Source organism: Mixophyes fleayi, chromosome 9 (genome assembly GCF_038048845.1).
Source record: "Mixophyes fleayi isolate aMixFle1 chromosome 9, aMixFle1.hap1, whole genome shotgun sequence".
Classification (NCBI taxonomy): domain Eukaryota; kingdom Metazoa; phylum Chordata; class Amphibia; order Anura; family Limnodynastidae; genus Mixophyes; species Mixophyes fleayi.
The window spans coordinates 128,264,132-128,408,310 of record NC_134410.1 but is presented as its reverse complement, the minus strand read 5'-3'; the positions used below and the strand labels follow the sequence as shown (position 1 = coordinate 128,408,310).

Here is a 144,179-nt window from a genome sequence, read left to right as displayed (position 1 = left end):
CATTATGTCTTTGGGTCCCAACGCCCCCTCAGAGACATCTAGTGTGAGAAAGTATTTTATATTCAAGTCATTGTACCTTTAAGAGTGCTTCACATTTTAATTATAGTTTAAATCAGTGGTTCCCAAACTTTTGCAGTTCGCGGCACCCTTAGAGTCTCCAATTTTTTTCAAGGCACCCCTCCAAAATAATTATTGAGCAGTCCTGTTTTAGAATTAGTTGGGTCAAAAAAAATTAATAAGTATTTAGGTCAGGACAGAAATACTTATTTAATTGTATGCAAAAATGCCCCCTCTGCATCCAGACACTCTGCCCTCAGGCACTCTGCCCCCTCTGCATCCAGACACACTGCCCCCTCTCTCAAGATGTCCCCCCTCCTCTGCCCTCTCTCACAACGTCCCCCCTCCTCTGCCCCCTCTCACAACGTCCCCCCTCCTCTGCCCTCTCTCACAACGTCCCCCCTCCTCTGCCCTCTCTCACAATGTCCCCCCTCCTCTGCCCTCTCTCACGCTGTGTCCCCCTCCACTGCCCCTCTCACGCTGTGTCCCCCTCCACTGCCCCTCTCACGCTGTGTCCCCCTCCACTGCCCCTCTCACGCTGTGTCCCCCTCCACTGCCCCTCTCACGCTGTGTCCCCCTCCACTGCCCCTCTCACGCTGTGTCCCCCTCCACTGCCCTCTCTCACGCTGTGTCCCCCTCCACTGCCCTCTCTCACGCTGTGTCCCCCTCCACTGCCCCTCTCACGCTGTGTCCCCCTCCACTGCCCCTCTCACGCTGTGTCCCCCTCCACTGCCCCTCTCACGCTGTGTCCCCCTCCACTGCCCCGCTGTCACCCTCCTCTGCTCCTCTGTCTGCCCCGCTGTCACACTCCTCTGCCCCGCTGTCACACTCCTCTGCCCCGCTGTCACACTCCTCTGCCCCGCTGTCACACTCCTCTGCCGCGAGCCAGCCATAGAAAAAAAACAAAGAGCACATAAACTTACCAATCCGTGCGGCGCCGGAACCCAGCAGACTCCTCTCTCCCGCAGCTGTTACTGACGTCGATATTCAGTGACAGCTGCGGGAGAGAGGAGTCTGCTGGGTCCCGGCGCCGCACGGATTGGTAAGTTTATGTGCTCTTTGTTTTTTCCTATGGCTGGCTCGCGGCACCCCAGTGACAGCGCCGCGGCACCCCTGGGAGCCGCGGCGCACACTTTGGGAACCGCCGGTTTAAATAAAAGAAACATTGTACATGTTGAAATTGCCCAAAGATGTGCAGAATGTATTTTCTCAAGAGTAAAATAATGCTGACATTTACAGAAATAGCTGATTTTAGATAACAATGTAACTATTAGGGTTTAGTTTTATTAACAAGTTTAAAGGACACGCAAGAACTGCAACCATGATTTGTAACAGTTATGTCCAGTTTCACAGGACATGTAGATATCTCTTTGCTCTTTGTAATATCTGCAAAGTTGGACTTTATGATTCACGCTTGTGCAGTGCTAAAATGTCTACGTGACTAAAACATTATATATAGATGATGATTTCTTTTGATAAACTCAGAGCATAGACTACAACCATATCCCGTGTTGTGTATTTCTGTTCTCCGGCCGTGAATGCAGTAAAATTTTCTATGTTTGTGTATGGACTAGCTTCAGCCCACTGGTAGAACACAATTTGTATTTGACAGGTGTAAATTGCTTTTAGAATGGTTTTTTGACATAAACGATTCTGGCAAATTCACATTCCGAAATGCTGCTCTATATGTATCCAAAAACACTTTTCATAAGTTGCTTCTGAACGGTAGGTACAGAACTATGTATATAAAATGTATTTAAACAATTATTGAGTGAAATAAAGTTTACTAAAAAGATATATTAAGAAATAACATATTGTGGAACATTTTTACTGTTTGATGGAGATGGATATAGATATAGATATACATATATATAAAAACATCTGTAGTGTTCCATGTTATTGTTGTGAATAAGGACATGTATCATGTAATATTCATGTAACATGTTGTCGATATAACATAAATCCTCAATACAGACAGAGCTGGGATTTCCACTGGTAATTAGGCAATAAGTTACATTAAAACGAGGGGTTTGAGAATGCAGATCACCGGAAACATCTGGGGGTAAATAGATCAAGCTGAGAATTTCCAGGGGGTTCGAAAAGTGGAGATGTTGCCTATAGCAACCAGTCAAATTGTAGTTATTTATTTAGTACATTCTAGAAAATAGCAGCTAGAATCTAATTGGTTGTTATAGGCAACATCTCCACTTTTCAAACTTGACAGAAACTCTCAGCTTGATAAATTTACCCCCTGGACTGATAACATTAGAAATGAATGGGAAATCCAGACAAACAGATCATTATCTCATTCCTTGGCGACAAATGTTACAGTGAAATTAAATGGTAAAACATGGATTGTAATCAATCAATATATGTTAGGCATAAAATGGATTTGAACATACAAGAAGCAATTAAGCAAGTTCTCAACATGTTCTATACAAGACCTACAGCAACTTTTGTAGAATATTTTTTTTGTAATTTTTACACTGCCATAATGCCTGCTCAATCTCTCTCCACTGCCTAATTGCCATGGAATACAACTGAAGATGCTACTAGCTGATAAAAAGACTCTGGGATAGACAGTCTGCAGAAGAATATTAGTGATGGGCGACCTGTTATACTTAAAGGGCTGCAGGTACGGTTCTCCAACCTTCAAAATGTCCACACATTACCCTTCAATTTAATAATGTAAAAACAACCCCAAAATGACCTCTGCACTCAAATCACTCATCCACCACATGCCCCTGACTTGCCATAAAATGGCATCACGTGCCCTCAGACCATCACTGGTACTATGATCCCACATAACCTCCAGAACTACAGCACATGCCCCTGACATCTCCCCCCCATGTCACCCCCTCCCTCCTCATACCGCTCATCCACCATCATATAGGGAAACAAAATAGAATATGCTGGTTCTGTATTAAAGAACCGTTAGAGCCCAGGAAACACGTCTGCACCCCCCAGGGGAACAGGCACCTTAGGAGGAGAATATTCTCCTAGGTGATAGAGCAGCTTTACAAGGGACGTACTAAAAGGAATGACAGCTTCAGTCTGCTAAAAGGAATGCCAATAGAAAATTTTAATTTTAAATATATTTTAAAAAATCTTATACTTCTTAAATATATCTTACACACACTTATTGCTAAGGTACTGGGTCATGTTTTACATGTAGAATGACGGACAATTACTATGGAATGACAGCTGTTTTATAAGCCAAGTCAATGCAAAAATGTCAAAACAATTGCTTTGCTGTCATGGAAAACACCCCTATTTCTCCCATATCCCCTAATCCCACACACTAATCCCATTGCATATGCGCTCCCCCAGACCTGTACCCCACCACACAAGTCTCATAACGTGGACTGACGGACGATTAATGTGGAATGACAGCTGTCTTATACGCCATGTCAATGCAGAAATATCAGTAAAAACTTGCATTTCTTCCCAAAAAAAACACCCCTATTTCTCCCATATACCCTAATCCCACACACTAATCCCTTTGCATATACAAAAGGATTAGTGTGTGGGATTAGGGGATATGGGAGAAATAGGGGTGTTTTCCATGATAGCAAAGCAATTGTTTTGACATTTTTGCATTGACTTGGCGTATAAAACAGCTGTCATTCCATAGTAATTGTCCGTCATTCCACATGTAAAACATGACCCAGTACCTTAGCAATAAGTGTGTGAAAGATATATTTAAGAAGTATAAGATTTTTTTTAAACTATACATAAAATTACAATTTTCTATCATAGAAGACTATTGGCGTTCCTTTTAGCAGACTGAAGCTGTCATTCCTTTTAGTAGGTCCCATGTAAAGCTGCTCTATCACCTAGGAGATTATTCTCCTAGGTGAGAGAGCAGCTGTATATAGGGAATCATTAGAATGAGGGGCACCTGCTGGTGGGAACTTCTTATATGGAGGTGACTGATACTGGGACAGAGGGTGCACAGAGCAGCCAGTAAACCATCATTTAATGAGCATTCAGCATCAGTTTAATTATGCACATAAATCAAAACAATAGAAATCCATAGGTCAGTATCTTGCAATAAACTCCTGTTCACCTCTCCTGCTGAGTATAACTATACAGACTGCAGACTTCACACCAGAGCTCTGTGCATGAAATACAATATATAACATCAGACACAGAGACCTGTTGAAGGAGGTGACTGAGGTGGGACAGAGACCAGATACAACTGTACAAGGGGAAATAAATACAGTTTACAAACCACTGACCTGCAGAGCAGCAGCTGGAGCCTCAGAGGCAGGAGGGGATCCCAGAATGCACTGCACTAACTCCTCCCCCTCCTCTGATTGGTTTCCCTGCTCCCAGCAGGGTGCACAGAGGGTCACATGACCCGGAAGCCGAGAACTGTCGCCCACCAGGGTGCACAGAGGGTCACATGACCCGGAAGCCGAGAACTGTCGCCCAACAGGGTGCATGAGGAACCAATCAACCAAACTTTTTTTTATTAACCTTGATGTTGATCAGTCCTGGTGGACAGTGCAGATATAATGACCCCATAATGTGCAGCAGGGGGCTTATTAAATAAGATGGTGCAATGTGTACAAAGATACTGTAACCCGTAGCAACCAGATGTTTGCTGTCATTTTCTACACTGGTTGCCATCGGTTACAGCACAGTTGTACACAGGGGCAGTAACATTGCAAATATTCTTTGTGTTCTAGAGAGTTAAATCAACATTTTCCCTTAAGTTTATGTGTAATAAGTAGTAAAATCAGTTGCACAGAATACACTTTATTTGTTCCCGCTGAAAGTAATTTCATTTTCCTACTGGTAAAGAGTTAGGAAATTAACCTATCAGAAAAGAAGCGGTAAAAGTAATTTAAAAGACACAAACACTTTTTCATACAATTTTGTGTAAAATTATAAAGTATTTTTTTTTTAAGTATATTTTTAGATACCTCCACGTTTATTGATTGCCCTCCAGAATTCCACTCTAAGCAGTGGTCGAAGTGGGAATTTAGAAATTCGGATATGGAAATTTGAAATGATACAGGTGCTGGCTGGATGGTGCCGCAGGTAGATGCTTACGCAGCGCTGTCAGCGCCTCCTTGTTTTGGAGTCTGGGAGAACATCTGGTGCAGCTCTGGGGGGAGGTCATTACTCTCAACCTGGGGTGTCCCTGGCACAGGGCGCCCATAGTTCTACTAGCTCAGGGGAGACTGGTTGCTAAAACATTAGTTTGCAGTGGGCATATGATATCCTTTACGATGGCAGAAACAAACAGAGTAACAGGTGACAGATTATTAAATTATACATAATATAGAACATTCTCTGTACAGAATGACGTCACTGAACTGATAAAAAAAAAATATATATATATACATTTATTTTTGATAAGTCAATCAAGATTGTATCGGTAATAGTCCAATGTAAATTCATACCCGGACACCTCCTGCAAACAACGTGGCAGTCTCCCTTCAAATTCACATGGTATACAGACGGACACATCTAAAATATAAAGCAGAAGGGAAAGGCGCATATGGTGTAGTATTTTTTAGAAATTGTGATTGCAAAACCAAGGTATGTGCATATGCGGACCAGATAAATTCTTAAAAAACTGCTCATCAGTATATAAAGTCTGGGTACTTCAATCCAATCATGTAGGTCCACACCAGCTCCGTATACTCATATAGAGAGAGAAGAGAACCAAAAATAGTGCAATAATGTAAAGCATATAAGGCAATGATATGTCCGTTTATTGCAGCTGGAAGTAACTCCTGCCAGAACTACGGAAGAGAATTTCAGTTCCGAGTGAGGTCGAGAAACTGACAAGCTTGAAAGCGTGTAAAAGTGTCATCTGCCCCAAAGCTTCCATTCCTGTTATTAGTTACGAGAAATTCCTGAAGCCGAGAACTGTCGCCCACCTGGGCGCATAAGGAATCAGTCAACCAAACTTTTTTTTATTAATCCTCATGTTTATCAGTCCTGGTGGACAGTGCAGATATAGAGACCCCGTAATGTGCAGCAGGGGGCTTATTATAGAAGATGGTGCGATGTGTACAAAGATACTGTAACCCGTAGCAACCAGACGTTTGCTGTCAGTTCTACACTGGTTGCTATCGGTTACAGCACAGTTGGACACAGGGGCAGTAACGTTGCAAATAATCTTTGTGTTCTACAGATTTAAATCAACATTTTGTCCTCATGTTTATGGGTAATACGTAGTAACCCCACAATAAGACATCAGTTTCATAAAACAGACTTTATTTCCTCTTTCTGAAAGTATTTTTTATAGTTTCCTACTGGGAAAAAAAGGTAGAAAATCAGAAAAGAAGCAGTAAAACTAATTTAAGGACTGAAAACAAAAAAATACCTTTTAATACGATTTTGTGTAAAATTATGAAATAGTTGTTTTTTATTTTAAAGAATATTTTCAGATACCTCCCCTGTTATAGATTGCGCCCCCCCAGAATAATATTGTATGCAGTGGTCGTAGTGCTGGTATGGAAATCTGAAATGACTGAATAAATAACTAATCCACGGCCATAGAAGAAGTGGAAAAATGTCAGTAAAACATTATACCATACAGATCACGAAGCCGGACGAATCCTAAATACAATTTAAAGGCACAATTTCCATTCCTCTTTTATAGATTATCGTTCAGCATGATCACAATTTAGGATGCCACGGGCTGTAACACCCCCACAGGACAGCCCCCACCAACAGCTAATCTGCATTTTTGCCTTAGACAAAGCAATCGGAGGCATCAGGCAGAGAGAGGAGCGAGGCAGCTGCTTTAAAAACTGCAATGAACCTTTATTTTTAATGCCAGAAGGGCTGGACAGGTACAATTTCACCAAATTTGTCCATCGTGTTAATCGCGTTAGTATACAGGCTGCATAATGAGGGGAAAGAGGATGTTAGTATAAGTCAGAATAGGTATGTAACAAAATGCAAAGAGCAACCAGTAACATATCAGCTTTCATTAGTCTAATCTGGCCACTGATGAAAGCTGATAGCTGATTGGTTGCTGTGTGTAAAGCAACCATAAAGGAGCATTTTGAAATAAGCCTTATAGCGAGATTCACAATATAGGTTTCCTAATGGATAAAATCATCAGGTCTCCCCCTGCAATTCTTTTTCTAACCAGAGGGGGCGCTCCATCTTCACTTTGGATCCTGAAACTTCAAAGTGGAAGACTCCATCTGTCTCTTGTAATGGTCTTCAAACACCTCCTTCTGGCGGGCCGTAAACATGGTCTTCCAGTCTCCCACCGCACCTGCCAGATGGGAAAAGAAAAACGCGTCAACGTCCATAACCTTTCCGGGCAACTATGAATATTAATGAGTATTAATGAGTGAGAACAGCCCACGCACTGGCAGGAGCATGCTCAATGCCACCAGGAGAAACTTCCTGTGACATCACACTGTGGGAAGTCTGCCAGCAGTAAGCCCATTGGCTCCAACGCCAAGAGCTTATTAACATGATGTTAAAGCAATTTAATGAACACTGTCTAGGAACACAGTTTTATAACGGGTTTTCTTGTGGATGGTGGGCATGATAAATAGTTACCAACAATGTCAAATTATTTCAGAGACACTTTAAAACGCTGCATCTAAATCACATCACACATGGTGCAAGGTAGATGGATCTTTGTGACTTATAATTCCAATTATAATATTTATTGGTATAAGAAATAAGTATTTTCAATACATACTGCATATCTCCCAATCTTGCAGCTACTCAAGTTGAGACAGACAGGGAAGGGGGTCTGAGCCTGATGGGCCACACCCCCGGGAGCGTACCCAACGCTTCAAAAGTGCTAGGCTACACCATCCCTCAAAGGACCCATTCATTGCCCGCGCACCAGTGGTAGGTGGGTCCAGCACCCTTTCAAAAAGCAGCAGTGAACAGAACATCTATCCCAACCATACAGTCTGTGGGACTATACCACACATCTCACCTTTTCGCATAAAAACAATCTTTGACTGGTCAAGAATTTCTTTGGGGAAGCCGGAGTTGTTGGCCATCGGGTTATCTCTCATATGTTCGAAAGAGCTCAGTTTTACAATCTTGTTTAGTAAATCCTCGGAGAGGTCTTTGCCCAAGAATTTCGCCACCTTCCGAATCACCTGTTGAGGGGTCTGAGAGTCGCCAAGAAAACAGAAAACGTTATCTCACAGATCATCTACGTTCCGTCCCAGCAGGAGGTAGGTGAACATTGTGTGTGCTCTCCACCAACAGAGTAATGGACAGCTTTATGGATAAACGTAGAATATCAAGTATATATGGTGTATAATTTGGGGACTGCAGGAATTGATAATAAAGATTTGATTATTAGTGCATTTAGTATTAAAAAATTGCATCATTATTTGCTCACCTTTTTCATGTCTTCAAAAAATATATACAAAACGTTGCGTTTGTCTTTCTGTTCCCAGAAGCCTTTCACGTGATCGTACCAGGACCCCCAGCCCACTGTGGAGATAGGAGACAGTGATTAAGGAACGGACAAGAAGAAAACACTTTCCACAAGTTCTGCTTAGTCCCTATATTACAGATTTTTTTAAAACGTCTTCTTCGTTAAATTTTCACTCTTCATTAATCATGTTACCCAACCCTTCCTCACTAGTCTATATTACACATCCGTAGAAAGCAATAAAAAGTGTGTTATATAAACTCTTACACAACATAAAGCCCAGAGTATCATCTTTCATCCTCCTCTCCAATATCTTACAAAGGTTTTATACGGTGTGTGCAGTTATACTCGGCCCTGTATATGGGATTTCTTGGGTACATTTACCCGTCATCTTAGAATTAATTTATGGTGCCCAAGCCAGGGGCGGACCCAGACATTTGCCCTACCCTCGGCGATTTTAGGGGGGGCGATTTAGGCCCCGCCCCCTTTATGTGTTCTAAGGCTGCCGGCGGCTGCACAGTATGTGCAGGTCCGTTCAGCAGTGAAAGTGTGCTGTCCCGCTGCTCTGATTCTGTTTAAAACACAATCAGAGCAGCCGGGCAGCACACTGTCCCTGCTGAACGGACCTGCACAGTGTGCAGCTGTCGGCAGCAAGCCCCTGGTAGGGGGGTGATCGCCCCGATGGCCCCCCCCTGCCCGAGACACAGGAAGTGGACAAGGAGAGTTTAAAGATCAGGTGACACGTTGTCATTGTTCTATTAACACGTTGTCATTATCCAGTTCTATTAACCACCTCGTTCCTCATCCTCCCAATGTTACATATCTTTTCATTGTGTAACCACATCTTGTAGTGAGACCACAGAATAACCAGAGCGTAGATTAGGTCAGGTAAATGCTGTGATGACGATCACTATTGTGACCTGTGGAGGAGTTACTCTCGAAACGAGTGTGTGGTGTTGGGCAGCACAGTAGCCTAGTGGTTAGCACTTCTGCCTCACAGCACTGGGATCATGAGTTCAATTCCCAACCATGGCCTTATCTGTGTGGAGTTTGTATGTTCTCCCCGTGTTTGCGTGGGTTTCCTCCGGATGCTCCAGTTTCCTCCCACACTCCAAAGACATACTGGTAGGTTAATTAGCTGCAATCAAAATTGACGTGTGTGCGTGTGTGGAACTGATGTGAATGAGTTCTCTGTACAGCGCGCAGGGCCGGATTAAGGGAATGGAGGCCCCTGGGCTAAGGGGCCCTCCATTCCCCGCGAGGCCCCCAATGTGAGCCGTCCGCCGCCCCCCACCCCCCGCGAGGACCCCCCCAAGCACTTACCTGTCAGTGCAGTCCTCCGTCCCGGCGCGCTGTAAGCTCCTTACTGAGGAGATCTCGCGAGAGTTCATGAACTCTCGCGAGATATCCTCAGTAAGCAGACTACAGCGCGCCGGGACAGAGGACTGCACTGACAGTACTCAGCAGCATCGATCGGGCCGGGGGCGCCCCCGCCCCCGCCCCCGACCGATCAATAATGCTGCTGAGGAGTTTGAAGGGCCCCCTGGATGCCCGAGGCCCCTGGGCTATAGCCCAGTTAGACCTCGGGTTAATCCGGCCCTGACAGCGCTGCGGAATTAGTGGCGCTATATAATAAATAAATGATGATGAGTTACGTTGGTCACTACGCCTTGAGCTCACATGTAATGTTTATGGTCTTCATCATAGAAGTGCTTTTTTTTTTTTTTTTTTCAATTTGTTCTTTAATAAATTAAAAATCGCTTGATCTATTGCCGACTATTTTTGGCAAGCGCTCTCTTACGCTTACATCATATTTGTCCGTTACACTCTTTGGACTGATTGTACACTTAGAGGAAATTCGAACAAATTGTTATTTTTTAGCCAAAGACTTTGTGTCCGCAAACATCGTGTCTGAAAATAGGGCTTAATTCTCCCATTCTTGCTAGCACCCACTGTGGTCCTATTACAGAGTAAGAATAGGTCATTCCTGAGCCAACACCCCCCAGGGTTAAAATGTAGATTGGGTAATTTTATTGACAAATCTTTTAGATATAAAGAAGTTGTTTCTTACTCATTCTTCAGATATTTACAGCTGAACATAACCTAAACCACATTCTGGATGACGTCCATAGTGAGCCCTCTCTTTCCCACGGCCCAGGACCCCTTCGCTCACCGTCTCCCTTCATAAATTGTTCCAGATAGTCCTCCCAGGACACCGGGTCAGGGTGAAACTGAACAGTTTGGTCGAAGTGGTAGTAGGACGTGGCCGTGTCCTTGGCGTTCCGGGCCACGTAGATCACCTTGAGAAGAAGACACCGCTGACATATAAACATTATTCTTATTTACCAAGAAACCATCAGGAAGAGTCGGTACCTTGCAATTGTGCTCCCAGAAACTAGGTGGGACCAGATGCACGGCCAGGTGAGACTTCAGCACCCTGGGCGAGGGCATTGCGTTCACCACTTCTATCCCTGCAATGACAAGATCCGACCAATCATAAGATATAATGACATCTTCACCAAGTCATCTGAACTATATACACATCTGTTATTTGTACTGATGTCCTACAAAGCAACTAAATTCTAAAACTGTCTGAATATGTCAGTATGTTCCTGAACTGAGGGCATTTAGAGAGATATATGTGTCTGGATCCTGGGCCCTATGTGCTGCTGGGCCACATAGCGGTTGCTAAAGTTACACAACCAATATTGCTCAAAACAAGGACGTGGATTCAATGACTATTTAAATCTTATGTTGCAAAACCATTGCAGTGTATTAACCTGCTACATAGACTGTGTGACTGCGCTGTGACATCACCATCCAATCACACACTAACCTGCTACATAGACTGTGTGACTGCGCTGTGACATCACCATCCAATCACACACTAACCTGCTACATAGACTGTGACTGCGCTCACTGTGTGACATCATCATCCAATCACACACTAACCTGCTACATAGACTGTGTGACTGCGCTGTGACATCACCATCCAATCACACACTAACCTGCTACATAGACTGTGACTGCGCTCACTGTGTGACATCATCATCCAATCACACACTAACCTGCTACATAGACTGTGTGACTGCGCTGTGACATCATCATCCAATCACACACTAACCTGCTACATAGACTGTGTGACTGCGCTCACTGTGTGACATCACCATCCAATCACACACTAACCTGCTACATAAACTGTGTGACTGCGCTGTGACATCATCGTCCAATCACACACTAACCTGCTACATAGACTGTGTGACTGCGCTCAGTGTGTGACATCACCATCCAATCACACACTAACCTGCTACATAGACTGTGTGACTGCGCTCACTGTGTGACATCACCATCCAATCACACACTAACCTGCTACATAGACTGTGTGACTGCGCTGTGACATCACCATCCAATCACAGACTAACCTGCTACATAGACTGTGTGACTGCGCTCACTGTGTGACATCATCATCCAATCACACACTAACCTGCTACATAGACTGTGTGACTGCGCTGTGACATCACCATCCAATCACACACTAACCTGCTACATAGACTGTGACTGCGCTCACTGTGTGACATCACCGTCCAATCACACACTAACCTGCTACATAAACTGTGTGACTGCGCTGTGACATCACCATCCAATCACACACTAACCTGCTACATAGACTGTGACTGCGCTGTGACATCACCATCCAATCACACACTAACCTGCTACATAGACTGTGTGACTGCGCTCACTGTGTGACATCACCATCCAATCACACACTAACCTGCTACATAGACTGTGTGACTGCGCTGTGACATCACCATCCAATCACAGACTAACCTGCTACATAGACTGTGTGACTGCGCTCACTGTGTGACATCATCATCCAATCACACACTAACCTGCTACATAGACTGTGTGACTGCGCTGTGACATCACCATCCAATCACACACTAACCTGCTACATAGACTGTGACTGCGCTCACTGTGTGACATCACCGTCCAATCACACACTAACCTGCTACATAAACTGTGTGACTGCGCTGTGACATCACCATCCAATCACACACTAACCTGCTACATAGACTGTGACTGCGCTGTGACATCACCATCCAATCACACACTAACCTGCTACATAGACTGTGTGACTGCGCTGTGACATCACCATCCAATCACACACTAACCTGCTACATAGACTGTGTGACTGCGCTGTGACATCACCATCCAATCACACACTAACCTGCTACATAGACTGTGTGACTGCGCTGTGACATCACCATCCAATCACACACTAACCTGCTACATAGACTGTGTGACTGCGCTCACTGTGTGACATCACCATCCAATCACACACTAACCTGCTACATAGACTGTGTGACTGCGCTGTGACATCACCATCCAATCACAGACTAACCTGCTACATAGACTGTGTGACTGCGCTCACTGTGTGACATCATCATCCAATCACACACTAACCTGCTACATAGACTGTGTGACTGCGCTGTGACATCACCATCCAATCACACACTAACCTGCTACATAGACTGTGACTGCGCTCACTGTGTGACATCACCGTCCAATCACACACTAACCTGCTACATAAACTGTGTGACTGCGCTGTGACATCACCATCCAATCACACACTAACCTGCTACATAGACTGTGACTGCGCTGTGACATCACCATCCAATCACACACTAACCTGCTACATAGACTGTGTGACTGCGCTGTGACATCACCATCCAATCACACACTAACCTGCTACATAGACTGTGTGACTGCGCTGTGACATCACCATCCAATCACACACTAACCTGCTACATAGACTGTGTGACTGCGCTGTGACATCACCATCCAATCACACACTAACCTGCTACATAGACTGTGTGACTGCGCTGTGACATCACCATCCAATCACACACTAACCTGCTACATAGACTGTGTGACTGCGCTGTGACATCACCATCCAATCACACACTAACCTGCTACATAAACTGTGTGACTGCGCTGTGACATCACCATCCAATCACACACTAACCTGCTACATAGACTGTGTGACTGCGCTGTGACATCACCATCCAATCACACACTAACCTGCTACATAGACTGTGTGACTGCGCTGTGACATCACCATCCAATCACACACTAACCTGCTACATAGACTGTGTGACTGCGCTGTGACATCACCATCCAATCACACACTAACCTGTTACCCTAACTCTACGTTTCCTGGCATCTGCGTAGCCTCAGGACCTGCCAACCATTGAGGGAGGGAACATTTAATGTTTAACACTGATAACCGTGATAACACTTCTGCTATTACAACATTTCATCTGGGAATGACCTGATCTCACCTCTTTCTCTGGGACCTTTCCAACCTTGTACAGAGGAACAATAGGCCCCAATATGACCTGAGAAAGTGACTACACCGCAGATTGCACCGACAAGTAGAACAATTTGCGATCAGAGACATAAACACATAATTGAGCGATGATAAAATTCACAAACATTTTTTGTAGAGTCATTGAGGCGTTTCCATATATCAGTTTATATAAAGTATCCAGATCTATCATGTCCTGGGGCGGAATACTAGATAATAATATATATGTGGGAGTGATCTTATAACGGACTATTTTATTATATCCAAGACAAGAAACTCAAGGTATATGCTGGATTATGTGCTGAATATATTACAATGTGCATTATAACAGTTCCCTTGGGAATGAACAATTTTGTGGTTATATAAGAGTTTGTGTATTAGAGTTTAAAAAACAAACAAAAAAAAACAACAGTATTCACTGAAGCACGGTGGCGTAGTGGTTAGCACTTCTGCCTCACAGCACTGGGGTCATGAGTTAAATTCCCGACCATGGCCTTATCTGGAGTTTGTATGTTCTCCTCGTGTTTGCGTGGGTTTCCTCCGGGTGCTCCGGTTTCCTCCAACACCCCAAAAACATACTGGTAGGTTAATTGGCTGCTATCAAAATTGACCCTAGTCTGTCTGTCCATCTGTATGTTCGTATCTGTATGTTAGAGAATTTAGACTGTAAGCTCCAATGGGACAGGGACTGATGTGAGTGAGTTCTCTCTACAGCGCTGCGGAATTAGTGGCGCTATATAAATAAATGGTAATAATAATAATAATCTAGAAGAGGGACTTCTCTTCACCCATCCGCTGTGTAGGTTTTGCATCGGGCTACGCACACGCAGCAAATCACAGAGCACCCTGTGCTCTTACCTGGTTTCATCAAGTGAAGGAGTTCGATAAACGGCATCCTCTCAAAAGTAGGGGCCCTCCTGCAGATCTGTTCATCTCCGTCATGCAAGATTAGATCAACGATCTCCTGCATCCAGGTGGTTCCTGTAATTCACACAGCGTTTATTAACCCAATTGTATCTGGGGCACAAAATGACCGTTCACTGTAAGACCAGAGGAATCCGAGAAGACGCTTTTATTTAGAATCGCGAAAATAATAAAAGGATTGAAAACACTTCATTGTAAAAGAGTTCTACCGCTAACAATAGGGCTAATGCACAGGGGGTGGATATGTGGAGAAAGGATTTAGAGGAAACTTTACAAATTAACTGTTTTAGATCAGGAAATTATGGATATCTATTGATCATGGGGCTTCATAGTCCCAATCTGGTGACAACAGTCTAATAGTTTTATCAGTCTATCCAAAATATGTATAATGTTTTAGTGTTTTCATATCTACTGGTTAAGTAGAATTTATTATTTACATTTCCTATGATAAGATTACACTCAGATGTTGTCTAAGCTGGTAACTAACACACAATGTTCTGTCAGCTGCTGAGCGTTGCAAAAACAATAACTAGAGATTTGCTGCTCTGGGTCGTAAGCTTATGTGGTTCTCATAGCCATAGACTGCTATTGTAAGCTTCTATGGCTCTTATATCGAGACAGTTGGTCTAGATCAGCAAACGTAGGCTTCAGGGAGCACAAACACTCCATGTTTTCCTTATCTCCTTGTTGAAACATAGGTGAAGTCATTACTGACTGACACATTGTAACAGTTCTACAAATGGGATAATTATTTCACTGGTCACCTGGAAAACCTGCCCTGTTAGGGGTCCCTGAGGACGGAGTTTGGGAAACACTGATCTAGATCGTAAGCTTCTAGGGCTCACGTACAGAATCTGTATAATGCAGTCAGAAGTTATTGAAATCTCATTGCACTCACCTGATTTGGGATAGGTGTCTATCAAGACATCTCCGTCTCTTGCCTGAAAGTTCCATATTTGCTCCCATTTGGCAGTAATGGCTTCAGCGATGGTCACACCTTCCAGGACAGTCAGCTTCCCCGGCATCGTCAGAACAAAATGTTCAGACTGACTCAGTAACGGAGTTTGCTGGATGTGTACACCACGCAGAGTGCCAAGCTGTTTTGTATTTAGTAAGATCAGCCCACAGGCAAGGGGGTGGGGGGCGTGGCTGAAATTAATACTTGGAAGACAACACCCCAAAGGCCAGAGAACATAAAAGTATATAAAGAAAAAAAAAAAAAGAAAAATGTGGGACTCCGCACATAAACTAGCAATGTTACCAGTAGACAAACTATACACCTCAAGGATAATACAACTCTATAGCTGCTAAAGGCCAACTAGGTGGAAATTTCCATAGATCCAGAAGTCCGTTATCCGTAACATACATAGAACAGGTTCTGTGTTCCTCAGATTTAGACCAGAGGGAAGTTTCAGTTCCATATTGATGCCCTTCATTACAAATTATTGAGTTCGCCTCTGCTAGATCTTATACAGGTTTCTTAATAGATATTAGGACTTCTGAAGAGACTTCGTTTGCAAGAAAGATTCTTCAATTGATCAAGAAAATCACATTTGAATATAAATTGGTTTATTGTTTTGCTTTTTATGGGTAGATCCCATATGCAAGGACCACCATGGTGTCTAAGGACACATTATCACATGCTGTGGCCACATTAATGTTACTACATTCCCTCAGGGATCAATGTATATCAGCACTGTGCAATTTAACATACAAAGGTCACACGGTTGGTCGAGTGGAGACTGAAGTGTTACTAATGTTATTGTACGGTCATTGTGGGCTCCATTACTGCTGGCTCACGGTTGGGCTACCTCTCCCATGTAAGCCTGCTGGGAAGAGGCAGTTCTAGAAGCCACCATAGTAGCTGCACACAGGAATGGGTGCAATATGGCAGCCAGCAACGTTTGTCGCTGTAATCCAGGTTCAGCAACAGATCACTTCCTTGCGGAGCAGAGAAGATCCTAATGAATCCTGCCAGCACTTTATCCAAACAGGGAGGTCTGCCAGCATCAGCATGTAGACTGCTACACCAGAGTCTGGCTGCCAACCCTCTGGAGAGGATTTCAGTGTAGAGTGGGCAATAGCCTGTGAGCACTTATCCAGGAGAGACTTTGCACAGCAGATTTAAAGAAATCTTCCCAGGTTTTGTGGCACCAGAACAGAATACCTTCACCAACTGCAAAACTAAATAGTTGAGGGGACATCACAAGATTAATTCCTGCAGGAGGAATGTCAAGCAGCCACTTGGAGAACAGTTGTTACCTCTGTACATGATTAGCCCCCTGGCCTAATTAGCAGGGTAAGATCCTACAGTCAGCATCCTGCTCCCACAACAGTAGTTATGGATTATCTAAAGCAAACTGTATCTCAGATAACCTTTATGACTCTTTAGATGCAGATGTGTCCATTACCTTACTCTATCTTCAAGATGTAGTCATTCTGGTGACCACAAATCTAACGAGATTCAGCCCAAAGACAGTAAGGCTGTCAGACTGTGCATTGGCATGTCTAAGATGTGGATATTGTGAATGTCTAGAGTCAGTCATGTTGACATTAAAGGGCCTATCCATACAGGTGGCATGCTGGCACTTATGGTACCCAAGCCTTGGGTACACTGGTGCTTGTTGTACTAAAAGCACGCCCATACAGCTAATGGCAGCCTGTGTTTGCAGGGACCTTTCGTGCACCAAACCAATACTGTTCCTTTATGCTATATTTTATTACCCCCCCCCCCCCCCCCCCACTGTTCAGGGGTGTGGGAATAGCCCCAGCAATTTGTTTAACTGTTTTAAGCCCCCGACACTGCCCTTTGAACATTGACAATGACTGTCGATTTTACTACCTGTTGACAGTCACATTTAAGTCATGTCATCCGCGCTGTCACCCTTTTGGTGTTAAGTGTCTCCAGGACCTACCCAACCATCATCTTCACGTCTTAAACTCAGTAATGAATACATGCTGTTCTAGCAGGACACCTGCCCATTTGTTTGTGTTAAAGCCAATGTTTTATAGTGTATAGAGGTCATAAAAACTATAGAAGTCGTTACTACACGATCCCTTCTGTTCAGAGCCAGGTGTCCCACCCATAATCAGAGCTAGTTACAAATTATAACTACTTTCATGTCTGGCCAATGCGTAGTGATACAAGCCCCAGCACGCTGTGCCAATAGATAGCTGGCATACCATGCTGGGACTTTTTCCAACACCTGGAGAACCACTTGCCTGATCTTTTTAGAGTATGCCTGTCCTAAGAGGGAAATAACCCTGGAACAGATGACACCAACGAAGGTGAAATATAGTGAAGACTTAATAGCTTCAGCCCATTACAAACTAGCAACAATCAAGGCAGTCACAGTCCAAACATTGCACCTTAGTGGGGGCATTTGGATCTTTAATTAATATGCCAGACTCATGAACTTTGTTAACACAAAGGTGGTTCCTCTACAGCAGGCCTTGACAACCTGCGGCTCTCTCCAGGCGCTGGGAAACTACAAGTCCCAGCATGCTCTGCTGGCAATGAATGCTGGGTCTTTGTAGCATCCCAGAACCTGGAGAGCCACAGGTTGTCCGCACGATATAATCAGGACTCCACAGAGGGAAGCTGATCAGTGTAGGCCAAGAATGACATTCACCTCCCCCCCTTCAGCCATGTAAGACCCCCAAGCACTCACACTAACCAGGCTGCAGCAGCCATATAAACAGATTAGTGTAAATGAATCTGTGCAACGATTAATACACAGGATGACTGTGAAGTCTGGAAACACATTACATTGACATAGGAAAACCATCTTCTGAAATTGTCTTTATTATGTACAGAACAGAGGGCTGACACTCAGTACATTTAACCCAGCTTGGTGGCTAGCTCCTTGGCCTTCGCCTTCTCGAGCTTGGCAATCCTAGCCACAGATTTCGGGCCCAGGATCCCACCGCCCCAGTGACGACGAATCTGTGAGGGAGAAAACAATAACACAAAGATTAGTTTCCAGAGAAATAAAAACTTAACCACTATCGGCCTCTAGAGGTCATCAGAAATCACTGAGACAACGATTAGGGACATTTCACCCATCTGTTAACATTTCCACTTTTGGCTTTAATTTCACCTCAAGTCATTTTTGACAAAACCTCCAACCACGGTTCAGCTGAAGTTCTTTCTAGTGGTAGAAATCCAGCATCTTACTATATGCTGAACTATAGATACTATAAGTTTGTCTCAAAGTTCATTAGAAGCTGCAGAGTTCTGAATTTACAGAACAAACATTGTCTGCAGAAGGCAGCGACCGCTGGTAATAACTGGACAGTTGTTAGAAGTATTTAGTACGGCTGAAATAGGTTTGGAAAGGGGCCGTTTAACACCGCAGCCCAGAATCTTACCTCATCATGTCTGTCATTGTAGTTGGTCTTAACTGCCTCCACAAGTTTAGCCAGAGCCCCCTTGTCCTCACTGTGGAAGAGATAAAGGTCAGCACTGTATATATCAGACCCCCAACCCCTAAATGATTTACAACAGCAGAACCTTCGCTGCTCAGGGTTAAAAAGCTCATAAAACCACACAGAGGATTCAGGTGAATAATTCTATTTTCATCATTGCTAAGAAGGTTCTGCCAAGTGCACACTAGGAGACCTCCCGGGGCGAGAAGACTTACGGGTTGACTTGTGTAAAAGCGACACTTGTGCAGGTCTTCCTGTGGACCAGGCGGCCCAGTCTGGCCTTGCCCTTGATGATGCAGTAGGGTACACCCATTTTACGGCACAAAGCGGGCAGGAAGACGACCAACTGAAAGACAAAGGGGGTACAGATTGAGCGCCGTCCTTAAATACACATCTGCTGACGTTCAGGAGAAGCATCGGAATTGCTCAGGGTTAAAAAGCTCATTTTAATCTTCATGATTCAATCAGGTGAAGAAATTCATACATCATTGCAATTCACAAGCTCTGCCGAGTGTATGTGCACCAAAGTGCCCCCTTCCGACACTAACCCACAACTAAGGTAACGTCACAGGTCATTAACAATAAAGACCTTAAGCACAGACAAATCAAAGTACCAGTTTCTATATCAGTGCTTCAGCGATAAATGTGCCACATTCAACATACAGAATTGTAGCTCCTTCAACATTACAAATAAGCAAATTAAATGGCTTAAAAATTCCCTTCAAAAGGGAATCTGTAATACAAGTTCTCCATTACACAGGAACGAGAAACACTGATCTGTATTCTAGTTTTTGTAGCAGATTCTCTCTCCCCCCTCTTAATGTTTTCAGTTGGAAGTATTTGTGTGTGGCGGTGCTATTGTCCAAAACACACATTACCAACATCCACACCAAAAATAGCTGAAACTGCATGGTAATTAATAACTATCCGATTTCACCATCTAATCTGATTATTTAGCAAATTTTAAGTCCACAGTAACAAATCCTTAATTTCAATTAAGTATAATGTATAAGTTTTATTATAATCATTAACCCATCAACACGAACATTCAGGACATTGGAGATAGATAACTAATCCTCTAATGAACAGAGTCCATATTACAAAGTTACATCATTAATCCCAGCACACCTCGATAGGATCCACATCGTGAGCGATCACCACCAACTGCGCCTTCTTGTTTTCCACCAGAGTGGTCACCGTGTTGACACCTGAACGAGGAACAAACATTTGTTTAGCTCTTTGCGCTGTCAGAAAGGACCGCCACATCCGCGTCGCCATTGCTCAGGGTTAAAAAGCTCGTGTTATGATCCACACAACATAATTCAGGTGAAGAAATTCAAACATCATCGCAATAAGCATCATACCGTAACGTAATAACTCTGCCGTATACCTGCTCTGATGACTGCTGGTCTCTTGGTGGGCACATCGGCTTTCCCGGCAGCTTTCTGTTCAGCACGGGCCAGAAGCCTTTTCTTCTTCTCCTGCTTTGTTTCGGGTCTGTACTTGTGGGCCAGTTTAAAGAGCTGAGTGGCTGAAGGAAGAGAAGAGAAATCAGCAGTCTGCACAGAACAAGGCTCACAATACAGATCTATTACACGGTGCATCAGCGATCTTGGTGGAAGTGTGTAATCACAACTACTCAGATAGCAAATATTAGTGACATCATTTGCACGTGTGTTTTGGCGTTTAACATTTTTCCCTAAATTTAATCAAATACTTAAGTATAAAAAAACCTTGATACAAACAGTTAAACCCTTATTACTAATGCATAAACAAGTCAGTCATTACATCCCAACTGTTTGGATACAGATGACCAATTGGTTACCCGCCCCCACTAATTTTAAGACTTAATGACTATTATTAAATCAATGGAATAGCTCTGGACTAAATGATCCCACAAGATTGCGAGCCCATATGTCCTACACCAATTACAGAACGGGGCCAAGCGCCTCACCTGTCTGACGGTCCAGAGCCTGGGTGAACTGGTTGATTGCGGGTGGGACCTTCAGGCGCTTGTACAGGATAGACCTCTGGCGCTGGAGCCGGATGTAACGAGGCCATTTCACAAAGCGGGTCAGATCCCTCTTGGGTTGGATATCCTGACCTGGATTAGGACAAAGACAAATATGGGTGAAATGGAGACAACCCAAATGAAAGGTGGTCACACTACGGGCCTACTACACGGTGCATCAGCGATCTTGGTGGAAGTGTGTAATCACAACTATTCAGATAGCAAATATTAGTGACATCATTTGCACGTGCTGAGGTTTCACATAAGTAAATATCACTTTATATACAAGAAAGATACAAACATGACAACCTTCAAGCATTCTCCGAAAACCTCTCCAGACAAGCTTATAAAATTCCTCAACCACCCTCTTAATCTCCCTAGGTTACCCTATTACCACCCACTACACAGCTAACACAAGACGAAAACCCTCTGACCAACATTGCGGTGTGACTGATCACACAGCCCACTCAATACTTTTTACCTTTGCATTATAGCTAGTCCAGTGTGCAATATGATGTAGCACTTACCCTGGTTTCAAACTCCCATTGTCCCATAGATTGTAAGCTTGCGAGCAGGGTTATCTTACCTCTGTCTGTATGTATTACCCAGTACTGTTTTATTAATGTTTGTTCCCAATTGTAAAGTGCTATGGAATTTGCTGGCACTATATAAATAAATGATGATGACTTCATGCATAAACATACAACCTGTGTCATAAATCTGACCACCAGGTTCAGATAAACCACTGTCATTTACAGATTTTAATATTCCCAAAACATTAAATACCAGACACCTGTTCACAAAGATGTAACCTAACAACAAGTAATACAGACCACATATTTCCATGCTACATTATCCATCTTCTAAAGCATTCATCACAAATTAAAATTTCTCACATGCTTATAAATTTTGGGCAGATGCCTCAGGGTTCTATACAGTGAGCCAAGAATCTACCTAGTTAAAAACAACTAATCCACACCAGAAACCCCATCTAGCATTACTAAGAAATGTGAAACTTGTGAAAGTACCCATTAGAAGCAACACAAAGTCATGGAAGTTTCCCCTAACAAACCCCCTAAAAACTATCCCGTCCCCACAGAACATGGGAACGAGCATCTCCAGACATGTGATAAACCAACAGACCAGCGTCACTCACCAATGCCATAGTTCTTCGGCCTCTTCTCGAACAGAGGGTTCACCACCTTCTTTACTTCAACCTTCTTGACCACAGAAGGGGCTGGTGCCACCTTCTTCCCCTTGGTCTTCTTTCCTTTAGGCTGGAGCAGGAAATAAAGAGAAGGACATAAGCACTCAATGAGCTCAGCACACTGTACACAGCATCAGGTGTCCAGTGTTAGACAGAACACACATGACTATGACAATACTACATATAGGAACAGTCTCCTATAGATGTGCATCAGCGATCTTGGTGGATAAAGGTGTAATCACAGGTTCAGACAGCAAATATTCTATCACATCATCTGCACATCTGAACTATTACATACACTTAGCAATATAAACATGCAGTGCACAGTATAGATAGTGTAGGCAGCAATATATATATATATCTATCATGAATAGAGCAACATAGAGAAGCATTGCACAGGACACAGGGTAGATATATACTGTGTTATGCTACATGAAATATATACACACCATGTAGCATTACACAGTGTGTGTGTGTGTGTGTGTGTGTGTGTGTATATATTAATTACACACAGAGCATTGCACAGTATACATATAGTGTACATAGCATACAAGGAGGACCATAGAGAAAAATGACATGGCTATAACAGATATTACACAGTATACATATACACAGAGCATTGCACAGTATACCTATAGTGTACATAGCATACAGGGAGGACCATAGAGAAGAATTACATGGATATAACACAATATACACCCGGCCTCCCCGCTCACACACACCCCGCCGCAGCAGACACGATCTCGGGCTAGACATTAGGAAACACCGAGGCCCCACCAGGCAGCACAGGCCGCACGGAGGTCAGCGCAGATGACGGCTTCCCCGGTCACATAAGCAGCGGCCTCGGGTACACCCCGAGCTCCCCGGTATAACTAACCCCCCGGAGACAGGACATACCCCCGGCCAGGGAGGGAGCGGGGTCCGGGGCACACACTGAGCGGGGACACGGCCGGCACGGGGTCCGGATGGGACAGGATGGCGCTGGATAGAGGAGCCGGGTAGAGAACACTCACCATGGCGGACAGGGGCAGAGAAAGGAAGAACGAGGCATTGTGGGTAATATTTGTATCAGCCGTCACATCTCGCGATAGTTGGCTGCAGGGAGCGAGATCTGAGTCTGTGGACGAGATGTGTGTACTGCACAGCAGTATATGTATATATAGATCATTATATATCTCTATATCAAATCATATATATACATCAGTGGTCAGGGAACAGGGGTAAATTACCCCAAATGGGGTATAAATGAAATTCCTGGGGATAATGCTGCTGATTCACATGCTGTCAGTTGGATTGTAGACCCCTTTACATGTGAAATTGCTGTTGTGCCAGAAGAGCCTCAAGGGTTGGCAGAGGCACTTCTTGAGCTTCGATGCAATAATGTGCATTTGAAAACAAAGCAGATCTGTCATATTGTTGGATATCAACAGCTGCAAAAGCATTCAAAATTGCACATGAGGAGACAGTCAAAAAGTTGCTGCCTTTTGCAACAACCTACCTTTGCGAACAAGGATTTTCCACTCTAACGAACATAAAAACAAAGCAGAGAAATCGATTGAACGCTGAAGACTGTATCCAAATTTCTCTGACATCATATTGCCCCAATATGGATGCTTTCGTATCAAAAATTAAGCAACATCATTTCTCCAAAACCTGAAGTTTTGAAGTTGAAGCTTTCAAAGAAATTTTGAATAGATTCAATACAATTTTGAATTCCAATAATTAATAATATATGATTTCCTTCCTTTCAAATCAAGGGGGTAACGTCGGCGTATCTAAATATATTTGGGGGTAAAAGGTAAAAAAGTTCCCTGACCCCTGATATACAGCATATACATCTATATATCAACCCATATATGTATATACATATATATCAGATCATTTATATGTATATACATCATTATACATCTATATATCAGATCATATAGGTATATACATCTATATATATATATATATGAAATCATATATGTATATACATCTCTATCTCTCTCTATATATATATAAAATTATATATGTATATACATCTATAAATATATATCAAATCAATCATGTGTATACATACATTTATATCTCATCAATTATATATATATATAATCAACCATATATGTATACATCTATATCTATACATTTATATATCATGAAATCAAATATGTATATATATATATATATATATATAATATATATAAATATCCATAATAATACTGACACCTGTCTTGCTGTCCAGTATTATACACTATATAAACTACCCTCCCAGGGTACAAAAACTCCTTTATGACACCTAAAAATCAGAACACTCTGTTGTTTGATTCTCTGATGATATGATGGGGTGACACGGTTGCGCAGGGTTCAACAATCACAGCGCTGGAGCAGAGACTGACCCCAATTCACCCAAACCCCACCACTCTCTACTTTGGGATGAAAGGCCGTTTTCAAGCACCGCTCCTTTCCAGGTCAGAAATTTAGTACTGTTCATCATCATTATCATCATCATTTATTTATATAGCGCCACTAATTCCACAGCGCTGTACAGAGAACTCATTCACATCAGTCCCTGCCCCAATGGGGCTTACAGTCTAAATTCCCTAACACACACACACACACACACACACAGACTAGGGTCAATTTTTGATAGCAGCCAATTAACCTACCAGTATGTTTTTGGAGTGTGGGAGGAAACTGGAGCACCCGGAGGAAACCCACGCAAACACAGGGACAACATACAAACTCCACACAGATAAGGTCATGGTTGGGAATCAAACTCATGACCCTAGTGCTGTGAGGCAGAAGTGCTAACCACTAGGCCACTGTGCTGGCCACTGTGCTGCCCACTGTTGCATGGAAATTATGACAGTTGGGAATGGTGGTCTGTGGCATACATGTCTACTCACCCGGAATGTCCGGGAGATTCCTGATTTTTGAGGAGCTCTCCCGGGAGACAGAGCCAACCTTCTGCAGCCTAGTGAAGGGGTCGGGGGCGTTGATTGCACAATTCAATGCAATTCAATGCAAAGTGTCATGGCCATACCCAACCATGTCACATTTCACAATGATGCCAATTGCATTGACGCGCATCTTGCACTTGTCACTCGCACCTCCCCTGTGTGGCAAGTATGGTTTGGGGGCAGCTTGGGCTGGTGGGGGCTTATCTCTGTATATTGACGGTTGTCAGCGCATTGTGGGGGGTTGATCAGACTTGGGATGGGGCAATATGGTAGGAGGATAGACTGGGCACAGCGCAGTGGGGGAGGGACTAATTTATATAGAGTATAGGCAACAGATGGGGAGGCTGCTCTTATGACTGGTGATAGCACAGTGTTGGGGGGCAGGTGTTTGTATATAGACTGTGGTCAGGACATTGTGTGGGGGGCTGCTCTGTGTTATATACACTGGGGCCACACAGGACACATCATGTAATAAGACACATAAGACCATACTACAGGCACTGTCACTTTAACACTTTGCACTGTCAACCGAGCTTGAAACGGGGCTCTGGGCTTCTAAAATGACTGACGTTTGAGTCAGCCAATGGCTAGTTAGAGAGGGACGTAATAGCCAATCAGCGAGGAGAGCGGGTGGAGCTGTTATGAGAGAGCGGCCAGCAGGGTGGTCAGACGCTGTGTGACTGTGGAGCGGCTGCTGGAGGTCTGTGCCGGGTACATGGAGGGGAGAGGAGTATTCCTGGGGTGCTGAGCTGGTCTATAGACCGGGGGCAGTATGGGATGGGGGGGCTAATCTGTGTTATATAGACTGGGGCTGCACAGTGGGCAGATGGGGGGGATTGGAGCTCTGCTATATAGACTGGGGCTGCACAGTGGGCAGATGGGGGGATTGGGGCTCTGCTATATAGACTGGGGCTGCACAGTGGGCAGATTGGGGCTCTGCTATATAGACTGGGGCTGCACAGTGGGCAGATGGGGGGGATTGGAGCTCTGCTATATAGACTGGGGCTGCACAGCGGGCAGATGGGGGGATTGGGGCTCTGCTATATAGACTGGGGCTGCACAGTGGGCAGATTGGGGCTCTGCTATATAGACTGGGGGCACTGGTTCCTGTACAATAGTTCTTGAATATGTACACTATGGATCTCATTTAGATTCATTAGTAAATGCATGATGCAAATTTACACCAGGAAGAGAAAACCTGCTTCATTGCAAATGTTGTGATATATTATAATTTTATTTTTTGTACTTGGGGAAATACAACCTGCTTTTGCATATAGCACACACCTATTGGGCAGATTTATTATGCAGTGAGAAAAAAGTATGCCTTTACTGGCACTATAAATATATGAAATAAACCGCTTAACCTAGATGGAGATCTGCCAGCCCCTCAGAAATATAAACCTAAAACCCAGAAAGGGGGGTGTGCGGTCACGTTGTGGGCCGCAGCAGATAGATGCAGTATAGGGCGGTTATCAGATCAGATGATGATTGAAGCAGCACTTGGAAAGGAGCCTGAGAGCAGAACCTGCTCTGTAACTGGTTTCCTCCTTGGATGGAACCATTAATCACCTACAGGCACACAAGGTGTAGACCAGTTGTTCTGTAGATCAATATAACTTTACAGTAACAGATGTGGGTGAAAGAAATATAAAATCCACCAGGACTCATAATAACTTATCTTTAAGAACCTTGACCCATTTCTTCACCTATAATGTTAGTTTGCTCAGAAGAATAATGTAAACACAGGCAGAACATGTTTCACTAGTTAAACTAATGTCAACCAATAAAGTACTAAAATGTCATCATTACCTAAACGGCATAATGATTTAACCCTACATTTACTATAATATCCCAAAATCCAAATCTGTCTGCAAGTTTGAAACTTGCCCCCTCCTGCAGATCATCCTGACTTTTCCAAGGTGCAAAATTGCACCATAACTCTAAAGAAGAATAGATGTATTAAAGATTATAAAAGGGAAATGTTTAGGTGTTGTCTATAGCATCCAATCAGATTCTATCATTTCCTGTGATATACTAGCTAAATCATACCTGTCTGTACTGAGGGAAGATTGTCATGCTCTAAAAAAATTAATAAAAATAAAAACCTGTCTATTTCCCAATAATCCTTTCTGTGGCTAAGGATAAAGTTTCTCAGAAATCTGGCAGTGTAAGATAGCAGTCTGAAAACTGAGCATTACGTCCCTTGCGATTTTACCATGCTTTGAACTCTGCTTTTACCCCCACTTAAATGCTGCATTACTGGAGACAATGTCTGGTCTTACTGATCGCTGGTTAAAATGGATCTTTGGTGTACACAGGTTTTTAAGAAAACAGACCGCATCCAGAACGCTGCATACAGGCCTTCTGCATTCTCGATTGTCTTCCTTTTTCTTACAAACCTGTGTACACTAAAATCCTGTTTTACACTGGGATCAGTGAACCCACAGATTGGCCGCAGTTGCGGTGTGAGTACAGATGGGTAAATGCAGCATTCAGAAGTCTGTAAAATCGTTCACGTGTGCCCCAGGCCTTAGAAAGATCTGTCTATGCATTGCTAGAACAGAAGTTCCCAATCATAAAATTTATAGCATTGTACAGCTCTACGGAATTTTCTGGCGCTATATAAATAAATGTTGATGCCCTAAAAAAAACAAACAGATAAAATACAATATTGCTAATTCCCCCTCTTTGTCTTTCAGTGAATTGAAGCCATGTCTCAGCAGAGAGTGCTACCACAGAGCAAGGAGACTCTGCTACAATCGTACAACAAGAGGCTAAAGGATGACATTAAATCCATTATGGACAATTTCACGGAGATCATCAAAACCGCCAGGGTGAATAATCCACATCCCTGTATCAGAAATATTACCCAAGACTGATCTCCGCCCACTAGAGGGCAGTGTATAGACGGTGCAGAAGTGTCCTGTAAATTATTAGAATGTTCATTACTAAGTAACTGTCGGACATGAACATACCGTTGTGTTACCGTGGTAGATTGGGTGCAGGGTGTATGCCCTGAATACTTCCAATACTCGTTCACACAAAAATTGGATTTTACTATTTCTGCTCTGACCAATAAACCATTAAAGCGAATATAGTACAATTACAGAAAACATTTGTTATATAGACCTATATACAGTGTCGCTGTTACGCAGTCGAATTCTTTTAAGACGAAAAATGTTGTTTGCTTTGCAGATTGAAGAAGAACATCAGGTCACCCGTTCAACTCAAGGAGAACAGGATAACTACGAGATGCATGTCCGATCGGCTAATATAGTAAGTTCGGCGGCCAGCGGCGCCTTCACACGCTAATGATTTTCCCGTCTCTTTTTTCATGATCTAGGCTTAGTTCATCTGGGAGCGAATAGTGCAAAATATTATGTGTTATTTGCACCAGTTCCAGAACAATATTAAATGTTGACGGTTGCATGTTATAGTCAGTGTGTTTAAAGTTACCGTGTTTAAAAGTAGTGTTAGAAGTTACACAATTGTTAGTTGGCCTCATAAAACCCTGGCCTGTGAACGTCTATTAATAATATTTGGATCTTCTCAAAAGCTTCTCTGATGGCAATTTCTTACAATTTCTTTCACTATAAAAAAGACAATTAGAATCTTCTTGCTAGAGGTTACAGCACCTTTTTTGGTGCACCAGTTTTAATTAATGCCATGTTTTACTTCTGTACTCTTATTATTTGGCCATATTTATATGCAGTGATGATAATGATAGGTTTCAGGGGCTGCATTTGCAGCCCTCTAACCTTCAAAGAGGGCCGTGCGTTACTCTTAATCTCAGTAATACATTGCAACAATACATTCACTCAAAGAACGATCCCCATCTGTAATAACATTAGCAGGCGTGTTACACGCTACAACTAACACATCTGACAATAATGCAGGAGGGAGATGGCCCCCCAAGTCGTCCCCTGCGGCCCCCATCTGTTACAATGTCTATCCATTATGTTATTGGCTTCCTCTTACTAAATATGAGGCTCCCGTCTCACATCAGTAGCCATAGACAAGAACCTGGTATCGCTTACAGAAGTACATATATTCCCGTAGCCGGACAGGGGTATAAAGGGCTTCTCCTCATAGGAAATATTTTGTTATGAAGCGCATAGGGGACAGTTAATAAAATTCTTCCTGTGTATTCCAGGTCCGAGCAGGGGAGTCCCTCATGAGACTGGTTTCCGACTTGAAGCAGTACCTTATCCTGAACGACTTTCCCTCCGTCAACGAGGCCATCAACCAGCGGAACCAGCAGCTGCGCAACTTGCAGGACGAGTGCGACAAGAAGCTGATTTCGCTGCGGGACGAGATCGCTATAGACCTTTATGAGCTTGAAGAGGAATATTACTCTTCCAGGTATAAATAGTCCTGGGTGCAGCCCCGGATGGAAATTTGCTGCCTTGGCTTTTACGCGGTCCTTGTCAGTCGTCTTGGACTAAGTGGCCAATGTCTATTTAAGGGGCTGGGATGAAGGCTGGCAGTTGTGCCTTACGGGGAATGGCCAATGTCATTAAAAAATAAGATCCTGTTGGTTGGCTGTACTTCACCTATACGCATATACACCCAACGGCACACATAGATTCTACTCCCCACTTGTTATAGAGTGGAATCAACAGAAATCCACGTAGACCAGTCTCAAAAGTCAATTTTACTTTTATTTAAAAAAAAAAAACCAACTCGTTCACACCACCGTGCCTGATTTTCTGCCTCTCATCCTGGTCAAACACCGCACACAGACGGCAATTTTTTTAATCATTGTGTCTCTTTATCTTTGTGCTGTACTTTCAGTTTATTTTGCACGGGGCACACAGGGATCTTTCCCATTTTTAATGTACTTTTAAGGATTTGTGTAATGATTTATTACAACGTGTCCATCTCTGCTGCCTTAAACAGTTTTTGTAAATATTTCAGCTACCAAAGTCCTTTCTGTGCCTCTCAACAAATTATAGAGTGTGTCTATATATTAATATATGAATAATAAAGTGAGTTCTGTTTTTCATCTTTCTAAACTGTTTGGCTATAGATTGAATGTTGTAGAAGACGCTGTTTGCAGTATTGGAAGGAGAGAAGAGTTTTAAAATGCATTATACGGTTATAATAAACAGGTCGTTTATGGTACAACAACTTCCATTGTGGTCCACCAGCTGCAGGTTGTAGTTTAAAAAGCAGCCGGTGGTTTGTGCGATCAAAATCTACATACATACATACATACATACATACATACATACATACATACATACATACATACATAATACCAGTTAAGGTAACATGCACAGAAGAGCAACACAACCGTTAATCTATATTTAGTCGTAAATGCCTAATATGTTGGAATAATCAGTACATCTGCCTATAGATAAGTGGACACTTACAGTTTAATAAAATATAGAAATAAGTATACCTAACCCTGAACACTTGTCTCATAAGTGTTTTCTCTGTCCCAGGTTACAAACAATTTTTCTAAAACTTGATTTCACTTTAATCGCCAGGCAAATTCTCACTGGATGCGTTAAAGATGCCAATTTCATGTATAGATTGTAGGACGTTCTAATGAGACATACAGTGAATAATTAAACTGTTTAAATCCTGTTGTGTTCTGAAGGATGAGGAGTAATTGTACTGGGGGAATTTTCATACAGCTAATACTGTCCTCATTTAGGAAAACTTTGTAAGGCGCTGGGAGGGGAATAGACCCTATTTATACTTCAATAAATCAGGTTATTCCCTAAAACTGTTTTTACTGTAGGTGATATATTGTCATGCCCCCTAATGACCAGATTCAGGTTTACTTGTCAGCTTCTGTCCAACCACTATAACATGTTTTTCTAACCAAATGAAACCATAAGTGTACAATTCACCGGTGGCTACTCCCAGTAGGTGGGAGTACTGGCTAGTAGGGTAGGAGTTACATTGACTATTACAGATTTCACCACAAGGCTTCAGGAGAAAGAGAGAAAATAAATTGTAATTCTTATTGACGACATAAAAGCTGATTACTGAAAACTTGGAGGTGTTGGTGGTGAAGTACGGTGCCGGAGCCTTCTATGTACCCCTGGGGTCAAATCTTGCCAGCTCTACCCTGCCCTAGTAGCGTTTATAGAGCAAAGTCAGTGCGTCATTAGTACTCTATACGTAATGGGCGCTTGGCCAAGATTAATTGGAATGTTGGCCTAAGAGTGCGATGGTCGGGAGTTCTGGTGCACAAATAGTGAGGGGTAGTGGTAGAATGTTTACTAAGCTATACAATGAGTAATGTAGCCATGTACAATGGAAGGTCCTGTCTATAGACTTAAAAATGATTCCTGCTGCTGATTTCTTAACGCTTTGCTTCTGTCTTGCTTTTTTTTTTCCTCCCCCTCCCCCTCTGCCTCTCTCGTCTTCTGCTCGCTGCCCTGGACACTGTCTGCTTTACCTGTTGGGCTTTGTATTGTAAGCTACAGTGTGTGTGAGCCAAGCAATCTCCCGCTGTGTGACGCGTACTGGTTGAGGGACAGTCTGGACTCCTCGCCCCAAGATCTCTCCACCCCGCTGGTGTCCATAACATCGGAAGCAAGTTCCACCGCCGGGCAGATTCATACGTCTCCTCACCTGAACGGGCATGGTGCCGGCATGATGGAGCACAGCTGAGAGCCGCCAGCCTTGTTCCACGGAGTTGATCACGCTGGCGAGCACAAGAATGTCTCCTGGAGGGATATTTTTAATTTCAATAGGGATGTGGAGTCCTTTACACTCTAGGCTGCTCTGTTTCCTTGTTGATTATACATATAGGCAAGGTAGAGCTGCCTGGAGGGCAGGTAGAGCTGCAAAGCTGTGGGTTTCCATATTCCAGTGGGGCTTATTTAGTAAAATAGTGCTATAAGCACCAATGTGGACTGTAACTGCTCAAATATTATTAATTTCAATAAGGATGTTGAGTCATTTACGCTCAAGGCTGCTCTGTTTCCATGTTTATCATACAGAGATGGAAGGTAGAGCCGAATCGATAGCAGGTAAAGCCGCATTGCTGCAGGTTTCCATATCACAATGCTTTTTTAGTCAAACAGTTTTATAAGCACCAACATGCAGTAAGTTATAGCAACCAATCAAAGTCTACCTGTCCGTTTTGTGATGTTTAGCAATTGAAAGCAAACCTGGGTGCTATAGGCTGTTGCCCAATTCTGCCCTTGACACCATTTTATTAAATAAGCCCTACAGTCTCCAATTAGTATATATTGCTGAGAGAGATTGCTTGTTCTTCCATTAGGTACTCTTAATCTTCAACACATGGAAGAAATTTACTTGATGCTCCCAGCGTCCCACTGTGATGCTGGTTCTGGTAGTAGCAGATCACTGATATTTTCAATACAGTATTACTCAACTTACACAGGATTCCTAAGGACCATTTCTATACGGTACTGGTTGTGTGACCGCTGGAGAAGACCAAAGATCTTCCGTTATGTTTGCGCTCATAATGTAACTGCTGTTCCCCCTAAAATGAGTGATTTGGAAATGCTAACATTAAATGCTGACCTCGGTAAGTTTCCCTTTGGTTTCCTGGTCACTCCGCTGGCGTTGGAATATTCTGCAGTTTAGTTTCTTTCAGAGCGAGGGGGCGCTGATTTGTTCGAGGATCTTATGAACTTTCAGTTGTGTTTGTCTCGTAGACATGTTTCTGTATATATTGTAGATGCTGAAATAAAAGCATGTTTTGTTTTTGTTTTATTTTTAATTTTGCTTTTGGGTTTACTCAAATGAAAAATGTGTCAATACTTAGGGGTAGAAGTACTAAAGGTTCTGAAAAGAAAAAGTGAAATTGTTGCCCATAGCAACCAGATTCTAACTATCTAGTACATTCTATAAAATGATAGCTAGAATCTGATTGGTTGCCAAGGGCAACATTTGTTGTTGGCAGCCCCTCTATATTGTATTTAATGTAAATGAGATGAGACCTGTTCAGCAGTATTTTGTGTAAAATGAAAGATATCTGCTCCTACTGTAGCATTGGAAAGAGGATACAGATCTTGCGAAGGCTGCTCTATGTCATTCTCTAGACATAATCTAAGTTCATGTTTATAGACACCAGCGTGATCTGAGGGTTTCAGACTCCACTTTAATTAAACAGACATTTTTGGAAAAATATGTAGCACCGTATGGATGTGAAAAGATCACCACCCGGCACCAGACGTGGCATCGGTATAGAAATGGTGACCTATCAATCTAAGGAGTAAGGAGATTATGTGTAAGATGTTAATAATCACATAATATATCATTATACACTGCATTCTGCAAACACATGCTAATTACGGAGTAAATATGTGTAACGTATAGTCTGTAGTTACTTGATCACACCAGAAATCAAAGCTTTCTAGAGATTAATGAGGCAGTGTCTGTTTTGTGGTCAAAATGCATTCACAGCACACAGACAGCGGATGCAGGGAGTCTCCCTCTAATAAACTACAATAGTTTCCGTATATTATAACAACCGCTGAATTGGGAACCTCTTTGGTTGACACAACAATGCATTTGTTCTGGAAGTCACCTAAATTCCCATTCAGTACAGTTGCTATAAGTCTGGAGAATGCATGAAGGTCAGTACAGTAACGGGATTTCAGGGTAACAATGTTTCCTGTTGGCCAATTACTCCGCACACAGTTCGCTGTATTCATATGGGCAACAGGATTTACCATCCAGTCTGATCTTGGATTGCTTTGATCAGATTGGATAATTGTTCTCGGTGTGATTCTCAGACAGGTTCGGGGAAAACGTGTGCAACTATTGCAATACACAAAACTCATGTAGAGTCCCCTACATAAGTCGGCCTGCTCAGCATTAACCTTTTAATAATCATTATTGCAGTTGTGCTGCGTAATTATATAGACTGTATTTTATACAGTATGAATATAGCGCTTTCCGACGTCTGAAGCAACATTCTTAAATCTCCACCGTTCTTGGAGGACTAGTGCAACCCGGACCGCAAAGGTTACTTGTCTCTGGCAGGTTACCCCACCATCCTGTGTGTTCACCACAGTTCCCCTTCTTCACATAGGCCTTGTGCTGGACAAACGCTGTCTGAATAAGGACTAGGCGGTCAGGAGTATAGTGTGCCAGATGTAGCTGGACTTTCTTTACTCCTGCTGACCCATTCTGTTTTTTTGAGATAAAAGTAAGCTTCCACAGTGTATTGCAAAAAAACGGGTGCACACATATGTGCCTATGCAGGTTTTCAAGATGGTCACGCCAGCTGGTGCCTGAAGAGGACGGATAGGGCGTTCTAATGTAGGCAGAGTACAGTGCAAAATGTTTAATATAAGTATAGCACGATACTCAAGCTCAACATCAATGTTTTATATATATTCTCTCTCTGTCTTTCTATCTCTCGCGTCAAAGGGCATATTTAGAAATTGGTGGTATGGAAAGTGTAAGTGAATAGAATCTGATAGTTTTATAATCCAGCATTAGAAGTAGCAGTATGACATACCCCTGTGTATCCTGCACTTCTACCACTGAATATATATATATGTATGTGCAGAGGAGACAGGGCTCAGTTATACACTGTATATAGCTATATAGAGATCTATAGGTGCAGAGGAGGCAGAACTCATACGCAGTATATAGATAGATGCAGAGGGGGCATGGATCTTTTATACACTATATAGATATATGTGCAGAGCTGTTATACACAGTGTATGTATATATATATATAATATATATATATATATATATACATCATACTTGCCAACTTTTCCTCGTTGGCTTCAGGGAGATCCCAGGGGAGGTGGGCATGCGGAGGCGGGGCTTGATGAATCACATCATTTTGGCACCGCCCCTAAATGATTGTCACAATTTTGGCCAATTACAACAGGGGCGGGGCTACGATGACACGATTTTTGCTTCACTAAGCCCCCCCCCCGCCACTTATCTATTGCGGTCGGCGAGAAACAGGAGGTTGCCCTGCTCTCCCGGGAGTCCGGGAGATCTCCCAGAAATGAGGGAGTCTCCCGGACATTCCAGGAGAGTAGGCAACTATGCGTTAAAGAAATTTCTAAAGACTGAACTGTCTTTTACATTTCTGTCTCCATTATTGAAGTCCTGTTGTCTTACCTGTCAGTCTTTGATTAAATCTTGGTCTCCATGAAAATGGCCACCTCCATAGGCATCAATACATGGACATAGGACACAATTTCTGAACTGTGTCATCATGCCACAGATGGCGAAGCCAACCACGTCTTGTACTGGCTCAGCATCAGGGAGAATGCCAGACCCTTCAGGGAGTGAGGGAGATCACCCCTATTTCAGGGAGTCTCCCTGACATTCAGGGAGAGTTGGCAAGTATGATATACATTCATAGTGCACAACTGTTATACACATTATATACAGGGGTGCAGAGCTATTCTACACAGTGTGTGTGTATATATATATATATATATATATATATATATATATATATATATATATATATATATACACATACATACATACATACATACATATATATGTATGTATATATATATATATATATATATATATATATATATATATATATATATACATACATATAGGTGGACAGCTGTATATATAGAGGTGCACAGCTCAGTTTATAGATCACTACTGTGTATGTAACACTAGCCCAGAGCACATACAGTAACACATGAGACCTCCAGTATCCCATCATGCTCCGCGCAGGAGCTTATCTTTCTTGGCACGACCATAGAGCTGTACCCAGTCTCCAGACCTGAGGAATCGAGCGCAGAATGTGGTGTCTCTCTGCAGCGGAAGCCGGAAGAAAAGGATGAGATCTGTGCTCCGTTACTCTGGTCTGGGACTCCATGTGTTGTGGCGTCCTGGACGGTGTATGAGCGGCCGTGACTGTGAGCAGATTGTTACATTGTATCTAATGTCTCTATCCTACATCATATATATAACTAGTACAGTGTTATGTGTCCTTTATAATATCCCATTCATACACATATAACTCACTCTTATGTCTCTTACATATGTATAATAGTGTGTAATATATAATATCTGGTAGATTTATATAATATCACATAATTGTAGACATTTATTGATATATTTATATAGGCAGCGTCCTTTGGATTTTTGTAAATCATGTTACTGACCCTGGCAGAGTGTAATCTTTATGTACATGCAGCATAGTGAGTGGCGATTGCCCAGTGATGTTTTAAGGTTACAGGATAAATTGCTGCCAGACCTAACTGTAAGTTCTGCTCAAACCCCCATCCAGACCTAACCGTAACCCCTGCTCAACCCCCCACCCAGACCTAACCGTAACCCCTGCTCAACCCCCCACCCAGACCTAACCGTAACCCCTGCTCAACCCCCCATCCAGACCTAACCGTAACCCCTGCTCAACCCCCATCCAGACCTAACCGTAACCCCTGCTCAACCCCCCATCCAGACCTAACCGTAACCCCGGCTCAATCCCTCATCCAGACCTAACCGTAACCCCGGCTCAACCCCTCATCCAGACCTAACCGTAACCCCTGCTTAACCCCTCATCCAGACCTAACCGTAACCCCGGCTCAACCCCTCATCCAGACCTAACCGTAACCCCGGCTCAACCCCTCATCCAGACCTAACCGTAACCCCGGCTCAACCCCTCATCCAGACCTAACCGTAACCCCGGCTCAACCCCTCATCCAGACCTAACCGTAACCCCGGCTCAACCCCTCATCCAGACCTAACCGTAACCCCGGCTCAACCCCTCATCCAGACCTAATCGTAACCCCGGCTCAACCCCTCATCCAGACCTAACCGAAACCCCGGCTCAACCCCCCATCCAGACCTAAACGTAACCCCGGCTCAACCCCCCATCCAGACCTAAACGTAACCCCGGCTCAACCCCTCATCCAGACCTAACCGTAACCCCGGCTCAACCTCTCATCCAGACCTAACCGTAACCCCGGCTCAACCTCTCATCCAGACCTAACCGTAACCCCGGCTCAACCCCTCATCCAGACCTAACCGTAACCCCGGCTCAACCCCTCATCCAGACCTAACCGTAACCCCGGCTCAACCCCTCATCCAGACCTAACCGTAACCCCGGCTCAACCTCTCATCCAGACCTAACCGTAACCCCGGCTCAACCCCCCATCCAGACCTAACCGTAACCCCGGCTCAACCTCTCATCCAGACCTAACCGTAACCCCGGCTCAACCCCTCATCCAGACCTAACTGTAACCCCGGCTCAACCCCCCATCCAGACCTAACTGTAACCCCGGCTCAACCCCTCATCCAGACCTAACTGTAACCCCTGCTCAACCCCCCACCCAGACCTAACCGTAACCCCGGCTCTACCCCTCATCCAGACCTAACTGTAACCCCGGCTCAACCCCTCATCCAGACCTAACCGTAACCCAGCTCAGGATCTGAACTATCCTGCGGTTTCTGCTCTTCAAACTTTTAAATCGGACTAACCCTCACACAGTCTCATTTGTACTCTCCAGAATGCTCACTACATCCTACTTTCAGGATACAGGTCCAAGTTTCCCCATATTTTTTGGGAAGAAGATTGGGGGCCTCTGATGTGTAACCCTATTTTTTTTAGTTTACTCTTTGTATTTATGGTGGATTATCCTCTAACAAAACAATAGTTTTGGCTGTGGCCTAATGGGCAGGGATAAGTGCGTTGTCCAAAAATACAATAGAGAACAGTGAAGGTGGCGGAAATAACTTAAAATTTTCAGGTACCTTAAACATTGGGATAACATAAGTTCAGGTATATTATACGGTATGTAGTCCCGTACTGCATGCAGTTAAGAAAATAACATTCTGAGGTTAGAAGCTCATTTTACATGGCAGCGGAGACTCTGGCAATACAATGGCATTTCTGGTGGGTCCTCGGGATCTGTTATATGTGTATAATTCCATTATTATTTATTTCTTTATACAGAAGTAGACACCCACACACACACTCCTTGTCTGTATTTGTTAATAGCTAATATGAAGGTATAAATGGGGGATAATATAAAGTATTATCTGTATTTTCAGGCACAAATGGCCTCTCTAGCAAGCAAGGATTCCTTCTTTCAAAGTCTGGGCAGGAAAGTGTGCGCTCAGCAGAACACAGAACCACGGAAACGGAAGATAGGTGAGAACCAGTGACCCTAGTCTGTGTGTCCATCTGTGTGTGTATTGGGTAATTTAGACTGTAAGCCCCAATGGGGGCAGGGACTGATGTGAGTGAGTTCTCTGTACAGCGCTGCAGAATTAGTGGCACTATATAAATAAATGGTAATAATAATAATAATAGGTCTTGAATGCTAACTCGGTGATGTCATGCAAATATTCTGCTAATTTATCATATAATTTTATTACCGATAGTAATGTCTGACGATTATATTTACCTCATTATAGTAAAGCGCTCATGTTAATACATGAACATTTTAATTGAAATAAAATGTTCCTGCGTTGAATAATTTTTTTCTGTATTTTTCTATCCATAAATTTTTTTGAGCCTTTGTGGGTAATAAAAGCAAGAAATGAATCGTCGTAGAGTGAGTAATAAAATCACATAGCTGTAAAAAATAAATAAAAAAAAATAAAAATTCTATGTACGCTTTACTAGTTATATTAGATCATTGTTTATTTATAAGACGCAGCAAATTCTGAAGCTCCTGACTATACTGCCATGCTAGAACATTATATATAAATATACACTGTAATATGTTTATCCCTGTAACCCCCAGCTTTTAATGATGGCTCAGAGGAATCCAACGGCCCCAAGAAAAAGAGGAAGAAAAAGCCACGGAAGCTAAGGAACAACAGGGTGGCACAGAGTGGTCCCCAGATACTGCCCCCAATTATCCCCAAACCACAGAACAAAGGTAAGAGGGATCAATAAATAATAAACAGTTTTCTGATGCTGGAGTGATGATGTCATAAACCTGAAATAACTGATGTGTTTTTATTTAACTAATGGCCCATTTATCAAGCTTATTTTCTTATGTGCGCTTTCGTGGCAATAAATAAAATTGGTGGGGGGTTACCGTCGGTATGATCCTGGGGGCAGAACTATCCCAACAACACTCCTCTGTGTCTTTAGAGAAGTGTAATTGGACAGTGCCACCTAGTGGCTGAGCAAGGGAAGTGTATTACATGTTCCGTAAAGCTGATTTGGAATTCTCTTATTCATCCTACTAGTAATTTGGTACATTCACCACTAAACCTCTCGCATAGCATCCCCCAAAAGTAATGTAGCTGACAATGCTAGCGAGTCTGCACAACTTTCTGATTTGTTTCTTTAAACTTGTTATTATTATAACGCATAACCACAATATAAGCCTAAGGGTTGTAAATTGTTACATAAAGTGCACGACGAATAACAAACATTGTGCAAGTATTAATGTGTTCTATTGTGGAATATATAAAGCGTAGACGTTCTTAAGTAATGTGTGTTTCGTTTCACATTAGTGTAATAATTGGTGGGTCTTTTTGGATCTCTCTGCAATCTTCATTGTGTCTTATTTTCTCCCTGTAGAGGCGGCTCCGACTTCCTTCTCCACCGTAGACATACTAAAGAAAAGGCTCCATGAGAAGATTGAGGAATGTCGCGGTCAGGTGAGGATGTTCCTGACAGTATTCTGCATGTTGTAACTATGATGATGTAACAAAACCTTAAGAACCACGTGCGGCCTTTATGTAGAGTGTAGATAAATGTGCTGCTGCTGAAGGAATGATATTTCCCGGTGTCTGTCTCCCACCGCCAGTGACCAAGGCACTATGTTTCATCTAGGCTTATATTAAATCACCGATGGTCCCCTATGTAAAATTTTGTGACGTATTTGAACGGAGTTTAAGCACATTCTTCTTTCTGAACACAGGTCTCCAACAAAGCTCTCTCTACTGAAGAAATCCAGAAAAGACGACAGAGGAGAAAGCATGAGAGAGAGAGGAAGAAGAGGAAAAGAAAGGAGCTAAAGATGAAGGCTGCACAGGCAACGGAAGAAGGTGAAACCCCCAAGCAGGAGGTGACAGCTGAAGAAGTTAAAAAGGAGAAGGTCCAAGCACCACTAGTCTTCAACAAAGTGGAAGTCCACGATGAGCCTCTCAACAAAGTACTGCGGAAAAAAGAGAAGAAGGAAACGATAAAAGGAAACATAACGCCGATGACGGGCAAGAACTACAAACAGCTGCTGAGCCGCCTGGAACTGCGGAAGAGCAAACTGGAAGAGCTACGGGCTAAAGACCAGGAGAAAGCCAAGGAATTCGAATCCAAGATCAAATGGACAAATGTGTTGTATAAAGCCGAAGGGTTGAAAATCAAGGACGACGAGGGGATGCTAAAGACGGCCCTGAAGAGGAAGGAGAAGCAGCGGGATCAGAGAAAGAAGCGTTGGGACACGCGTGCGGAGCAGACGGCGGACAGGATGCAGCAGAGGCAGGACAAGAGGAATCGCAACATCAAGAAGAAGAAGATGAACAAGCTGGACAAGAAGAAGAACAGAGCGCGCAAGCGAGGGCGGGTCATGCCCGAGGACTTGGCCAAAGCTAATGTTAAGTGAACGGTTACACAGGCTTTATAATGAGCTGCCCATCCATGTATGAAGAAAAGTCCCGCTGTACTGTTTATATGGCGAGTGTCCTGTTCTTTATCAGTTACATGTATCTAAGAGAGAAGATGCTTCAGGAGATAATTTCATGCTGGACAGTTGGGACTTGTATGTAATCCCGGCTTAGAAAAACCGAGAGCAGTAACTGTTACCATATATATAATATACGTTCCTCTGTTGGTAACATTTACAGATATATGTAGAAAAGTTGAATTAATTGTCATTGATAGGCTTCCATCTATAATATCACTTTTACAAGTCCTAATATACATGAAAACATCTCTTAAAGCCTTGGACAGTTTCATGTTTTGCAGACACTAAAAATCTCAAGTCTCTGTAAATTTTAATAAGTAAACTGATGAAATTAATATACAGTGGTCTTAACCCTCCGTAAGGATTATTCTATAACGTTGGGTGTCATTATCCAACTTCACGTTAGGCCGGGGCAAGCTGCAATCTAATTGGTTTCCCTAGGTTAGACATTTGTGGTTATTACCCCAAAGTTATGAATGACCCCGAGTGTGTCTTGTTACACAGAGGAGATAACCGTTTTTGCTGTCAGAGGAGTTAAACGTTTGTGTTACCATTCAGCCCGTCCCTGTTCTGTTGTCTCATTTATCAGAACTAGTAAACGTTTGATCCATTGTACAATGTGTGATTCCATGTTGCCTCCAATCCTTCTCTGTACCCGCATTGGGCCTTGTTCAGACTTACCTCAAATAAACAGGTGTTTTACATATCTTCAGTGAATGTCAAAAGCTGTAAGTTGTATAAATTGCGATCTTTGCTTGGGTTGTCTATTAAGATCGGGGTTATAAGTAATGTCCTTTTTTTTGGTGTAGGGAGTTGCCCTGGAAGATTCGCAGTCTTTTTAGGTTTCAAAAAAAGCCATGTTTAATGAGGAAATTACCTGCGAACATTAACCTACCACCTGCTGTATATATGGTGGGGGGGAGCCCCCCACCTCCGTTTTATACAGAGGGGACAGACATGTCATCAGAACCCTCGACAGTCGGGGCAGCCAGAGAGGCCAGGAATTATTTCTGACTGAACACTGACAGATTTTACATTTCCAGGGGGTCACAAGGTATCATCATCATTTAATTATATAACGCTATACAGAGAACTCACATCAGTCCCTGACCCATTGGGGCTTACAGTCTAAATTCCCTAACATACACACATACAGACACACACACACACATCAATTTTGATAGCAGCCAATTAACCTGCCAGTATGTTTTTGGAGTGTTGGAGGAAACCGGAGCCCCCGGAGGAAACCGACGCAAACACAGGGAGAACATACAAACTCCACACAGATAAGGCCATGGTCGGGAATTGAACTCATGACCTCAGTGCTGTGAGGCAGAAGTGCTAACCACTAAGCCACCGTGTTGCCCCGTATCTCCTTCCTTCCGTCCCACAGGAGTGACGTGTGTGATATAATATAGATAGAGGAATACAGATTTCCTCCTCTGTGGCAGCATACATTATGGGGTTATTCCCTCCTTGCCCGTAAGTCAGGACAGAAAAGACGACACACTCGGTGGGTTTACAGAGCCTTCCTCCATTCTGTGTCTTTTTTCCTGTCCTTGTAGAGTCAGGCAGAGCATAGCTGGTGGGATCTGTCTACCCATGGAGTTATGCCCTCCTTATAGGGGCTGGCAATCTCCGGCAGCCATGAGAACCCGCATGGCACCAGTATTCTGAGCGATGCCCTCCTTATAGGAGCTGGCAATCGCCGGCACCTAGGAGAGCTGCATAATATAAGGCACTACCCTGGTGATACCTTTTGCCGTTGGTGCATTCTCCCACAGCAACGGTGGCTGTTTTCTTGCCTCCGTGCCCTTAAGATAAAGCATTGTGGGAATTGACGCTGTGACATCAAAGACACACAGTGCCTGCTGGGTGTAGAAAAGCTGCGAATATATATACAGAAGCCGGTAGTGGAGCGTTGTGTGCAACAGGATATCCACAGGCTGTGTACCAAACAGAACTAAGGTGATATGGAGGAAAAACGGTCCCAAAGACACAGGTCAGGGTAAGGACCTATTATGGTAGCTCATATTTTTTTTTAGCTAATTACCGTACAGACTGACCAAGAGAAATACAATTCCTTGAGGATATTAACTCCTTCCGGGTTGCTATGTCAGGCGCTGCCCCCCTGCCATGCGGGGAAGGACGCCCGCTGACTCCATCCGGGGCGCCCTGTTGCCTAGCAACAGGCGCGCAACGGCTTCTCCCGGACCTAACTGTCGGGCGCATGCGCTCTGGTCTGTCCCTTTGCCTAGCAACGGGACACTACCTCTGCACGCAGCGTGCCTCCCCTCTGTTTCCTTCAATCACTGGTCTGCTGCCTCTATTTAAACCTGGCTCTGGCGCCATTAGGGTGCCAGAGTAACAGGTTCCTGTCTCCAGCGTTTTTCCTGTGTTATTGCTGTTGTGACCCGGCTCTACTGACCATTCTCTTGCATCTGTGATCTCCTGTTGTGACCCGGCTTGTCGACCATCCTTCATGCTATGGATAGAAGCATTGAAGGAGGTGCAAAAAAATATACACCTGATTTCTGGGGCAGCATTAAGGCCGCTGTAGCTACAGCCGTGACAGAGCCCAATGCACAGGATGGAATAAAGAGCAGTGACTAGCTTCCAGGACCATGGCTCCCTCAGTTGTTATAAGAAGTTCATTATAGCTATGCTCATGGTTAGTACCATCTAAAAATAAACTGATATTGCTCCCCTTCAAAGGGGATTATCTGGCCAAAAATTAGATGCCATTATTTCAAAATAGTGGAAAATCGAGCTGGTTTCTCCCAAGATAGACCTCCCAAAAGGTTTCCCCTCAGGCGTTCAGGGGGACCAAGCCCACGTTCAGAGCATAAAGAAGCCTTTACGGATCAGGAAGAGTTTACACGAGACACTATCAGCCTGGGACTTCAAGGAAGTTTTATTGTCGGCAAGGAGCCGCTAATTTTGGGTTTTTCCCCCAATGTTGCCAAATTGACTCACTCAACGGTACATGTCAATGTAGGAGGCAGTATTATATATTTTTTTTAGCAGAATGGGCATTGACCACAAAAGAAGAGTGGGTACTATCTACGATAAAGCAAGTTTACAGACTGGACTTCCTATCACAGCCCCCAAAAGGAGTATTCCAAAGATCACCAAATCCCAGAAACTGGGAACAACGGGTGCTAACGAAGCAAAATCTAAAAATGTTGGATCACAGTCATTTGCAAAGCTCCAGAAAGCACGAAAAGGGGAAAGGCTTTTATTCAAAGTAGAAAAAAAACAGGAGATTTTCGGATTATACTAGATTTAAGAGGCCTCAACAAACCTATTAATACCAGGAGGTTCAAGATGGAATCGGTGAGAACCATACTCAATGCAATGAAGGTAGGAACATTCCTTACGTGAGTAGGTCTAAGGGATGAATATCTCATTCTAATTTACCAAGCTCAAAAATATCTAAAATTTGCGATATTCGATAGTCACTATTAGTAGAGTGTCTCCCCTTTGGACTGTCGACATCACCAAGGACTTTCACCAAAATTCTAGTTGTGGTCATGGTGAAGCTGAGGAAGGAGGGCCTATTAGTATCTCCTTACCTAGACGACATCCTCATAGCAGCATCTTCAACAGAGAATGCAGAGAGAGAAAGAAAATAAAGATGAAAACAGGAGGTGTATCACAGAAGAACACCTTGTACCACGGCAGAAGACTGTCTAAGAGTATTAGGTCTTACGGCATCAGCCATAGAGGTGTTGACATGGGTCAGACTACACATGAGATGTCTTCAACTAAATTTTCTATCCAGGTGGAATAGAAATACGCAGTGTCAAGGTCAGCTGATTTCTCTAACAAAGGAGGCGAGATGGGATCTGCGGTGGTGGTCCATATACGGTACTCTGGAAAACGGCATATCTTTTACAGATCACGAGCATATAGTCATTACAACAAACGTGAGTCTAGTTGGCTTGGGCGCCACATGCGTAGAGCAGATAGCAGAAGGCCAGTGGCGGGAAGAGATTGCCACTCAGCCCTCAAATGAAGGCTGTGGTTGAAGTATTTGTTTACGTCCAGGACCTCATTAACGGTCAACACATCAGAGTACACTTAGACAACCAGACAGTAGTGTGTTATATAAATCAGCAAGGGGGCATGAAAAGCCGCTCTCTGATTGTGGTACAGCCTGTGCTGCCGTCAGCAGAGAACAACTTGGCAAGCGAGACAGCTGCTTGTATAGCAGGCGCAATCAACACCAGAGCAGAAGTTGAAACACCTTACACCCAGGTGAATGGGCATTGGACTAATATTTCACAAACTAGCAGAAAGGTAGGGCCGTCTGCAAGTGGACCTCGTGGTCTGATAAACCATCCAAACCCAGGGTTCTGGAGGCTAGCGGAATAGCAACTGAAAGGAGACGTTTGAAACACCAAGGGTTTTCTAGTAATGTAATCACTACTCTTAAATACAAGGAAAAAGTCAACATCCAAGACATATTACAGAATCTTGGAGATTGTTTGTAAATGGTGGTTGGATAAATCGTTTTCACCCAAAAGTCCACTCATAGGTACTGTATTTTAATTACTGCAAGATGGACTTCACAAAGGACTAGTGGTTAATACACTAAAGATCCAAATATCTGCTCTTGGAGTATTGTTGCACAGAAGGTTGCCTGAAAATAAGTATATAATAAAGTTAATGCAGGCGGCACTGAGAATAAGACCCTTTTATCAGTTTCCTTTGACTCCATGGGACCTGAATCTGGTATTGTAGACCCTAACAGAATCACCTTCTGAACCTGTACAAGAGTTTCCCATGAAATACAATGAAGGTAATTTCTCTAGTAGCTATTACCTCAGCGAGGAGGATTTCAGAGATACAAGCTCTCGGGACAGAGGAGTCTGTTCTGATTATACATGAGGATAAGGTTGTGCTAAGAACAAATTCTAAATTCTTGCCAAAATTAGTATCACAATTCCATATTAATCTAAAAATTATTCTACCTTCCCTATGTCTAAAACCAAAGAACTCAAAAGAAAGGAGTTTGTTTGGACTTGGTCCGTAACATTAAAATGTATTTGAGGACACACAGGAATTTAGGAAAACAAAGCCGTTATTTGTTTTATTCAGCAGAAATAAAAAGGATGAACCAGGCTCAAAAGCATCAGTGGCAAGATGGATAAAATCATGCATTAAAGAGAGAGATACATGGTAAAGAGCACATTCAACAAGAGCCATGGTGACTTCATGTGCAGAGAAGGAATCTACCTCTATGGAAGAGTTATGAATGGCCGCAGGCTGGTCCTCCAAGCTTACTTTCAACAAACACTATCATATTATTGTCCAAGCTTCAGAGAAGAAAAAAAAGGGTTTTATAGAATACGTTCAGGATGACCACATAAAGCTTCAGGTAAGTTATATGTTAGCTCTCAGCCTAGGTGAAATACAGCTTTGGCATAAACTGGTTTCCTTTACCCTCCTTTACCCCTCTATGGCAGCATGCGCCCGCCGAAGTTTGTGGTGTTCTTGTTTCTAATATGCTATTAAAATATTTTTTCAGCTTATGGAAAACCAAAAGACACAGGGAAGATAGAGGCATGGCCATACATATCCCCAGGGGTTTCTGCTTTTCTGTCTTGACTCGCATGCAAGAGGGAATTAACCTCCATAGTGAATTATTCAATATTATGCATCATGTAATGTCTCGCATCTCTGCATTCTTTTAGTGCTTATGATGGAACAGGGCATTATGGGAATGATGTAGGGAGGGGAGTCTGTTTCCACTAATCCTGTAATTTGGGGTTTATTGGTAGTTTGTTTTTTGGAAAACTTGTAGTGACTTATTCGGAAATTCTTGTTCTTTATTCACTGGTGAGAGATCCCCTTTGCTGTGTGACCTGTCTACTGACACAGTGCAGGGAGGAGAGAGAACTGTACAGAGCACAAACCAGTCTCCTGCTCTATCCCTGACATTAGTGTGTAGTAAGTGGTGTGAGATCCCTGCTGCTGTGTGACCTGTCTACTGACACAGTGCAGGGAGGAGGGAGAACTGTACAGAGCACAAACCAGTCTCCTGCTCTATCCCCTGACATTAGTGTGTAGTAAGTGGTGTGAGATCCCTGCTGCTGTGTGACCTGTCTACTGACACAGTGCAGGGAGGAGGGAGAACTGTACAGAGCACAAACCAGTCTCCTGCTCTATCCCTGACATTAGTGTGTAGTAAGTGGTGTGAGATTCCTGCTGCTGTGTGACCTGTCTACTGACACAGTGCAGGGAGGAGTGAGAACTGTACAGAGCACAAACCAGTCTGCTGCTCTATCCCTGACATTAGTGTGTAGTAAGTGGTGTGAGATCCCTGCTGCTGTGTGACCTGTCTACTGATACAGTGCAGGGAGGAGGGAGAACTGTACAGAGCACAAACCAGTCTCCTGCTCTATCCCTGACATTAGTGTGTAGTAAGTGGTGTGAGATCCCTGCTGCTGTGTGACCTGTCTACTGACACAGTGCAGGGAGGAGGGAGAACTGTACAGAGCACAAACCAGTCTCCTGCTCTATCCCTGACATTAGTGTGTAGTAAGTGGTGTGAGATTCCTGCTGCTGTGTGACCTGTCTACTGACACAGTGCAGGGAGGAGAGAGAACTGTACAGAGCACAAACCAGTCTGCTGCTCTATCCCTGACATTAGTGTGTAGTAAGTGGTGTGAGATCCCTGCTGCTGTGTGACCTGTCTACTGATACAGTGCAGGGAGGAGGGAGAACTGTACAGAGCACAAACGAGTCTCCTGCTGTATCCCTGACATTAGTGTGTAGTAAGTGGTGTGAGATCCCTGCTGCTGTGTGACCTGTCTACTGACACAGTGCAGGGAGGAGAGAGAACTGTACAGAGCACAAACCAGTCTCCTGCTCTATCCCCTGACATTAGTGTGTAGTAAGTGGTGTGAGATCCCTGCTGCTGTGTGACCTGTCTACTGGCACATTGCAGGGAGGAGAGAGAACTGTACAGAGCACAAACCAGTCTCCTGCTCTATCCCTGACATTAGTGTGTAGTAAGTGGTGTGAGATCCCTGCTGCTGTGTGACCTGTCTACTGACACAGTGCAGGGAGGAGAGAGAACTGTACAGAGCACAAACCAGTCTCCTGCTCTATCCCTGACATTAGTGTGTAGTAAGTGGTGTGAGATCCCTGCTGCTGTGTGACCTGTCTACTGATACAGTGCAGGGAGGAGGGAGAACTGTACAGAGCACAAACCAGTCTCCTGCTGTATCCCTGACATTAGTGTGTAGTAAGTGGTGTGAGATCCCTGCTGCTGTGTGACCTGTCTACTGACACAGTGCAGGGAGGAGAGAGAACTGTACAGAGCACAAACCAGTCTCCTGCTCTATCCCTGACATTAGTGTGTAGTAAGTGGTGTGAGATCCCTGCTGCTGTGTGACCTGTCTACTGACACAGTGCAGGGAGGAGAGAGAACTGTACAGAGCACAAACCAGTCTCCTGCTCTATCCCCTGACATTAGTGTGTAGTAAGTGGTGTGAGATCCCTGCTGCTGTGTGACCTGTCTACTGACACAGTGCAGGGAGGAGAGAGAACTGTACAGAGCACAAACCAGTCTCCTGCTCTATCCCTGACATTAGTGTGTAGTAAGTGGTGTGAGATCCCTGCTGCTGTGTGACCTGTCTACTGACACAGTGCAGGGAGGAGAGAGAACTGTACAGAGCACAAACCAGTCTCCTGCTCTATCCCTGACATTAGTGTGTAGTAAGTGGTGTGAGATCCCTGCTGCTGTGTGACCTGTCTACTGACACAGTGCAGGGAGGAGAGAGAACTGTACAGAGCACAAACCAGTCTCCTGCTCTAACCCCTGACATTAGTGTGTAGTAAGTGGTGTGAGATCCCTGCTGCTGTGTGACCTGTCTCCTGACACAGTGCAGGGAGGAGAGAGAACTGTACAGAGCACAAACCAGTCTCCTGCTCTATCCCCTGACATTAGTGTGTAGTAAGTGGTGTGAGATCTCTGCTGCTGTGTGACCTGTCTACTGACACAGTGCTGGGAGGAGAGAGAACTGTACAGAGCACAAACCAGTCTCCTGCTCTACCCCTGACATTATTACTGGTCGTATTACACCTTGCCGGGCATTATTACTGTATTTATTACACCTTGCCGGGCATTGTTACTGCCCATATTACACCTTGCTGGGCATATTGTCCCAATAAAATCTATGTAATTAAATACACACGAGCACACATAATGTATGTTACGTTATATGTGTGTAATCTATTATGCCCTCCATCACACTGTGCCCTTAATTCATATTATGCCACACAGTACTGCCCCCAATTCAAATTATCACACAGTAGTGACCCCAGTTCATATTTTATCACACAGAAGTACCCATAATTCAAATTATGCAACACAGCAGTACCCCCAGTTCATGCCCCTAGTTAATATTTTACAACACAATTTTGCCCTCAATTGAAATGATGCCACACATGCTGCTATCTTACTTTGCAGGGCTGAGTCGGTCTGTTAATAATGCCGCTGCAGTGCATCCTTCAACATGCGGATCAGAGAGCCGGGCAGAGAGGTAAGAAAGAGGAGGTGGGGATCAGGAAGGAGAGGGACGGATCCACACGGCACATGTACTAAGCGGCTGGTTCCTGGGGAGGAGGCAACCTCCAAGAAGTGGCCAATCCGCTCCTAGGCCCCATATTCTACATGGGCCCCGGTGGAGTGCAGCAGTCTCTCCCCCACTGAAAAACACTTGTGCGGAGAAGGAAAGGTGAGTGCTACCATCAGTCCTGTGTCATGCCAACAGTAAGGCATCCTGAGACCATTCATGTGTGGGGCTTCTCAGCCAAGGCAGTGGGCTCACTCACATTTTTGCCTAAGAACACAGCCATGAATAAAGAATGGTACCAAAACATCCTCCAAGAGCAACTTCTCCCAACCATCCAAGAACAGTTTGGTGATGAACAATGCCCTTTCCAGCATGATGGAGCACCTTGCCATAAGGCAAAAGTGATAACTAATTGGTTTGGGGATCAAAACATCAATATTTTGGGTCCATGGCCAGGAAACTCCCCAGACCTTAATCCCATCGAGAACTTGTGGTCAATTCTTCAATCCTCAACAGGCAGGTGGGCAAACAAAAACCCACAATTCTGACAAACTCCAAGCATTGATTAGGCAAGAATGGACAGTCAGTATGTGGCCCAGAAGTTGATTGACAGCATGCCAGGGCGAATTGCAGAAGTCTTCAAAAAGAATGGTCAACACTGCAAATATTGACTCTTTGCATAAACTTGTAATTGTCAATAAAAGACTTTGACACTTATGAGATGCTTGTAATTATACTTCAGTATAACATAGCAACATCTGACAAAAAGGTCTAAAAACACTGAAACAGCAAACCTTGCGAAAACCAATACTTGTGTCATTATCAAAACTTTTGGCCATGACTGTACATACACCCCCCCCCCCCCCCCCCCCGATCCTGGTACAAAATATAAATAAAAATTAATTAAAATATTTTTTGAAATAAAAATAAATAAAATTGATAATAAAAGTAAAATAGAAATAAAAATGTAAATATAATAAACTAAATATAGGATATATTCTGGATATAAAAAAGAAGAAAAAAAAATCAATTTAATAATGTGTAAAAGGAAATATATATACTGGTATGTATAATATAAACTATAAAGATAAATATAGAATCCGTTTCAATTATGAAGAGAATTAAAATAAACATATAAGTTGATTAAATAAGGTGATGAATTAGATTAGAGAAAATATGAAAAAGGGAAATAAGGGAAAGCAATTTACTGTCTCAGTGGGGAACTGAGGTGGTTTATTTTGCTGGGCGACCTGCCGTAGAGCAATTTGTAACGCGTTTCGTCCTGCCAATGAGGACCTCATCAGGGCCCCTAGTCTGTCCGTGCCCCTCACAGCCGAACCTGCTGTACCCCACTGATGGTGGCCCTGCCCGCGGGTGCGAAATTTGGAGGTATGTCTCCTTCTCTGCTGCTCTGCATGGTAAAGCATCAGTGAACGGGAATCGCGGCATGGCAATGGAGGTGTTTGGAGGGGAGGAGAGTACAGGGCAGACTAGCGCTTTAAAAGCACTAGGCACGCCCCCGGTGTGTGAACACGCCCCCATTGTGCAGTGGCCACCCCCTCATCATGACATGGCCACTCCCCGTCCCCCTGTCCCGATGCCGGATACCCAAACATTGGGAGGTAAGCCTTCACTGTCAGCCCATCACAAGTATTATCTGACGGTGGATGCTTGTGATTGGCGCTGAAAGGAAATTCTGGGTTCTCCTGGCCTTGATCATTTTGGATCAGTCTTATATTATGTGTGGTTGAGTTATTATTTAATGGGGAATTTTTTGCACCCCCTCCCAAATTAACTATATTGGATCAAGAAACATAAAATTTTTATTTTATATGTGATAAAATTGTGAACGGGGGTTTTCGGGATGTGTTTATTCAGTTAAAGTTTACTGCAAAAATTCTAAGTGTTATACTTTTCAAAAAGAAATCAGCTCTTTAGTGAATATTAAATCCATCTGCACCGACCTATTCAAGATTCCTTAGATACCACACATATTTCACATCTACTCCGATGAAACGTTCTTGGATGGACAGAAGGTAACGAATATCTTATTTAACGACTCCCATATCAATAAAGCGAGGAATGTTTCAAATTCTGGGAGGACAGATGCGAAATGGACTATATGAATGAACCCTCCCGGCTGAAGATGTTTCCCCCTCGGTAACGTGAGCTAAATTTTATGTTGGCAAAATTTATAACAGTTTAACATACAGAGAAAAAGATGCAAATAAATATAATAACATATATATATATATATATATATATTACACTATATATTATATGCTATATATAAAACTTGGCAGAGAGGCTTGGTGGGCGATCATAGACTTGGAAAAACCCACCCCCAACCACAGATCCTGTAAGCAGTTCATATAACGTGTAATGGAAGGAGTATGGCCGAAGCTACACATTAGATCTACGTAGATTTTATATTGGATGTTAGGTAATGACAGGTGTGTATATTCCAAATTAAAAGCAGGGGGGCGATTTCCCCTCCTATTTGCGTGCAAAACATTTTGTCTGACAATGGTCCCATGTCACAAGATCTGATGCAACTCCAGGCTCCAAGCCGCACAACACTACATTGTGAATGAAATATTTACAGGATACAACAAAGCTTGGGTTTCCCTGATAAAGCTGTCTAATTAGTCCCCTCCGGCGATACTGCGCAATGAACCTTGAGAACCTCAACTATACACACATACACATCTCTCTCTCTCACACACACCACACACACACACACACACACACACACACACACACTCTTTCACTCCCCTCTCTCTCACTCCTCTCTCACACATCTCTCCCTCTCACATGTCTCTCTCTCTCTCTTCTCTCACCACATCTCTCTATCTCTCCTCTCTCTCTCCTCTCTCACACATCTCTCTATCTCTCCTCTCTCTGGGGCATATTTAACAAATCACGGTAGTGCACTATTGTGCACTTACCGTGGAATTAAAGTCCTGATGTGCCCTCCGCAAATTTATTAAAGGTGCATCGCAGCAGATATCATGGATATCTGCTGCTTTGCAGTCCTGATCGTTTTTGTGAGCAGTCACCATTCAACAGAATGGTGACTGCTCCTGGCCGCAACCTAACAAGTCCCAAGTCGGGAACTTGTCTTGATAATGTACGCCAGCTGAAGCTGGCGTACATCATCCTAATTGAAGAAATCCACTGCTGTCAGCTCTGCTCCGACGAGCAGAGCTGGACAGCGCATGTGTGGAGGGATCACATGATCCCTCCCTGTCACTCAGCGCGCTCTCTCTGCAACGATAGTTGCAGAGACAGAGTGGGGACTTTGTGTGCATGTGCACTGCACATGCGCAATTAAAGGAAGAAGAGGAACGAAGAGGAGATCCCGAGACAGCGCATCCGAAGAGGGGGGTAAGTGTGATTTTTTCTATCACAGAAACAGCAGTTTTTCGGAACTGCTGTTTCTGTGTTCCCTTTTTAATAAATGTGAGAAATAGTTCAATCCTTATCCTTGCGATAAGGATTGATAACTATTTCTCACTTTTGCTGATTAATGATAAATGTGCCCCTCTCTCCTCTCTCTATCTCTCACTCCTCTCTCTCTCTCTCACTCCTCTCTCTCTCTCACTCCCTCTCTCACTTCTCTCTTTCTCTCACACTCTCTCTCTCCTCTCGTTTTCTCTCTCACATCTCTCTCCTCTCTCTATCTCTAGCCCTCACTCCTCTCTCTCTCTCTCTCAATCCCTCTCTCTCTCACTCCTCTCTCTCTCTCTCCTCTCTCTATCTCTCACTCCTCTCTCTCTCTCTCTCTCTCTCGCCCTCTCTCACTTCTCTCTTTCTCGCACACACACTCTCTCTCTCTCTCTCTCTCTCCTCTCGTTTTCTCTCTCACATCTCTCTCCTCTCTCTATCTCTAGCCCTCACTCTCTCTCTCTCTCTCTCTCTCTCTCTCAATCCCTCTCTCTCACTCCCCTATCTCTCACTCCTCTCTCTCTCTCTCACATCTCTCTCCTCTCTCTATCTCTCACTCCTCTCTCTCTCTCGCGCCCTCTCTCACTTTTCTCTTTCTCTCACCCACACATCTCTCTCTCTCTCTCACACACACACTCTCTCTCTCACTCCTCTCGTTTTCTCTCTCACATCGCTCTCCTCTCTCTATCTCTAGCCCTCACTCCTCTCTCTCTCTCAATCCCTCTCTCTCTCACTCCTTTCTCTCTCTCACATATCTCTCTCTCACATCTCTCTCTCCTTTCACACACACACACACATCTCTCTATCTCTCCTCTTTCTATCTCTCACTCCTCTCTCTCTCTCTTCTCTCTCTCTCTCTCCTCTCTCTTAACAAAAATTAAGTAAGATTATTGTTAAAATCAAAATACAAATTTAAAGCTACCAAAATAATGATAATGTTTATTTCAAAATAACCACTCATATACAATCATCCTTTGCGGCTTCCTTCTTCTTAAAGCCATCCATGTTACATTCAGTTCTGATCCTTTGTATAAACTATAGGGTTAGTTTGGGTATTAGAATAATAATAAACAATCAAATAAACAGTTTAATTTATTAGATATAAAGTTTAATTAAAATCAAATAATATAATATAAATACATATAAAAATAATACTAGTGAATTATTTTAGAAATCCTGTTTAGTATAAATAGACAGAATTTATACATACATGTATGTGTTTTTAAATTGAGAGCTAACTTACTAAGAGATATCCCAAAAAGCCTCCAAATGGCAATATAGCAGCAGCACTCCCCCATCAGCTACTGATACCAATATGCCTCTCAAACAAATTGCTCAATCAATTTATAGGTTGGAGTTGGAGTTTCAGTCTGGAATTGATTGCTGTCATTTTGTAGAATGTACTAAATAAATGATAGCTGGAATCTGATTGGCTTTTCAAACTCGCCGGAAAACTCTCAGCTTGATACATTTATCCCCTTGGGCTAGATTTACTAAGCTGCGGGTTTGAAAAAGTGGGGATGTTGCCTATAGCAACCAATAAGATTCTAGCTTTCATTTATTTAGTACCTTCTACAAAATGACAGCTAGAATCTGATTGGTTGCTATAGGCAACATCCCCACTTTTTTAAACCCGCAGCTTAGTAAATCTAGCCCCTTGTGTTGCTTTATGGAATGATCATTGAACTATTCTATCAGGAAGCTGCGTATTGTCTAAAGCAAATGATTGCAGTCACTAATATTAGGGTCATACCACCAGTTTGAGACCACATATATTAACTGCTTATCTAAGCGTACTAGTTTCTATTTAAAAGGTTTCTTGGAACCTCAGTATGTTTATATGAATTAACCAGCTAACATTCCGATTTGTGTATAGCTGAACTCATAAACTCTATATATATATTAGTATTAGCATTGAAGTTTATTTTCTGTCATTACAGAGTCTTTTTTCTACTGAAAATTATAATATGTTTGTATTTATTTTTTTTAAACTTTTTATTAGAAACATCTTTTTTTCAGTAAAAAGAGGGCATTACAGAATATCGAGAGGTTAATAAAAAATAGATAACACGTGTTTACATACAGCAAAACGCAGGAGCACTCTCATAACTTTTTGTATTTGGAAAACAATTGTATATTCATCTAGTATTGTAAAGATGTTGTTTTTAATATCTTAGAATTGTGGGGTATAGAGGGGGGGGGGGTGCGATGGGTGGGAGGGGGACATGTAGGGAGGGGTGGGAAATTAAGGATTCACGCATCAAATGAAAGAGGAATATACTTGCTTAGAAATACCATTCCATATACGGATATCACTAAAACTGGAGTGGAGTTTGATTATGGTACAAAGCCCATGAGGACCAGACCTTGTAGAAGGAGACGGAGGAGCCCTTCAGCACGCTAGCAATGTGTTCCATCTGGTAAGTGTGCCAAATACGGCCACAAACCATCTGAAGTGTTGGCGGTGTAGAGTTCAATATGTTTTATTAACTGTTTATCAATTTATATCTGCATCTGTTATTAAATATTATATCCGTTAACTCATCTGGTGATCTGTGAGACATTGAGATTTTTTTTAACTTTTATCATCCATCGTTAAGATTTTAGTACCATATAAGATTGATAACTCAGGTTTTTAGTGCTGTAATCAAACATGTTTGCGGATATGTATTTAAATGCATATTGGGAAACTACAAACAAGAGTAAAAAGATCATTACATTGTGTAACAGATGTTGTTAAAATGTATAAAAGCTTTTACTCTCTCCTTGATACGTGTCCACCTCTGATTTGAAAAGAATAAAGACTTCACTTTTACTTCACAAGACTTTATAAGTGTTTATGCCTTAACAAGTCTTTATTTTATGGGGGGATATTTTTTTTCTATTAAAACATCATATTTTCAGAAATAAAAACTTTTGATGTAATTCTTTTTGTTTCAACGTCCTTAATTAATCAACTGAACTTTAAGAATATTGTCCTCAAAATTGTGGCTGCTTAAATACGTTTCGCTGTTTATAGTCATGCCGATTTATCCGTATTTTCTGCCTATCGGGTTTTCTGATGTAATATTTTTCTTGCCACAATAATAATATTTTTGAAAAAAAAAAAGAGAAGAGAGAAAGAAGATCTGAAAACATATTTAAAGTGAAGTGTGTTTATGTACAAACATATTTAAAGTGAAGTGTGTTTACGTACAATGAAAAGTAGCCGTGAAGGTTTTGGGTAGTGACACTAATTAGGTAACAGAGCAGGCAGAGAGATATATAAAAAATATTTATGCTCTTGTAGCAGAGGGAAAAAATGCACTAAACTTGCCTTTTTTCTGGACCAGCAGGACAGCTTTGTTTAGTGAGAAAATAATTCAGAATTTGCTTACTGCACTTTGCCATATTCATGTGAAAGTCTATTGCACACCCCAATCTAGTGAATTAAAACAGTATATCAGTAGCCCTATAAGCAGCAATATATATTAAGGCATTTCATGACACCACTTTACCAGATTCACCATTTCAGTTTTATATAATGACTTCTAAACAAGTTACAGAAAAGCATTAACATATTATATTGTTATAATATTATCACAAAACGTTGTTTGCTTTTATTATACACAGCGACACCCAACTTAACATGGCTGCCCTTGGTCAGCCAAATATTAATTTGTAGGGTTAAAGTCATTGTAAAGCACCCATTTCTTTCCACATTAAAATAAATGTTCCAACAAACATACTGAGAGCACCGTGGGAAAAAGCCTGGTCAAAGAAAGCATTTACTTCTTATAAAATCAAATGTACAATTAGTGTATATAACTTTACATATTTAAAAAAAGACGTTAGCTGCTTAGTGCTGTAGAAAGAAAGTCTTGTCAAGGATGAAAAATGAGAATTAATAATGTTATCTAAAGAGAAGAAGTATGTTCCAATACGCATCCGTAATCAGAGCATTAAAGACACATCAGTTGCTTAAATAAAAACATAAATGTGTATTATGTACTCGTTATGTAGAAATTATTTCTTATTGCCAATCATCCATCAGATATGCTGTAATGATTAAACCATTCTTCATTATTCAATAAAGGCTGCTTTGCATGCATCAAGCAAAAAAAACCAACACGGTGGCTCAGTGGTTAGCACTTCTGCCTCACAGCGCTGGGGTCATGAGTTCAATTCCCGACCATGGCCGTTTCTGTGTGGAGTTTGTATGTTCTCCCTGTGTTTACGTGGGTTTCTGCCGGGTGCTCCAGTTTCCTCCCACACTCCAAAAAAAACATACTGGTAGGTTAATTGGCTGCTAACAAATTGGCCCTAGTCTGTGTGTCTCTCTGTATGTGTGTGTGTGTGTTAGGGAATTTAGACTGTAAGCCCCAATGGGGCAGGGACCGATGTGAGTGAGTTCTCTGTACAGCGCTGCGGAATTAGTGGCGCTATATAAATAAATGGTGATAATAAATAATAATCTTCATGCTAGATAATAAACTCATACTGCCATCTGAAAAAAAAGCTTTAACATTTTGAAGCTTTTGGTCTGGAATTTCAATAATCTACATTTCACCTGAACTTTCGCTTTGGTCCCCATTAGAGAAAAATCTACCAGCCAGAAGGAACGCATTTTTCCCTATTCTCTTAAGCTGGTCCAGAGAAAGAGAGAATTTGATGACTGTAGTGAAGAAATCTTGAGCCTAATGTAAACCGGTTATAACTCGGTTAGTAGATAACTTGTGCAACTGTTGTAGTTTTTATGTTCTTTTTGCTGTTGTTATTCGATTGTTCCTGTTAATAGGTGTGTACTATATTTAGTTGTCTGAGAGCGAGGGGATAGGACCTTGCCTGATCTATGTGAGTTTTTAAGGGGAAGTGACCAAGACTTAGACTATATGTCTGGAATTTGAATTAACCCAAACCACAGACAGAACCTCCTGCCACACCCCACTGAATGAGGTTCCCACAAACGTTTCCTAAAGCGTGTGAGCGTCCGTAAGGGTCCGCCAGGCGCTGTTTCAGTACCTTGAATGTGCAAAGTAGAATAACTGCATTTCTGCTTTCAGATTTCATCACAGGTAAAGGTGGTCAGCGCATCAAGGAGCTGCTCGCACTGGATCGGACGTAGTCTAAACTAGTATGGAAGACTGTGTGATTACTTATATTCATCAGAGTAAATCATAAACTAATCCTACTGGGATTAGATATGGAGATTGAGTGTAAATTGTGAATTATCGCTAAGATTCTACAGTCTGATGAGACCTAGAGGTTCCGTAAATTTAGTAAGAAAACTGCTGGGTTTTAAAGAGCGCCATATTATATTAAGATAGGGTTTAATAATGGGACAGATCCAGCTTTAGTATGGTAGAAATATGCCTGCGGGTATGTCGGCATCAATGTTTTATTACACTATATAAAGGTAGTTGAGGAATAGGGCAGGACGTCACTAGTGTGGTAGAACTCCCTGCGGAACCACCTATCTTGATAATGTTTCATAAATATGGTCACAGAGGATGTAAGTATGTGTAGGAATAGAGGAAGACAAAGAAGCAAACAAAAAGACCTTTCCTATAGAAGGGATGTTTAACGCGTATGGGTTAAGACAACTGGTGAAAAATATTACTAAACAAGTTTCCAGCTCCCCCACCTTCGTTGGTGGGGGAGCTGGAAATGGTCCAGGCATGCCCAGGCATGGGTAATTAGTACCGACCTTCCCCTCTCGGTGGTCCTGATTCCTTCTACAGCACTCTCTACATTTATTCACCTGGACATTTATCGCTGGCATCGGCTGAAAAGAACACAACTCTGTAAACTCTTTGGCGGTCATGGACATGAGTGCATACACACTACATGATCGGTCGGTGGTTGGTCGGAATATATTAACCAGTACGACCAACCAAATGAGCCGACGATCGACACTTTGGGACAAGTTTCGACCATCGTGTCACTATACACACTAACCCGTCTTCGTATGTTGGCTGATATGGATGAAAAAGCTCCAGTGTGTAACTAGTCTAAGTGCCGCTATCTTCATTACAGGTGTCACCCTCTGTACCGGCACATACTGCCCCATTTCGAGCACTGTATGTATGTGTGTGTAGTACATATATATATATATATATATATATATATATATATATATATTGCAACTACTTGCCGCGTCTTGCCTCTGCACCAATCCACTGGTTTCCTCTCGTGTACAGTTGGTTCTCACAGTCTGAGTCCAGAGTCCTTAGATCTGCAAAGGTTTGATGGCTGGAGATATATATACATACATATATATATATATATATATATATATATATATAACACATGCACATGACAGTGTAGTAAGTGATAAATATTTATTATAACCAAAGGTACAAACTACTAGTATCAGAGAGTACATAGAGCAAAGCTTTTCTGTGGTCACGTTCCAGAGATCCTGGAACGTGATCCTGGAATGCTAAGATTCTTATGGAATCTTAGCAAGTTGTAGCCACCAAATAAGCAAAGTAACACAGAAACCGCAGATGGCCCGCGGGTGTGTAATAAATCAGCCATGTACCGTTGTTTATGTGTACTCTACCAAGTTAAAATGGGACAAAAGCTACTCTGGATATGATGTTACACTCTTCATATTTTACTTATGGAGCTCAGGGTAAGAATAACAGAACACCATGGTGTAATATGTACAAATTAGTTTAATAATAAACAAAGATGAAAACACACATACGATAACAAATGAATATAAAGAAGTATCTGAATGCTGTGGATAGTAAAGTCCTAATTATGGTAAGCCCACCCAGCCCCCCCCCCCCCCCCAGCACATTCTGCCAGTAGCCTCAGCCTCCCATCACCTCTTAGATTGTACCCTGAATGTACAGCGCTGAGTAATATGTTGCCAATTTATAAATTAATGATGATAATAATATTTAAAAATAAAAAAGTGCTTTCTTTAAATTCAGACCATGCCCCAAGGTACTATTTGGGTTTCCTGGACTCAGAGATTAATATTGTTACAAAGATTATATGTTTGTAATTGATAACGATAACTGAATACTAGAACTATACGGTTTCTATATCCTTTCTTCATAGCTCATCTGTATCTCTCTAGGGATACGAGTTAATAATCACTGTCTTTTAGCTGAATTAGAGCCCCCCTCCCCCTTTTTGTTCCCTCTAGCTGCTCAATCCACTTCGTTATATGTTATATACCTCTAATATGTGTCATAAATTATTTAAGATAATGGAAAGTTATATGTATTGTATTATTAAATATATATTATTTGTGTGTAAACATTTTGGAATTTCATATGTATACTGTATGTTCATACATTCTCTTGGTGTGTTTCAATCTTATTGTTTTGTTTTGAAAAAACCCTGATAAAAATTACTTAAAAAAAAGAAATAATAAATATATATTATAAATATTATATTTATGCAAATACCTAGTTATATAATCAATATATAATGCAATAAAAACAGTCTAAAACGGAAAATAAAAACAGTTTAAATCGGATCATCTACCTACAACATGTTTTTCAAAGGTAAAATTTTTTTTTTTGCCTGTACAAGAATAATTTTGGAATTAATTGACTGCCAGAATCGAAACCCTGTCATCAGGACAAGAAGTATTGTGTGAATAGGACACAGGAGGAGTTGACCTGTTATTGTTGCCCATAGAACGCACCTTTCTCTGCCTCTCATAGATGTACAGTCACCTGATCCCATTCCCAGGTGTGCAGTTACCTGCGCCCCGGGAAGGAGAGCAGAGCAGGACAACATCTGCTCTGTAGCAGCTGCACCCAGCGGAGGCTGACAGCTGACTGCAAACCCTGCTAATAGGTGAGTACCCCGGATACTAAGACCTGTTAACGATATTATGGTCAAGACACATCCTGGGACAAAGCTGTGATACCCGGCAGAATGGTGATCTGGTCAATGGGAATTATTGTCTTGTGGTATTTGCAGCCGATAACAGATCGCAGACATCATGTACTTGTCGGATTATACTGGAGTGTTCAACATTCACTAACAAACGGAGATCTCTGCAGAGTTAGGTTTTCGTGGTCAACAGTTATTTGATGTTTAATTCCCGAGTTTGTCGTAATAGAGATTTTAATGGCGATCTCTGACATGGAAGCAAATGTTTGTTTATGGATATTGGAGATGACCAATAATGTTGATTTTATTCTGAGTATTGTTCTTATATTAGGAATGCACTTAGGCATTTTGTTAAAAATATATATGTATATCTTCTATATATTGCATATCTCTCTCTTATTTCTGTCTCGCATCTCTCTCTCTTTCATAAATCTATCTCTCACACATCTCTCTCTTTCTCTCTGATCCCTCTCTCTCATGTATATATTTTTCTCTCTCATTTTTTTTTCTCTCTCTCTCATATCTCATCTCTCTCTTTCACATCTCTCTCTCTCTCATGTCTCCCTCTCTCATATCTCACCTCTCTCCCTCATATCTCTGTCATATCTATCTATCATGTCTCTCTCTCACATCTCTTTCTCATGTCTTTCTCATCTCTCTCTCTCTCTCTCTCTCATATCTTATCTCTCTCTCCCATATCTCATCTCTCTCTCCCATATCTCATGTCTCTCTCCCATATCTCAGCTCTCTCTCATATCTCATCCCTCTCCCATATCTCAGCTCTCTCATATCTTTCTCACATCTGTCTCTCTCTCACATCTCATCTCTCTCTCTCTCTCCTGTCTCTCTCTCATATCTCATCTCTCTCTCCCATATCTCATGTCTCTCTCCCATATCTCAGCTCTCTCTCATATCTCAGCTCTCTCTCATATCTCATCCCTCTCCCATATCTCAGCTCTCTCATATCTTTCTCACATCTGTCTCTCTCTCACATCTCATCTCTCTCTCTCTTTCTCATATCTATCTCTCCTTCTCTCTCATCTCCAGGGCCTGATTAACCATTAGGCTGATCAGGCTGCAGCTCGGGGCACTGTGCCAGGGAAGGGGCAGGGGGGGTGTCTGGGGGGGCGCAGTGTCCGCACACAGAAATTTTTTTTTTCCATTGTCATACGTTTTTTCCTCTCCAAACCTACTGTCTGGCTCACTTATCGGGGCCACCCCTGGTCTCAGGGGGACGGCCCCAAGTCAGCCATCACACACTAGCTCATTAGAGGCATTCCCCAGTCCTCCAGAGAGACGGCAGCTGACAGCAAATCAGAAGCTGTTAGCTGCCGTCAGTGCTGGCGCGGTGCGCTGTTTAGTGTGGTCACGTGAGATTGTAACGTCTCACGAGACCACACTAAGCAGACAGACCACGCCCGCACTGCAAGAAGGAAGAAGCACCGTAGCATCGCTCGGGATAGACGAGGACCAGTCTGATAGTCCACAAGGTAAGATAATGTCAAGAGGAGGCTGCGGGGGCATCATTATTAGTAATTGGCTAAGGGGGGGCTTAATTAACTGGCTGTCAAGGGTATATGACTATAAATAATTTTCATATATTTTATTGTCTATGAATGTTGAATTTTACTGTAATGACATTTAGGGGGGTATTCAAGTTCCGCTAAATACTCGCGCTCTAAAAATATTACCGTTAATACGGTAATATGTCGTTGGATTTCAGCTCGCAGCTCCCTAAGCTGCAAGCTGAAATCCAGCGAGTAAATTACCGTATTAACGGTATTTATGCGCATATTACCGTATTACCAGTAATATTTTTTGAGCGCGAGTATTTAGCCGAACTCGCTAACAATTGAATACCCCCCTAAATGTGTTAGGAAAGTAAGTCAAACAAATTAGTTCGTTTTCATCTGGACAAAACCATGTTACAATACAAGGGGTGCAAATTAGTTTATTATTTTGTACATAAGTTAAATACTGGCTGTTTTTTCATGTAGCACACAAATACTTGATCGTTTTATTTTTACACTGAAAAGTTGATTTAGGACATGCTCTACCCCAACTATAAATATCTCCCCACATTTTAAATTTACCTCCCCCTCCATTGCAACATGGTTTTGCCCAGGTGCAAAGTTACTATTATTTTTGGCTTCGGGCGAGGGCAGCAACCGTGTGTTAGCTTAGGGTGGTTGGAACCCTTAGTCAGGCCCTGCTAATATATCTCTCTCTCTCATAATCTATCTATAAAGGCATAATATATAACATCCTGTTACTCACTAGCCTGAGAAGTACACAGTGTAAGCTACAGTCCACCCATCCCCTATACACAATGAAGCCATACATTTTTGAGAAAACATTCTTCTATTCCATAAGAAGCAGTGACATCACTGAGCGGCTTTGTGGACTGACAGAGAGCTCATGAAAGAACGCTTCAGTCCAAAAATGTCCTCCTCCAATGTATGTAGGTGACAGGTGCAGCGTAAAGATCCCCAATAACTATATCCAGGACTGTTGCAATAAGTAGACAAACACATGAGTGAAAATACTGACTGCATCTTATTGTTGTCAGAGCAGGATTATATCAGGGCAGCTGGGGCGCTCACAAACTAACCTCTCTACTCACTTCATTATCTGTCCTGTTACTGTGGTTGTTGTGTCTATTGTAATATATAAATTGACATCTGTTATAATTGCTATAGATGTCAATTTATATATTACAATAGACACAAAATATGATACGGACATGCCAAGCTAGAGATTTATTCTTCGCTATATACTTTCACACAGTTGAATCACGGAATTGAGTTCTCAAATTACAATTATACATAAGTGATGATATGTTACGGATGTGTTAACACTTGTAAGTTGGAGATTTATATCTAGCCATATATTTCCACATAGTTGGATTATAAAATAAAATCCTTAGATTGCAATCGCACATTATTGAGGGGAATACATATATGCAGTGAGACATATATATAGTCACCATGTTTAATAGGGATGTGCACCGGCCACTTTTGGTGTCTCGTGTTTTGTGTTTTGGATTCGGATTTCCTTGAGGTTTTGGGTTTGGATTTGTTTCGCAAAACACCTGACTAAAGGTTTTGGTTCGGATTTAAAGGTTTTGGATTCGGATTTATTTTGAAAAAAACATAAAAAGTGTTAAAATCAAGTTTTTTTGGTTTATTTTCACTCCTACGCCATTATTAACCTCAATAACATTCAATAACAATCATTTCCACTAATTCCCAGTCTATTCTGAACACCTCACACCTCACAATATTGTTTTTAGTCCAAAACAGGCTCTACTGAGGCAAGATGTCGTCCTCATCCTCAACCTCTGATTCCTCTCCCCCTACAGTGTGTACTTCCTCCTCCTCACACATTATCAATTCGTCCCTGCTGGACTCCACAACCACAGGTCCCTCTGTACTATCTGGAGGGCAGTGCTGTACTTGATTGAGGAATTGATAATTCATTTTTATGAACATCATTTTTTCAACGTTCTGAGGAAGCAACCTCCTTCGCCGCTCACTGACCAGGTTCCCCGCTGCACTAAAAACTCTTTCCGAGTACACACTGGAGGGGGGACAACTCAGGTAAAATAGAGCCAGTTTGTACAGGGGCTTCCAAACTGCCTTTTTTTTCCTGCCAGTAACAATATGGACTGTCTGACATGTCTATTTGGATGGTGTCAGCAAAATAATCCTCCACCATTTTTTCTATTGTGACAGCATCCAATGCAGCAACAGTAGACATGTCTGCAATGATTGGCAGGTCCTTCAGTCCGGACCAGATGTTATCAGCATCCCCGCCAGCGGGTCTTTTAGGAAAACTGAGCTTTTTCCTCGCAGCTTTATCCTCCAAATTTTTGTTTTCCATTATATGTAGCACAAGAGAGCGTACCCCTAAGCCACACACACTCGGCAAAGCCTTTAAAAATTATATGCGGCACAGGAGAGTACCACTGGACTTATACTGCAGAATCAGTGAACTTTGTAATATTGCAGTACCAATGGTGGACTTATACTGCAGAATCAGTGAACTTTGTAATATTGCAGTACCACTGGACTTATACTGCAGAATCAGTGAACTTTGTAATATTGCAGTACCACTGGTGGACTTATACTGCAGAATCAGTGAACTTTGTAATATTGCAGTACCAATGGACTTATACTGCAGGATTGTTTTTGGATATTTTTTTTTTATTTTTTTTTTTATAATTTATTTTTTTTTATAACTTTTTTTAATTTTTTTTATAACTTGGGAATAATGGGGAAATAACAATGCTCTTAGAAGGACAGAGCACAGAACACAGCACCACTGGACTGAACAGGACACAGCACAGGACCCAGCAGCACCACTGAACTCAGAAGGACAGAGCACAGGACACAGCACCACTGGACTGAACAGGACCCAGCAGCACCACTGAACTCAGAAGGACAGAGCACAGGACACAGCACCACTGGACTGAGCACAGCACAGCACAGCACAGCACAGCACAGAATATAGCAGGGCAGAGGACCACCTAACACAACCTCCCTCTATCCTGATCAATGCCTGAGTGAAGATGGCGGCGGCCAGCGGGGAATTTATAGAATCCGAGTATCGCGAGATCCGACAACGGGATTATGACTCGGAGCCTCGCTTTCAGTTTTGCAATTGGCGGGAATACCCGGATCTGTCTCGGATCCGGCTCAGATCGGCAAGGTTCGGGTGGGCTCGGATTTCAGATATCCGAGCCCGCTCATCCCTAATGTTTAATTGGCCATACTCACTTATATAATTACCTTTGCCCCCAGTAACAAGTGTTATAGAGACTTATTGGGTGTAATCAGTTTTTATACACATTCTTTTTTCATTTTTATTTTTATGGTTATATTTCGCTGTAATTTTTATTAAATATTTGAAAACCACAATAAAGGTTGAGTTTTGTTAAAATCTTTTGAACTCATCAACATTGTGGTATATTTTATCCTTGTGGAGTGATTAGGGCATAGTTTTTGAACCACCCTCTTTTTCTTTCCTTTCAAACTAGATACTTTTGGCTTTTGATGCACCCCTCGCCTGGGAATAATATTTAAAGATATAATCGATCTAAATCTTTCCATAAGAGGGTATTTCTCATTCTTAGACAATTGGTGCGACCTCTCCCATTTCCTTTCCCTATATTCCTACAGCATTTTGTTATAAACAAGTACAAGTTGTTCAGAGGGTTGTAAATTAAAGACACAACAACACACCTGTATAATTAGGCTGATTGATAGGCGGACTACGGATTAGGACTAAGGAGAATTACAGACTTTTGTTAACCCCATCAAACCCCTCACACCCAGCATGTAAAACATAGCTGCTATTAATAAACAAAGGTTGTACAAATAACAATATATATATATATATATATATATATATATATATACACACACACAAAAACCAAGGATCATTGCACAAATGAATAAAATATATTAAGAGAGTAAATGATAAGATGTGAATTGGATGGATTATGATTAATACTAAAGATTAACACACATATAGCTATTAACGTTTATTATAATTATTAACAAACTCAATTAAATAAGTATATATTGATCAAACAAATTAAGCGCAACTTAACATAAACTAGTAATATAAACAATATATTAGGTTATTTTAAATTATTAAGCAAAAAAACAATTTATAAGCTATGTAAAAATAATATAAAAATTCATCATATAATACCATTCAAATCTACAGTTTCCTTTAAACCATTAGGGGAAAGACTTTCTAACTCATGAATCCAGAACGTTTCTTGTTTACAAATCCGCCTATAGCGGTCCCCAACTCTGTCATCTGTCCTATTCCATCAACCTTTATATAAGATGAATTTTAATTATGCACAATTTTCAAAATGTCTGCGCTCACTATGATTCTTAAAACTCTTTGTAATATTGCTTTTAAGATCCACAAATCTACTCTTTAACTTTCTTGTAGTTCTACCTACAAATTGAAGCTGACAGCTGCATTAAAGAACATATATAACACATTCTGTATTACAGTTTATAAAGCTTTTAATGCATTTTTTTCTTATTTACAGTAGTAGAAAATTCTATTTGTGTTTTCTAGGTGTCTACTGTGATGCATTTGATCTTCCCACATTTATAACATCCAGACAGTGTTTCTGAAATACAGCTCTTCTTATTCCCACCGTCATTTAAATTATTAACTTTATTATAATTTCTTTTTTAATAGTTCAAAATACTGGGAGCCAAAATGTTCCCAAGGTTGTCAGCCTTCCTAAAGACAAATGCTGGATGCTCAGGTAAATGCAGTTTAAAAAAGATTGTCTCGTTTTAATACAGAATCATTTTCTTAATATTTCTAATGTCGTCGGTTTAGAATTAACTGCTAAAATGTAATATTTCCAACATATTAACCACTGGGAGTTTTACCCAAACTACGTTCATGTGTTTTGTCTCATATAACAGAGCTACTGAGAAGATTCTCAAATATAGTGGGATCATTAGACCCCCTGAGTCTACCAATACCAGCTAGTCATTGCAGGGAGGTACCCCTAATAATAAATATATATATATATATATATATATATATATATATATGCCATTTTTTTTTAAAACCGCAATTTTATTAAAGGAAAAACCCGATAGTTAGATTTGCTAAGGCCTCTAAAAAGGAGAAGTGGAGGTGTTGCCCATAGCAACCAACCAGATTCTAGCGATCATTAATCTAGTACATTCTAGAATATGATGGCTGGAATCTGATTGGTTGCTATGGGCAACACCTCCACTTTTCCTTTTTAGAAGCTTTAGTAAATCTACCCCTTAATGCAGAGATGGAAAAACAGTAGATCTCTATCTACCAGTAGCTCTCGGCCAGGGAGGTGGTGCTGCATGTTGCTGCAATAAGTATTGGTGGAACCGCTTCCCCGAACCGGTGCTCTCCCCTGAATTGCACACACACATACCTGTGCCCTCACCTCATTTGCACACCCCCACGCCTGTGCCCTCCCCTCACTTGCACACCCCCACGCCTGTGCCCTCCACTGAATTGCACACCCACACACCCTGCCCTCCCCTAAATTGCACACCCACACACCTGTGCCCTCCCCTGAATTGCACACCCCGCCTGTGCCCTCACCTGAATTGCACACCCACACACCTGTGCCCTCACCTGAATTGCACACTCCCATGCCTGTGCCCTCCCCTGAATTGCACAACCACACACCCGTGCCCTCCCCTAAATTGCACACCCACACACCTATGTCCTCCCCTGAATTACACACCCACACACTTGGGCCCTGCCCTAAATTGCACACCCACACACCTGTGTCCTCCCCTGAATTACACACCCACACACTTGGGCCCTGCCCTAAATTGCACACCCACACACCTGTGCCCTCCCCTGAATTACACACCCACACGCCTCTGCCATCTAGTGTTTGTTCTTACTGCGTGTATTGACAACTGCACATTACCACTTCTCTTGTTTAGTACACTGGAAGAAACACTCAGTAGCTGTACTGGGTCTGTAGGATTGCACAGTGGCCAGAATTTGATTAAGACTCTATCGGGCCCTAGAAGATACTGGTATGGTCTCCCCTCTCTCCCCTCCAATTGTTAAAAGAAGCCCAGATAATTACACAAAAATAATGAATCGTCAGTCTGCCCTGTGACGGAGGCTGCCGAGCATTAAGAATAAGATCCCTTGATTATTTTTTATTTTTATTTTTTTAACATACCAACGGGCATTTTAATGTAAGGCAAACAAGTGTTACAAGCTACAACAAATCTGACAATCCAGCCGTTGCGCTTGTTTTTTGTTTTTTTTATAACTATTTATTTTGAAAAAATAGCAATCATGTACAGATAAGAGTCAACAATTAGTACATTTGCGGGGCGAGAGACAAAAACAGAGAACAGTACATGTCATGAGCATGTGTCAATGAAGCTAAAAATATTTGAATAGCAAATATATAAAGTAGGCAGAGGTTGACAATAAACCAACAGGTAAGTATACAATTGTCATCCAGAATACTCAAGAAACTAAAACATTTTATAACAATATAATGGTGTGGGGGGGGGGGGGAGGGGGGGGGCACTGGTCGCCACCGAGACTGAAAGAAAAAGAGAACACACTTCCCAATTATCTCCACAGTTCCCTATCCCTATCCTTCCTTTTTAAGAGGAGAAACAAATAAATAGAAGAGGGGCAATAAAAGAAGATCCCTTGATTTAATATCAGTAGGTTGTAGAAATCTAATTCATACAATGTTCTTCTCTTCCAGATGATAAGAGCTGTGGGAAGAGGTCCTGCTGCTTCCTCAAGTATGTTGTGTTTCTAATGCTGATTTGCTCCCTGTGGTGAGTTGACGTAATTATGGCTGATTACACGTCTGATAATTACTATATATTTATTCTCACTCTATCTGCTGAATATCTAAGGCCCCTTACACGGTGACGCCAAAATGAATGCTTCTACCAGCGTATTGTTACCTCTAGTAAACACACGTTAACAGATATGGAAACGTAACGCATTGGTTCCAATGGACACTATCCACTAACATTTGCCACTGCAGTCAGAGCATTTGTGCTGACGCCATTTTTCAGATACTGCCTGCGCCATCCTCCACTGTCCCCTTCCCCCAACTGCGGTCACTCGCTACCACCGCTCAACGCAACACCAGTGGGTCATGTTATAGGTTTTTGTCTTTTTTATCTTGTTTTATTTTATTTACTTGATTTCTCCCATTTTTGCATACTGAAAACTATTTTGTAGGTGAATAAAAGAAAATATTTTGTGTTAAGTTATAGCAAAAAAACTCTGTAATAATATTGTATAACTCATCCTATTGGTTTCCCATGTGTGTACCCCCCTTTCTATTACCTTTTTATTTCTGTATTCCAAAATTTCATTGAAAAAACTATTGTTAAAGAGAATCTTTATAATAAACTTAAACAGACTGTAAATGTAGCAACTCAGCGGTTATTATTGACAATTAAAAGTCAAGGGATTAATAGTTTGTGTGATTTGCTATTTCAGGTATGGTGTGACCTGGCATTCCACACTGTACTGCAAATCACAGTGAGTAGTTACCGTGTGTATGTCCCAATGTTATGTAATGTCATTGTAACGAGAGTTAGGGGTTGTGGTCAAGGGAGGGCTGGCAAATTTAGCACGGGGGCAAGACTCAACCCAGCAGCCTATTAGGAACATTTTAAAGGAATAAAATGAAGGTAACCCAGAGACCCAGGACTACCGAAATTTGGGACCAGTTCGGTAGTCCCAAAGTACCCTGGACTGCCATTCGGTAGTCCAGGGGGTGATGCACCCTTGCCCCTCCAGCACAGCCAGCCCCTACTTGCTAAACACAAAGATTATTTGTGGTCTCTCCAATATTTAAAGCACAACTGAATGTCAAACATACAAGACCTATGACATTTTAAGGACAGCTCAGTAGAGGAATAAAAAAAAAAATCAGAGACCTTCATGAAGTCTGGGGGTAAATAACATGAACTGACTGTACAGAGCTAGAGAGAGAGAGATAACATTATGGCTGTCTATGTTGAGATGTGTAATACTCGCTCTCTCCACACAGAGGCAGCATAAGTAATGTCACCACTAACTGCTCACGGCTGGACTTAGCTAAAGAAGTCACTCTGCAAAGGTAACAGCACTCAGCAGATCATCACCCTGGGATATCTAAAGTGGACCGACCCCCCGTTCCCCTTGCAAAAAAAATGTATATTAGATACTGTAGACAGTAATAGGTCTTTATACCCGGGTTATGATTCCTCTGGGTGAGCAGAGATCTGACCTCAATGTGAGCAGTGAGACACGTGGATGCTGAACAGCCAATTAGAGAGAGAGACAGAGTGTGTGGAGAATACTTTGTATCTTTTATTGCCCTGCACAGTTCTGATTGGTTGTAGGACCCAGTAAGGCTCAATATTGTGCGCTCGACTAATTACGTTTTTTTGTGATTGCATCATTGTGCAAATGAAGCATATTGAGCTGCACTTCAAAATGTCGGCACTTCCGGGCACTGCAATATTTGACTTCCCCTCATATGTAAGCTAATTGCTAGTCATATAAAACTGCAAATATGCGTTTCTGATTTAATTAATAATATTAACTTGGTGTCACGTTACCAGAGAGACTTCAACTGGATCCTGATAGTTCAGCCGAGATTGACGTTACTTCAGCGAGGGGCGCGGAGTCTAACAAGTGAAAGGTGTTCACCAGAGATTCCCGCAAGGGAATATGGGCTTTTGCGGCTTCCACTTGCAGGTCGCGGTCCCCTGGAGAAGTTCTCAGCGAACACAGCAGACGGAGCGTAGAATCAGGTAGACGTAGCGCTGTCACTTGATAGCGGTGTTTAGCCGGGAAGTTTGGCAGCGTTGTCACTCGAGAGAGAGGAAATATAGCTGGGATGTTCAGCGAAGTAGTCACTAGGGAGCTGGTTAGCAGGAAAAGATAGTGTCGCCACTTGGAAGTGCTTTACCGGAATGCTAGCAGCGTAGTCACCTGGAGGTGAGTTCCCCGGAGAGACGTAGCTTGGAAGCTTGAGGGAATAGCAAAAACACAGGAGCTGTTTCCAATCTTAAAGTCAGGGACTGACTGAAAGAACCAGCATTGAGTTCTGGTCAGAGGAAGTAGATATAGTGCAGTTCCAATTGGACAGCCAATAGAGGGCAGTGGGAACACATAAAACTGTTAGACGGTTCTGCGCATGCGCAGAACCACTGAGCGCTGAACGGAAGAAGGGGAGAGACAGCGCTGGAGAGCTGCAGCAGCGTGGACCAGGTAAGTGAAAGAAATAGCGGGTCTTGGTGGGGATGGCCTCTGTAGTTAGTGGGTACACCCGCCGGCTCCCGGGGAGGCAGCGGGAGTCCGGCGTGTGACAGTACCTCCCCCTTTAGAGGTGGGCACCGAACACCTAGGACCTGGTTTCTTCGGAAATTTGGAATGAAATTTTTTCAGCAGAAGAGGAGCACGGATGTCTGCAGCCCGTACCCAGGAGCGCTCTTCGGGACCGTACCCCTTCCAATCCACTAAATACTTGATTGTTCCTCTAGAATTTTTGGAATCCAGAATATGGCTGATCTCGAATTCATCAGTTTGTTGGAGAGAAAGGGGAGTGGTAGATGTGACAGGAACCGAGAACCGATTAATGATGAGTGGTCTCAATAAGGAAATATGAAAGGCATTGGCAATACGTAGAGTGGGTGGTAGCCGTAGCTTAAAACACACGGGACTGATTACTTGAATGATCCTATAAGGACCAATGTAGCGAGGAGCAAGTTTCATGCAGGGCACTTTAAGACGGATGTTCTTTGTAGATAACCACACCTTGTCGCCAACCTTCAAAAGAGGAATAGCTCTGCGTTTTTTATCTGCTGCCAGCTTGTAGCGAGTAGAGGATTTCTGAAGGGCCTTTCGAACTCGAGACCAGATGGATAGAAAGTCCTGTCGAAGAGTGTTAACTGCTGGAACTTGGGTGGGAGGGAGGGCTGAAAACTCTGGCATACGCGGATGGCCTCCAAATACCACGGAGAACGGAGTGGTTGATGTGGATTCGTGAAAGGAATTGTTATGAACAAATTCTGCCCAGGGTAGCAAATCCACCCAATTACTCTGGTTGGCTGAAGAAAATATCCTGAGAAACGTCTCCAGATCCTGATTGACCCTTTCTGTCTGGCCGTTGGTCTGGGGATGATATGCGGAGGAGAATTTCAGACGGATACCCAGAAGATGACAAAGGGATCTCCAGAATTTTGAGACAAATTGTACCCCACGATCCGAGACAATTTCAGCGGGGCAGCCATGTAGTCGGAAGATTTCCTTAATGAAATGTTGAGCTAGACATGCTGAGGATGGAAGGCCGATGAGTGGAACGAAGTGTGCCATTTTCGAGAAACGGTCCACAATAACCCAGATGGTATTAAATTTATTAGCTGGAGGTAGGTCAGTGATGAAATCCATGCTAAGATGGGTCCATGGCTTGGTAGGTAGTGGAAGAGGTTGAAGTAACCCTTGTGGAACCTGGCGAGGAATTTTGTTTTGGGCACAGGTAGGGCAGGCAGCCACGAAATCTTTAACTTCGGAGTGGAATTTGGGCCACCAGTACTGTCGAGAGAGTAGTTCGGATGTTTTACGAGAGCCAAGATGACCTGTAAATCGTGAAGAATGACACCAGTGAAGAAGGCTCTTCCGTAGATGAGGAGGAACAAATGTTTTTCCCTGGGGGGGAATGGGGTTTGAGGAAGTTGAGAATAATTTAATGCATTTGGAGTCCAGGATGGGACGTTCCAGCAAGGTGTCTGATCCCAAATTTTCTGGGAAAGCCCGGGATAATGCATCCGCTTTCTTATTTTTGATACCGGGTTTGAAGGTGACCCGCAGATCAAAGCGGGTAAAAAAGAGGGACCAGCGGGCTTGACGTGGGTTCAGGCATTGGGCTGACTGGAGATAGAGTAGATTCTTATGATCCGTGAAGATCGTAACCGGGTGACGAGCCCCCTCTAGAAGATAACGCCACTCAGTTAGAGCCAACTTCATGGCCAGGAGTTCTTTATCCCCAATGGCGTAATTACTCTCTGCTGGCAGGAACTTGCGGGAGAAGAAAGCGCAGGGATGGAACTTGCCTTGAATACTTTTTTGCGAAAGAACTGCTCCTACACCGGTGGAAGATGCATCCACCTCTAGGAAAAAAGGAAGAGAGACATCGGGTTGCTGGAGGATAGGTGCTGATGAAAAGGCTCTTTTGAGAAATTGGAACGCTTCCAATGCTTCTGCGGTCCAATTTTGCGGGTTTGCCCCTTTTCGGGTGAGAGCTGTCAGAGGTGCCACCACAGATGAGTAACCAGCAATAAAGCGCCTGTAATAATTGGAGAAACCCAAAAAACGTTGAATGGATTTGAGTGTAGTTGGTTGGGGCCAGTTGATTATAGCATGAACTTTTCCCGGGTCCATTTGTAGACCGGATCCAGAAACCAAATAGCCCAGGAAAGGCAACTTAGGGACCTCAAATATGCATTTCTCCAATTTGCAGAACAAATGGTTGGTACGTAATCTGGAAAGAACTTCAGCCACATGTAAACGATGATTGGGAAGGTCTTTGGAGAAAATTAAGATGTCATCCAGATATACTACTACATTGGAATATAGCAGATCGCGAAAGATTTCATTCACAAACCCCTGGAAAACGGCTGGAGCGTTACATAAGCCAAACGGCATCACTAGATATTCGTAATGGCCGTCCCGTGTATTAAAAGCCGTCTTCCACTCATCCCCAGAGCGAATCCGGATCAGGTTGTAAGCTCCGCGTAGATCGAGTTTAGTGAAGATTCTCGCACCTTTAATGCGATCGAAGAGTTCGGTGATTAATGGAATGGGATAGCGGTTTTTAATAGTGATGGAGTTCAGGCCTCTGTAGTCGATACACGGACGGAGAGCTCCATCTTTTTTTTTCACAAAGAAAAACCCGGCCCCGGCGGGTGAGGAGGAAGGTCTGATGAAACCACGTTGCAGATTTTCCTTGATGTAGAGTGTAGTAGCCTCTGTCTCGGGCAGTGAGAGCGGATAGACTCGACCTCGTGGAGGAGTTTTCCCCGGAATGAGATCGATGGGGCAATCCCAAGCTCGATGGGGTGGTAGACGCTCAGAGGAGGCTTTAGAGAAGACATCCGAAAAGGAAGAATACTGGTGCGGTAACATAACTGTGGTGGGTTCTGAAGGAATCTGTGTGAAGCCGAGAGGTTTGACTGGTGTTAGGCATTGGCGAGAGCAGGCAGGGCCCCACGCAATGATTTGTGATGAAGGCCAATCCAGATGGGGTGAATGTAGATGAAGCCATGGTAGACCTAGAATGATTGGGCTGATGGTTAGTGGGAGAACGAGAAAGGAAATCTTTTCCCAGTGGAGAGCCCCAACTTGCATGGAGATGGGTTTTGTTCGTTTAAGAATACTACCATTAGGGAGACGGGAACCGTCAATGCCCGTAGTAGCCAAGGGCTTTTTCAGCGGAACAGTGGGCAGCGCTAGTCTAGTAACCAGAGATTGTGACATAAAGTTCCCGGCTGCTCCAGAATCCAACAAGGCCTTGGACGACTGGGGCCTTGAAAGCAAATGTAAGGTGACAGGGAAAGAACATGTTAGATCTGGAAAAGAAGTCGGAGAGGAAGTAAGAGTCCCTAGACTGACCTCTCCAGTGCAGGCTAGGGTTTGTCGTTTCCCGAACGTCGGGTACATGAAGCCAGGAGGTGACCAGGATCTCCACAATATAGGCATAGTTTATTCTTCATTCTTCTCTCTCTTTCATCCGGAGATAAACGGGAGCGCCCCAGTTGCATAGGCTCATCCGTAGATGTGGGTGGTTGAAAACGAGGAGCTAGACGAAAGGTAGACCGTCTAGGAAGGTCTTTCTCGGACGATCTTTCCCGAAGCCGAAGATCTACCCGGTTGCAGAGAGAAATTAGGGCATCTAAGGTGGGTGGCAATTCTTGCGAAGAGAGGGCATCCTTGATTTTATCTGACAGCCCTTGCCAGAAGGCAGCAACAAGAGCCTCATCGTTCCACTGGAGCTCGGAAGCTAGGGTCTGAAACTCAATAACGTATTGAGCCACAGAACGGGAATTTTGACGTAGTCTTAGGATGCTAGTAGCAGCGGACGTCACTCGTCCCGGTTCATCAAAAATCCTCCTGAATGCCGAAGTGAAGGCGGAAACATCATTGAGGAGATTGTCATTACGTTCCCAAAGAGGCGAGGCCCATGCCAGGGCTTTTCCGGATAGGAGGGAGACCATATAAGCGACTTTTGACCTGGGAGTAGGAAAATTCTGAGGTAATAACTCAAATTGGATGGAGCACTGATTTAAAAAGCCTCGGCAAGAGTTAGGATCACCATCAAATTTGGAGGGTGTAGGCAAACGCAGAGAGGAAGCGGCTGCAGCAGGGACTTCGACTGCTTGTGGTTGAGCAGAGGGCTGAGGCGGGGTCTCCTGTAAGGCGTCTAAACGGGAAGCCAGAGTTTGCAAACCTTGCAGAAGTTGCATCTGAACTGCATCCTGACGCTCCACTCTTCCAACCAGGTTGTCACGCTTCTGGTATCACAAACGAACCCAATAGCCAGGTATTTCTGAATTCAAAAGGATTTATTTTGGTATACAAATAAATCTCCAGTGTCCAACAAATAAAGTCCAAAGTAACAAGAGGTTAAAGGTCTGGTGGAAGTATCAAGTACTTGTAGTCCAAATCACAAGGAGGCAAGGTTCTGTGGAAGCATCTGGTTCAGAGACAAACACAATACTCGTGCAAAGGCTTCATAACAGGAAGTGCCTTTTCTAGGCCCAAACAGGAAATGGGATCCAAGATGGAATCTTCATGAGACAGTCCCGGCCATCTTGGATAAGGGCTATTGTAAGGGCAAGTTCATAACAGAGATCCAAGATGGAAACTTCATGATGCAATCACGGCCATCTTGAATGAGGGCAAAACTAAGGGCAAGTACATAACAGAATGCCCCCTTCTCAACGACGTCCTCTGGACGACTTAGGACCAGGTTTCCCAGGATGCTGTCTATGAAATGCTTTTACCAAAAGTGGGGCATGAACATCCTTTGCAGATTGCCAAGAGTCATCTTCTGGCCCATAACCCTGCCAACGTAGCAGATACTGTAATTGGTTTCGAAACATACGAGAGTCCAGGATCTTTTCGACAATAAATTCCTCATGCTCATCAACTTGAATTGGCTCAGGAGGAGGCAAAGAGCGACCAGGAAATGGATTCTTAACTGAAGGTTTTAGTAATGATACATGAAAAACAGGATGTACCTTCATGGAATCAGGAAGATCCAATCTAAAAGCCACTGAACTAATCTGTGCAATGATCTTATATGGACCAATAAACTTACTTCCCAACTTAGCAGATGGTACCTTCATTCTTAAATGTCTAGTTGACAACCATACTTCATCACCAATACTAAAAGTTGGAGCAGCCCTTCGTGATCTGTCAGCATCACGTTTATATCTTTCTTGAGCAGTTTTCAAAGTCTCTTTTAATAATTCAAGATTATTTTGCATAATAATCAGTCTATCTTCCACAGCAGGAATTGGAGAGTCACAAGGTAGATTGGGACAAATATTTGGATGATATCCTAGATTAGCATAGAAAGGGCTAAATCTTGTAGATGAATGTTGAGAATTATTGTATGCAAACTCAGCCATGGGGAGGATATCAACCCAATCATCCTGTAGGTGACAAATATAACATCTGAGATATTGCTCAAGTGTTTGGTTTGTTCGCTCCGTTTGTCCATTTGACTGTGGATGAAATGCAGTGGACAAGTTCACCACAATGCCAAGGGATTTGCAAAACTGTTTCCAAAATCGTGATGTGAATTGAACGCCTCGGTCTGACACCACATCATTAGGAATGCCATGCAAACGAAAAACTTCTTTTATAAGTAAGTCGGCTGTTTCTTTTGCTGTAGGAGTACCCTGGCAGGGTATAAAGTGAGCCATCTTTGTCAGTCTGTCAATTACCACAAAGATAGTGGTCATATTCTTAGATCTCGGAAGTTCTACAATAAAATCCATGGAAATGGAATCCCATGGACGTGTAGGTATTGGCAAAGGTTGTAGTAGTCCAAAAGGAGAAGCACGAGGAGTCTTAAATCTGGCACACGTTGTACAAGAGGATACATATTTTGCTATATCTTCCTTATAGTTGGGCCACCAGAATGAACGGCTTAACAGTTCTTGAGTTTTCTGAAGTCCTTTATGGCCTGCTAATTTAGAGTCATGGAATAGTTGCATGACCTTTAACCGTGCTTTTTCTGGAACGTATAGTTGATGTGCCATATGCCAGACTCTGTTGTCATAAGATAATTTAACATTTTTTGGAGGATTCATGAGGGTAGAATCCATATCATATCCATTCTTGATCTCTGTTAATAACTCCGTTGTACAAATAACCCCCAAAAAATTTGAATCAGGAATTATTGTTTGAACAGGCTTTACCTGTTGAGGATTCTCCGCATAAGCTCTTGAGAGGGCATCGGCTTTTCCATTCTTCGATCCAGGTCTATAGGAAATTAGGTAATCAAAACGGCTTAAAAAGAGAGCCCATCGAGCTTGTCGGGGAGATAATCTTTTTACTGATTTAAGGAATTCCAAATTCCGGTGATCGGTGAGGACTATCACTTGATGCTTTGCACCTTCTAAAAGATGTCTCCATTCTGAAAAAGCAGCTATAATGGCAAGAAGTTCTTTATTTCCCACATCATAGTTTCTTTCAGGAGCAGTCATTTGCCTTGAATAAAAAGCACAGGGGTGAAGTAACATTTTTTCTCCTACTCTTTGTGAAATTACTGCTCCTATAGCTGAATCTGATGCATCAGTTTCCAAAACAAATGGGAGTGTAGGATCAGGATGAATTAATATAGGAGCTGACGTGAACTTAGTTTTCAAAATGGAAAAAGCTTTATCAGCTGCTGGTGACCACTGAAAGGAGGAAACCTTTTTTGTGAGCTGAGTAATGGGGGCAGCAATTCCAGAAAAGTCCTTTATAAAACGTCGATAGAAATTAACAAAGCCCATAAATCGTTGCACATCTTTGATGTTTTTAGGTATGGGCCAATCTACCACAGCATGCACTTTACAGGGATCCATACACAGTCCTTGAGGGGATATAATGTAACCCAAAAATTTTATTTGAGTACGATGGAATTCGCATTTCTCCAACTTGATGTATAATTGGTTTATACGTAGCCGTTGTAAAATAATTCGAACATGTTCTTGATGTTCTGGTAAAGAATTAGAAAAGATAAGGATATCATCAAGATATACAATAATGAACAGATCAAGCAAATCTCGAAAGACATCATTTATAAAATGTTGGAAAGTAGCAGGGGCATTACATAACCCGAACGGCATCACGAGGTACTCATAATGTCCATACTTTGTTCGAAAAGCCGTTTTCCATTCATCACCTGGTCGAATGCGTATTAAGTTGTACGCTCCTCTTAAATCAAGCTTTGTAAAAATACTTGCTGTCTGCAGTCTTTCCAATAATTCTGGGATGAGAGGAAGTGGATGTCTGTTCTTTATAGTAACTTTATTTAATTCTCTATAATCAATGCATGGCCGCAAAGATCCATCTTTATTTTTTACAAAAAAAATAGGAGCCCCTGCTGGAGATTTTGAAGGACGTATAAAACCTTTAGTTTCATTTTCCTCCAGGTAAGTCTTTAGTGTCTTTAATTCAGGATCGGCTAATGAATAAATCCGACCAAAAGGAATAGCAGCCCCAGGTAATAGATCAATGGGACAATCATATGGTCGATGGGGTGGTAATTTGTCAGCGTTTTGTTTGTTACAGATATCTGCAAAATCCTGATATTGAACAGGCAATTGTTCCTCCACAGAAGAGGGGGACACTGAGATCTGACTCTCCTCCTGTGCAAGCAGGACCATACCGATAGGATCTTGAAACGTTAGGGTTTGAGACTCCCAGTTAATGGCTGGGTTATTGTTAGTGAACCAAGGGAGACCCAAAATTATGGGAAAATTTGGAGAAGAAATGAGAAAAAAAGTGAGTTCCTCCTTATGATTGGGTTCTATCATCAAGGACATAAGTTCTGTCTCATGTGTGATGGGACCAGAATTCAGAGGGGACCCATCAACTGTCTCCATCAATACAGGGGTCTTTCTTTCTTGAAATACTATATGGTTTTGTTTAGCAAAATCTATATCCATGAAATTACCATTGGCTCCTGAATCCAGCATTGCCATGGTTGAAATAAGTTGAGAGTTTATCTTAAGTTGTATTGGTATTGAAAAATGATTCTTTATTCTTCTGTTCTCTCTCTCCAATGTAGACAGTGAAGAGATTTGAGGAATAATAGCATTCAGTTGATGTGAGCAGCATGAAATAATAGATTCCTGGTCAGAGTCTTTAGGTTCCATTAATGTAGCAACTGTCTTGCGAGGTCGTTGAGAACAATTAGAAACATAATGTCCAGATTTACCACAATACAAGCAGAGATTTTCTTGTCGTCGTTGATCTCTTCTTTCAATAGAAATCTGTTTGCGAATGGTATCTATTTGCATTGGCTCAGACTCCTCAATTTGTTGTGTTGCAGGAGTTCCAGAGTAATTTGATATTGCTGGTTCTGGATAATTAGGACGAGTCCACATGGAACCCCATCTATCTTGTTTCCTCTCCATTTGACGAGCATCAATACGAATACAATGTTTAACAAAGGCTTCAAATTCAGTGGGTGCATCAGCTCTAGATAATTCATTTTTAATGAACTCAGATAACCCCTTTCGATAAACAGACAGCTTAGCTGCCGAATTCCAATCAGTGTCCAAAATCCATCTTCGGAAATCAGAGGTGTATTCAGCCACTGAACGTCTTCCCTGACGCATTTTTAATAAAACTGACTCAGCAGTAGCACTTCGATTTGGATCATCAAATATCTGGTTCATTGCATCCATAAAATTAGAAAGATTTTGTAATATGGGACTTTTTGCTTCTATCAAAGGAGAAGCCCATGCCAAGGCATCATCTTTCAACAATAAAAGAATACAACGTACTTTCTGTACATCAGTCAAAAAATAAGTAGGATGTAAATCAAAATGCATATTACATTGATTAATAAAACCTCTGTATTTTTTACGATCACCTGAGAATCGGGCCGGAGGTAGTGGGAGTGTGGGCTGATGTACTGCAGCTGAAGGTGCTACAGCATTAACTTCTTGAAGCCGCACCTGTAGTTCTGTAATAACTCCATTTTGTAGCGCTATTTGATCTTTGAGTTCATGAACATTTATTTGCAACTCCGTTACGTGTTGATTTTGCTGTTGAAAATTATTTGTACACTGGGTCTCCAGTTCTTGAAATTTTGCATGAAATTCCTGTAGCTGTCTTGAAGCAGAATGCATGTGGAAACTCAGATCCGCAAGTCGCTGTAAAGCAGATGGTTCTGACCCGGCGGGCTCCGTCATTTTGGGCACGAGTATCCTGTCACGCTTCTGGTATCACAAACGAACCCAATAGCCAGGTATTTCTGAATTCAAAAGGATTTATTTTGGTATACAAATAAATCTCCAGTGTCCAACAAATAAAGTCCAAAGTAACAAGAGGTTAAAGGTCTGGTGGAAGTATCAAGTACTTGTAGTCCAAATCACAAGGAGGCAAGGTTCTGTGGAAGCATCTGGTTCAGAGACAAACACAATACTCGTGCAAAGGCTTCATAATAGGAAGTGCCTTTTCTAGGCCCAAACAGGAAATGGGATCCAAGATGGAATCTTCATGAGACAGTCCCGGCCATCTTGGATAAGGGCTATTGTAAGGGCAAGTTCATAACAGAGATCCAAGATGGAAACTTCATGATGCAATCACGGCCATCTTGAATGAGGGCAAAACTAAGGGCAAGTACATAACACAGGTGTTGAAGCATGTCCTTGGCGGAAGGTTCTCTATCAGGATCTGACATGGCTGGTTCTTAGTGTCACGTTACCAGAGAGACTTCAACTGGATCCTGATAGTTCAGCCGAGATTGACGTTACTTCAGCGAGGGGCGCGGAGTCTAACAAGTGAAAGGTGTTCACCAGAGATTCCCGCAAGGGAATATGGGCTTTTGCGGCTTCCACTTGCAGGTCGCGGTCCCCTGGAGAAGTTCTCAGCGAACACAGCAGACGGAGCGTAGAATCAGGTAGAAGCAGCGCTGTCACTTGATAGCGGTGTTTAGCCGGGAAGTTTGGCAGCGTTGTCACTCGAGAGAGAGGAAATATAGCTGGGATGTTCAGCGAAGTAGTCACTAGGGAGCTGGTTAGCAGGAAAAGATAGTGTCGCCACTTGGAAGTGCTTTACCGGAATGCTAGCAGCGTAGTCACCTGGAGGTGAGTTCCCCGGAGAGATGTAGCTTGGAAGCTTGAGGGAATAGCAAAAACACAGGAGCTGTTTCCAATCTTAAAGTCAGGGACTGACTGAAAAAACCAGCATTGAGTTCTGGTCAGAGGAAGTAGATATAGTGCAGTTCCAATTGGACAGCCAATAGAGGGCAGTGGGAACACATAAAACTGTTAGACGGTTCTGCGCATGCGCAGAACCACTGAGCGCTGAACGGAAGAAGGGGAGAGACAGTGCTGGAGAGCTGCAGCAGCGTGGACCAGGTAAGTGAAAGAAATAGCGGGTCTTGGTGGGGATGGCCTCTGTAGTTAGTGGGTACACCCGCCGGCTCCCGGGGAGGCAGCGGGAGTCCGGCGTGTGACACTTGGTGTGGCTCAGATGAACTCTGTGTCCAGTAAGGGGTTAAAATCGGAAAGGGGAGACTAAATTAATTTATCTCTTTGATTATTCTAAACTTTTTTGCTCTAGCCATGGACAGAGAGTTCCAGACACATAGTTACAGATGAGTGCCCAATGCCAATTTATGGCACGGGTCGTAAAAGGTAAAGCTCTTGAAATCCCTTTTTAAGGTTATATCAATATCATCAGTGATATCCAACTAACCGACCCCTCACATTCTTGGTGATCTGTGATATCTTAGGACATCTCAACTGGGTAACAGAGCAGCTGGGATAAGATTGAATGAAGGGAAATTAGGATACGGGAAAATGTCACATTTTCTCAAATATCATACTTACAAGAGTCATGCTTGTATGTAAATGAAAGGGAACTTTTGACCTGCTGTGTGGAGGTAATATCATCATTGTAGGACATTCTGGTAATAAGTTAGGCCAGTGTAACTAACCCTGATTTGAAAGGTGTTTGAAAAGAGGTCACAAAAAACTAATTTGCATTTACACAGGCTTTCTAAGTCTGACATCAGAGTGGAAGGGGGGTGTGGGTACCTAAATCTAACAGATTTGTTCACTTTTGGGAGTCAATTTCATATTGAGAAGTGTCCCATTATTCCTGTTCTCCCAGCAGCAGAAACCTTGTTCATTTGTGAGTTTACCACTTTCTGTTGTGTTGTTGTTTATTCCATCTCCTTTTACCAGAAACTATTTAATTACATCTTTGTATGTCGTGTTTTTAATTGTTTCCATCTTAAGCATTATGGATTTATTTTCCATATTAAATTACACTTACTAAGTTCAGGTCTCTGTTTGCTTGTGAATTCACATGTTAGACGTAGCTTGGTATAAGAACACTACATAGCTGAAACAGAGGACATCATTTGGATTACGATAACTCTGGGTTGGAGGAGATCATATGGTTTATGATAACTCTGATAAAAGTAAATTGTAATAGATTAGTTTAAAGGGAGAACTGAAGGCTTCCTGAGTAAGAGTGTCAGCTCTTCACAAAAAAATTTGGTGGTGGTATAATTGGTTAGGCAAAGCTAGAGTGTGGGACAGACAGGGACAGTTTAAATAATTTATAAACAGACCAGGTGGCTGTTTTTGATTAACCCTTTGTCACACACACTGTCAGGCAGGCTCAGGTGAGTCCTGGATCGTGACAGTTACTACTGATAATAATCATTGATATCATTTTATTTTAACACATGTCCTTTCCGATCCCAAATTCATACAACAATTTCGTCCTGGGATTGTGGAATACTAGTTTAATTTCCTGTGTCTGCAAATATTTAGATTTAATTATATAAAACACACAGATGTAACAAATGAAGCAGCTGTCCGATAGCGTTCATTGAGAAGGTTTATTCCTTTTGCTTTGTCACCCGTCAATAAGAAACAATAGGTGTCAGTAAAACATCTATCTGCCGCTACTACACTGCATTTAAACATTTCAAGTCAATGATTCCGAGACCCTATTGACCTCATTCCTGACCTCTTCCTCTCTCCGTATATATTTACTATGTACAAAGAATTGAAAATGGTAATTAATATTTTTTTCCTAATATTTTCCCTTTTTCTTCTCCAGGATGCTGTATGATAAACCAAACATCCTGAAATCCCTGTAAGTGTTATATTTATTAGTATTATTCTCATTTATTTATATAGCGCCGCCATATTACGCAGAGCTGTACAGAGAATATTTAATCATTCACATCAGTCCCTGTCCCACTGAATTATTTTTCTTTATTTCACTAGCATGTTGGGGATATATTGCAATTATCCAGAATTCCTTGCATGTGACTTATTAACTGCATGTACAGATCTAGTGAAACTTCTATTCTGTGGATACTAATTTGATCCAGACATTAGCAAATAATTGCATGTAAGAGTAGGGAATCTTCAGGGTGGTTTGAGGTAAGGATTTGTGTATAAAGATTGGGTTTTAATGTGTTTCCTTATTTAGTCCTGTTTTCATAGATGAAATGAATATAAATGCAAATTGGGGCAAAATGGTACAAATCCTGCTCTGCGCGCTTCATAGTCCCAGTATTTCCAGAGGAAGATAATAAGGATGGGAACCATTTGGAAAATGCCCGGAGCAGTCAATTATAAAGTGTTACAGCTCCTATAGAACATACCAAAAACTCTATAGAGAGAGAATAAAGATGAATGCGGGAATTCACTTCTTATTAACCATATAATCAAAATTTAATGATACCAAATTATTAGACCATCACGATCTCACATATCTACAAAAAATGGACAATATACATGTACATAAATCTCTAAGTATATCCCCTTAATAATTAAAATATACATACACAGCATCCAATCAATACTCTTTAAAATCTGCAGAAAACGGACTCTAGCGTTTTAACTAAATTTTGGAAAGAGTGAAACACGTTTTCATTTTCATAAGACAAAATAAAATACAATAAAATCTTGTATCAGTATGGAAATATACAGCAACAATGTGTCTCCTTGATGAATAAGAAATCCAGATGACTCCACAGTTATTATGCATGTTATATCCGGCAGTATGAAACTTGATACAAATCAATGTATGCAAACAATATTCCTCCGTATAAGAGGTATGTAGATTTCCGTCAATTGGTCGTCCTACATGTAGCAGCCCACTATGTATTTAGGGCATAAATGTCCTACCCACTTTCTGGGAGGAGAGAATAGTATCTAGAGGTAGTAGCCCACGATGTATTTGGGCATAAATATCTTCCCCGTTTTAGGAGGAAGGAGTAGTATCTAGCGGTAATAGCCAACGTTGTGTTATAGGCAAAAAATCGCTTACCCGCTTCTGGGAGACGGAAAGTAAATGACTCGCCTGTATGCCGCTCCGGCGGCTGCTAGATTCAGCTGTTTCTGTGGTGCGCACCAAATCTGTCCGGAGAGGAAATCACCTCCAGTAGTAAGGTTCCTCTTAAAAACAAGGTTGGAGAATAGCTTCGTGCACAGAAGCTGTAATAATCCTCACAATCTCCTCACTGAATAGGAATACAAGCACTGAGCAATAAGAAAGTCTCTGCAACGCGTTTCGTCTGCCTCTGCAGACTTTTTCAAGCAATGTAAATGAGACTTCCTCTAACTCGTCTTTATGTAGGCAAAACTCTCAATTAAATACAATTAATGGCACCTGTTCAATTTATTAAGTCACGATATCTCCGTCTATGTTTAGTTTATGAGTAGGAACAACCCATATTGACAATATTATATAAAAACATAAAAATAAATATAAATATAAAATATATAATAATGTAATCATTATAAAAATATAAAATATATATATATATAATAATAAACAAAGGTAATGGAATTATAAATACATTATGCATCCAAGGAAACTCATAATAAGATTACATACATATATACACATTTAAATATCTACATATCTATAATAGATGTAATCCTTTATATAGTAATTCTGCACATTGATACAAGTGAATTCTCTATATATCAATGTGCAGAATTACTATATAAAGGATTATATCCATTATAGATATGTAGATATTTAAATGTGTATATATGTATGTAATCTTATTATGAGTTTCCTTGGATGCATAATGAATTTATAATTCCATTACCTTTGTTTATTATTATATATATATATATTTTATATTTTTATAATGATTACATTATTATATATGTTATATTTATATTTATTTTTATGTTTTTATATAATATTGTCAATATGGGTTGTTCCTACTCATAAACTAAACATAGACGGAGATATCGTGACTCAATAAATTGAACAGGTGCCATTAATTGATTTTAATTGAGAGTTTTGCCTACATAAAGACGAGTTAGAGGAAGTCTCATTTACATTGCTTGAAAAAGTCTGCAGAGGCAGACGAAACGCGTTGCAGAGACTTTCTTATTGCTCAGTGCTTGTATTCCTACTCAGTGAGAAGATCGTGAGGATTATTACAGCTTCTGTGCACAAAGCTATTCTCCAACTTTGTTTTTAAGAGGAACCTTACTACTGGAGGTGATTTCCTCTCCGGACAGATTTGGTGCGCACCACAGAAATAGCTGAATCTAGCAGCCGCCGGAGCGGCATAGAGGCGAGTGATTTACTTTCCGTCTCCCAGAAGCGGGTAAGCGACTTTTTGCCTATAACACAACGTGGGCTATTACCGCTAGATACTACTCCTTCCTCCTAAAACGGGGAAGATATTTATGCCCAAATACATCGTGGGCTACTACCTCTAGATACTATTCTCTTCTCCCAGAAAGTGGGTAGGACATTTATGCCCTAAATACATTGTGGGCTACTACATGTAGGACGACCAATTGACTGAAATCTACATACCTCTTATACGGAGAATTATTGTTTGCATACATTGATTTGTATGAAGTTTCATACTGCCGGATATAACGTGCATAATAACTGTGGAGTCATCTGGATTTCTTATTCATCAAGGAGACACATTGTTGCTGTATATTTCCATACTGATACAAGATTTTATTTTATTTTATTTTGTCTTATGAAAATGAAAAAGTGTTTCACTCATTACAATATTGAGTTAAAACGCTAGAGTCCGTTTTCTGCAGATATTAAAGAGTATTGATTGGATGCTGTGTATGTATATTTTAATTATTAAGGGGATATTATTAGAGATTTATATACATGTATATTGTCCATTTTTTGTAGATATGTGAGAATGTGATGGTCTAATAATTTGGTATCATTAAATTTTGATTATATGGTTAATTAGAAGTGAATTCCCGCATTCATCTTTATTCTCTCTCTATATTGTAACCAAAGGAGATTGGACACTATCTCCATTGAATTGCTGCAATTTACTTCTTATACTGATTAGCAACATTCAATACTGTAGCGCCAGAGATTTTGTGAGTTTTTTATACCAAAAACTCTACTGAAAATCATAAAGAGATTTAGAGTTTTGTGACCAGTTGTATAATGAACGCTTACTGTTCGTGTGATTATCCTGTGAGAGTGTAATGTGAGGGACTCTTAAATAACTAGACCTGTGTGATATACTGGGTGTCTTCTGGATAGCAGCATTTATGTACTGTACTGGGTCCTAGTTCCTTAAATATATTTTTTTCATGCATAATTTCTCTCTACAGTATTAGAAATTGAATTGTATTTAAATATAAACTACGTATAATAAAAAAAACTAAAGTTTGTTAATATTTCAACAATTCACCTTGAGGCAACTAACATATTTCTGCAACTGCCCATTAGTGAAAAGCAGGAAAACCAGCCGAGCCTGTTTTGTAGCAGCTGTAAAGTATTTCTGCAAATTTAGGGTCTGACGCATTTTGGTGCCAAATATGCGCACAAAAAAATGTGTGAGCGCAAGTGCCGATGTAGTCTCAGGCGCATCTTACACTCACGTCTCCTTACATTTATGGATGGACAGTTGGAGGGGGACACACATGTGCCTTTCAGGACCTCAGTATTTGCAGTTGCAGGCTTTTTCCAGTATCTGAGAATATTACACAATAAAACAGAGTATTATAAACTTTTCCTCTATGCACATGAGTGTTAAGAAGCCGGAAGAAAAATGTGAAATGCGTGCTGATAACAGTCTCTATGCGGCTCTTCCTTTCAGGAGATCCGATGTCTTGGTGATGACGCCCTGGTTTGCTCCAATTGTTTGGAACGGCACCTATAACATTGAGATACTGAAGGCGCAGTTCCACAAGCGAGATGTCCGCATTGGCCTTACCGTATTTGCTATTAAAAGGTTTATTCACAAGAACTGTGGTTGCAGGATCAGTAAATAGCGCCCTCCCTATCACATGGAGGCATCACGTGGAAGATGGAGATTAGATCTTAGTCAGGGACAAGGGGCTGGATTGGGGTTCCTACTACATAATAGTCACAGATTTCTATAAGAACTGCACATTTTCACAAAGTAATCGGAGATGCTCTACAGGATATAAACAGTATGTATTTATAAAGCTGTACATTGGATTAAAAATACTCCAGGGGGTGGACTGGAATCTGGGATATTCCACGGAGTGGGACTGGAATCTGGGAATACTCTGGGAGTTGGGACTGTAATTTGGGAACATTCCAGGGAATTTGGATTGGAATCTGGGTGTACTCCATGGGGGTTGAACTCGAGTCTGAGAAAACTCTTGGGGGTTGGGACTGGATTCTGTGAAAACTCCAGGGGGCTTGGACTGGAATCTGGGAGTACTCCAGGGGGTTTGGACTGGTATCTGGGAATACCCCAGGAGGGTTGGGACTGGAACCTGGGAATAGTCTGGGGGTTGGGATTAGAATTAGGGAACACTCCAGGGGGTTGGACTGGAATTTGGGAACACTCTGGGGGTTGGGACTGGAATCTGGGAACACTCCAGGGGTAGGACTGGAATCTGGGAATACTCCAAGGGGGTGGGACTAGAATCTGGGAATAGTCCAGGGGATTAGGATTGAAATCTGGTATTACTACAGGGGGTAGGACTGGAATCTGGAATTACTCCAGGTGGTGGGACTGGAATCTGGGAGTACTCCAGGGGGCAGCACTGGATTCTGGGAACACTCCAGGGGGTTGAGATTGGATTCTGGGAAAACTCCAGGGGGATAGGGACTGGAATTTTCGAATACTCCGGGGTTTGGGATTGGAATTTGGGAACACTCGAGGGGGGTTGGACTGGATCCTGGGAACACTCCAGGGGATTGGAACTGGAATTTGGGAACACTCTGGGGGTTGTGACTGGAATATGAGAACATTCTGGGGGTGGGACTGGAATCTGGGAACACTCCAGGGAGTGGTACTGGAATCTTCAATTATTTCAGTGAGACATTACAGGGTTAAGATGTTGTTACACTTTAGTATGATCGCCACATTTTTATTAACCTAATGTATCTTAAATGGTGATGGCTTGTTCTACAGGTATACAGTCTTTATCCAGACTTTTATTGAAACCGCTGAAAAGTACTTCATGGCAGGATGCAAAGTTAACTACTACGTGTTTACGGACCATGTCAGGGATATTCCCAACATTGCCCTCGGTGAGGGGAGGCAGCTGGTCATCTTGGAAGCTCCCAGCCACCAAAGATGGCAGGAGGTATCTATGAGGCGTATGGAGATGATACGTGATTATTCACGTCAACGATTTGTCAATGAAGTGGACTATTTGGTGTGCGTGGACGTCGACATGAGGTTCAGCGATGACGTTGGGGTGGAGATCTTAAGCGACCTGTTTGGGACGTTACATCCTGGTCTATACGGCCTATCTCGTGAGGGTTTCACTTATGAGCGCCGACAAGAGTCTACAGCCTACATTCCTGGAGATGAGGGGGACTTTTACTATGCCGGGGGATTTTTTGGGGGGATTGTAGAAGAGGTCTACAAGTTAACCAATTTCTGCCATATTGCCATGATGACGGACAAGAAAAATGAGATTGAAGCCATTTGGCATGATGAGAGCTATTTGAACAAATACTTTCTCTACCACAAGCCAACAAGAATCCTTTCTCCTGAATATTTATGGGAAAATGGGTATGGGGTTCCACGCTTTCTTAAGAGAAGAAGATTTGTTGCTGTTCCAAAAAATCATAAAGCAATTCGGAACAGAAGAGCATTGCAGTATTATTTGAAAGACACACACAAATAATATACCTAACATGGTCATTTTGGTGAGACCTCGTGATCTCTCCATGTACTAGAACTGTTAAGAAAAAAAAAAAAAAAAGGAACACTAGCGTAGTGTGGTAATATACCCCAAACTGCTTTCAGTTTAATGTTTTTACAGTGTGAAGGATTTTTTAACACCATATCAGCCTATCTTGACACATGAATTCTTTAAGAACACAAAGACAGAACATTATTAAATGTGATTTAATATGAGAAAAAGTCACAATGTTTATTGAGTAGAAATGGTGATAATAAGTAAATATATAAGTTTATTTAAAATTAAACATAAAAATGAAAGAAACGCATTCATATAATTATAATCTGCTGCCTTTGGAAGGGTAAAAGGTAGGGACAATTGCTCACCATTTCTAAAATCATTACAATAACTTTTTAATTTTCTTTTGAGCTCCAACCCCCCTCCTCTGTGACATCACTGAAAGAGGTATGCTGATATGCTAATCTGTTTTGCAACTGATTTATTGCCCTTTTATCCAAAAATAGTTCTAGTAATGAGTTATAAAATATATCATAACTCGTTTCTGGAACATAACAAATATGACATTAATTCCACGTACTATGGTATAATTTTCCACATATGTACTTATGAAGCCTGATTATGTTATATGGATTCCTAGGAGAGATACATCATCCTAGGTTCCTTGAAGGGGATGGGTGTATATATATCATTGACATTTTATGTTGTTACTTTCAAAGGTTACAAATTTATGCAGAGGTTTTCCCAGACATGGATTAGGGAAAGTATGATTTGATCCATTATGTTTCCTGTGAAGATTATACACTGAAATTGGAGTGACCCTAATAGGCATATTAGCCAATCTTTCCTTGGAACTCTTAATTAAGCAATAAAAAAATAATAATAATAGTTCTTCTGTTATAACAGGGCATCTCTAAGTAGGTAATCAAGATAAAGTGATAGAAAGCAGGCCTCTGAAGTATGTCTGTCTTCCTCATCTAAATAATTAACCCCTTGCTCGGTTACACTTAATAATTTACTGGAAATCATTTTAAGTAAAGTAACTTAAAATTTTAGGATACGGATCATGACAACATTACCATATTATTTAATAATTATCCTGATTAGGCTATAACCATGACACCACAAGGTTTCTACAAGATGTCAACATTGAGAGGTTTCCATCAAGTTTAGAGGGTCAACAAGATCTCTTTGCCATCTTGTATATGTGCAAGATATTTGTTAAAACTAGCAGGGCCCAAACACCTGCTCGATTAAAAAGTTAAATTATTTAAGAAGTATAAAAAGAACACCCTCCACATATGAGCAGTTACAGTTAAAATAATATGAAAATTGGATAAGAATAAGGTCCAGTTATGATCCTGGCATCCGGCTAAGCAAATGCCTTGGGGACATGCCCTGTTTTATCTGCCCTAAAGCCGGTACAGACACAGACAAATGGCAAGGTGTATTGGTAAAAACGGTTACAGAGAAAACACATTCACATTTCATGTAGTAACAGAAAGATAATAAGGAATGTTTTAAATGGTAATGTATGTAATGAGTAAATTAATATTTCTTATAATATTTACTAATATGTAAATATATGTGTACTATTTAATGGCGACAAAGACATGATATACTGTGAAAAGTAGTGTCCTTAAGATTAAACTCTGACAATTTTTTTAATTGCTTTTTACATATAGATCTTTAGCAGGTTTATTTCTATTGAAAACAAACATTTCAGGTTATTGCTAGTTTAAAACCTACAGTACTTATTATCTGCCACAAGATGGAGTCTAAGGACATTTGTTTCCAAGTATTGATGGTGACCTCTTTCTTCATCTCTCATTCTGGCAGTTTCAGCTGTACAATCACTATCAAACTCATGCAGCTAGTCACCCTGAAGTTCTGATTGGTACTGCTACCTTTATAAACCTCTTTCTAGCCTCAAACCAATGCTAGTGATAGTTGCTGCTTGACCTAGTGTGCCTTGTATCCTCACCTGTTCTGCTATCAGTGTTTAACCCGGATTGTTTAAAGTAACTGCTGCCTTCTCTACTCCTGACCTTGGCCTGTCTGTTATTTGCATTAACCCCTGCCTGTCTCATTCTCAGTTTGCACTATTACACCATATGGTTACTGACTGCCTCCTACCATGTTCTGTCCACTTTATCAGGCAATTGTTAATCAACAACTACTACTATCCAAGCCTAAGTCTTGGGGGATAACTGAATATTGAGGAACAAATCAAGTTCCTCGGATAGGTGGCTGCTAAAGCTGAACTTCTCGAGAAGCAGTTCTAGTAGTTGAGGATCACATGCATGTGCTCATAACACATGCATGTAAATGAATCACAATGAAGCCATGTAGCATGTAGATTTCATGTGCCGGGTTTTAACATTGCTGACCTGCTAGCTGTGTAGCTTCGTTTTCCCAGTTATATTCATAAGTAGTGCAGTTCTTTGCATTGACCTGGATTAGAGGGATCAGAACGGGCAGTTTTAGGTCTTTAAAGAATGCAAAACTACCTTTTCATCTTACTCTCTCAGGTGATCTTGGGAACCAACTACAGCAAAAAAAATTTGTATGAAGGTAATATACTATATTTTATAAATTTGTATGAAATATTTCTCAATTTGATATGTTCAGAACAAATGTTTGCCCAAGAAGTAGCTAATTTATCTTCTAGACAATTTATATCATAAAAAATACACACCTGCTGTTGTAACATGCTTTTGAGTAATAAATAATTTAATGTTTTTATTTTTGTGCATAAGGTAATTGTATTCAGTGCTAATAATATTAGCTACATTGAGCAACTCGGGACAAATATCAATATATCCTCTTATGTTGTACGTTTGTCTATTTTCATGCCATGCCTGGTGAAATTCCCCAACTGCACTAATGTAATTAACTTCTTACAATTTCTGTCTATATTTACAGAAATTAAATCATCTTGCACAGGGACCTATAAAAAAAACTAAACGGGAATATTATAGATACAGAATTGTACAATGACAATGGGATTAAGACATCTTGCCAGATGTTCTCGTTTGTTTGAGCATCTGCGTAATCAGAAGGTCTTATCTATGGAACAATAATTAACAAAGAGGAGTCAACTGAGGACTCCAACCAGCTCATGTAGGTTGAGGACATGGCTGCAGTTAGTTTTATTGATTTCACTCTGGAATAATCTATTTAAAGACTGAAATACACTTGTGTCACGAACAACACTCAACTGAGCCTTCGTGACGCGTGTGTGACACAGGGTTAACCAAAAAACAACCACCTGGTCTGTCTAAAATGATTAAATCCTTCCCTATCTATGCTACACACTAGCTTTGCCGTACTAACTATGCCACCACCAAGGTATTTTTTATGAAGAGTTCACACTCTTATTTAGGAAGCCTTCGGTTCTCCCTAGAATTAATCTAGCACAATTTACTTTAATCAGAGTTAACATAAACCACAATGTTCTACTCGTTTCAATTATGTAGCGTCTTGACCAAACTGTCGCGTGAATTTGTAAGAACACAGAGCCTTGAACTTATTAAGAGTCATTTAATATGGAAAATACATCCACAATGCTTAAGATAAAACAGTTAATAAAAGGCATACAAATATAATAGAATTGTTTCTTATAAAATAAAAAGGATAAAACACAGAATTGATAACTCACATGTAATCAAGTTTCTGGTGCCGGGAGAAGCAGGAAAAATGGGACACTCTTCAATATCAAATTGACTCCCAAAAGTGAACAATTTCTTAGAGTCACAGAGCAGTTTTAAAATCAAGCTGCAAGGCCCACAGCCCCCTTCCTGTGATGTCAGAACAAAAAGGTCTGTGAAAATGCAAAATAGGGTTTTATGACTCTGCTGGAGAAACACCTTTTAAGTCAGGTTTTTGTTACCCTGTCCTAACTTTTCACCGATATGGCTTACAAACATGATTTACCTCCACACAACAGGTCATAAGTTCCCCTTCATCTGCATACCACACATGCCTCTGGTAAGTAGTGAATTTGTCATTAATATATAAACCTGTCTTTGCAGTAGGCATGTTTGCAGATTGCAGACATGTGTTAGATTTCATTGTCTTGAAAGAGATATTTTCAAAGGCTTTCACGTTTGCGACCTGCCATAAATGATACAAGGTGCTACAATGGATCCAGGCTCTTATCTACCAGCTCCTCTGGGTAGTTTAATATAAACAAAACACATTGGTTTTAAACAGCAAGTGAACAGTCAGTTCTTGAAGTTGATGTGTTATAAGTAGGAAAAATGGGCAAGCATAAGGATCTGAGCGACTTTGACAAGGGACATATTGTGATGGGTTGACGACTGGGCCAGAGCATCTCCCAAACAGCAGGTCTTGTGGAATGTTCCGCATATGACGGGGTTAGTAACTAACATGGACCAAAAGTGGTCCAAGGAAGGACAATTGGTGAACCGGTGGCTGGGTCATGGGTGCTCAAGGCTCATTGACGTACGGGGGGAGCAAAGGAGCCTATCTGATTCAATCCCACAACAGAGCTACTGCAGCATAAATTGCTGAATAAGTTAATGCTGGTTATGACAGAAAGGTGTCAACATATACAGTGCATCGCAGCTTGCTGTGTAGCCACAGACCGGTCACAGTGCCATGCAGATCTCAATCCGATCGAGCATCAGTGGGATGTGCTGTAAAAACAGGTCTGAGCCATGGGGGCCCCACCTGGCAACTTACAGGACTTAAACGATCTGCTGCTAACGTCTATACCCATGTGTGGGTTCAATACAATAAAACATTTCCCCTGGCATTTGCACTAGGGGGTTTAAAAGGGGGACCCCACCACAACTGTCTACAGACTTCATTGGCCCCCAGACATTTGTAGGGACCCACTTAATTTCTCCTTACTGAACCAGCAACTGGAGTATCCCATTTTCACTTTAAAATCAGCTATCCAAGCTGTAAAGAACAGAAAATGATCTATCTTCATTTCATATAGCTTCATGTAATGTCAGGGAACCATTAAGCCTCATCCAACTGAGTGACCATACCGTATTGTCCTTCCATCCAACTACAATAAACGCTGAAGATACACAGCTGCTCACAACATGTGATACAATTGTTGTCCCACACAGAAACCAGAAGCCATGGACGAGCCTGTTTGTACGAGGTGACCGCGCGCATTCCAAGGAAACGCCTACAACATTCCTCTCTTCCTTAGCCCAAGAACAAGTACCACATAGCTTCATGTCACCGTTTTTTTTAATGCTAGCAAAAACACAAGTGAAAATGCACAACAAATTCAAATGTTTTCACTCATTTAACATGCAGGTTGTTACTAGCATTTATTATAAGTGTTTGGAGCTCATTGTAGTCTTGTGTTCCAAAAACTGGTTCACAAACAACGCTGCCACAACGCTAGCAACCAACAGTAAAAGAAGAAGCGGGTATTTGTGACACTAGAAACCATAGTTGACATTATTACCATCTATCATAATTGTTTACTCAAAGAGCAGCATAATAATTTTCAGCACTGTATAGTTAGGAATTCCGCATGAAACAAAACACACAGTTAAACGGCAAGTAAAATACTGGACTAACTAAAATTACTGGAAAGACATAAAGCATAATATGGAACATACAAGAGACAAAAACTCAAGATGATGGGAATGAACAAGAAGACAGGAGGAAAAAGGCCCTGCTCCTGAGAGCTCACAATCTAATATGAAGTTCTTTGCGCTCGAATCTGAATTGCATATACTTGCGTTCACTGTCCTATAGTTAGTTTCTGGCCATGTGCATTGCAGTTTAATGCAAAATACAACACGTATCAGCATTTACATTCCTTAATGAATCAGGCCCTATGTGCTAACAATTATCAAGGCAACTTGCCCATCGAATGGTAAGTACGAAACTATGCAAATATTTAATTGTATAAATATTGTATAGACATTAGTGTGGACCGCCTATGCCACCCTGTCTGTTGTTGCTGGGAACCGGCTGGGTTTACTTTGCACCGTTCTCTTTTAGTATCCCTAATGCGCCCTCTAACCGCAGTAGGAGGGGCTTACAAATGCTGCCACCACTGGACTCCTTACCGGCATCCAGAACCGTATTTCTTCTGGGTAACTGACACTGCGAGTGTACCCGGTTACTGGTGCTCCTGGGCTGGGTGCTACTCATCCAGCGCTGCGGCGCACACATTAAAATAGATTTTTATTTTAATACAATACATTTTTATGACTAACTTTTTTATGCGGCGCCTAGCGCCGGTGATTTAACCCCTCCGGCGCTGTAAATTAACCCTCCGGTACTCAGAATCCGGACACAATATGGTACAAAAACTCACTTATCAAGCTGTCCTTATGAAGTGGATTTTGGCTGCCATTAGCGGATTTTGAGGTGTGGATTTGGATCCATATGATGACGTCCAGACAATCACCGAGTGATTCTGACGGATCTCCGGCCAGGGTGTAGTATTGCTTCCTCTGTTTGATTCATATTATAACGACATTACTGCGATTCTATTTATTTAGCCTTTTTTACATTTATTATGCTATTCATCTTGGGTTTCAAGGCTGAATGGCTGGTCACTTATTGGACTAAACAAACATATACATAAAGGGGGGCGTACTAACTCGGCCAAGCTAGCGGGACACTGACGCACACATGGTGGTCCAAGCCATATTAATACAGATAACCATGGTCTCCAGCTATAGCGAAACGCTTTTGATTGGCTGTTTACGAATCCACCCCGGTCGCTGATAGTTGCTTTCTACAACCCATGTGCATATATTATGTTTTTGTGCGCACTTAAGCAAATATTTTCTTTCCCACGTTCGTGTGGCAGGCAGTTGTTGTTCCTGTATCAGAGAGGCTTTGGAAGTTTAATTAATGCCTAATGGCATTATTTTGGAAACAACACTGTTTAAACATTTACTTGAAGAGATCTTTATTATATTGATTGTGTTTCTTTTCGCCATTCTTTATAACTTGCTGGAACCAGGAAGCTACAGCCACTTAAGCGTGCTGGCAGTATCTACAGACAGACTGACGTTTTTTTAAAAACTCCCCATAACTTAAGAAGGTCATATATTGAATTTATTTGTTAATGCCAGCACGAAAGCAGACTTCATTTGATTTCACATTTATGTGACAGTGTTATGTCTGTCTGCTGAGTTTCTGTTTTTATGTCTGAACGGATGATTTTTTTGCTTTGATATACTATACTTGAGCTATAAAACATTGTTCTGTTTGCAAAGTGACAATCCCATGAACAAAAAAATCAGGTGTGTTTTTCAACATAAATCGCTGTAAGCGGGCTATAAGAAGAATGTTGGCATTTACAATTTTATTTGTTTCATTTTTTGTTTCCTTCAATAACGCTAATAATGATTTATTATTCTGGACTACCATGGCAACCACAGTTAAATTTCACATGATGTAGTGAGCAGAGGCGATTTGAAATGCCCCTCTGAGCTCTGCACTGAATTACACTCCCCCTCAGCCATCCCATGACATGCTGAGAGCCGTGAGCCTCTGTCTGACATTTTTGTTTGCCAACCAGAGAGCTTTTGAAAAGGAGATAACGATCTGGAAGAGCCTAGCTAAAGTTGGGTACACACTACACAGTTTTCATCCAGTAATCGGCTAAATCAGCCAACATACGACCGCTCGTTCAAAAGTCAGGTCAGTGTGTGCAGACATGGTGGTCCAAAGCCTGCCCAAATGGACGATTGTTGCCTCATTTGGTTGGTCGTCCCGTTTAATATTTTCGTTCCAATCTCGTTTCCGCTGTGTAGTGTGTATAAACTTCCGACCGATCCACAACAGTGGGTACGAAATTACAGTCATTGCTCACGACAACATGGCTGTAAAAAGTCGCTAAAGGGACGTCTGCTCTTCCCTTTATCGTCCTAAATAAGGCTAGTGTGTATGCAGTCCATGGACCGAGCGATCGGACCATCGATCGCATGTAAAATCGCTCGGCATAAAAAGTTGGTTGAAATTTCTGTAGTGTGTACCCAGCTTAAGAGAAATAGCTATCACGTGCATGCTTAAATGGTACTTATCTTGCTATATTTGAAAGAATAAAACAATAAATGTATGTGGGATTGCTGCTTTAACAATATGACTCATAAACTTAGAATTTGAGCTTGAATATATTTACTCAATCGGAAGATTGACAGTAGTTACTGAGCTATCAATCAGCTACTGCTACTGGTAATAAAGTACATTACTTATATACTTTGGACTATAACATGCACCGCTAACACTCTGGCAAAAACATGCCTCTTACATCTATGCGGCACTCTCTCGTCTCATTTCGTCTTACCACTGAGTGCTCAGCATGTTACACATAAAACATGCTCACTGATTAACATTTGGGTTGTTGTTTTATAAATTAAAATAATGCACCTTCGAGAGCAGCGTTTAGACACGCCCACCAGCCTTTAGACACGCCCACTGGCTCTGTTCTTTAGTATATGCTCTATAAGTGTGAATAATATATGCTCAACTATAACACGCCCCCTTATGATGTCACCTACACGCCCAGTGGTTTATCAATCAGGGATAAAAATGATTTTTTTATACTAAGGTAAAGACAAATAAAGACATTTTTATATGTTCTGTATGTCTGTTGTTAGCCTTGATATTGGCAAATTATTGAAGTACTACTTTGGTCAGTCTTTGGAGTAATTTGCATATTGTATATATGTATTTTTTAAGAATTTTAGCTCTGTAGTCCCATTTGGAATAAAGGCCTTTTTTTAATTTTTAAGAAAATCAACAATCTGTGTGTGTATATATATATATATATATATATATATATATATATATATATATATATATGTAGTATTTGATATAATAAATACTGGCGCTCAAACTCGAAATAGATGAGTAAATAAAATTATGAATAACCAATCTTGGTATACACTATTCTTCATAAGAGTAGGCAGCCTCCCTCTCAATTTTCGGATGGTACTCCGATAGAGCAATAAACAATGTTAACATAGAAAGAGGGAAGATGGCGCCAAATACGGTAGTGTTAGCTGGTACAGATCGTCCAGACAGTCAATGTTACTGTATATAGAGCTCCAAGCACCTCTGATACAGATAAGCTGTTTATTTATATCTTTTTGGAAAGTTGCCACCTATCACTTGCTACTGATTGTCACGGATACATCTGAAACGCTGCTTTCTGCTTTCTTCTGTCTGTATTTCGGCATATGTTCAGGAATTATGAAAATTGGTTGATACTGCTTATACCAGCCTGACATGATGAACACTTTGTACTTGCATCTCTATATACAGTAACATTGACTGTCTGGACGATCTGTACCAGCTAACACTACCGTATTTGGCGCCATCTTCCCTCTTTCTATGTTAACAATATATATATATATATATACACACACATACATATATACACAAAATAAATATATGTGTGTGTTTGTGCATCTATTAATTTATATTTGTAATTAGAGGATTTTGAATGATTCACTAATTGAGACTTTAATATTCGCTCGCCCATTGATTAGGATTTGCTAGGTTGGTTGTAGCAAAAATAAAAAAAATAAAACAATATTTTTTTGGTATGCATGTTGGGAGGGTTTTCCTGCTGTATTAGCTACGCTATTCAATTGTAATGATGCTTCATAGCAATTGTGTTGCTAACTTTTAAAATAACACGTTTGCAGTAAGCGGCTGTGTTTGCTGTCAGTCCTCATTCACCCCTGGATGAATCTTCTGAACACGGTGCACATAGGCATACTCTGGCGTGCAACTTTTTCAATCGCAAGTTAATTTGCGCTTCTGCTCCACTCTGAATCCGGCCCAACGATAGCAAAATAAACAAAATCTTACCGAGTAACGACATCTATTGTCATTAAATGCACTATTGTTTTTAGTGAGTAACCAATTTATGGCCTCACAACCCATATCGGAGCTCACACGCGCCCATTTGCAATTCCTTTGTAGACTGACAAACTAATGCTGATTAGAGTGGAGGAAAAGAGATTTCTGTCTCCTGTTTGACACTTCTGTGTAGCACTGAGGTTACTCATGGTGAATAAATTCCACAATGCATTGCAGACACAGAGGTCATATGACGGAAATGAGCAGGGGCTGGCTGGCAAATTTTAGCCTGCAAGGGCAAGACTCGGCTCAGCAGCCTTTTAGGAACATTTTAAAGGAAAAAATGATTGGGTAGCCCAGTAACTTAGCCCAAGGTAGCCCACTATGGGAACAGCCAAGGGGACAGATGCCCCCCCCCCTCCCCATAGCCCAGGAAACCCCTGTAAATAAGCCTTTAAATATCAATAATGGAGTTGCTTGGATTTTTATACTTACAAAGAGAGACGCTCTAAGATACAAAGAATGTTGAAGTATGACAGTTCTAAGAGCTTAATTGACGAGCCACTCCTACTTTCTCTTTCAAGGGGCTGTCACATTTCCGCAGACAATAATAATACAAATAACTTGTTTCCATTACACAGTTTCAGGTGTCATTCCCTGTTCGTGCTGGATACTTCTGCTACATTCAGATATCCCATAGAAGCTTCTCTGAATGTGGGACCACAAATCTTCCCTGCACGTATCGTTCCGTTCATAAGGAACATTATTGCTCGTGTTCTCTCAAAGGCTGCGTCTCATCACCTCTTGCAATGGGGAAGAACATATGTAAGTACCAACGTTGTCTCTGACAACGAGGTGGGAAGGGGGGGGGGCAGAGGAAGGAATTGAAGGTAGTGAAGAGGCGATGGGTAGCAATAAGTGCTCAACTGGGCACAATATGTCCTTCCACGTTTCGACAACGCTCCAAACCATTCCATTTAGATGTAACCAAAGACACACTGCTAGTATTGTCTGCCTGGCGTGAGACTATACGTGGAACAGCCAGAGTGACTAGCGCCCCTGCCCCGACACAACTGGGACCCACAAAATCTAAAAATGCCACAAAACACTGACTGCAAAACCCAGAGCGGGCAGGGGCGGTGACTGCTTGGACCAATCGCAAGCCGCAGTCTCACCGGCTTCTATTCTAATAGCCGACAAGTGTAGGATGCTTATCATTTTAAATTCTTGTCATTTTATATATATAATGTAAGCGACTAGAATGTGATAATGTTACAATGAAGGCAGTAAGAGAACTGGCAGTATGACACCCCCTGTATACCCCTTACTTCCACCACTGTATATGACCATTGTAAACAAATATACATGCATATACAAGAATAGTATGAATATACACAAATACACACTTGCGTGTGTGTGTTGGACAATTTAAACTGTAAGCTCAGGGACTGATTTGCATAACAAATATTCTCTGGACAGCTGTGAAATTAGTGGCACTATATAAATTAGTAAAATTAGTGGCACTATATAAATAAATGATGATGATGAATATACATATACACAAATACACACATGTATATACAAGCATAATGTACATATACATACACAAGCATAAACTGCCATACATACAAAAAACACAATTTTCTATGATGCTATTTAACTATTTACACATTGTAAACATGACTGCACCGACATGAACAAAAATATGCACATACTTACTTACCGGATGGGCTTACTTCCCCTCCCAGTCTGTAGGGGGCAGAGGAAAGGAGGGACGTTCTTCCTGCACAGTTTATCTGGGTTTTCTCCTCACCGTCAGTAACCGACTTACCACTCCTACTGGCGTCACCTTGCCACCAGGCACTCACCAGCTGCACAATAGTTGTAGGAGAATTCAGCTGCCTCCAATGGACTCCTTTACAGAGCCTAGAATTGCGTACTTCTGGGGCAGCTGGTATAGCTGAGCAGCGCATGTTTGCTGTGGGCTGGGTAGTACCTCCTGACCGCTTACTATGGATCAGGGCTGCTGGGTAGCGGGCAGAGCGTTGGCACAGAGACGCTGGGTTCAACACAGGACAGCCAGGGAACGGATTAGAGTGTAAGCTCTTATCTGTTGGTCACAGGATACAGCAGGTAATAGTCTCAGGCAGAATCTTCAAGCAGTGATGGTTTATTGCTCAAGAGCCCTGACAAGGACTGTTATACGTTAGTTTGAGGTGTTGGTGATCATCCAGAAGTAACAGATGGAATGATGCAAAACATGGTCAAACAGTGCTCTTATTAAACAGTTTCTGACTCATTTTGGCAGGGGGTAACCCAGCCCCCATTTCCACCCAGGCACAAAAGAGCCTGAAATATTACATTCAAAGATTAGCATCAGGATGTAATATGTTCTCTAAACTTGGAATTTAAATGCAATTTATACTTAATAAAATTAGCACCAATCTTCCCAATTCTCTTGCTGTCTACATTGTTCAGAGTTTGTCTATTTTTTTTAACAAGCCAGGGTATAGGTAACTACCTCCTGCTGTGGATTCAAGTGCTGGTCACTCACAGATGAAAAAGGTCTAATTAGCCTAGTTGCTATTTCTTCTAAAAAACTTACACAACCAAATCATGACATACTGTCTCAGGAGTTACAAAACAAATTTTCACCAACATTTGCCTATTGTATCAGAAATCAGTACATTAATAATACAGAAATCTAACACAGCATCGAAAAATCAGTACATTTGCAATGCTATATAAATTGGTTTCTGCACCACTAATTAAAATAAATATCACTGTCCCATAAAAACACGCTAACAAACATACGTGCACAAACACACAGATGGTCCTATGTTGCAGAGCCCTAGGAAAAAAATACACAATATTATATATGTGTATTGTGGTTCTTTCCACGGACCACCTGAATATTGTAGTTCCACAATAATGTTAATGCCAAAGTTTGTCCATCTAATTATTAAATATGCTCAGTCCCGAATTAAGGATTCCATCATTACAAACACACACAGTTCCAAATACATTCATATGTGCTTTACATTTTATACCAATTACTGAAAGTGCACACAACAGCACAGAACTTAGTATTTTATGCATTTTCAAATAAAACTGTAACTATGTAAATGGGAATAAATATAGGTCTGGATAATTCAAAATATTTTTTGTTTTGTGCATAGATGAGGTTATTCATAGAAAGCATTTTATTACTTAAGTATTTAAAAATAATTTGTGGTTTGACTTTTGTTTCCCTATGAAACGTATAGTCTCTGTTCTCAGGACCCGGCATGTTATATGCAGTGCTACATAACAGAACATGTTTCTGATTTAGAAAGTTTTATTAGTATTATGTGTTCTGGTTTTGTGTACAAAACATTTGTCGTAATTTGGTGTTGGTTCTACATTTAGCAAAATAGGTAGATGTTTTGTTTTAGGATTTCCCCCCCAAACATGTAAATATGATGAATAATGGTAACAACTTCATAGAAATGCATAATATTTAGCTGATTTTTGTTATATCATAATCATCATCAACCTTTATTTATATAGCGTCAGAAGATTCCGTAGCACTTTACAATTGGGAGCAAACAGTAATAAAACAATACTGCATAATACATACAGACAGAGAGGTAAGAGGGCCCTGCTCACAAGCTTACAAATCTATGGGACAATAGAAGTTTTTAACACAAGGGTAAGTGCTACATCATTCTGATCAGTCACACAGGCAATATTGGTCAGAGGGTTGTTGTCTTGTGTTAGCTTTATAGAGGGTGGTAATAGGGTAACCTAGAGAGATTAGGAGGGTGGTTGAGGAATATTATAAGCTTGTCTGAAGAGGTGGGTTTTCAGAGATTGCTTGAAGGTGTGAAGACCAGCGGAAAGTCTTATTGTGTGAGGGAGGGAATTCCACAAAGTGGGCGCAGCCCGAAAACAGTCCTATAACCGGGAATAAGAGGAAGTGAGACGCAGATCTTGTGCAGAACGGAGGTGTCGAGTATGGAGATACTTTGAGACAAGTGAGGAGATGTGTGTCAGTGCAATTTTGTTGATGGCCTTGTAAGTTAGTAGAAGAATTTTATATTGGATTAATTGAAAAACAGGCAACATTAGTATTTAATGAAATATACATTTCCTGCTAGTAAAACAAAATTGGTATTGGAGGCAAATGAAACACAGTGGCAGAGCGGATACAGATAGAATGGCAGTTTGATAAAAAAAAAATTGGGTAGAGCCCAGCATTTCTAAATGATAATAGAAGGAGATGGTATTGGACGTAAATGAAACAGGTGAAAAGAGCAGCCTAAGAACGTAGGATGACATTTTAACAGAAGAAGTTGGCATAGCCCAGCATTCCCTTGTATTAGGAAATGGCATTGGACGAGATGTTGGATTATAATAGAGTCAGATGGGCCCAGAGTGGTAAGGGGCCCCATGGCTCTGGCCCAATCTGCCATCTTCAGCTAAAAACCGAATGGGGTCAATTACTGCGTGCAGGGCCGGATTTACCATTAGTCAACCTAGGCAGCTGCCTAGGGCCTGGCGGTACCAGGGGGCCCCCCAGGACCAACGGAATGGTAAGCAAGGTGGTAAGTGGCGCAGCCCTTGTCAGAATTTGGAGCGCAGCATGAGGCCCGCCAGCCGTCCCCTCTCCACTACCTCCTCCCGGAAAATGAAACCAAAATGGGCCCCTGTTTGGCAAACGATTTCCCTCACCCACCTCCAATGTAAACATCATAATGCAATCACGTGACTTAGGCCACATTTTCAATCACACCCATGCAGATTTAGCAGGCGCAGCCTACCTTGTCCCGTCGCGCCGTTAGGTCATTGTCAATTGACAGCAGAGGCTACCAATAGGTAAATGAAGCCAGCCAATCAGGCAGCTGTCTGTGTTGATGTTAGGAAGGGGGTGATTGGGCTCTGCTGGGGTTACCATGGAGATGAGAGAGTAGACAGTGGTGTGGCTAAAGAGCACTTCTGGTGACGGGTGAGTAACGCAAGGGATGTGGTTTTGGTTGGGAGGTAGCTGGGATAAGTAGGATATGCTCCATGTCCTTCTGGAGTCATCTGTAACATTTCTCCAATGTCACCGAATTATGACTCCTGTCCCAAATCAGTGTCATGTACTTGACACTCAATCTGTCACAGGCAATTGCAATCAGTGCTAAGATAGAATCATTTGTTTCACGTCCATGTGCAGTATAGTCAGGGTAGCTATATAATAGCAGACAAGTGTATTGGAGAATGTAAGATGTATTCTGATTGCTAGCCCTGTGCATTGTCGCTTTCAGGCCTGACTTCATGATGATGCTTGCAGCTAAGGAACACCATTGTTAATAGGCCTGTCAACTTGACATTTTTGTTATTTTTTTACAGTAAGATTGTGCATGCAGAGTAGGGTGAATGCTGTGGAATGTATTAAATTTAAAGGAAACTAGTAAATGAACATGCCATTAGGGCAAAAATGATATGCGGCACCCTGAACATGCAATATAAAAATGTAAAATAGTATGATGTGCTGACAAAATATTAGATTAGCAATGCTTTTACAGCAAAATGAATAAAATCTTTTCTAGTAGATATTAAACGTTAATATATGCTATGCTAAAAAATATAGTGCTATGGATTGTTTTGGGGCGCAGATCAGCATCTTGCCTAGGGCCCCATGAGGTCTAAATCCGGCTCTGACTGCGTGGACCAATAGCGTAGCACGAGGCACCGTGGTTTTGCAGGTATTGCCTTTTTAACACTTGAAAGAGCTGTCATTTTATAAGAGATCATCATTTTGGAGGGTTCCGTATGAGACGGACATCTCTTGTAGAGCAGTACTGACATGCTCCCGTTCAATAGACTGATTCATGACAACAGAAATAGACTTAAACACGTACACTGTTCACATAAACTGTGACGTATCATGCCAAAATATAACAAACCACAATATTCTGTTTACATAGCTACCATAGCAGGTGAAATGTCAATGAGATAAGGAAAGGAGGGATGAGAGAATTGCTACCTTATCTGTAATGCACTACTGTTTAATAGCTTGTTATGCTCTCTGATTACTTTTCTAAGGGTGTCATACATTTATTTTAGATAGTGTTTTGCACAGGCCTGTTTTGTGCTATCTCTATATGTTCTTGTTCTCCCACCCACTTTTCGCTCCTCTTGCTCTGTCACTTTTGTTTGCAATGATGAAAAAGTTAGAAATCAACAATTACTGTTTGCAACAACCAGACCCGGGGTTAGTTCTGGGGGCTCCCAGTCGCTTTGCCTGATGGTAGCGCCAGCCCTGGCAAACAGCGGCGTTTTGCTCTACCACTGACACACACACAATATTGTTTCATAATGTGAACATATTTTCAATTTAGTAATCAATTAGATAAAATAATAGTCCAACTAAATTTATTTTTAACATCAATGGCTTTTTTTTGTGTGTTCTCTGATTACCTTCCTCCCATCAGACATTTATTTCTATAGCGTTTTATGCTTTTTTTGTGTGAGTGCTCTCTCTGTATATTGTTCTCCCGCCAACTTTTTGCCACTTGCAATACCACGTTTGCTGCAAAACACTGATTCGATCAATTCGACACTTTTTCAGTGCAATGAACTGAAATCTAAAATTACACTTCCACAAAAGTTTTTTGCTAAACCACTGGCACACAATCTTGTTTCATATGATGTAAGGGGATTTTAAACTTCGTAATTAATGTGCTTGGATTTGAGTACGTGTGCAATTATGCACAAGTTACATGCTCTTTTTAAATACGGAACATACGTCCAAGTTGCATTCGGACATGAATCAGGCCCTTAGTCTGTATCCAGCTTCTCTCGGTTTTTTTTGTAGCATGTTTAGCTCTGTCCATGTCTAACCGGTTTATAAAACATTATTGGGTGTAGGGTGTGTTCAAGGACTGGAAGCAAAAGTTAGCCCAGGGGGGAAGGGGGAACGACCCAGCTCTGCAGCCTAACAGGAAGAACAGCCTTCCCCTGAGTGTGTTTATGTTATAACCAGCTTGTGTCATTGCATACATACATCACATGTTTAGCAATATTGTTCTTAGCAGCCTACGGATTACTGCCTTATGAAAATAGGGATTGCATTTGTAAACTGAATGTAGCATCGTGGAGGAGAGTCTTTAATCCTTCAAGTAGAAGTTAAAGGTCGGGAAGCTCATGTCCTGCTTCTTCCAGTACCTACAACTTTGACATTTATATAACTCTATCCGACTTACAGTCACTGATATACATCTAACCTCTCCTTTGGTCTCGTTTTGTGATCTTCGCTCCTCTTCTCAGGGCTTGATTTCCACATTCTACCGCCTTATGGTAAAATACAATTGCCCCCCTAAGGATTCTCACGAGCTCAAATTGGAGGAGGACATGGCGGAGACGCTGCCTCCCTGGGAATGGGTTAAGATTCACCTGAACCTCTCAAAGACCTCTATTTGCATTAAGATAAACGAAAACAGTCGCAAGATCTTCTACAGTTGGTACTTGGTGCCTCACCGTCTTCACATGATATATCCAAGCTCCTCATCGCTATGTTGGCGTCAATGTGGTCGAGAGGGTACCCTGTCTCATATATGGTGGCACTGTCCAAAACTTCTTCCTTTCTGGAAGTTGTTCCATCGGTTAATCTCCAGTATCACTCAGATCTCTCTTCCTCCATCTCTTTTGTATTCCTTACTCCCGCGCTCTATTCCCAAGATATCAAAATCAACCCAGAAACTTATCACACATATACTTAGTGCTGCTAGATGCCAAATTGCCCTTTTTTGGAAAAACCCGAGTCCTCCTCCCTTGCCCTCGGTTATCAGCCGCATTTGGCAAGTCTATCATATGAAGTATATGACTAGCATTCTCCGCCGCACTCCTGTCCAATGCGATAAGGTCTGGGGTCCTTGGACTGAGTATCACAGAGCCTCCCCTCCTCTTGCATTTTAAGGCCTTTGAGCCCTAACTACCAATCTTTAGCCTTGTCATGGTTCACTATCCTCTCCTTACTTTTCTACCCATCGCTTTCGCTAGTGATTTCCCCTGTCCCTCTTACTCCTTTTCCTTTCCTCTCTCTTTTCCCTTCCTCCAACTCTCCCTAAATTTGCTTTTGTATTTTCATATCAATAACAATACGCTACTTATATTACGTGGAAACCTTACTGCAGTTCTGTTTTACCTGTATTGTCTGTTTCCCTCATTGGCTGTATTGTAAAACTCAATAAAATATCTTTTAAAAAAAAAAAAGATCGTGAAGCTAAATTAGATATATCTGCAGATATAGGCACATCAGGGGCGGCTTTCAAAAAACCCCACATCATTTTCTGTGCTCTAGGCCCCACATCTCTCCACACTGCCTGTTATCAGGCCTACTACCCTCCTGCACCTTTCTAGTATTATCTATCATACTAGAGTGGTCCACACAAGAACACCACTTTATTCCACTATATTTACCCTTTTTATTGTTTTATATGGTACTTTCTCTATTATCACACGGTTATGTTAGTCTTATCTAATGTTATTTGGGGGGCCTCGGCTCCTATTGCATTTTTGCTCCTGTGGGGGACGTGGCCGCTGGACCTGGGGTCCCTTGTACTATACTGCATTACGTTCATCTGTAGTTCTGTTTCGTAACATCTCTGCTGGGTGTTCTTGTGTAGCAGCTCTTCACCACAGATGCCACCGACTGCCCATGTTGGCACCTGCCTAGTCTCCCTGCATCATTCACCCACCTGGCCTGTTTCGGGTGGGGGTTGTTGCACGAGACCACCCGACTACTGGTTAATGTTTATTTTACTGCACAACCACCTGATACCACTTTACCTTGTTCAATTATAAAATGTTTGGTTACATTGTTATGTTTTGTTCCACACTCCTGTTTTGCTCTATACCTCTGCCTTCTCTCTCCTACGCTAACTACACTCTCCCCCTCTACCTCACCTCAACTCACACCGCCCGCAATACTCTACAATCCCACTATCCCTATCTCCCTCCCAGGTTGCTTCGCCCACTACCCACATTTAATCCCACCCCAAAGCTTCTATCTCAGGTACCCAAAGGGGATACACCCACCTGATTCATCCTCTTGGATATACGCAATGTGTCTACTGGATGCCTCGCCACGTCCCCCTGGAGCAGTTAGCTCCTTTGCTGACCTATGTGCTCCCCCAGCACATAGTAACCTCTCCTGATGTCGGCCTACTCTGATGTGTGACTCGCTTCCTGCCCTTTCCCCCCCTGACCCTATTACTAAACTTTTCTTCTTCCCAACCTACCATCATTCAGATATAACCTCCTCGTCTACCTCACTGCAAGGGACTTTACCCAGGGTACCTCACTGCAGAGTACTTTACCCAGGGTACCTCACTGCAGGGTACTTTATCCAAGGTACTCCATTGCAGGGTAGGTTTTCAAATGAACTAAATGTCTTATATTTTTTTTATATAACTATACAAGTGGAAATAATACCAACAACAAAGGGCTATATGAGAATGTGCCTCGCCCCTACTGACTGCAAATACAGCATATATCATCTTGCCTGTGGTAACAGAAAGTGTTGTCTACTTGCACTGTACATTGTGGAAGGAGTTAACACGATTCAAGTCACTTGCAAAAGAACTGTTTATAACAGTTGGATGAAGCGCAGTGTACACAGCAGTTATATAAGATGGGTACACACCTATGTAATCTTACTTCAGATGCAAATTCTGTAATGATGTCACCAAAACTTTACCTTCAGATCTGTGATCTTTATGTCTCATAAGCATCTGCTGAAAAGATTGTGACTGTACACTGTACAGATATCTGCCTACACTGCTGGTTGTGAGTGCGTACACACTTACATATTTATCCGTCATCGTTCCATCCAACCAAATCAAGAGATGGTTGGATGGAACGATGACGATAAAACACGATTGTGGGTGCGCCAAAATTCTCGCAACAAATGCTTGTAAGACATGTAATCTGCACAATAATTACATAGGTGTGTACCCAGCTTAAGTGAATTTGTGTTCACACAAGTTCTATTCGTGCATTGTTGCTTATAGACCGTATAACACTTGTTACTGAATTTCATTTATTTGCTTTATGTAAATGATTGCATGTGCATCACGAGGTAAAGAAATATATAAAAGATATTGCAGCCAAAACCCTTTAGATGCCTCCTTGGCCAGCCGTACGTCTTACGTGGAAACAGAAGCCGAAGGACGTGGCCATGCTTATTACTGAGAAGTTAAGTATGATACCAAAGGAACAGTTTCTAAAGACCTTTTAGATATTGGTACCACCAAATCCACCTAGGGTGAAAAAAAAAATGATAATTGCTGCCGAAAGTGGTCATAAGGACAATAGGAAATTACCTTCTTGTTATTCAGAATCATTGAGGGCATTAGAATGTGTATGTGATTTCCAGCAGGATCACATTCTTAGGTTTTGTTATGTTTTTTAAAGTTTTATTTTTGCAAGGGCCGTAGAAATAGAAATACAACCGGTAATGTGATACAAATATTCAGACAAAAAGTGTAAACATTATCTACGACTAGCGAAACATCCCAATGCAGGGGGAACATAAAATGAGCTAAAATGAACGACCAAGAGTTTTCAGAGAAATAGAAGAGTAGGGGAAGAAGAGGAGTAAAAAGTGAAGGGGAAGAGGAAAAAGAGAAGAGGACTGGCTAATTCCATGAGAAAAGAAGTTAGAGGTAATAAGAAAGAAGCAATTGGAGCGTGGACCTGAGACACCTGAAATGGTAAGGAGAATGGAGATCTAGCTTGATAGAAAGAGAGCCATGGGTCCCAAACCATGGTGAAGGATCTCGACGAGTTGAGAAAAATGTTGGTCATATATTCCATACCATGCGTCTGCCAGACTCTATTGATTATGGCCTGGAGGGAGGGGAGAGGCTGCTGCCGCCAGTCCGCTGAAATTTGGCAAGCCGAAATGATGTGTCTAGCCAGCTTATGCTGGTGACGGGTTGCCGAGGGGGCTCCCAGTGGGAGAAGGAAACATTTTGGCTCCAGTGGTACATCAGTCTGGAGAATCGATGGAATTAGATGTTTGATACTAGCCCAGAAGTGAGTCAATTGTGGGCATGTCCACCAAACAGCGCTCAGAGGAGTCAGGGAGGAGTCATGATGGCCATATGGTTAGGTCTTAACCAGTGGTCGAAGTGGAAATGTAGAAGTGGCAGTATTGAAAATGTGTGTGAATGGAATCTGATAGTTTTACAATGAAAGAAGGTAGGAGAAGTGGCGGCGTGGAGTGCCACCATACAAAACACACATACACACACAGTGGGAAAGTACTTGCCACCAAATTTAACTTATGGATAACGTACTGTTTCAGGTCTTTCACACAAATAATTATAATCTTAGCAATCAATTCAGGAACATTTTATTTGATAATTAATATAAACTTTCAAGTCAACCGGTAGATGATCCATCTGAGCTTCCATTTGCAGGATGGCTGATGATTACGGGCAGCACGGTGACTTGGGGCTAGATTTACTAAGCTGCAGGTTTGAAAAAGTGGGGATGTTGCCTATAGCAACCAATCAGATTCTAGCTGTCATTTTGTAGAGAGTACTAAATAAATGAAAGCTAGAATCTGATTGGTTGATATAGGCAACATCCCCACTTTTTCAAACCCGCAGCTTAGTAAATCTAACCCTTAGTGTTTAGCACTTCTGCCTTACAGCACTGGGGTCATGAGTTCGATTCCAGACCATGGCCTTATCTGTGAGAAGTTTGTATGTTCTCCCCGTATTTGCATGCGTTTCCTCCGGGTGCTCCGGTTTTCTTCCCACTCTCCAAAAACAAACTAGTAGGGTAATTGGCTGCTATAAATTGCCCTTAGTCTCTCTCGGCCTGTCTGTCTGTCTGTATATTAGGGGATTTAGACTGTAAGCTCCAATGGGGCAGAGACTGATGTGAATGAGTTCTCTGTACTGCGCTGCGGAATTAGTGGCGCTATATAAATAGATGATGATGATTAGACCACTCGATTCTGCAATATATGAATGAAACTCTTCTGTCGACCTCCTCGGACACATTTGAACAAATTCCCTATCCATTGGTGGCGACACTTACAGATCTGCATTAATGATGTTCCATATCCGAAATTTAACAGCAACAGCTTCGATTTCCTTACCGACGCCTTTCTCCTCCTACAGCAGCCCCTTTACCTGCTACACCTAAAGCTACAAGTACATACAACACAGTGCGTATCATGGTCATCATGGTGGCTTTCGGTCAGTAAAAGTTGAGATTGGAGAACTGATGTAATCCAGTAATACATTACAATGAATAACAGTACTATCATCATCATTTATTTATGACGCGACAGATTCCGCAGCTCCATTCCGTTATCGATAAACAAATTAATACAAATAAATATTGGTGCAAAAGAACAAACAAAAGCAGATGACACAACATAGAACATAAACCTTAACAAGAGGATGAGGAAGTGAGGACAGGAGGCAAAATGCTCAGAGGGTTCTGCTCGTGAGAGCCAACATTCTAGAGGGACGAGGAAACAAACGGAGACAATGGGGGAGCGAGAAATGAGTGGATTGGGCAGGTGTAGCGTGAGGAGGGAGTTGTTTTAGGATGGGTTGGGATAGGCAAGTGAGAAGAGGTGAGTTTTCAGCAAGCACTTGAAGGATTGGAAGTTGGGGTCTAGTCTGGTCAGGCGAGGCAGTGAGCTCTAAAGACGGGGAGAAGCACAATCGACGTGCTGCAGGCAGGAGTTTGAGGTGGTGATGGGGTGAAGGAGAGACGATGGCAGTGTCGGACTGGGGCATGAAGGGCCCACCGGGGGACTGCAATGCTAGGGGCCCACCAGTGGGGGTGTGGCCGGCCATCATAGAGGCGGGACCAGACACTAGAGGGGGAGTGGTCAGCTCACGAAGGACAGCTAGTACCATAGTGTAGTATATAAAGAATGCAGTGTGTATATAGAGTACACAGTCTTGACCTGCCCCTTAGATTGGGTAGAACAGTCACCAAAAATTGGGATTGTTCCAGTAAACCAGGCTTGGCTAACCTGTGGCACTCCAGGTGTTGTGAAACTACAAGCCCCTGTAGCAGGGGGGACGCCGATCACCAGGTGAGCTGACCTCCCCCACCCCTTTTGATCCAGAACGTGGCTGCCGGCTGGATGACAGGATACGTATGTTCAGCAGCCATACATTAATTCCTGGTTTAAGTTAAATATTCTACGAGTATTCCCTTTATTATTCCGCTCACGCTCAGACAGTTTGTGTGTAACACACTTACTGACAAGAAGTCTGATGTGCGTAGGGGGAACTGTTCCCTGTGGTAAAACCTTATCTGGAAATATCTGACAAGAATCCATGGACCTGGTCTCCCAGCAGGCACACGCTCCTCTGTCTAACACGCTGGCAGGATCTGGGCACACGTACTGCGTGTAACACGGGTGATATCAGGATGGTGATTGGGGAACTCTCCACACCAGGTCGGCAGTGAGAATGATTACAAAGGTTTATAACAAGCAGACGAGATGAACTCTGTACACACAGCAGCAGGAACGCCGGGGAGGGCAGCAGGGATACCGAACATGTGAGCTGAATGGGCTCCGCCCACTTCTAGAAGGGGGTGTGGCCATAAGGCAGAGGGGCCTACCGGTGATTTTTCCGGTAGTCCTGTGGGCCAGTCCAACACTGGACGATGGTCATTGGCAGAATGAAGTGGGCATGTAGGGGAATATTTCTTGACAAATAATATAGAATTCTGTGCTATATTTTACTAATTTATTATGTCCACCTATATGGGTGGATGCATCTTATGTGGGGTTTAAAGGCTCGTTCATAAGGCAGGATCTGAGAACATTCTCAGACGTCTTGTTCTGCTTGGATGAGACACTTGAACACTATGCAGGCACACGGGTCATTGAACTGCATGCTTGCACACAGGACAAATATTGTGCACGTATGATTTTGCGTGTTCTACTCCGCTGGCTCTGTGGAGAGCAGAGATTGATTACCCCAGTGCTTGCAGTATTTTCAGAATGTTTTTCTTACAATTAGTTTTGACGAGGGGAAAAAACTGCCTAGAAAGTACTTGTCTGAACTAGTCCTGAGTGTTGGTGTTCTTTCTTGCATGCATTTAGAGCTCTTTACAGAGAATTTCTTTCTACCACCCCCCAGAGAACCTGACACAAGTGAGCTGCTTGGACAATACTGTAGTCACAAAAACTTTCCCAAGCACAGCGCCTGTCTAAATGTCGCTATTACCAGTCATGTATAGAGCGATATCATATCATGCAGTGCTGTACGGAGAATATTTAATCATTAATCTATATTCCCTACCACATGTTTGCCAGAAGACAATCCCAGAGGAACATAGACAAGTAGCCCCTCTCATTTATATCGAATTATACAGCAGAGGGGTGGTATGGGGGTTGTGCAGCTTTTTATATACTGGAAAATACATAAAAAATAGGAATGCCTCTTCCCTTAACCTGTGAACTGTAATTAACTTCTTTCTACACAACAAAGAAATACCTATGAGCCACATTTGACAGGAGAAAAAAAAGGCATCCATTCAATATTTCCCCTCCCACAGGGCTGGGTCATTCCTGTTTGGCAGTCATTGCAAGTACTCAGGTTTCCAAAAATCTCTTACCTGGAAACAGCAAAGACATTTGTCCTATTTGGCTGATACTAAATAACCTTCTACTATGTCCATAAATAGAGGTGAGTACTGGCTATATGTCTGTAGTGTCTGTTATGGAGTCAGAGCTTGGATAGAAGAATACTATGCAATAAGTTTAGAAGTCTTAACATGTAAGTAGTAGGTCATAATTGCCAAAGAAAGGACAAAGACGTCAACTTAAATTAATCTCTAAGCGCTGATCTTCTTCTGTGTTTATGTGAGTGCAAATTTGGCAGGTATTCATATTGTGTGTTTATTGATTTTCTCTGCGATGCTACACTACAATGCTTTTTTCCTCCCCGACGTAAATGTAATCTCTGAGCAAACTCATTCTTATTGTCAGTGTAAAGCTGGGTAAACACTACAGAAAATTTCTTCCGATGCTATATTGTTAACAATTTTACCAATGACTGAAAGTCCCGATCATTATGCCGATTCATGTGTACACACTGTGTACGGTTTACAAGAATTACCGTCAGATCTGTGCTCTTCATCTGTCATAGCCATCTGCAGAAAAGATTGTGACTCTATAAAGATCTGCCTACACTGCTGGTCGTTAGTGTGTACACATTGCAGAATTGGAACGACATCGTTCCATCGTTGAAGGAGATTTTTTTGTCCCTTTATAAAATCGAATGGAACGTTACGATGTGCTTTAGAACAATAAAACGTGATTGTAGGAATGTACACACTAAAGCAATATCAGTCCGAACGGTCGTTTATTGTGTGATAGGCCAGACAATCGGGTGAAAAACCTGTAGTGTGTACCCAGCCAAGATATTGCTACACGTGCATGTTGATTTGTGTCAGGTTTTTCACTTGGGGGTGAATACTGTTCACTTACCGCATCAGAAGGTTATTTACGTGCTTTTCAAAGATTGTTGAATTATTCTAGGCTTGCAACGTATTCTGGTTTTCTTCTATGTTGAGATACTTTCCATATTTGTTTGAGAAAACCTAAGAGAAACTAAAGAAAGAACTCAGACTTACCAATAAGAACTCACTATACAAAGATTTTCACAGACTTCTTATTTGTTGAATTTGTTTCCCTTTGGTTTTCCATGTATTGATTTTGGGACTTTAGCGCCATTAGTCTTCTCATGGTATATATTTTGTTTATTGTTATTTGACTTCTGTGTGGAAAAGTGGAGGTGTTGCCCATAGCAACCAATCAGATTCTAGCGATCATTTATCTATTGCTTTCTGAAAAATGATCGCTATAATCTGATTGGATGCTATGGGCAACACCTCCACTATTCTTTTAGAGAAGGTTTGATAAATGTGTGTTTGGTAAGAAATTTAGATTGTAAGTTTCAGTGGGGCAGGGACCAGGGGCAGGTAAGGCTGGGGGGCAGCCTGGGCTGGTCCCATATTGGGCAACCTTGGCCTGGGCCACCTGCATTGTTTTCTTTATAATAGGCTGCTAAGTCAAGTTTTGCCCCCTCCGGCTACAATTTGCCAACTCTCCCCTGGTTTATGAATGCATTATTTTTCAATGCATAAATGTTTTAAAATATGTTTTACATTTTTTTTTTTAAAAAAAAAAAGATATTTTATTGAGTTTTACAATACAGAAAATGAGGGAAACAGGCTATACAGGTGAAACAAAACCGCAATGAAGTTTCCACGTTATGTAAGCAGCATATTGTTGTTGATATAAAGAGACAAAAGGCAATTCAGGGACAGATGGAAGAAGGGAGAAGAAAGGAAGGATAGAAGTAAGAGGGACAGGGGAAATCACTAGCTAAAGAGAAGGGAAGAAAAGTGAGGTGAGGATGAAAATCCATGACAAGGTTATATATTAGTAGCACAAAGGCCTTAAAATGCAAGAGGAGGAGAGGCTCCGTGATACTCGGTCCAAGGACTCCAAACCTTATCGAATTGCACAGGGTTGTGGTGGAGAATACGGCTGATAACAGAGGGTAGGGAGTGTGGACTCAGGTTTTTCCAAAGAAAGGAAATTTGGCATCTAGCAGCACTAAGTATGTGTGTAATAAGTTTCTGAGTTGATTTTGATATCTTGGGAATAGAGCGGGGGAGTAGAGAATATGAAAGAGATGGGGGAAGAGAAACCTGAGTAATACTGGATATTAGCCAGTGGATCGATTCCTAGAAAGGAAGTAGTTTTGGACAGTGCCACCATATATGAGGCAGGGTACCCTCTCGACCACATTGACGCCAGCATAGCGATAAGGAGCCTGGATATATTATGTGAAGACGATGAAGTACCAAGTACGAACGGTAAAAAATCTTGCGACAGTTTTCCCTTATGTTTTACATTTTTATAATCAATAGTCCATATTTAAACTGTGTTTAAACATTTCTTCAGTCACACAGGTTTAACTGTCAGTTAAACGATTAATAACAGAATATTAATGTCTTGTAAATAAAATGGAACGTTAATTATTACACGCTAACTCCTTTTGTGAGCAGGGCAATATTTTTTCATGAGAGAAAGAGTTTCATTTTGAAAGCATATGGAATAAAAATCTTTTACACTCATTATATAGGGAAACTTGGCAAAGTTAGGGGGAAAAAAATCACTTTTACAAGGTGCTGTTCTTTGTAACCTAGTTCAAGTACATTACCTTACCTAAATATAATCAGCTAGTTCTCCTAATGTAGAGAGACCTAATATGTGTGGTTTATTTGAAATGTGATTTATCAGGTATTTTCCAACCTAATCATTTGTTTTTATCTTTGCACATGGTATGTAACAATGTCCCAGCCTCTGTTTTATTGTGAGATACGGATCCGAGCAGTGTTTGTGGTGTGCCGGCGTTAGTTTCTGAACCACGGCTGATGTTAATTTGTCTTTCAATGCTGGAACGTTTGTGGAAACACATATGTAAATATTCTTTTTTTGTCATGTAGTTTGAATGAGGCTGAAACCTGTGAGTGTCGGCAGAATTCATAAATTATTATCTAGTCCTAGTCTGCCTAGCCGTATAAGATAACTGAAATCTATACTGTACAGTATCGTGTATCAAAAACTCTAAAGTTGACACTCTGAGGAAGTCTTCGGTTACTCACTGACTCAAAATACAATTACAACCTAACTGAATCAGTTACTGTAAACCCAACAATTATCTGTTAAATGTAGTGTTAGAAACAACCAAGCCAAACTGACAAGTAAATTCTTTAAGAACACAAAGGCAGAACATTATTGAATGAAGTTTAATATGACTAATAAATTCACCCATATTCTTATTATCATTTATTTATAGGACGCTACGAAAATCCCACAGAGTCTTACAGGGTAAACATAACATGAGTAGCAATACGTAAGAAGGGTCAAACATAATGCAATAGCACAACACAATTAGCATAAAGTATCACGAGTTCGAAGGTAACATAATAAAAAATTACAATGAAAATAGGATATAGTGCATACAAAGGCTAGGAAACAAGAAGGAACAAGGGGTGGGGGAGAAAAAAGGTGCTTATTGTATAAAAGAGGGATGAAAAAGAAATACCAAACAAGTTTCTTAAAATAAACAGGAATAAAACAGAAATCAAAAAGTCACATATTTTCAAGGATCTCCACTGGGGAAAATTTGCAGAACCTCAATAGCTGGCTGACCCCCAATAACTAAGAATTTTCAACATTAGTTCCATGACTTTTAAACATTCTCTTGCTACCCACAAAGCCCATGTTCATGATGAGGACACTAAAAGAAACGTCTGTGGGTATTCTTATGAATTCAGACACATTTCTATTCAGGGATTCTACGCAAAGGATATTTCTCTTTTAGAACATAATAGAAATATAATATTAACTCTGGTAAACAGGGCGCGATTTTCTAGACAGATACATAGGAAACATGAATATAATATCTGATGCTCTTGGGAAGGTACATTATTGAATATTTTTCTTTATGTAGCTGGTATCTATAGTTGACACTTTTTATGCAGCTGGTTACCCAGATTATAAATATATACAGTCACCCTGTCAAATATGAAAAAATAGGTAGTGCTTTGACGGATTAGGTCCCCTTTATGAATATATAAGCCCGAGGGAAAAAGATACTATTATTCTGTGTTCACAGTATCTCCTTGACGACATAAAACCTTCTCCGACATGCTGACTTCTCAGTAATTATTTGTATAGTTCTATTTTATTTGCTGCCATATTCACACATTGACAATGACAAAATGTGTCTTCTTTCTGACTGCATGACAGGGACAGATATAAAAGCATATTTGGAGGTTGAGTAAGACACCCATATAGAATTCATTGGCTGAGGCAAACAGAAAATATTAAGCACTTAAATTTGTGGCTGATCTTTACCTGTGCTTTATGAGTTAATTGGTCTATAAAAACCGTTTCAGTTACAAGATCCTTTTTACAGTTTATAACCTCGTATTTTATAGTGAACGGATCTTTAATGGTTTGCTATAAGTCTAAGGTTAGGTACACACTGAAGAATTTTCCGACCAACATGTTATCTCAAACGATTGCACCTACGACTGAAGGTCCGATCAGTCTGACGATTCATGTGTACACACTGAGACGATTTACCTTCAGATCTGTGCTCTATATCTGGTCGTTCATCTGGTCCTCTAGTCTTCAGAGAATGGCAGCACAATATTCATTCATTCATTATTGTCACACTGATTAAAGCCGCCTTGTTATAGCTATACAAATGTCCTAACAAATTTCATTAGCTTCTGTGACTGTGAAATGAAACATTCTGTCTCAGCACGAACAAATTAATTATTCCTTCTACAGCACTCTCTACATTTATTCACCGGAACATTCATCGCTGACATCGGCTGAAAAGAGCCCGACTCTGTAAACTCTATGGAGATTGTGAGCATGAGTGTATACACACTACGTGATTGGAAGGTGAAAATATTAAAACAGTACGACCAACCAAATGAAACGATGATCGGCACTTTGGGATGACTTTAGATCAGTGCTTTTTTTCCCATAGAACGCTGGGAACGGCGTTCCGGGACCTTTTTTTTTTGACTAGCGGCGGCTTCTCTGCCGGCCTTTAACAATAATAAAAAAAAAAAAAATCCATCTCTCCGGCGCGGCTGCGCCCTCCTCCCTTCTCTATTTGCTATGACTGTCGGGCGCGACGTCATCATGCACGTCGCGCCCGCCTTTCATTCACGGAGGTGTGAGCTGAGGAGCATATTCAACCTAAGAAGAGGAGCGCAACGCCAGAAAAGAAAAGTGAAAAGAAGTGAAGAGGAGAAAGGAGGCAATAGAGGTAAGTTAAAGGAAAAATGGGGCGCCGTTTAAAAGAAAGTGGACAATAAAATAAACGGTGAAAGAAATAATTAAAAAGGCCAGCATGAGGGTGGGGGGAAGAGGGGGGGTATAAAAATTAGTGGGGCACAGCATAAAAACTCAAGGGGGACCAAAAATTTAGTAGGGGCACTGGCACAGGATGAACACTGAAGGGGGACATAAAAATTATTAGGGGCACTGGCACAGGATGAACACTGAAGGGGGACATAAAAATTATTAGGGGCACTGGCACAGGATGAAATGTGCAGGGGGACATAAAAATTATTAGGGGCATTGGCACTGGCACAGGATGAACACTGAAGGGGGACATACAAATTATTATTAGTGTGTATGTGGGGCACACTTTGGATTTAATACATGTGTGGAACAGGTTCTATATATAAAGGGCTAAAGTGACATCAATGGCTTCCTGTATTCTGTTGTCCGGGTTTTATTGTGTAAAATTGTTTGTATCAAATTGTTCTGGTATCTGCTTGGTCTATATATGCTGTATGACCATCATATAATTCTTAGCCATATACCCTGATATATGATCAAAACATGACTGTGCCAGCTATAATAGTATATGCCTTAAGATTTATTTATTATTTTCTGATGTTTGGCTGGCTCACCGTCATCTAATAGTCAGCTGGTTTGTATCTAGTCTAAGGTCCCCAAGCCAAACCATCCGCTATCAAGCAGAGAGAGGTGCAAAGTAAGATCTTAATTTCCTTACTGAGCACTAAGTAATGTGCCACATTATTTAGTGATACAAACTTGTAACAGCTATACTGTATGTATGCCACTGCTCAGCTTGTGGCGCTGCTAATGTTGTCATTGGTTGTGTGGTCGAGTGCTCACTGCGGGCGGCGAACGTTATGTTTCTTTACACTACTGACGTGTGTGGGGGTGTGTACAGTTAATGAGTACTTATAAAAGGTAAATAATTTTTTATTAGTAAAAAACGTTGGTGATTAGAATTGTTTTTATTTATTTTTAGTGTACACGTGTGACCCCAAATTGAAAAATGAAAAAAATTACTAATTACTTCTCAAACACGGGTCCTGCTAATAAAAAGGCCCGAATATTACCAGACACAACCACAGAACATACGCAAATAACGACACATGTTGATATTTGTGAATCTGATCTTGAGAAGCAAAGCCAAAGTACAAATGACTGGCCGGACTGCTGGACCTCTGATCAAAAAAAAGATTTTTGCTTGAAAAATGAATGGCTCTGTTTTGCCAAAATGAAACTTGGCTGTATGCCTTGTAGAAAATTTGGAACTCTTGGAGTTGAAACGCAAATGGGAATGAAGCTTTCCAAAGAATGGTCCAACAAGGAGATAACCTATTGTGGCAAAGATAGGAAGCAACAGTTGAGTTCACTTAGAAATTTTTTTTTTGATCATAGAGAATCTGCTGCACATAAAGCAGCATTAAAAATACTCGACAAAAGTGAAAAAATGACTATTGAGAATGTTTTTTTAACATCATTATCTCAGCAAAAAATAATAACGGCAAAAATCTTTAGAACTGCATATAAAGTAGCAAAGGAAAATCAATCATTCCATAATTTTGAGAATGAAATTGATCTGCAACAACTGAACGGAGTTGAAATGGGTCGTATTCTTCATTCTACAAATGCGTGTATTAACATTGTTAATCATACATGTGAAGAAATGAGGAAAACTGTGGCTAAAGAAATTGTTCAATCCAATAATAAAATTTCATTGATAATTGATGAATCAACCACAATAAGCAAAAAAACTACCCTCATAGTATATGTTCGATGCTGTATCAAACGTGTTGGAATGAATTCTCCGATAAATTTGTTTTTGGACTTGGTAGAACTTGAAAAAGTAACAGCAGAAGGAGTATTTGATTCCTTACTCAAATGTCTTCACTCTTACGGGATGACAGAAGATTATTTAAAAAAATATTTGGTTTCCCTGGCGTGCGACGGCGCTGCTGTGATGTTAGGGTGTAAAAGTGGAGTCAAAAAATTGATGTCAGAACGTTTTCCTTCTATTATAGTTTGGCATTGTAGTAATCACAGACTAGAATTATCAGTAGGTGATGCTGTCAAGGAAACTTCAGGAATAAATAGATTCAAATCATTTATTGATAAACTTTATGTTTTATACCATGCTTCACCAAAGAATAGTAGAGAATTACATTTATGTGCAGAATTACTAGGGGCTGAGCTGCTGAAAATTGGAAGAATTTTAAGTACTCGATGGGTGTCATCTAGTTTGCGTACAGTTTTGGCTGTGTGGAATAATTTTGAATCCCTTGTATATCATTTTGAAGAAGCAATACATGATCCTACAAGAGATAAAAATGATAAATGCACTTATGATGGCTTGAAAAGAAAAATCACATCTACAGAATTTCTATTGGACCTAGGATTGATGTGTGACGCTCTCCAAGAATTATCAGAATTAAGTTTGGAGCTACAGGACCGCAACATTGACCTATACAAGGCAAATAATAAAATAAAAATACTGGTACAAGTTTTTGAAGAAAGAAGACAGAACTTTGGGCCCTATTATAAATGCGCTGTTGATGCTGTACGTGATCTTCGCTTTTGTGGAGTTTTACTTCACGAAAAAGATTCAAGAAAGGATCCTCCCATTGACCCAAATACATTTTATACAAAATTGAAAGAGTCAATTGAAAAAAGATTGCTTGATGGCAAAGACGCTGAGTTGGCGTATTGGTCTCGAGTACTTGATCAAAAACATTGGCCTGAAGATGTTAATACTCAACTGACATTTGGAGAAGTAGAAATTAGAAACTTGTCACTCAGACTGCAACTAAATGAAAGAGAAATGATTCGTGGATTCCGTGAATACATTCTCGAAAAGACATATCCAGAAAAACTGTTGCATTTGATACGGACTCTGAATACCATTCCCATTTCTTCAAGTGAATGTGAACGCGGGTTTTCGCAGATGAATATAATTGCCACCCCAACAAGAGCTTCGTTGAAGACTAAGACAATATCAGCACTTTTATTCATCAAACTTGTCGGACCACCTCTGAAACTTTTCAATCCTTCAAAGTACGTTGATCTGTGGTTACTCAGAGGACGACATTCAGCCATAGATACTAACAGCAAGGAAAGGAGTCGAGAAGATTTGTTGGACGAGAATTGGACAAAACTTTGGAATTTACTATGAACATTTGCCTGAAATACAATACATTAAAGGTATGTTTAGACATTAATATATATATTTTTTTTCCCTAAAATATTCACAAGATGTGAGTTCCACCACCTTTTTTTTTACAAAAAAAGCACTGCTTTAGATCATCGTGTCACTATACACACTCACATGATATCTGACAAAACAGTCGGATTTTGACTGATTGGAGGCTTTTCGTGCAATCATCGGGCCAGTGTGTACCTAGCCTAATGCGTTGTGTTGTTATTAGTTAGCTGGTAGTGTTCTCAATACCTACCCTCTCGGCATCGCTGCTTACAACATGCAAATGTGTCTCACTTGTTTGAATAAGCAAAAAGTGGTGGTTTAATCTTTTGCGGACTCTAGTCTGTGCTGTTTTTGAAAAGAAGCCGACTGTGCTGGGTGGGAATTTTAGTTGTCATAGAAAAGAAAAGCAGGTTTCTTTATTAAGCACTCGTGATCTTTCTGAAATGTCTAAATTTTTGGGTGTTTATGAAAAAAAAGTATTCAGGGTCTGGTTTTCAGAAGCAACCTTCACGCAACTTGCATTAACAAAAACCAAGCATGGAATTTGAGTGCAGTTCCGACCGTATTCAAGCGCAAGCGGATCTCAATCTACGTCATACTTACCTACTTTCTTCAGCTCCCTTCCAGCCGGTGGAGGGGGGCGTGGGGGGGGGCAGCCAAAATTGCGTCATTTCGGCCCCGCCCCCTGTGACGTCATGACGAAAATTGCGTCATTTTACAGCGGGGGGCGGGGCTAAATGACGCAATTCATCGGGAATTGTGGCGTTTGGGATCTAATTCTGCCCACTTCACTAGGAAGTGGGCACTTCCTAGTGAAGTGGGCAGAATTCGGGAGATTGCCACACTCGCCCAAAATGCGGGAGTCTCCCGGACATTCCGGGAGAGTTGGCAAGTATGATCTACATTTCGTTTTGAATCTGGGCATAAATACGCTCTGTAGACACACAGAACACAGTGCAGGATACGCACTGCATATGTACAAGATAAAGTCACATCAGAGCGCATGCAAACATACAAACATTCTATAAAATAAATGAACAACTCTTAATACTATATCCATTAATAAAAATATTTGTTTTCTTTACAGTAAATTCATAAATCAGGATGTTTTTAATGTGTACTGTACATACTTGCATACAAATGTTCTCTGCTATCTAGTGGCACGCATGCATGTCGATTTTCACATAACAGACGATGCAGTGTTAGTCATCACTATCAGTCGGTACTTACATCTGCCCTGTAGCTGGTTCAAATTATACCGCTAAAACAGGTCCTGAAGAGAAACACAGGGCTCAACATGTCCTTACTGTACATTGGCCTATGTTTAATACACCGCTTCGCGCTTCAAGTCATAGGCAGTTGCGTCATTTGGGCTCAGACATGCAAACAATTGTGTTCATTGACTTTTCTAAGTGGCGCGGAGCTATTTCACGCAAGATATGGCGCGCAAAGGGACTTACGTTTGCACATGAATCAGGCCCAAATTGTTCTCCAATAAACACTATGCAGGGTAAATCTCTCCCATTACTATTAATATTATTATGATTATCTTTAAGCATCGATTTAAAGTATCAGTAAGTCCAATATTTATAATAGCAGAGATCAGCAGTTAACATTTATTTTGAATTGAGACTTTTACTCTAGATCAGTGGATCCCAAACTTTCTTAGTTCGAGGCACCCTTAGGGTCTCTGTATGTTTTTCAAGGCATCCCCTAAGCCAAAATAATTACCAAGTAGTCCCCCACCGCAGCACCCCTGCTGCACCCCAGGGAGCCGCAGAACACAGTTTGGGAACCACTGATCTGGATCTTAACTCATTTGTAATTTACCCTGTCAATCAAATAGTTCTTTCTTACTGCCCGAGAACAGGCCAAATAGTATATCGCGTGACAGCACAGTGTCATGTGAACCACTATCACCGTCAAGGAACATTTTGCGGTTACGTTGTATCTTTGTGTAACTGTGAATGCTATGTGACTGCAACTAGATACGTAAGATCCTGTGTAGCTGATAAACGGTAATCCCTGAACTTGAATGACTACTATGGATAGAATGTTTACATGTCTATTTTAGTAACCTGAATAACATTTTTTTTTATGAAAAATGAATAGGAAGGATTAAACTTGTCAGAAGTCTTAAATCCCAAGATAAATAAACAAACAGGTGTGTGGCAGGCTATAGGAAGAATGTTGGTATTTACCATTTTTCCTTGATCTTCAGGCTGCTGTTAATGATGTATAAAATGCACAGTCTCATGTGACTACCATGGCAACCACAGTCATATGACACATGATTAAGAGTCATCCTGAGAGGTGTGTGTGTGTGTAACAACGGTCCACATCCTGAAAGAAGTTTGTGAGTAAGAAATATGCAGCCTAAGAGGCATCCAGAGAGGAGTGTTTGTGTAAGAACTGCTCACCCTAATAGAAATTCTGGAAGGAATGTGTGTGTGTGTGTGTGTGTGTGTGTATATATGTTATCTTTAAAAGAGGTTAGACAGGTTTATTGAGAATAGGTTAGGAAACCTTTTAAAGACAAGTAACCATGTGTTTTCATTTCCTGCTAACACACTTGTACGCTCTGTTGAAATGGGATTATTTCTCAAAAACATTATTGTGTAGCTCCCTATGTATACAGCAATGGAAGAATTTCAGTGTTTGACATTTGAGTTCCTCAAATAAAGCTAGTCTTATATTACTATCCAATGACTGACGAGCTGTTAGTAGGGACCACTGTTCAGCTTATTGCTCATTCTGAAAGTCGATTGCTTGAACGGAGGATCTAGAATTACAGCTGACCAGTTCTGGTTATCTGGTGCCTGGGGAGTGCATAGTTACTAATTAACTATGTTCAGCTGATAGAGAATTTAAACTGTAATTTCTAATGTGTCAGGGAGAGATTTTGCTGTCTAATGTTTGTGCTATATATTAATAAAGGATCATACATCCGTGTACTCATCTAACTAATGTAATTTATTCAAAGTTGAAGGTTGACAAACTTTACTTCTCGTGATAGCATCCTTGTACTTCCGTGTGCGATGCAGAGTATTCTCTCACAATTTACGTTTGCCCCTGAAAACACCTGATACCTGCATATTTTTATTTTTACAGCTGAAAAGATCTGTTGGAAAAAATGCTGGATTCTGAACTATGTACTGGCTTTCCTACTCTTTACAATTTGGTGGTGAGTTAACAACAGCTATAATAACTATGGCCAGTTTGTGATCGCCTCCATAGTGCAGAAGTCTGGCTTACCTTCAGACCTCCCATGACATAACGCACTGAGATAATGTCACGATCATTTGGGGGTGCTTGAATGTAATACCTTTGAAAAGCATTCGACTTTTGCACACAATATCAAAAATAATGCATCATTGTATCACCCGTTAGATCTTCATTAGCGCACTCCACTGCCAAACGGGGTACATATGTACATTTCACATGATGGTGGCTTCTGATGTTTTTAATTATTGTCAGTGGGATAAAGGGGTGACCTCCTGGACACAGTTCCTTAAATTATTACGTAAGATCTCTCGGGGCCGCTTACAGTATTGCTTGACGCCCTAGTTTTGCCTAGTGGAGCGGCGGGAGATCCTGGGTCTACAGAACCTTCGGCCAAAATAAACTATTTTTATATTTTTTGAATTATTATAAATATGTTGTGTGGCCTCCCTAGTGCTTACTATACTCTGCCGTCTTCACCTCAAGGCAGAAAAGCCTTAGCTCACATCCAAGCTTATGTTAAAGCATGTTAAAACATGCTGTTCTAAAGATGCAAAGTACAGAAATTATATTTTCTTTATTGGGGGGAAGAAAACTAAGTAAAACAAAACACACACAGAGATACATTTTATCATGGGCTGTACATGTCAAAAAAAATCTAATAAAGTGCCTATATTTGGCAAACCAATACGCATTGGAAATCACCTAATACATTAATGGGTACATTGGCGGGTTTATACTAAGTGCCCTATTTCGTTAAAGAAAAACCCCAATATTAAAAAAAAATGCCTTCAATAGACTCAGTAACGGTTATCCTTACAGTGATTGACACAGTCCATTAATGTGTAATGTGGGTTACATGCCTGGGTTAACAAATGGTCCCTGACCCCCTGCTGTGAAAGGGTTAATGCTTTCTCTCTCTCCTCTCTCAGCTTTAGTATGATGTGGAGATGGCATCCTGTAGTGGTATATGCCTGCAAAGAACAGTGAGTACTTATACAGAATGGAGATTTATTCTATCAATAACTAATATATAGCTCCTTTAGCCGTTTTTGCTATGAGCTCAGCAAACGCTTGCCTGATATATGACATTATTGGGTGTCTCCGAACCTCCCACGGCAAATAAATAATTATAACTTTTTCAATGAAAACGCTCAAATTCTATCCTTTTAGGTTGTTCAAAATGATCGGGGACTGTGGCACAAAATTACACACTGTGGTAGCTTGAAGATACTCTGCAGTCATTTACAATGCGAGTTTCCTTATACATATACTCGGATAACGTGGAAACTGAGTAGTAATGGTACCGAAATTCCGTACATGCCAAAAGTGCAGGCAAAGATGCTACTTTAAGTAGGCAAACAGAATCTAGAACGATAAACGGTAACTCTTAAACGTCGCAATGTCTTTTTTATGAGCCTACTGAAGAAAACCACAGGCTCAGGCTAGCGCGTTTCATGCTTCCGGGAAATCAAAGTTTCGCAGACCGGGATATGTGCTGTCTCATGTTGTGCTGTGAATCAGGTATACAGAGCGAATTTGAAGTTACGTCTGGCGATGAATATGGGTCTAGGTCCGCTCTGCTCTAACAGACAATACACTGCAGGATATCTATGTGGAATATAAAGTCACAAAAGAACGTACAGAAAAAAAAACCTATTCAATTGATGTCACCTGTTAATAGTATTGTCATTAATGATAAAACATTAATAAAAAAGTTGTTTTATTTTTTTTCCCATGAAATATATTTATTAGGATGTTATTAATATCTACTGCACAAAATTTTATTTTTTACAGTTGCTCCTGATTCCAAGCACATGTTCTAGCATGTTTGAGCTATCTAGCCAATCAGAAGCAGGTTTAAAAATAAACCTGTCCTTTTTCTGTCGGTTTTGACTAAACTGGCAGCGGTTTAGCTGTTTTCAATCCGCCACACATTGCTAGCCATTTAACATGCCAGCCTCAAACCCTATAGTAAATGTGGCGGTTTGAGCACTAAACCAAACTGCTGCCAAACACAATCCATTGTAAACCTAAGTAAATAGTCTGTTTTGGCCAGGTCCTTATTTTAGTCACCTTAGATACTACTCATTATTTCACCACGTTACCCCACCCTCTTTCTTTCTTACACTGTCTTCTCAAAACCTGTTCTAATCCACCAAACCCTATCTCTTTTGCCCCCATGTATCTTATCCCCAGCTTCACATACAGAAAATGTCACTGTACAAAGACAGAAGAAGGGGCCAAGTGTTTGTATGCTGTTGGATTGTAATTCAGGAGAATTCTGCACTTTCTGTCCCGGACGTTATAAATTTTATGATATTGACCTGCTGTATTATCTTGAACAATGTTGTCCTTGTGAACTAACATAACTGTTCAATAAAGAAAATGTAAACATACAAAACAACAAACAAACAAAGCACACAAAATAAATGGACTGACAGCAAAGTGTAGGTTGTACTCTTGTTGTGGGAAATGGGCAGGGCTAAGACAAGAGAAGCAAATGTGTCTCAGAGTGGAAAGCAGAACAGTAGTGAGGGTGTACCAGTGTGAGTAGTATAGCTGGGAGTAGGGTAGGTGTGAGGGTGTACCATTGTGAGTAGTATAGGTGGGAGTAAGGTAGGTGTGAGGCTGTACCAGTGTGAGTAGTATAGGTGGGAGTAAGGTAGGCGTGAGGGTGTACCAGTGTGAGTAGTATAGGTGGGAGTAAGGTAGGTGTGAGGGTGTACCAGTGTGAGTAGTATAGGTGGGAGTTAGGTAGGTGTGAGGGTGTACCAGTGTGAGTAATATAGGTAGGAGTAAGGTAGGTGTAAGGGTGTACCAGTGTGAGTAGTATAGGTGGGAGTAAGGTAGGCGTGAGGGTGTACCAGTGTGATTAGTAAAGGTGGGAGTAGGGTAGGTGTGAGGGTGTACCATTGTGAGTAGTATAGGTGGGAGTAAGGTAGGTGTGAGGCTGTACCAGTGTGAGTAGTATAGGTGGGAGTAAGGTAGGCGTGAGGGTGTACCAGTGTGAGTAGTATAGGTGGGAGTAAGGTAGGTGTGAGGGTGTACCAGTGTGAGTAGTATAGGTGGGAGTTAGGTAGGTGTGAGGGTGTACCAGTGTGAGTAATATAGGTAGGAGTAAGGTAGGTGTAAGGGTGTACCAGTGTGAGTAGTATAGGTGGGAGTAAGGTAGGCGTGAGGGTGTACCAGTGTGCGTAGTATAGGTGGGAGTAAGGTAGGTGTAAGGGTGTACCAGTGTGATTAGTAAAGGTGGGAGTAAGGTAGGCGTGAGGGTGTACCAGTGTGAGTAGTATAGGTGGGAGTAGGGTAGGTGTGAGGGTGTACCATTCTGAGTAGTATAGGTGGGAGTAGGGTAGGTGTGAGGGTGTACCAGTGTGCGTAGTATAGGTGGGAGTAAGGTAGGTGTGAGGGTGTACCAGTGTGTGTAGTATAGGTGGGAGTAAGGTAGGTGTGAGGGTGTACCAGTGTGCGTAGTATAGGTGGGAGTAAGGTAGGTGTAAGGGTGTACCAGTGTGATTAGTAAGGGTGGGAGTAAGGTAGGTGTAAGGGTGTACCAGTGTGAGTAGTATAGGTGGGAGTAAGGTAGGTATGAGGGTGTACCAGTGTGATTAGTATAGGTGGGAGTAAGGTAGGTGTGAGGGTGTACCAGTGTGAGTAGTATAGCTGGGAGTAAGGTAGGTGTGAGGGTGTACCAGTGTGTGTAGTATAGGTGGGAGTAAGGTAGGCGTGGAGTTGTACCAGTGTGAGTAGTATAGCTGGGAGTAAGGTAGGTGTGAGGGTGTACCAGTGTGAGTAGTATAGCTGGGAGTAAGGTAGGTGTGAGGGTGTACCAGTGTGTGTAGTATAGGTGGGAGTAAGGTAGGCGTGGAGTTGTACCAGTGTGAGTAGTATAGCTGGGAGTAAGGTAGGTGTGAGGGTGTACCAGTGTGAGTAGTATAGCTGGGAGTAAGGTAGGTGTGAGGGTGTACCAGTGTGTGTAGTATAGGTGGGAGTAAGGTAGGTGTGAGGCTGTACCAGTGTGTGTAGTATAGGTGGGAGTAAGGTAGGTGTGAGGGTGTACCAGTGTGAGTAGTATAGCTGGGAGTAAGGTAGGTGTGAGGGTGTACCAGTGTGAGTAGTATAGCTGGGAGTAAGGTAGGTGTGAGGGTGTACCAGTGTGAGTAGTATAGGAGGGAGTAGGGTAGGTGTGAGGGTGTACCAGTGTGAGTAGTATAGCTGGGAGTAGGGTAGGTGTGAGGGTGTACCAGTGTGAGTAGTATAGCTGGGAGTAGGGTAGGTGTGAGGGTGTACCAGTGTGAGTAGTATAGCTGGGAGTAGGGTAGGTGTGATGTTGTAGCCCACATTAGTGTAGAGAAAGCCGAGGGATAACGTAAAGACGTGACTTGAGAGTTTACATAATATTATTTAGTAAAATGCCACACCCAACAAGTGTTCAGGTATACATGAGTTGTAATTAGTGAACAATGACTTACTGTACTCGGCCTTCTCTCGCCCATCTCTTACCTCTCGTAATCTGCCTCTGCAGTCATGAGGATTCATAAGTGTAAGATGCACTAAACTCTACATTCAGATGTATGCGGCCACTCTTTCTTGGAGGGCAAAAACAGTACAGAAATTTGTATATTAGAAATATAAAGCGTCAAAACCCTCAATGTCTACTGTGTAGCTTCCCTCATATTTATGGTGAATTTAATTATCAGTATCTCTTCTGATTCTGTATAAATGGACAATTTCACAGTACCACTTCTTTTGTTCTGTATGTTGGAAGCAATGCTCAGTATGAATAGTGATACCGTATTTTGGTCTATTAAGGTTGTTCACGGTTTGTCATATTGTTACAATTTGTACAGCTAAGCGAATTGTTCGGTACAATCATCATACCGCCACCATTCCAGCACAGAGCAAGGAAACTACTGCGTTTCAGAATTTGGATTCTGAGAGGACACACAGTTTAATGGGGAAATTTAATTCAGCAATTTAATATTTCTTATTTCCTCTTACATATAATATATACAAATATACAACCACCAGTATATATAAATCCTACTGGTAATATTGTGAGTAATCCTTGCTGTTTTTCCTCTTCCTCGCTTCAGTATTTTATTTACCAAAAGATTTCATTGCTTGGGGACAAGAGAGCAGGGGAGTCAATGCACCTGTAAATACCTCTCCCAAATTATGCAGAAGACTAAGCGTCTGAGTCATCAAATTTGCTGATTTTGTGCATATCATATGCAAATTTACTCTGTCAATGCCCAGAACAGGGACATACGTCAATGAACGCAGCATTAATCACTGCATCTACGTACGCAAAGGACACTTACTACAGCCTCCGATTTCTGGGAATGAACGGGGTGGGGAAGGAGCATTCGCCCATAGTCAATGTACAGTAAGGGCGTGCCAAACGGCTGTGTATGCAGCTAGAACATGTTTTTGCAATCAGGAGCAACTCTAGAAATATATTTTATGTTCAGTAGATATTAATAAAATCCTAATAAATGTATTATATATATATATATATATTTATTTTTTTATTATTTTTAACTGTTTGTTTTTTTCAACAGGTAACATTGTTTTATTATTTGTTCTGTGTGTTCTTTTGCAAATTTATAATCCACATGGACATATTCTGCAGTGTTCTGTGCAGTAGGTCTGCTCTAGACGTAGACCCGAATTCAACAGCACACGTATCTTCAGATCCACCCCTTGACGAATTTGGGAGCGCGCAGAGCTGATTTACGTGCGTCTGTTGCTCTCATAATGCCCGCCTTGATGAATGAGGCTCTATGTGAGGAAGGCTACGTAGGTACTGTGAATTGGGGAGTAGGGCTCGTTATTGATGTCATTTTACTTTAAATTTACTTATGTTATTAACATAACCTTTTATACGAGGGTAGTGCATGGAGCAGATGCGTTTTTATTTATTTAGATCGTTTAAGTAAATCTTTAATAACGGAAGTTGGATAAACCTTTTGTTTTCTGTTTTTAGAATGATATATAGCCAGCCCGAGAGCAACAAACCAACGTGAGTAGAGAAACGCTGCATAAAATCGCGCAATTTATGTGGGTGATCTTACGTGTCATGTGAGTCTGCCGGATACAGATACATACATAAGACCTGTGTGAGAGACATAAGATATCCGTTCACCTGTCTTATATATCCATCTTATTTCTATTTTATTATTAAGTAGTATAGAATATTTTTGCCACCCTAAATAGGAAGAATAATTTAGAACATCTGATATAATTAAACTTGTGGCATTATTGGGGCTCAGGACATGGGGGTGGGGGGGTGGGTAACTGTGACAGGGGCACATGATATCAAAGAATTGGGGGCATTTTTGGCTCTTAGCGTACATGGCAGCAGGATGACATCAAAGTACCATAGGCAGCAATCGTGTTTGTGTTTATGACAGTCCTCATTATCTTGTGTAGCAGAGCTCCTCACAGTGACTGTAGGAGACACTCAGTGACCATGTCTGGGTATGACCAACCCCCTCCTCATTATCTTGTGTAGCAGAGCTCCTCACAGTGACTGTAGGAGACACTCAGTGACCATGTCTGTGTATGACCACCCCCCTCGTCATTAGCTTGTGTAGCAGAGCTCCGCACAGTGACTGAAAGAGGAGACACTCTGTGATCATGTGTGTATGATCATCCCCCTCCTCATTATCTTGTGTAACAGAGCTCCTCATAGTGATTGTAGTAGACATTCAGTGATCATGGAGTAAATGTACAAAGCTTCGAGTTTCCAGCGGGTTTGAAACGTGGAGATGTTGCCTATAGCAACCAATCAGAATCTAGCTATCATTTATTTTGTGTATTCTACAAAATTAAAGCTAGAATCTGATTGGTTGCTACAGGAAATATCTCCACTTTTCAAACCCGCTGGAAATTCACAGCTTGATACATTTACCCCCATGTCTGTATGTATGATAGTTTCCCTTCATTATCTTGTGTAGCAGAGTTTCTCACATTGACTGAAGGTGGAGACACTCTGGGGCTGATTCATCATGGCACGTATTCCGAGCGCAACCCGCGTTCAGTATTATACCCACGTATTTAGGCTTTGCGTCTGTCCTAATTCAGCAAGGCACAGATCTTAAGATGCGTATGCAAAATATCTTGCATTATTGTTACCTGATAATACTAAAAGCATTAACGTTAAAACAGTAAAAAAAAAAGAAAGAAAGAAAAAAGGCCCTCTGTGATCGTGTCTGTGTGTATGACTATTCCCCTAATCATATCTTGTGTAGCAGGGCTCCTCACAGTGACTGTAAGTGACACACTCTGATGTAATATATGAATGTTTTGTGCCTGCAGGAGATCGGACGTACTCATATTATCGCCATGGCTTGCACCCATTGTTTGGAACGGAACATACAACTCAGTGATACTGAATGCGCAATTTCACCAGAGGAATGTTCGTGTTGGGATTACCGTCTTTGCTACTAAAAAGTAAACTATAAAGATTTAAACGGCTCGTTCCTTTTATCCTATTTTATTTCTGACACACGTTAAATATCTCATGTTATATCACAAATCCCAAAGTATTACATACGTGACAAAAAATGCTGAGAATAAAAATGAACTCTTTTTTTTCAGATGTCCTAAAATGAATCTAAATCCTCAAATAGTTTTGCACAGACTGAAATCAGTACAGTGATTTTTGCTCTTATTTGCAAACGTATCAGTACCACCCTCTGTTTTGGTTAAAAACGCCAAAAAGTCATTTTATACACCTCGTTTTCTTTGTTATCTAAATAAAAAAATCCTATATAGTGAATGATAAATGTGGACACATTACTACCACATATTAATACCATTGACCTGGCAACAACAAATATAAAATTTAAAAATAAAGAATAAATAAACAAAATTAATTTGCTTTTTTTGGAGGAGGGCGGGGGGGCTTTCAAAGTTAATCATATCATAAGATGTTTAAGAGACAATCTTCTTGTGTTTTTCCAGGTATACCATCTTTGTCCAAAATTTTATCGACACAGCGGAGAAGTATTTCATGGTGGGACACAAGGTCACCTACTACGTGTTCACTGACCGCGTCAGCGATATTCCCGCTATCGACCTCAGGGAGGGCAGGCATTTGGTTGTTCTGCAAGTCCCCACCTACCAGAGATGGCAGGATGTGTCTATGCGGCGTATGGAGATGATCCGTCACACTTCCCAAGAACGATTCATCAACGAAGTGGATTACTTGGTGTGCGTCGACGTAGACATGATATTCAGCGACGAGATCGGAGTGGAGATCTTAAGCAATTTAGTTGGGACGTTGCACCCTGGGATGTTCAGCGTACCAAGGGAAAGTTGTACTTATGAACGTAATCCACAGTCGGAGGCTTACATCCCTACAGATGACGGAGACTTTTATTACGCCGGGGGTTTTTTCGGAGGGACAATAGAGGAGATCTACAAACTGACAAATTTCTGCCACAACGCCATGATGGCCGACCAGGCCAAAAACATCGAGGCCATTTGGCACGACGAGAGTTATTTAAACAAATATTTACTTTATCACAAACCCACGAAAATTCTCTCTCCTGAGTATCTTTGGGACGATGACTTTGGCAGACCGGACTATTTAAAGAGGAGGCGGTTTCTTGCTGTTCGAAAAAACCACTATCAAATCCGAAACAGACGATAATTTAGAAAACGGTTTCCAATTCCTGAACTTAATCTTAGGAAAATGAATCAATTCAACTTTATCTTCAGGTGGACAAAGAAAAGCAGTGGATAAGTTATTAGTTCATATTTTAAAATGTTGTTTTTTTACTGTGTATATACAATGAAGGTCAGTTAAGAGTAAAAGGTAAGGGCAGTTTTTAAGGTTTAAAATACGATTTTTATACTGCGTATACCCAAGAAAAATGTGTATCCCTGATTTGCGCTTCCTTAAGTGAGGATGGGGGATAGAAGGGGGTGTTTCAACGTAGCGCAAGTACAGTAAAATTTTGTTCACAAACTCACTATGTTTTTGGAGTTCTGGAAACTGTAGATACAGCTGTCAGAAGGCATATTTGGTGCTAAATATATATATATATATATATTTTTTTTTTTTTTAAACAAGTGTTTATTAACGGTCAAAAGAAAAAAGAATTAACAGTGCAAAGGATACATGTTATATCAAACAAAATATATTCAGTACATTCGATAGTGAAGTAGAAGTCTCCGTGCTTCAGAAATAAAATAGCACAGATTCAATGAAATAAAGACCGGCATTTTTATTTTTCAAAGAGAAGAAAAGAAAAGGAGAAGGAAGAGAAAGAGGAAGAAAAAAGAGAAGGTGAAAGGTGGAGGGGGAGAAGGGGAGGTGCGTGGGAGATCCCTCTTGAGTCAGAGGCAATGAAATGGGAGAGGAAAGGGTTACGTAAGGGTAGGGGGTATGCTTAGGTAAAGGGGGAGCGGTATTGGAAGTGAGACATCCAGGGGTCCCAGACCTTGTTAAAAGATTTGGCCGTGTTTCGCATAATGCTAGTCATGTATTCCATCTTATACGTATGCCAAATCCTATAAGTTACAGCGGAGAATGAAGGGGGGGCAGCCTGCCTCCACTCTATGGCGATTTGACATGTGGCCGCTGAAATAATGTGACGAGCAAGTTTATTTTGGTGTCTAGTGGCCGAGGGGAAACCAAGGGGAAGAATAAAAAATTTAGGGTCGAAGGGTAAGGGGATTTGAATTAACATTTCTATCAATGCTTTAATTTCGCACCAGAAGGGAATCAGTTTCGGGCAGTCCCACCATATATGTAAGAAAGAGCCCGCGCCAGAGCATTGACGCCAACACCTGTCAGAAGAATCCGGCAGTATCTTTTGTAGCCGAGTAGGTACATAGTACCACCGGTAGAGAAGTTTGTAAACATTTTCCTTTATTCGGACGCAGATTGAGCTGGAGGCAGCATTGTCCCGAATTTCCGCCCACTCCTCATCATCAAGAGGAGAGCCCAGGTCATGTTCCCATGACATCTCATGAGGGTCTCGAGGAGGAGTAGAGGGAGCAATTAGTTCAGAGTAGATAGTAGAAATAAGACCTGACGTCGATGCCTGGCGCAGACACAGTGTTTCAATTGTTGTGAGATGTCGAGAAATAAGACGTGGTTTGAAGAGGGAGTGAAAATTGCGAATTTGCAGGAATTGATAAAATATCCGTGTGGGCAGGCCAATTTTAGTTTGAATGTCCGTAAATTGGGGAAATGTTATATGGCGGGTTATGTCATTCTAAATATATTTTTCTAAATGATTAATATACAGATGTGTAAAGATTATTACTTGAGGGTAGTGATTAGCTCAGCACTGAAATGTGCACATATTCATTAAGACAGCGTATGGTACTATGGAAGTTAGGGCAGAGAAATACCAGATCCGCTCCGGGAGGGATGAATCAATTCCTCACTCACCATATCGCAAATATTCAGAGCAGCCGCTAATCATATTAATAGTTAAATTATAATTATATTATAATTATTAATAATTATATTATTATTATATTATTAATATAACTAATTATATTAACCTTCTATATATTGCTGGGGATATTGTGGGGATTGTAAGAGATTGGTTCAGGTCACTCTCTGTAAATTTTGACTAGAGCACAACACCTACACTACAGAGCACAGTAATTACGTTAAACTTGTCACATAATTGTTTCCAATATTATGGGAAAACACAATTATGCAACTTCTGCCGCGGCCAAGCTGGAGCGGTATGGTCGTCAGTCCACATGAGCAAATTCAAGAGAAGGGGCAACTGCCAATGGAACCCCAACACCTCCACCACTGCCTGATCTGAAGCCTCCTGAGATTACCTCCTCATTACAGCAAGAATTACTAGCTATAGCTACTAGTGAAAAGAAGGTTACTGACAGGACTGGTGAGATGCAGGCCGACCTTTTCCCTCATTCGCCATGATCTCCAATACATGCGTGAGCGGACGGACGAGACTGAGCACAGGATCTCCTCATTGGAAGATTCTACCGCTCCTGTTCAGGATCAGTTTACCGAAATGACTGCTCAGATTGCACAATGTAAACAAAAAATGGCAGATTTTGAGAGACGGCTCTGCTTTGAACGTCCAAGAAAGTAGAGCTTCGTTCACCCAGGTTAAAAAGAGATTGTGTGATATATCCAGCCAGATTGCGGGTGTCGACGGATGGAAAACGAAATTTCTTCATTTCACCTAGCGATGGTACTCTCGACAAGAGAGTACCTGCAAAAGTTTTGAATCCTTTAAGTAGATAGGCTTTATTTCTTATTCAAAAATTATGTACAATGTTTGGCCGTACAACTTTTTGTTCTACATCATTATCTGATGTATTGGAGAATTCAACAGAACAGGTTTGCTTCAATGTTAAACTTTGGGTTTTTCAGATACATTTATAATGAGGAATCCACTAGATGAGTATTGGTAAATTACATATGGGTTATTTTTGTTCTCATATTACTAATGTCGTATTTTTCTCTTAGTGAAGAATGGCATGGTTTTAAGGAGTACTCTCCTCAAATAAGTATTTCTCAAACGCTGTCTCATCCTAATGTCAACAATTTCCTCCTGAGTCGTTATGGCAGTAAGTAATCCTGTTATGGTGGGCTCCGCTTACTCCCCTGGAATGTCAGGGGTCTGAATGATAAGGTCAGACGCTCCATGATAATGTCCCATTTCTGGAAATATTCTCCAGATATTGTTTGTTTGGTGGAAACTCATCTACATGGAAGCAAAATTATGGCACTGAAGAGACCACGGGTGGGATGGGCCCATCACTCCGTACACTCTCCTAATTCAAGAGGAGCTTCTCTTCTCATTAAAAAAACACTTGCGCTTCACATTAGACTACTTGCAGTTAGACCATTATGGTAGATTTGCATTTTTGCGCAGGACTCGTCTCTTTCAGATTATTTGCAGGCAAAACAGTTACTTGACAGTTTCCATCTCTCCCAGGATAAGTGTCAACTGGATTCTCTAGATATAAATACTTTAAATGGGGAAACTATTATCTTCAATGTCCAAACCTTGGCGTAAATGTACATATATTACTGCCATAAAGGGATCTACTCAGCGTGTCTTATTAACAAAGACGCAGGATTTCTTAGTTGAATTTGAGAGATATTATTCAGAGCTATATTCGGACCAATCTATCGATAAAGCATTACAAACCCAGAACCTAGATAAACCCAAATTACCTAAACTATCCCTTTCTCAACGTGAGACACTACAAGGAGATGTCACACTGGAAGAGGTTACCAGAGTGATTAAAGGCCTGAAATCTGGCAAATCACCTTGACCTGATGGCTTTTCTAATGATTATTACAAATTACTACAATCACAACTTTCTGTGGCCCTGGTACAGTTGTATACAAATATCCAAAGACAGGGTACTATCTGTTCTGGATTCAACGATGCCTATACAAGGTTACTCCTTAAACCTGGTAGAGACCCCCAGTTAACGGATTCCTATCGCCCCATTACACTACTAAACACTGATTGTAAACTATAAGATTATGGCGCGTAGGTTGCAAACCATAATACTGCAAATTCTTACTCCCCATCAATTGGGTTCTGAAGCGGTATCCAAATTTCCTAATGTTGAAGCTTTTCCGATGGCATTCTTTCAGGCTCAGTGTTATATAAGTTTTGTGCTTAGGACATTTTCCGAATTAGACTGGAATAATCCGCGGGATAGGCTTTTGAATTCCTCAAATGCTAAAACTAAAGCTATTTCTCTATATTATAGTCATTTACGCACTCCTATAGATCTTTACTCATCCGCTGTGGGATTGGGTAGTTGGTTGTCTATTTTCCCCTCTCTTTCACTCAAAGAATTATTGCGGGCTTTGGAATTATCTTGTAAACTTCTCCGATCCAGCTTTTATGTAGAAATGTTTTTAAATGTTTTCCACTGTTCTCTCTCCTCAAAGGAGGCAACATATGGGACTCATCACCCATTCCCGATGTGATAGATGTGGTGTAGATGGTGCAGATTTATTTAATTTTTTATGGCAATCATCATCATCATTTATTTATATAGCGCCACTAATTCTGCAGCTGTACAAAGAACTCACTCACATCAGTCCCTGCCCTATTGGAGCTTACAGTCTAAATTCCCTAACACACACACACAGACATAGACAGACAAACTACGGTCAATTTGATAGCAGCCAATTAACCTACCAGTATGTTTTTGGAGTGCGGGAGGAAACCGGAGCACCCGGAGGAAACCCACGCAAACACGGGGAGAACATACAAACTCCTCACAGATAAGACCATGGTCGGGAATTGAACTCATGACCCCAGCGCTGTGAGGCAGAAGTGCTAACCACTGAACCGCCCTCTTGTCAGGAGTTTCTGGCTACAAGTCTGAACTATTGTGTTGAGATATTTGGTTAATTATATCCCCTTCACCCCTGAATGGACTATATTTGGTATTTTTCCCAAAAATCAAAAAAATCACTATGGGCAGTAGAAAATTGTTATTGGCATAAAAACTATACTACACACCTGGACACACCAGGACTCTCCTCCTATAAAACTGTTTAAAGAAAAGCTTTTCTTTCTTTTTAGAATGTAGTGAGTGGAAGTGTCACTGGATAAAGAGGTAAAAGCAGAACGCTTTTTTTCAACATGGGAAAGTTATATTGATACACTACCATTAATTACGAGGAAATAGATTCATGAAAGTCTTAAGTTCACTTCCTGGTATAATTTAAGGGAACTAGCAAGGGATCCGCCTATTATCTTATAATAGTTCTTTTATTCAGGGAACCTTAATCATCGAAGCCCGTTGTTTGCCTCCAGCCACGGGAGATACGGAAATGCAAATGAGTAAGCCGAGAAATGCTCTTTATTTTATGAGCACATTGATACCCATATTAAACTGTTTATTAGTCTCAATGAATATCTGATTCAATTGTATCATTTATTATCAGTCTCCTACAGAGGTTTTATTTAAACTTTTTTTTGATCACTTCCAATGTTTAAGCCGATACATTTATTTCCATTACAACATTGTAAAATTTGTGACTGATGTCATGATTTTTGTATGTATAAAATGCTTCTAAGAAAAATATTATTTAAAATTACAAAAATAATAATAAGAAAATAATTAAATATTGACCCATCACGAATCACTTTAAGCAGAGGTCTCACATTTGGAAGCGACCACAAATATCTTCATGCTTTACAGCACTGACAAATATATATCCCAAATCGTATATTTCAATTAATTAATTCTTTACTCTCCTCATTCATCTGGAGTTATAAGCGGCACAGAATTAAATTAAATACTCTTTGCAAATCTAAAGGGGAGGGTGGGCTGGCGTTACCCAATCTTAAATGTTATTATATGGTGTGGTGAAACGAGGTATTAATATCACCCTAATCAGTCTGTCCTTCGTTTCCCACAAAATGTGGATTATGCCATGTACTTTTAATAGCCCTTGCTTTTGTTCCCCAGCCCAATATAATACCACTGCAGTGTCTAATTACATGTGGATAAGGGGACATTGTAGCTCATTGTAAATATGTATATTGTTTATTGTATATTGATGATGTGTGCAGTGAGGTTGTTATTCATTGTCTTTAAAAAAGTGAATCCGGCTGGGTTATGGGTAAAGATCAGGTGGTGTCAGGATACAGGTGAGGGGGCTGGAGCTGCATTCATTCCCCCACCTCCTTCCTCTACAGGAAGCATAGAACAGCTGGGGACCCTGTGACATCACAAAGTAGTGTAAGGGGTTAATTTTAGGAGGGGCTGATTGCTACCCTATCTTTGGAGGCGGGAAGCCAATTAGTATCAATTGTTGCCAATATATCTTTACCCTCACAACCCTAGCCAAGGTTATTATAGCCCGCACGTGGATGGCAATGGGTGCCCCTGATTTACAGAAATGGAAAGCTCGTGTGAATGACACCATGAATCATGAAAGGTATATGTATACGGGGAGACATGCAAGACACAAATATGAAAACATATGGTCTCCCTGGTATTCCTCAAAATACAAACTACACAGGTCTGAACTAGACCTTATTTAAACTCCATTACTCTGAATTGTCGTCGTCCTCCTCCTCCTCGTTACTCTGTGCACACACACTTAATTACACACATCCGTTAAATTCTTTCCCATTAGAACTTTGTTACAAAATATGGATAGGCGTAAAGTTATCCTTTCACCCATCCTCTCATCTATGCAACATGACTATAGCTACTGAGCACCCGCTGTATAAAAATCTAAATTAGTTCTAACCATTCCTTCATAATGAGAGCTGATGACCAATTTTTAAAGTGTCCTCTATCTAAAAATATTTTATTTATAAATACAGGGCATCCGGAAAGTATTCTCAGCGCTTTAATTTTTTACACATTTTGTTATGTTACAGCCTTACTCCAAAATTAAATTAATTCCTTTTTTCCCCTCAAAATTCTATACACAATACCCCATAATGACAATGTGAGAAAAGTTTTTTTTTTAGATTTTTGCAAATTTATTAAAAATAAAAACCTAAGAAATCACTTGTACAGAAGTAGTCACAGCCTTTGCCGTGAAGTTCAAAATTGAGCTCAGGTGCATCCTGTTTCCACTGATCACCCTTGAGATGATCCTACAGTTTAATTGGAGTCCACCTGTGGTAAATTGAGTTGATTGGACATGATGTGTAAAGGCACACACCTGTCTGTATGGAGGTCCCACACTTGTCAGAGCACAAGCCAAGCATGACGTCAAAGGAATTGTTTCAAGACACAAATCTGGGCAAGGGTGCAGAAAAATATAAATGTGCAAAAAGTGAAGCGTTGTGAATACTTTCCGGATGCACTGTATATGTTTAATTATATACATCCATGTATCCATCTGTTCTGCTTGAATCAAACTCACCTATATCATATGGGTCATTCCATGTCAGTTCAACCAGGGTTGTCCGCCCACCCATTTCTTTTTTTTAATTAAGACAGGATGTCAAAACAACTATTTCTGCCAAATATCTCAACTGTCTGACAATTAGCTGATAAAAATATTGATTTTTCAATTTATTAAATAATTTATTAATCGCGCCTTCTTTATCCAGTTTGTTTGAAGTATTACGGGTGTTTATTAAGGAATTGACACAAAATTTGGACCCCTAAAGGTAACTCTCTCCCAAATCCAAACCAAATGTCTTTATCTGCCTCATGTTTTGCGTTACGGTAAAAACGAACGTTTTTCCGAATATAATTAAACAAGCTAGATTCAACCGACATTAGGGATCCTATTTTTGGGGGGGTATTTAAAAAAAGGTATAAATTACTACCACAAAAAAAATCAGCCGGGTACTGTTTCATAGTGGAGAAAAAAAAATAATGAAGTTGATGCTCGATTACTGCTGTACAGCATACATAATTTACACATTGTTAAAAACCATACCAAAAAAAGTGAACTAAACTGAGGCAATGGGATAAACCTCCCATACAAGGAAATGAAACAAACAGAAACTGATGAGAAGGGGATTCCCTTTAGAGAGACCAAAACTGAAACTTTCCAGAGAGAGAGGGAGACACAGAAAGAGTCAATCATGGCAGCTGCTCATTTGGTAGTCTTTTAAATACAGACTGTCATATTACTATTTACTCAAAAACCATTGGATTACATAGCTGGGACCACTTTACATTTGACATTAGGAATCCCATTTTTTGGGGGGTGGGTGTTTAAAAAAAGATATATATTACTAGCAAAAAGAAAAAAATCAGCAGGGTACTCTGTTTCATAGTGGAGAAAAAAAATAATGAAGTTGATATCAGCCGAATCTTCACATTTCTTGGAACACTCTGCAAACAAACAAACACGTCCCTGAATGGTATAAGACAATATCCACAGACTTCCAATATTGGTAAAACTGCTAAGAAAAAAAAAAAGCAAAGTACCAGTCTGGAGTATTAAGCGATCCACTGCCTTAAAGCTGCACTACCACCGACAGTAGTGAACATTTTTGTACCCCACTTTAAAACGACTGCAGAAGAGGGATGTGAGCGGAAGGACCAATGAGAAGCAGCAATGTCCGCCAGTGTGGCTTCCCATAAGTCCAACGGCTCGTACCCCCTTCTAAATCGTGAAAGTGATCAAGAGGATCCCTGCCTGCCGGTTCTGATAAGACCAGCACCGCGATGCTCAGCCTTCCCAAGTCATCGACTATCTACAACTCTCCGGTCTACCTACTACCGGAATGATTTTTAATTTTGCTGTTTATATTGCATTTTAATTTATACAGAGATACTTATTAACCACAATTGGGAATAAGACAGATGTCATAGAATCAAGCCCACAGGCAAGATAACGGGTAAAACAGACACAAAGGTCAGGGCAGCCAGCAGTGGTCAGTATCACAGCAGCAGGTCCAGTCTGGCTGCATTCAATGATAGTCAAAGGTTGAATCATTACCCGGAAAAGTGAAAATAATGACATCCAGGGTACTAATACTTCAACCTATTATGCGCAGTGAATGCAGGGATGGGCCTCTATTGTAGAGGCAACAAGCACCAATCCGGAAGCTCGAATCGTGACCGTACATTGAGTCAAATGCAGCCATACAGCCAATCGTACGCCGATAAAAACGCAAAACACTTGAAGTAGAATGGATGATATCATACGAGATGAGGTAACCTTTCAATACAACTGATCATAACATACACAACAGAATAAAATACTGACATTGAAATGATGCAGCATGTGTGAGAATAATATATGAGAATAATATGAATGCACTGTAACTAAACACTGCAGTTATTCCTTTGGGTGACTTAATGCATTTGACTGAGCAAAGGGAATGAGACAATAGTATCATGTTACAGGCTACTGCTGGAGATTAGCAGTAGTAATGCAGGTTTACAATCTGTATTTACCTACAGATATACACCCTGAATCAACACCGCAACACATTTGTAACATGGTTTGAGGAAAAACAAAAAAACGAGCATGTAAACATTGTAGACAGCTGGCGTCAATTCATAAGACTGCAAAAACACAAAGGTCAGAACCTGCTTGAGTTTAATATAAATAGTCCCGTCTCTCAGCAGGTCTCTGCATAGGTGGATACAATGATAAGAGGGGGATTGTAGTCCCTGTTTTGAGTTAGTGTGAGGAAAAGGCAATGTGATCAAGTGTGGGGCAACTGCAATCTCAACACACACGCAGATATGCACCTGGTGCAATGAACATACTAAATATATAGTAGGGATAGGAGAGGACTGAGTAGTCCCAGTTGTGCAGGTAATATAAGGAAGTGATGTCTTGCTCGGTCA

The 144,179-nt window shown here is 41.4% G+C and overlaps 6 protein-coding genes and 6 non-coding genes across 22 annotated transcripts; 4 read left to right on the top strand and 8 right to left on the bottom strand.

Moving 5' to 3' along the window:
- Positions 1–6,825: 6,825 nt before the first annotated feature.
- LOC142101324 (sulfotransferase 1C1-like) lies at positions 6,826–15,840 on the bottom strand. Of its 2 annotated transcripts, XM_075185716.1 has the most exons (8): positions 15,637–15,840; positions 14,673–14,795; positions 13,789–13,857; positions 10,820–10,917; positions 10,620–10,746; positions 8,411–8,505; positions 7,994–8,174; positions 6,826–7,309 (listed from the first exon to the last, which is right to left on the bottom strand). In XM_075185716.1, exons 1-8 carry the CDS (start codon positions 15,761–15,763, stop codon positions 7,197–7,199), a joined length of 933 nt encoding a protein of 310 aa, XP_075041817.1. In that variant the 5' UTR covers positions 15,764–15,840; the 3' UTR covers positions 6,826–7,196. The 2 variants fall into 2 exon arrangements, with proteins under 2 accessions (XP_075041817.1, XP_075041818.1); XM_075185717.1 differs by lacking the exon at positions 13,789–13,857 and having other exon boundaries at positions 15,637–15,838.
- A 2,687-nt stretch (positions 15,841–18,527) lies between these two features.
- Positions 18,528–23,513, bottom strand: RPL7A (ribosomal protein L7a). Its single transcript, XM_075185723.1, has 8 exons — positions 23,398–23,513; positions 22,334–22,454; positions 21,121–21,270; positions 20,557–20,697; positions 20,295–20,374; positions 19,382–19,512; positions 19,110–19,179; positions 18,528–18,684 (listed from the first exon to the last, which is right to left on the bottom strand). Exons 1-8 carry the CDS (start codon positions 23,398–23,400, stop codon positions 18,580–18,582), a joined length of 801 nt encoding a protein of 266 aa, XP_075041824.1. The 5' UTR covers positions 23,401–23,513; the 3' UTR covers positions 18,528–18,579.
- LOC142102635 (small nucleolar RNA SNORD36) lies at positions 19,256–19,328 on the bottom strand. Its single transcript, XR_012679291.1, has one exon. It is a non-coding gene; the product is annotated as a small nucleolar RNA SNORD36 (small nucleolar RNA).
- Positions 19,588–19,660, bottom strand: LOC142102632 (small nucleolar RNA SNORD36). The gene has a single exon (XR_012679289.1). It is a non-coding gene; the product is annotated as a small nucleolar RNA SNORD36 (small nucleolar RNA).
- Positions 20,443–20,518, bottom strand: LOC142102633 (small nucleolar RNA SNORD36). The gene has a single exon (XR_012679290.1). It is a non-coding gene; the product is annotated as a small nucleolar RNA SNORD36 (small nucleolar RNA).
- On the bottom strand, positions 20,766–20,837 carry LOC142102638 (small nucleolar RNA SNORD24). Its single transcript, XR_012679294.1, has one exon. It is a non-coding gene; the product is annotated as a small nucleolar RNA SNORD24 (small nucleolar RNA).
- LOC142102637 (small nucleolar RNA SNORD24) lies at positions 21,352–21,423 on the bottom strand. The gene has a single exon (XR_012679293.1). It is a non-coding gene; the product is annotated as a small nucleolar RNA SNORD24 (small nucleolar RNA).
- Positions 22,591–22,663, bottom strand: LOC142102636 (small nucleolar RNA SNORD24). The gene has a single exon (XR_012679292.1). It is a non-coding gene; the product is annotated as a small nucleolar RNA SNORD24 (small nucleolar RNA).
- Positions 23,514–25,925: 2,412 nt separating the features above from the next.
- Positions 25,926–33,037, top strand: MED22 (mediator complex subunit 22). 5 transcript variants are annotated; one of them, XM_075185721.1, is made up of 5 exons: positions 25,926–26,026; positions 28,026–28,160; positions 28,522–28,602; positions 29,480–29,688; positions 31,770–33,037. In XM_075185721.1, exons 2-5 carry the CDS (start codon positions 28,038–28,040, stop codon positions 31,954–31,956), a joined length of 600 nt encoding a protein of 199 aa, XP_075041822.1. In that variant the 5' UTR covers positions 25,926–26,026; positions 28,026–28,037; the 3' UTR covers positions 31,957–33,037. The 5 variants fall into 5 exon arrangements, with proteins under 5 accessions (XP_075041822.1, XP_075041819.1, XP_075041823.1 ...); XM_075185718.1 differs by having other exon boundaries at positions 31,764–33,037; XM_075185719.1 differs by having other exon boundaries at positions 25,977–26,037; positions 31,764–33,037.
- A 3,025-nt stretch (positions 33,038–36,062) lies between these two features.
- On the top strand, positions 36,063–41,616 carry SURF6 (surfeit 6). Its single transcript, XM_075185715.1, has 5 exons — positions 36,063–36,176; positions 38,317–38,416; positions 39,015–39,152; positions 39,806–39,885; positions 40,149–41,616. The coding sequence occupies exons 2-5, from the start codon at positions 38,323–38,325 to the stop codon at positions 40,827–40,829; spliced, it is 993 nt and encodes a 330-aa protein (XP_075041816.1). The 5' UTR covers positions 36,063–36,176; positions 38,317–38,322; the 3' UTR covers positions 40,830–41,616.
- Positions 41,617–55,243: 13,627 nt separating this feature from the next.
- LOC142101319 (histo-blood group ABO system transferase-like) lies at positions 55,244–92,412 on the top strand. Of its 4 annotated transcripts, none has more exons than XM_075185705.1 (8): positions 55,244–55,365; positions 67,016–67,085; positions 69,069–69,144; positions 69,824–69,865; positions 70,380–70,448; positions 83,684–83,719; positions 87,693–87,827; positions 88,986–92,412. In XM_075185705.1, the coding sequence occupies exons 2-8, from the start codon at positions 67,037–67,039 to the stop codon at positions 89,707–89,709; spliced, it is 1,131 nt and encodes a 376-aa protein (XP_075041806.1). In that variant the 5' UTR covers positions 55,244–55,365; positions 67,016–67,036; the 3' UTR covers positions 89,710–92,412. The 4 variants fall into 4 exon arrangements, with proteins under 4 accessions (XP_075041806.1, XP_075041804.1, XP_075041805.1 ...); XM_075185703.1 differs by lacking the exon at positions 55,244–55,365 and adding an exon at positions 60,477–60,958; XM_075185706.1 differs by lacking the exon at positions 55,244–55,365 and adding an exon at positions 61,949–62,277.
- A 21,724-nt stretch (positions 92,413–114,136) lies between these two features.
- Positions 114,137–134,973, top strand: LOC142101318 (histo-blood group ABO system transferase-like). 3 transcript variants are annotated; one of them, XM_075185700.1, is made up of 6 exons: positions 114,139–114,260; positions 125,790–125,862; positions 126,833–126,886; positions 131,893–131,928; positions 133,227–133,361; positions 133,875–134,973. In XM_075185700.1, the coding sequence occupies exons 1-6, from the start codon at positions 114,245–114,247 to the stop codon at positions 134,563–134,565; spliced, it is 1,005 nt and encodes a 334-aa protein (XP_075041801.1). In that variant the 5' UTR covers positions 114,139–114,244; the 3' UTR covers positions 134,566–134,973. The 3 variants fall into 3 exon arrangements, with proteins under 3 accessions (XP_075041802.1, XP_075041801.1, XP_075041803.1); XM_075185702.1 differs by lacking the exon at positions 114,139–114,260 and adding an exon at positions 114,298–114,350 and having other exon boundaries at positions 133,875–134,972; XM_075185701.1 differs by lacking the exon at positions 131,893–131,928 and having other exon boundaries at positions 114,137–114,260.
- The last annotated feature ends 9,206 nt before the right edge of the window (positions 134,974–144,179 follow it).

What these genes read in the sequence shown, in the direction of transcription:
- SURF6 (XM_075185715.1), top strand. Translation starts at nt 38,323, where the DNA reads ATGGCCTCTCTAGCAAGCAAGGATTCCTTCTTTCAAAGTCTGGGCAGG. An exon ending in ACCACGGAAACGGAAGATAG is followed by an intron (nt 38,417 to 39,014) that starts GTGAGAACCAGT and finishes TGTAACCCCCAG; the next exon opens with CTTTTAATGATGGCTCAGAG. An exon ending in CCCCAAACCACAGAACAAAG is followed by an intron (nt 39,153 to 39,805) that starts GTAAGAGGGATC and finishes TTCTCCCTGTAG; the next exon opens with AGGCGGCTCCGACTTCCTTC.
- LOC142101324 (XM_075185716.1), bottom strand. Translation starts at nt 15,763, where the DNA reads ATGCCGGGGAAGCTGACTGTCCTGGAAGGTGTGACCATCGCTGAAGCC. An exon ending in CCTTCACTTGATGAAACCAG is followed by an intron (nt 13,858 to 14,672) that starts GTAAGAGCACAG and finishes TCTGCGGTGTAG; the next exon opens with TCACTTTCTCAGGTCATATT. An exon ending in TCTGGGAGCACAATTGCAAG is followed by an intron (nt 10,747 to 10,819) that starts GTACCGACTCTT and finishes CTTCTTCTCAAG; the next exon opens with GTGATCTACGTGGCCCGGAA.
- RPL7A (XM_075185723.1), bottom strand. An exon ending in GGCTCTGGACCGTCAGACAG is followed by an intron (nt 20,698 to 21,120) that starts GTGAGGCGCTTG and finishes CTCTTCCTTCAG; the next exon opens with CCACTCAGCTCTTTAAACTG. An exon ending in ACAATGACAGACATGATGAG is followed by an intron (nt 18,685 to 19,109) that starts GTAAGATTCTGG and finishes TCTCCCTCACAG; the next exon opens with ATTCGTCGTCACTGGGGCGG.
- MED22 (XM_075185718.1), top strand. Translation starts at nt 28,038, where the DNA reads ATGTCTCAGCAGAGAGTGCTACCACAGAGCAAGGAGACTCTGCTACAA. An exon ending in ATGTCCGATCGGCTAATATA is followed by an intron (nt 28,603 to 29,479) that starts GTAAGTTCGGCG and finishes TGTGTATTCCAG; the next exon opens with GTCCGAGCAGGGGAGTCCCT. An exon ending in GAGGAATATTACTCTTCCAG is followed by an intron (nt 29,689 to 31,763) that starts GTATAAATAGTC and finishes TTGTATTGTAAG; the next exon opens with CTACAGTGTGTGTGAGCCAA.
- LOC142101319 (XM_075185703.1), top strand. Translation starts at nt 60,830, where the DNA reads ATGGTGATCTGGTCAATGGGAATTATTGTCTTGTGGTATTTGCAGCCG. An exon ending in CAAACGGAGATCTCTGCAGA is followed by an intron (nt 60,959 to 67,015) that starts GTTAGGTTTTCG and finishes CTTTTTTAATAG; the next exon opens with TTCAAAATACTGGGAGCCAA. An exon ending in ACCGTATTTGCTATTAAAAG is followed by an intron (nt 87,828 to 88,985) that starts GTTTATTCACAA and finishes CTTGTTCTACAG; the next exon opens with GTATACAGTCTTTATCCAGA.
- LOC142101318 (XM_075185700.1), top strand. An exon ending in CCCGAGAGCAACAAACCAAC is followed by an intron (nt 131,929 to 133,226) that starts GTGAGTAGAGAA and finishes TTGTGCCTGCAG; the next exon opens with GAGATCGGACGTACTCATAT. An exon ending in ACCGTCTTTGCTACTAAAAA is followed by an intron (nt 133,362 to 133,874) that starts GTAAACTATAAA and finishes GTGTTTTTCCAG; the next exon opens with GTATACCATCTTTGTCCAAA.